The following is a 142,496-nucleotide window of genomic DNA, read 5'->3' as shown; positions in this document are numbered from 1 at the left end:
CCTTCATTCTGCATTCTGGAGAAGTCATTGGCTGGATCTCTCAGTTTCCTAATTTATTCTTTAACTGTCATTTCGGCTTCTCATATACCGAGATTTTTTATTATTGCTAACACTTTTCATTCGTATATTCTTGAGTTGATTAATGGATGCACTATCTGCTTACATCTGTCTGAGGGTAATAACTGTGCTATCCTAAGGTCCTCTTGTGCTTTGTTAACTCTGATTCATTGGCTATAAGCTCTTATGTTTGTTTTTGTTTTCTGTCCTTAATGGAGTTGGCTTTCTCACATTGTTTGGTCCTTCCTGAGTGTAATTCATCTTTGTAGTTGAGATTCTACTGCGTTTGTTTCCCAGCTTTAGGGGAGAAGTGAAATGAGCTGTTGGGGCTTATTACTCCCAATGGGTTCCCCTGAGAATAAGGCAGAGGTGGAAGGTGACTTCTGGAGGCTAGTCAGGGAGTGCATACCTTTCTTCCAGGGTTCTGGGACCTTGCCCCCTTTCTAACACCAATTGCTCCTGCCTAGAGGAAGACACCTTTTGCTGCCTGGATCAAGGAGGAAAGATGTGGGGTTGATGTGTGCTGTAGGCTGCTCCTACCGCACTATTCCAACTGATCACCCTGTAGTAGCTCCAGGACGTTTCTGGTATGGGAGCATTTGTGGAGCTGCTCCCACACCTTGAGCTAAGGTTGTGATTCTTAAGTTATATCTTTTCAATCATTCTTAGGGATTTTGGTGGAAGTTGAAGGGGTGGAGACTTGACATGTTTCAATCGGCCAACTTGAAATAGCACAACTTCTTAGGAAACAATTTTGTATCCCTATTACATCCTAGACAAACTCAGGCAAATATGTATCAGGATACAAATACAAGAATGTTCAAAGCAGTATTGTTTTTAATAAATAAAAACTAGAAAAATCTCAGTATACACCAACAGTTGAATGAATAAAGTGTGGTATAATCATACTTAGAAGTCATACACTTCATCAGAAACATAATGCAAGCCACATAAGTAATCTTAAATTTTCTGGTAGCCACTTAAAAACAAAAGTAAAATGAAACAGATGAAATAAATGTTAATATCTTTTACTTAACCCTTATTTACAAAATATTATCATTTTAACATGTAATCATTATATACATTATTAATAAGATATTCTACTTTTTTTCATACTAAGTATTTAAAAATATCCAAAGTATTATCATATCTACATGTAATCAATATAAAAATTAATGAGAGAATCTACATTTTTTTCCCATACTAACTCTTTGAAATCACAATTTGGTTGCTAAATTTTATTACAAATACTTGATCGGTATTGAGATTTCATAAAATTTACAGTCAAAAATGTAGTATCACATATGCAAATTGTTGCTAACATAAACATTTTCCAATAATTACATTGAGTATCAGTTTTTTAAATTTTAATTTTAAAATAATTGAAATTAATTAAATTAAAAATTCAACTCAGTCACATTAGCCACTTTCAAATACTCAGAAGCCTCATGTAGTTGGACATGCAACACTACATACTACAGGCAAAAATAAAATAATTTTACAAAATAATGTTGAATGAAAGAAGCAATGTGGAAAATAATACATATAATATGATTCCACTTATATAAAGTTCAAGAAGAAGCAAGACTAAACTGTGTTGTTTATGGCTGATAGAGAAAAGGCAAAACTACATTTAAAAAGCAAGGAAATTATTATTAAAGTCAGGATAGTGGTTCCCTCTAGGAAGTCAGAGAGAGGGTTGTGATTGGAAAAGGGCACACGGGGTCTTCTGGGATGCTGGCAGGATTCTTTCCTGACATGAATGGTATTACGTGGGGGTCTGTTTTGTAATTATTAAACAGTTGAACAGTTGTTCAATTGAATTATTGAACAGTTATGTATATTTTATGCACATTTTAGTTTTCAAAAAATTTTTAATGGGGGAAAAAATCAGATGGCTTCATTTGCCCTGATACAGTTCTGTGTGGGACTTCCCAATAAGGTTTGGGGAAAGAGAGGAGGGAAGGGCAGCTCTGCAACGTTGGTGCCACCCAGAGCTGGGTTCTAACAGAGACTTCGTGATCTAGAGAGTAGGCATTAACTATATGATTTGGTGGGAAGAGTGTGTGGGGCATGGGTGTGTGTGTGTGTGTGTGTGTGTGTGCGCGTGCACGTGCACATGCGTGATGGAGAGAGATGGACACAAAGGAGGACGTGAAAAGAAGGTTTAAATGAAAACAGAGCAGAAATCACCATCCCTAAATTAAATAAGAATTAGGTTGTTTAGGTGGCACCATTACCCAGCTTTCCTCCACATATAGGAGTTAGTCCTATGTAGTATATAGTTGTAGTTATTTTGCAGTTTGATCCAGAAATAACCTTTTCATTTTTCAGAATTCTCAGTGAAAATTATTTGACTGAATTACATAAGGACTCCTTTGAAGGCTTGCTATCCCGCCGATATTTGTAAGTTAATCATATTTATTTATGAGTTCTTATCTCTAAAGTAGATTATCTATAAAGTAATTAAGGGGTTCAAGTTAGATAATCTCTTCAGTTTCTTCTAGCAATAAAATTCTACAATTCTTTAAGTCTGTGTAGGGCCCCAGCCCATCACTCGCACTAAATATCTCCTATTCATTTTTAATTTTTTCATTATATAGACAAGGTATAGATAGAAAAATACACTTTAGTTGTAGAGGAAAAGTGGTAATGAGGTCTGAGCAATTATAGACTCCCATATGAACCTTGTTATATAAGTGTTCATATACTCTCCATCTGTATTTATATTTTGTTTATGACCTATGGATCAAATCTGGCCCACAGTCCGTTTTTATACAGCCCATAAGTTAAAAGTGATTTTTAAAGGGCTGTAAATGAGAAAAAAAAGAAACAAAGAAAAATATGTGACAGAGACTGTATGTGGCCTGCAAAGCCTAAAATATTGACTTATCTGGCCTTTACAGAAAAGGTTTGAAAAAGTTGGTTTAGTGAAATGAGAGGAATTAAAGTTAACCTCAAATTGTCCCCTACAGGACAAGAAAATATAGAACACTTACATTAATATGAATGCCATTAACTCATAACTTTGATAATTTAATCTAAATTAAATTAACATTTAAATATTAAATATTTAAGTAGATGAAGTATGTAAACAGTATTGTCAAGGGACTTCCCTGGTGGTCTAGTGGTTAAGACTTTGCCTTCCAATGCAGGGGGTGTGAGTTCGATCCCTGGTCAGGGAGCTAAGATCCCACATGCCTCATGGCCAAAAAACCAAAACATAAAAAAAAAGAAGCAATATTGTAACAAATTCAATAAAGACTTTAAAAATGGTCCACATCCAAAAAAAATATCTTAAAAATAAAATCAGTATTGTCAAGAACACATTAAGTTACCAAAAGAACAAACTGTTGTTAAGGATTTCGATGCAGGAATTGTGATACCAATATTAAGAATGTTTAAGATGATGGTTAAGTGGTATATTTAGAAATGTTTACACTAAATAAGCATATCAGAAATGCCCCTAACAAAAATCTCTCCAGCCTTTTTTTTTCTGTTTTTTGTTTGTTTGTTTGTTTTGTTTTTTGGGCCACGCCACACGACTTGCGGGATCTTAGTTCCCTGACCAGGGATTGAACCCAGGTCCCCAGCAGTGGAAGCGCCGAGTCCTAACCCCTGGGCCGCCAGGGAATTCCCTCTCCAGCTTCTTTATCAAAGAGGAAATGCTTGCCTAGTATTTCTTCTTATTTAGGGATAAGGAGATAACTGTGTTTTTTGCTATAAAAGCTCAGTTTTTGTCCTTTGTCCATGGCATCCAAAGCTGTGTATGTCATTAATCCTTATTAAGCCAATTAATGATCCTCTTTAGCAAATAGATTCTTCTTGCAAATATAAAAGGCTTAAGGGAAGTGGGTATAAAGAGCCTCACATGACCCTAAAAATAGTTCTTTTAATTATCAAACCTTCCAAGCCTTAAGGGGCAATCACCTTTATATTAGTCTCTTCTCTGCCATCTGGGCTCCAAACCTTACAAACACAGTTTGGAGAAAAACAAATCAGATAACTGCACAGTGGAATAGGCCCTTCATTACTTCTACTATGAAATACTTTATAATCTGATTATTTCATGTTAGCATAAGTATTCTCATTCTTTAAAAAAAAAATGCCAATCAATAAAATAGCGAAAACAGAATATGCTAATCAGCACTATGCCTAGTGTTGTAAACACGAAGATGGGTAAGACAGGACTCCTTTTAGCAACTCATGATCTCACAGGGAAAATAAACATATAAGCTCAAACCATAATGACAAAGTGCTGTGGAGGCACCATGAAGTAATAAAACTACATTTCTTTTAAAACAGTCATTTCCTCCTTCTATCCACTCCCCAGCTATTTGTTGATTTTATAAATATTTGAGTTTGCTTTATGTCCACGCGTTGGCTTTAAACATGATAGACGATGCACATAAGCAGGATCTAGTCCATACTTTGAAGGAGTTTATGCTCAGAGGAAATGGGTTGCAAAAATAGCTATATTTAAAGAAAGAAATGAATATGGGCAAAGAGAGCTATAAGTTGGTATTGGAGCACAAAAGAGGGAAAAAAGACTTCAAATTGGATCAGGGAAGATGTTACTAGAGCAATGCTGTTTAAACGGGACCTCGAAGGGCCATTGGGTATCAATGACAGACACCTTGGGAAGAATAAGCTTGCAAAAGGAAAGTGGGAGAAAGGCAAAACACAGGAAAAATACTCTGAGTACCTGTAGAGTACAAGTGGGAAGAGTAGGAGATTAGAGCCAGATCATCTAGGGCTTTGGAGGCCAAGCCAAGGATAACATGTCAAGCTACCATGTTACCACAGCAGTGCTTTAGGACAAGCTTTAGCCTGCAACAGAACCAACCACTTGGAGGGCTTGTGAAAACACAAGCTCCACCCCCATAGTTACTGATTCAAGAGGTCCAGAGTAGGGCTGAGTATTTGTATCTTCAATAAGTTCACAAGTGATGCTGGTATTTGAGAACCACTCCCGGAGAGTTAATCTGGTGATCACGTGGAGGATGGCTTAGAAAGGGAGAGGGTAGAGATGCAAACACCAGTCAGAAGACAGTTAAACCCATCCCGGTGAAATGAGAGACTAAGCTGGAATCAATGGAAATAAGATAGTCAGCTATAGTCAAGAGTAGGTATTTTCGAATAAAAGTCAATATGATAGAAAGTGTAATACTGAATTAAAGTTACATATTAATGAGAGAAGTAACTTCCTTTCAAGTTGTGTGAAAGGGTATCTTTTATTTCTTCTGGTAATGAATTGACCTAGAAAATCAGAACTCTACTGGGAAGTGTGTAAATATAAGAATATTCCTTTTAATATTAGAAATTATAATGATATATAGAGATAAAAACTTTGAGCTCATAATCTAGAATTTGATGAGACCACGAAAGGTGGAATCTAATCAATGCTTCTGCTCTCAGGAAAGATTACCTCCAAAATCTATCAAGATCTATTGTTGTATATTTAATTTATGAAGATCCTGAAGGTGAGACTCTTAAGAGAGGTGAAGGCAGGGTTAGGGGCTCTGGAAGGTTCAAATAATAATTCCTAAGGTTTGGAGTTTAGACCAAAGCTTCTTATTTATTATTATCATTCTAAAGTCTACTAGTTATTCCTACTAATTAGATATCTAATAGCTAATTGAGGTAATATTTTCCTTTTACTTTTCCTAGAGATTTATCCTGCAATAAAATACAGTCTATCGAAAGATGTACATTTGAACCACTACCTTTTTTGCAGGTTATGTAAGTTACAAGTATAACTTCATTATATTTGGAATTTTTGTAAAGCTTAATTTTTTATAAAATTAATTTGTTACTCATTTTGAAATATGATTAAAATTACTACTAAAATTTTGTAGCAAATCCTTTTTGTCTCTAGCAAAGATTAGTGTGAGAATTATTACACAGATCAGAGTGAATCATTATAGAGCAGTGGTTCTCAACCAGGGTGATTTTGCACACAGGTGACATTTGGTAGTGTCTGGAGACATTTTTGCTTGTCAGAACTGTATATGCTACTGGCATCTAGTGGACAGAGGCCAGAGATGCTACTAAACGTCCAACAGTGTACAGGAGAGCCTCCCACAGCAAAGAATTATCCAGCCCAAAATGTCAATAGTGCTGCCTTTCTAGAGAAATAAAGATCACTTAACACAAGTATTTAATGAGCATTTACTATTTTGTATCTAATGCACCACATATATAATCATGAAAGTATAAATCATAATGTCTTCCACAGTGAGATTTCTTTAGTGTATGGAGGGAGTAGTGTTGTTATGTTTCATCATATATAAATTAGAATTATTGCCAAAGGATAAATGTTCTGAAAGAATATATATTTTTCTTCTTCTTTTGCTTGTGTCTTTTTTTGTAGAAGTCTTGGTTGCAATTTACTCACAGAACTGAGCTTTGGAACGTTTCAGGCCTGGCATGGAATGCAGTTTTTACACAAGTTGTAAGTGAAATAGAAGATGAATACATGTAAAAAACTGTGTGTAAAAGCATCATGCAGTTCTTGGTTAGCTGGGTGTAAGTAAGCCCAGTATGAATTCTGGAAAGTATGTCTTGAGAGCCATTTATTTTTTTTCAAATGAGGAAAGTAAGGTACAAAGAGGCCAAGAGACTTGTTTAACTCATATATATGAAACGCTCTGCTTTCCATAGTACTGATCTTTGGCACGGGCAATAAAAGGCACCAAGCAAAAACACTCAAATTAGCATTGTCATGGAATCCCACTGATGCCTCTCCAATATGCGAATGGTCCATGAAGTTCCACTTTTGAATTTCACTTTGATTCCTGCTCATGTGCAAAGTTCCTAACTGCTTAAAATGTATGCAACACAGAGCTGCAAAGAACTAAGTTTAGCACCGAATTCTTCAGGGAGCAAAAGGTGTGGGTGCTTCCCCAACCATTATTAGCTCTTTTAAATGGTAAAGCAGAAAGAATTCCTGAACACCCACCACAGGGCTCTCCCCAGCCACCCAGAACATTATTTTTCAAAAAGCATATATCTCTGAAGTGAATTATCTGTGGCCAATAGGAAGCTTTGAGGTATGGAAAAAGACGTTGTTTGTGTTCAGCTGTAGTGTGAGAAATACAAAGAAAATACATTGCTGTAGCCTAATTCAATATACTTTCTTTGCTGACTACTCTTCAATAAGAAGTGTGGGTTTTACACCCCTTCAGCTCAAAAACACCTGGCGTTGATCCTTAGTTGGTCTCTGGAATGTTCTCACTGGAATGAAAGCTGGGTAGACTGCAGGCAGTGCAGCATCGGAGAGAACATAGCTGCCATTCAAAAGGGCTGCCAGAGAAAAGGTGTCCATAGGGAAATATCATTTCTCAAAATATGGTCTGTGGACCTCTACACTCAAACATCTCTGGGATGCTTCTTTATAAGGCTGATCCTGGGACTTCCCTGATGGTCCAGTGGTAAAGAATCCGCCTTCCAGACTTCCCTGGTGGCCACAGTAGTTAAGAATCCGCCTGCCCACGCAGGGGACATGGGTTCAAGCCCTGGTCCGGGAAGATCCCACATGCCGCGGAGCAACTAAGGCTGTGTGCCACAACTACTGAGCCTGTGCTCTAGAGTCTGCGAGCCACAGCTACTGAGCCCTCGTGCTGCAACTACTGAAACCCGCATGACTAGAGCCCGTGCTCCACAACAAGAGAAGCCACCGCAATGAGAAGCCCGTGCACCACAATGAAGAGTAGCTCCCGCTCACTGCAACTAGAGAAAGCCTGCGCGCAGCAATGAAGACCCAGCGCTGCCAAAAATAAATTTTTAAAAATAATAATAAAAATATAAATAAAGAAAGAATCTGCCTTCCAATGCAGGCGATGTGGGTTCAATCCCTGGTCGGGGAACTAGGATCCCACATGCCACAGGGCAACTAAGCCCGCGCGTCACAACTACTGAGTTTGCACGCCTCAACGAGAGAGCCCGCACGTCACAAACTACAGAGCCCACGTGTTCTGGAACCCGTGCCACAACTAGAGAGAGAGAACCCGCTCGCCACAACTAGAGCGAAGCCCAAGCCCCACAACGAAGATCCTGCACGCTGCAACAAAACGATCCCGCGCGCTGCAACAAAAGGATCCTGCATGCTGCAACTAAGACCTGACGCAGCCAAAATGTAAAGAAAATAAATAAATAATAAATAAAAATTTAAAAATAAGGCTGATCCTAAATAAGTAAATAAAAATAAAAGTCTAGTCCTGGACACACACACACACCCCCTTATCAAAAATAAACAAAGCCACATGCTACTTAAAGTGGTAAAATCAGAGTTCAATCAATAATGTACAATTGCGGGGCTTCCCTGGTGGCGCAGTGGTTGAGAATCTGCCTGCCAATGCAGGGGACACGGGTTCGAGCCCTGGTCTGGGAAGATCCCACATGCCACGGAGCGACTAGGCCCGTGAGCCACAATTGCTGAGCCTGCGCGTCTGGAGCCTGTGCTCCATCCGCAACAAGAGAGGCTGCGATAGTGAGAGGCCTGCGCACTGCGATGAAGAGTGGCCCCCACTTGCCGCAAGTAGAGAAAGCCCTCGCACAGAAACGAAGACCCAACACAGCCATAAATAAATACATACATACATAAATAAATAAAAAATTAAAAAAAAAAAAAAAGAATAATCTTCTCTCCAACAAATTAAAAAAAAAAAAAAAGTACAATTGCAATGGTAGAGGGAAAGAGACCATCATGAACTGAACTCAACTGTGACTGGTACAGGGGTTTTAAAGGGAGGATGAGGGGATGAGGAGGGGGGAGGGTCTGTCTAGTCAGAGAAGTGAGAAGGGGAAGGGGGGGTGGTCATGTGAAACCCATCTGTTCTGGCTAACTGATGCTTCTCAAAGTTAGGCTCCTACCCTGTCCCAGAAGCTGGGAGACAAGGGCCCTATCTTTAGGTGTTGGCTAGAACAAACAGCAAATCCTTTAGGCAACCTTGAACTTTTTTCAGGCAGGCACTTTAAGGAGGGCTAGGGTCATCCTAGAGATGTGGTCTTGAGCTGTTAGAAACTATGTTAGTGTTTGTTGAAGTCTTTATAGGCCAAGGTTGGATCTAGAGGAAGGCTCAGAGGAGCCTGGCTAGAGTTTGGTCCAGCAGAGAGTCTGTCACACTCTAAACCCATGTGCCCACCCATCCTGAGTCAACCTCAGAAGCAGAGGGACCCATTTTAACAAGCCTTGTTACGCTCACTGAACTGCTGAGGTGTGGAAGGAAGAGGGGCAGGGAAGTAGGGGCTGCAGAGGTTCTCTGGCTTCTTCAGGGTCGGAGGTGAGCAGGGATTTGAGGGTGGGAGAGGCCAGGTGCGAAGATGACTGGGAGGCAGACTGGACTGTTATCTTGGACACTGGACGGCTCCCCCCACCACCCCACCCCCCATGGAGGTCAGGGCCTCTCACTCCTGGGGAGCACCAGGCCCCGGCCAGTTCTGGCCCCTGAGGTCCTGGTGAGAGTGAGATGCTGTTGACACCTGGAGGATGGCAGTGGAGCACCAGCTTGGGGACGTGGGGGGAGCACGCCCATTCAAGAAGAGGACAAGTCCCGAGGCCTGAAAGAGAAGCGGAATCATGGTTCAAGGTGAGGCCTTAGGCGCTGGACGGTAATGTTGGAAAGAGGGTTTGGCGCCACACTGTGGAATATTTCGGTAAGACTTCGATCTGTGAACAATATGAAGGCTTCGGGTGGAAGACGGTCACACGGAGAATGGTGGAGCTTGGCTTCCTGACACACGAGCCACTAAACTAACCCTGGACTACTTAACCAGATTCTTACACGAGAGATCAATAAATGTCTTTCTTATTTAACCCACTGTTGTTTAGGGTCTCTATTGCAGCAGCTGAGCTTATAACCTAATAAAAGAGTGGGTACATGTATTGGTTAGTTATTGCCACAATAATGCTATGTAATAAACCCATCCAGAAATTCAGTGGGTTGGAATAACGATTCCCATCAGTCTGCCGTTTGGCTGGTACAGCTATGGTTTAATGCTCTGCTGGCTGGGTCTGCTCTGCTTCTCATTGCTGGTCTGCGGATCAGCCAAGGTAGCTCTTTTCCATGTGTGTTCATCCTGGGGCCCAGGCTGAAGAGGCAGCAGCTACCCAAGAGAAGCATACAGGGGCAAGCATCATCAGGCTTCCTCCAGCTAGGCACGGAACTGGCACACTCTCATTTCTGCCCATTCCATGGGCCAAAGCAAGTCACATGGCCAAGACCCAAGCCAGGGGACTGGACAGTACACTCTGCCCACAGTGAGACATGGCAAAGAGTATGGATGCAGGGAGGGATGAGGAATCGGGGCTAATAATTCTATCTGTCCCAGGATGTGGCTGAGTCTTGGTTTGGGATGTGTGCAGATGATTGTGATTTTATTCTGCATCAATAAACAGCAGCCATAGGACCTGTTGGTAAGGATATTCCTAGTTCTGTAACAGAAGTGTTCTGCAGAATGCACACCTTCACACTCTTTCAGGTGTCACCTTTAAATGGAATATTGTGAAAGACAGTGTCCATCAGCGTGCAGACCCAAACACTGTTCTCTATTAGGTCAGGAACGCTGACAAGGCAAGAGTCATATCTCCTTCCTCTCCCCAATGTCTAGTAGCAGGCCCTGCCCCCAGTGATGACTCAGGAATATTCTTCAGTGAATTTTAGACCATTTCTTCATTCTCCCCATATGATTCCTTGTGAAATACAGACCGACCTCCTAGAGGTCAGCACAAGATGCTATGTATTGGCCCCATAAGCTGCAAAGGGACTATGCCATTTGGAGCTGAGTTTTTTACCCACATCAGCCTCACATAGGGACCTCAGAGAAGAAAAGGTTTGTACAGGGTAAACATCAAAACAGGTTAGTGAAATGTCTTTCTCTAGACTCCATTTGAAACTGGAAAGAGACTCATTGCCTGAAATATCCTAAGAGGAAGGCTGTCTAAAAGCACAATCCTAGGGAGTTCCCTGGCTGTCCAGTTGTTAGGACTAGGCGCTTTCACTACCTAGGGCCCAGGTTCGATCCCTGGTCGGAGAACTAAGATCCCACGAGCTGTGTGGTGTGACCAAAAAAAAAAAAATTTTTTTTAAATAAAAGCACAATCCTAGTTAGGGATCCACGTGGACTTAAAGACAACTTTAAGAACAGTGAGATTCATCATCAGAGCCCGCATGGCTCCACAAAGCCCCTTGGCCCCTCTCATCATGTCTTTGTCCCTGTCATCGGGGCAGAAGCAAAACTGGCCCCAGATGCTCTCTGTTCATTGTTGCCTTGCCCTGCAGACTTTTCACCCTAAAGGAGAACCACTTAAAGGGAGCCATGATTAACCCTAAAGAATGCCACCATCACCACTGAATTCCAGACACAGGGCATGAGGGTGGAAAGCGTATTTTAGGGCAGTGACTCATGGTAAGTTGTAGCTTCCAGTCCCTAAAAGGGACTATTCAATGTCAAACTACTCAGGCCCAGGCCGGTAAAAGTGGAGGGGTGGAGAACGCAGCATTCTTGAGAGATGTGTTGGTTATGATGCATGTAAAAGATTTTAGAGCTTTTTATTAAAAGTGATGACTTCTCTAGGCTGGGTAAGGGATTGCCTTACTGGATTACCAGAGCAGGTTTTAAAAATAAGGCAGACTGGAACAATCTAGCTCCAAGATGTATGTGTTAAGTGAACAAAGCAAGATGCTACTATACACTTTGTGTTAGATGTACAGTATAGAACTGCACAGTCCAATACAGTAGCCATTACTGCATGTAGCTATGTAAATCCCAATTTAAATTAATGCAAATTAAATAAATTTTAAGTCAGCTCCTAAGTCACACTAGCCACATTTCAAGTGCTCAATAGTCGCATGTGGCTAACGGCTACCATATTGGACAATGCAGATAGACTGTTTTCATCACTATGGTTCTATTGGATGATGCTGGTACAGAATATCTCCGGAAGGACACACAAGAAACTGATAATGGTAGTTGCTCTCAGGGAAGAATACTGGGAGACTGCAGCACCATATTGCGTTTTGTACCTTTTGAATTTTATATCATGTATTTGTATTAAGTACTTAAATTTAAAAAAACAAACTGGGAATTAGAAATCCCCTATAGGGGGGCTTCCCTGGTGGTCCAGTGCGTAAGACTCCGTGTTCCCAATGCAGGAAGCCCGGGTTCGATCCCTGGTCGGGGAACTAGATCCCGCATACATGCTGCAACTAACAGTTGTCATGCTGCAACTAAAGAAGCCCACATGCCGCAACTAAAGATCCTACATGCCGCAACTAAGACCCAGTGCAGCCATAAATAAATAAATAAATAGAAATCTCCATGTAAGGTCACTGTACCAGGACAGTGATTCCCAGGAGATGACTTTGCAATCAGCCTAAAACAAAATAAGCTAATAGATATTATGATTTCACATTTAATTTTTTTTCGCAGTGTAAACTTTCAGCTCCTGCCACCATCTCTCTGCTCCTGTGAGCTCACAGACAACAATGTGAAGTAGCAAGGGGATGTTAAAGGAAAAACAGGGCTTTCCTGGTGGCGCAGTGGTTAAGAATCTGCCTGCCAATACAGGGGACAAGGGTTCCATCCCTGGTCCGGGAAGACCCCACATGCCGTGGAGCAACTACGCCCGTGCGCCACAACTACTGAGCCTGCGCTCTAGAGCCCGCGAGCCACAGCTACTGAAGCCCGCACGCCTAGAGCCCGTGCTCCACAGCAAGAGAAGCCACCGCAATGAGAAGCCTGCGCACCACAACGAAGAGTAGCCCCTGCTCGACGCAACTAAAGAAAGCCCACGTGCAGCAACGAAGACCTCATGCAGCCAAAAATAAATAAATTAATGAATTTTTATTTTTATTTTATTTTTTTAATTCATTATTCTTTTTTTTCCTTTTTTAAAAAATTTTATTTATTTATTTATTTTTGGCTGTGTTGGGTCTTCGTTTCTGCACGAGGGCTTTCTCTAGTTGCGGCAAGCGGGGGCCACTCTTCATTGCGGTGCGCGGGCCTCTCACTGTCGCGGCCTCTCTTGTTGCGGAGCACAGGCTCCAGACGCGCAGGCTCAGTAGTTGTGGCTCACAGGCCCAGTTGCTCTGCGGCATGTGGGATCCTCCCAGACCAGGGCTCGAACCCGTGTCCCCTGCACTGGCAGGCAGATTCTCAACCACTGCGCCACCAGGGAAGCCCCTAATTTTTTTTTTTTAAAAAGGAAAAACAACCTACTGTCAAGCACTGGTTGACAGCATTTTTTTTTTTCCTGAGAAATGTATGCAGATGATTGTGATTTTATTCTGCATCAATAAACAGCAGCCATGGGACCTGTTGGTAAGGGTATTCCTAGTTGTGTAACAGAAAGAAGTGTTCTGCAGAATGCATACCTTCCAAGTGAAACAGGAGGAAGGGGGCAGGGCACAACCTCTAAAAGAATAACATAGCCCTTGAGGATATGACATAAACTGGTTAGAACCAACTAGGTCCAAGATGGTGGAAGATTCAACTTCCAGTAGACCTTGAGCCTCTCACCTTCTGAGATGGCCCACGCTCTGTGGAGTGTGTTTCTCCCATGGCCACTCTCACTTTCCCAGACGACACCATGCACAACTCAGATGGGACTTGTACCCACAGACCAGGACTCGAACCCGGCCAGAACCCAGATTGGGACTTGAACCCACTGGCTTTTAGTTGAGATCACATATCTGGTCTCAGGACTTCATGGAGCTCAGGTTCCTGATGTCTATCACAGAAAGAATTCAGTAAGAGACAAAATGATAGGTAAGAAATGGATTAATTTAGAGAGATACACATTCCATAGACAGAATGTCTCAAAAGGCAAGAGCAGCCCCAGGGAATGGGGTCATCTTGGAAAGTGAGAGCCCTCAAGAGCTATGTCATTCTTCCAGAGGTTGTGCCCTGACCCCTTCCCTCCTGTTTCACAAGCACCCGGCCTCCTGAATGAGTTTGAGAATTGGTGTAATAGGGAACGGCGATCCTGCTCGTAACCTGTATCCAGACCAGTTAAGGAGGGAATGTGGGTGAGACAGGAAGGGGGCAGGGCACAACCTCTAAAGAATGACATAGCCCGAGCATGCGACATAAACGTTAGAACCAACTAGGTCCAAGATGGCAGACGAGTCGACTTCCACTAGACCTTGAGCCTCAGTACACACTCGTAACACATCAGCACGCTAAATGACACACCCACAGGCGCCATGACAGTTCCAAGGCTGATCATAAATGGTCAAAAAGTGGGCATAGTCCAAATCCTGGAAATCCCCACCCCTTCCCCAAAATAGCTGGAATACTCCTCCCACTCATTAGCCTATGAAATTACCCACCCCTATGAAAACTGACAGCCCCATACCCTGGGGCCTCTCTCACCTTCTGAGATGGCCCACACTCTGTCTGTGGAGTGTGTATCTCCCTGAATAAACCTTCTTTCACTTTACTATAGCTCACTCTTGAATTCTTTCCTGCGGGAAGCCAAGAACCCACACTCGGCAGCCATCCCAGGGACTCCCCTGAGACCTGGGATGTGACCATCCACTCACGCCCCACTTTCTTTCCCGCAACAGGGGTAGGGGGAATATGCAACACCACATGATGCTTTTAGAGAAGGAATAAGCATAGACCAAAAGGGGACAGGAGATTAGACGTTGCTCTGCTCAAGAGGCAACCCGTGGAGAGGTGGGTTTCCAAGATGTGGCCGCAAGTCCTGGGAAGACGAGTTACAGCAGGGGGCCTCGTAACACACGTGTGCACCAAGCCCTGTTTGCAGAGCCAATAAATCCTGTGTCTTCACAAATAGAATTATTGTATCACTAACAGCTATCACATATTGAGTGTGTATGTTATCTCATCTTACAGCGACCTGTGAGGTAGATCTTATTCTCCCCAATTAACAGATAAGGAAACTGAGACTTGGGGGTGGGGGTGGGGGAGTAAATAACTTGCCCAAGTTCACAAAGATAATATATTAGTCACTGCTCTTTATGTTCCAAGTGAAAGCAATCCAACTAAAATATGCTTAAACCACAAATGGCATACAGTATATCAGCTCATATAACCAGGAAGCCTACGGGCTTAGAGCTGGCTGCTTCCAGGACTCAAACAACGTCATCCTCTCCTTATCTGTCCCTTGACTCTGCTTTCCTCTGTCATGGCTTCAGCCTCCAGAGGACTCCTGCCCCCTGACAGCAAAGATGGTCATTAGTCATTCCCACTCCACACCTTTGGACCATGTGTCCAGGAGAAGGAGACCCTGATTGGCCAGCCATAGTCATGTGCATATGCTGGGCGGGGTCTTAAACCAGTACTTCAGTGCCCACTGAATCACAGGGAGCAGAGGAGGCTCTGCTCGGCAGCATGTGGGATCTTCCCGGACCAGGGCTTGAACCCGTGTCCCCTGCATTGGCAGGCGGATTCTTAACCACTACGCTACTAGGGAAGTCCCTAAAACTTAAATCCATTTTTAAAAAGTGAGTGGGAAGGGGAATTCCTTGGCAGTCCAGTGGTTAGGACTCCGCGCTTCCACTGCAAGGGACCCGGGTTCGATCCCTGGTCCCGGAACTAAGATCCTGCATGCCGTGTGGTGCGGCCAAAAAGAAAAAAAAAAGAGTGAGACAGAGAGAGAGAGAGAGAGAGAGTGGGAAGAACCAACTTCCTACTACAGAACCCAGGAGAACACTAGCTATTCCTGAGTTGAGAGAGATAGTTGCCTTAATACTAGTTACATAATTTCAATCAGATGCCAAATAAGGATATATCTGGGGGGGTCCAAACAATAAAAGATCTCACTCCAGTGCTCAGAAGAGCAGTGAAGGCCAGGGACCTGACTGGATTGGGAAGGTGAGAATTAGCCAGAACTATACTGATAATAGCTAGTTATCTTCCAGTGCTTACTACAGACCAGAAACTGTCCTAACTATATTATCTTATTTAATCTGATATTTTCCCCAATTTACAGATGAGGAAGTGAGGCTCAGCGAGTTTTTGGAACTTCCCTGAAGTCACACACTCTGGACTCCTCTGCCTGAGTCTAAGGGGCCAGAGAATGTTGTGACTTACTTCTCTTTTCTGAACATCAATAAAATTCAATTTAGAAGTTTCTATCTTCAGTGCTATCTCAAGGGACCTATGAAAAATAATGACAGTGTGGAAGTTGTCCTCGCTCCACACTTGGGTTGTCCTGGACCCTGCACTGTTTTAGGGAAAGCCCAGCAAACAGTATGGGATTCAAATCTAAGCATTCCTGGCTCCAAAACTCACTTGCTCTGCCACTGAACTATGCTTCCTCTCCAACTAGGATCAGAAAGAGCTGGGTGAGAATCCTGCTTCTGCTGTTTGTTAGTTGTGTGGCCTTGGGCCCCCAAGTCACTTAACCTCTCTTAAGCCTGTTTTCTTATTGGTACAGTTGTACCACTCACCCTGGCCAGGCCTGATAGTAACCACTTGCATGAGTTATCTTACAACAGGAGGTCCTGGTAAGGAATGTGGAACTAACAAGCTACCATCAACCAGAAGAATTTGGAAAAGGTCAAAAGGAGAGAGGAGACGCCAGTCCGTATGTCCTACCAACCTCCCAGAATCCTTCTCGCTGGAATCTATCTTGGTTAAGCGATGCGTGTGCCACCAAGACAGACCCTGAGTCAGAATGATTGGCCAGAGACAACCTGGAAACTAATCCCATCCTTCCTATCTGTGAGCCACGTGGCAGAGCAGTCCTTCTGGTTTCCCTTACCCTCCTGCTCTCCGCCCAGGCTCCCCTTCCCCATAAAGTCTTTCGTTTTGTCAGCACGTGTGTTTCCTGGGACAATCATTTCTGAGTGTTAGACAAGAGCCCACTCTCGGGCCCTAGAAGGGGTCTCCCTTCCTGCAACACTATGGGGATAACAAGGGCCCTTATCTTCCAGATACTTGGTGAGGGCAGATCACAATTCCAACCTGGCAAACAGTAGGAGCTTCTATTTTCCACAAATGTCACATCCTTACCCCTCATCTCCTAGGTTGGGACAGAGATCCTCTCATTTTATTATGCTTCAGATCCATCAGTGGTGAGGACAGGGGACAGGAGGGATGATCAAGCCCAAATTTTTGACCCCAGCCTATAGTGACTCTTTAGGGTAGGGGTGCGGTTCAGGAATCTGTATGTTGGACCTGTCCCCAGGGAATTCAGATGCCTGCAGTTCTTCTGTCTGGCTTCAAATAACTCTGGACAGTGCTAGAAATCTAAGCTTTCAGACCAGTAGGATGTGAACCGCCTTTGCAAATGTTTTGAGCCCTCCCTGCCCTGGCCTCCAATTGTGTCTGTGCATCCTCCCTTTCTCTCTGGCCTAATCCATCTTTATCTTCCCTTTCATCCTGACCTGTTCCCCGACTCTTCCCTTTTCTTACTTCCTAGCTTCCCTCCACCTCTTGATGCACCACCGCCCCAACCCCGAGCTCAGCCTGCATTCCTACCCACCAGCCATTTCTCTGCCAGTCCTTTCCTCTGTAGTGCCCTTTCCTCTACTTGACAGGAAGGCTCAGATCAAAAGTCACCTCCTCCAGGATGCATTTCAAGCTCTCTTGTCTAGCACTTTGCAAGTGCTTTTATTATTGTTCAAATTGTGTGGTAAATGTGAGATTCTTTTTCTAGCTGGAGTCTACCTGGTGGACTCATGGTCCATGTGTAAAACCTTTCATGGAAATGAGCACTCTCCTTCACTCTCCAGCCGTCCCACCCCCAACCCCCTGCCAGGATCCAAGGCTTTATTCAGCTTCACAAAGTTTTGTAGAGCAAGATGAAGAGAGGAAGACAAGCCCACAGATTTTTCACAGAGGCTGAGAAGCCTGGGAAATAAGAGAAGACCGGGAGATGGGGGTGCCCCTGAAAAGTCAGACAGCATTAATCCAGGGGACTCCCACAGCTTTTGCAGATGGCAGCTGTGCAAAAATTCATCGGAATTGAAACCGCTAGGTGGCGTTTCAGGGGGCTCCAAAGAGCTCTGGTTCTTTATGTCTCAGCACAGAAAGAATTCAGTGAGGCAAAGTGATAGATAAGAAGTGATTTATTAGAAGAGGACGCTTGTGAGGCTTACAGGCGGGTGGGTGAGAGGGTGCCCCACCCTGAGAACTTAGTGGGCTACAGTTGTACAATCAAAGGAAAAGTGGGGAGAGGGAAAAGACCACCTTCTTCCTCATTCTTGAGTAGACGTCATGCTTCCCTCATTAGTCCTCCTCTATGTCGGGCGGAGTTTTCTCTCATGAGACTATGGAAAAATTATTCCAGGTCTCAGTACAATGAGGGTCTTTCGCTTTGAAATATCACCTTTCCATAAATTATTGTTTTTTATGTGTGCAGAGAGCATGTCTTAGGGGTCATTAACTTACTGAGCTCACTGGGCAGGATGTGGGTCTCATGCCACCATTGTTTTATAGTTTGGGGGCATGTCTCTTGCTTCTGTGGCATGGTTTTGTTGCTAAGCAAGCCTGCTTGGCTTTGTGGTTAAGCAAACCTGCTTTCTTGAGTAATCATTAACTTACAGGGGTCTCCCATACTTTATTTTCTGCTTACAATCCCCTAGTGGGATTAACTATTTAATCACCTACTTTACTCTGCCCCTATCAGAATAACCGAGGGAGGACTTCCCTGGTGGTGCAGTGGTTAAGAATCCGCCTGCCAATGCAGGGGACACGGTTTCGAGCCCTGGTCCAGGAAGATCCCACATGACACGGAGCAACTCAGCCCGTGCGCCACAACTACTGAGCCTGCGCTCTAGAGCCCGAAAGCCACAACTACTGAAGCCCGCGTGCCACAACTACTGAAGCCTGCGCACCTAGAGCCCGTGCTCTGCAACAAGAGAAGCCACCGCCATGAGAAGCCCGTGCACCGCAATGAACAGTAGCCTCCGCTCGCCGCAACTAGAGAAAGCCCGCGCGCAGCAATGAAGACCCAATGAAGCCAAAAATAAATAAATAAATTAATTTAAAAAAAAAAAAAAGAATAACCAAGGGACTTTGCGTGTTCCATTTGTGGGGAGGGCATGCTCGTGCCAAGCCAGTGAGGCTCTTGCTGGGCCAATCATGACCAGAAACACTGTCCTTCTGCCAAGGTAACCGGATTTCCCTAGTAAATCTCTTACTTCCCACTTTGTTTACAATGAGTTTGGCGCTGAGAGAACACTTTGCCTCTATGCCCTTATTTCTAATCTTTCCGCTCAACCGTTAACTCCAGTGAAGGCGCTCAGCAGTCAGATGCATCTAGCCTAAAGTCGAAGATGCGGTGGTTCTCACTGCTGGAGAATTACAGAAGGGGCCGACCACAGCCCCAGCAGACGCTTTTGTAAGTGGAAACTGTCATTGGTGTCACCAGAAAGCTGGGTTCACCTCTTGTTGGCTGTCAAGCCAAAAGATATAACTTTTTTTTTTTAAGATTTATTATTTATTTATTTATTTATTTTTGGCCGCGTCGGGTCTTAGTTGCAGCACGCGGGATCTTCGTTGTGGCACGCGGGATTTTTCGCTGCAGTGCACGAGCCCTTTGCTGTGGTGCCGGTCTTCTCTCTAGTTGTGGCGTGTGGGTTTTCTCTTCTCTAGTTGTGGCACGCAGGCTCCAGGGCACGTGGGCTCTGTAGTTTGCGGCACGCAGGCTCTCTAGTTGAGGCACACGGGCTTAGTTGCCCCTCAGCGTGTGGGATCTTAGTTCCCTGACCAGGGATTGAACCCGTGTCCCCTGCATTGGAAGGCGGATTCTTTACCACTGGACCACCAGGGAAGTCCCTTAAAGACACAACTGTTACTACCAAGGCTGTTTCTCCGGAATCATCCACATACCCCCTCCCTCGAACAGAAACTAATTCTCTTATCTAAGTTTCAGGAGGAAGCTGCAAAGAGAAAAACAAGAAGTGGTTAGAACCAACTAGGCCCAAGATGGTGGAAGATTTGACTTCCAGTAGACCTTAAGCCTCATTGTAATGAATTATCATGCTAAATGACACACCCATCGGCGCCATGACAGTTGACAATCGCCATGACAACTGGAAGAGCCCATACAAAGACTGAAAAGGAGTATTGCATCAGTTCTGGGTCCAAACCACACCCCTGTTGTTGGATAACTCATGAATATTCCTCCTCTCTTTCCAATTCACTCCCTTTTACCTCGACCCTCCTATATATATGGTGTCTCCACCTGAATTGGGTTGAGAAGTTGATTTGAGAAAAGTTCCTTTTCTCCATTCTTTCTTTTTTTTAAATTCATTTATTTATTTTATTTATTTATTTTTGGCTGCGTTGGGTCTTCGTTGCTGCGCGGGCTTTCTCTAGTTGTGGTGAGCGGGAGCTACTGTTCTTGCGGTGCGCGGCTTCTCATTGCGGTGGCTTTTCTTGTTGCGGAGCATGGGCTCTAGGCGCATGGGCTTCTGTGGTTGTGGCTCGCGGGCTCTAGAGCGCAGGCTCAGTAGTTGTGGCGCACGGGCTGAGTTGCTCCGTGGCATGTGGGAACTTCCCGGACTAGGGCTTGAACCCGGGTCCCTGCATTGGCAGGTGGATTCTTAACCACTGTGCCACCAGGGAAGCCCCTCTTCTCCATTCTTTAGCCATTGAATAAAGCTTGTCTGTTCCAGTCTCAGCATCGGTTTCATTATTGGCTGTGCGAATCCAAGCAGAAAAAACCTCCTTGGCAGAGACCAGGGGTCTCAGCTGGCTAGGACCCTGGCACAGGTCCAGTCGACCAATTCAATATCACAACCAAGTCAAAGACCAGAAGGAAGGATTTATTACTTGCAGCAAGAAAACATGGAGGATCTTTCCCAAAGCAGCATCTCCCCAAACAGCAAAATTGGGGCACTTTTAAACTAAGGGCACATGCATACTTCATGAAGGGGCTTGGGTGGTGTATGCACATTCATGAAGGGGCTTGAGCAGAGGGGAATTCAACATAGAATAGGGGCAAAGGTTGACAGAGTCCAAGCTTTACTTGATTGAAGTCACGAGGGTCAGAAAAGGTCAACATCATCATTCCTTAATTTTCCACCAGTCTGCGGTCTTAGCATGTAGTTACCACCCTCCACCTGGGTGGGGGCCCTTAGTTCCTGTAGTACAACTCAAAGATATGTATCAGATTATTAATTCTATCCCTTAAGGAAGAACTAGGACTCCTGTTTTATCGCGGAATTATTGTTTCTTGATTGCTTTCCTCCATTCCTTTGTTCCTTTAAGATCATTAATTACTGAGACCTGTTCAAAGGCAAGCATTGTGGCCAGGCTTAGATCACAAAATGGCTTAGGCCAAAAATGGCTTCTCTAATGTCAAAAAGCTATATCGGGTTCTTTTCCTCCTGGGAACACCCCCCCCCGCCCCCCCCCACACACATCTGCTTACACTGGGACCTCAGCCTTCCCAGAGATATGAGGAACACCTTCCCTGCAGAGGCGGATGGAGCACAGGAATCCAGCAGAGATCAGTGGAGCTTGCTCCTGAGAACTGGCCTGTCCCCTCCTCTCCCAGCCCTGTAAGCCACTCCAGGGTCCCCTGGACCTGCATGTAGTGGTACCTCTCCGCCCCTGGCCCACGCTCAGAGCCTAGGCTCTCAGTTGATCAAAGCCTGCATGTGTTAAATGTCTGAAGTGTGGCGGGACACCCCTGCTACTTTTGACCTTTTGTTCTGATTCCATTTGAAAGAGAAATAGCACTTATACGATGTAAAGCAAACAACTACAAGGCTCTATGAGAATAACTGCTTGAGCATGTGCGGCACGGGGATGATGGCGCGTTACAGGACAATGCCCAGAGTACCTCAAGGCGCTCACTTGGTATAAGCTGTGCTCAAAACATCTACATTTTTCCTGAGAGCAGGAGGGAAGCTCTAAGTTGAGCCTGGGCTCTGCCCACCGGGCTACGCTGATGCCCTGGGGGAGGCAAAAACGGGGTAGGCGTTGGTCCCATTTTACAAGTGGGCAACCTTCGCTGAAGGAGGCCATGTGTCGGCCCCAATTCTACGCAGATGGTGCTGCGGCCAGATAAGGTCAGGAACCCAGAAGCCAGGACCTCGTCTGACGCAGACCCTGTGAGAGGCAGGCAGTGAGAACGCACTCCGCCCGGAGTCTGTGGCGTTGCCTCTCTGCGCCCAACAGGAATGCAGGGACCGCGAGTCTCCCAGTTCACGTCTCTGCTCCCGGGCTGGGAACCCTGGGGCGTCCGAGAGCGCTGGCCCCGCCCCGCGGTTCCTCCGCGCCCCTCGATTGGCTCCGCGGGCCAGGGCGGGGTCGGACGCCCAGCCGACGTGATGGACGGCGTCAGGCGCCGCGGCAACCGCTTCCTGTTGTCAGTCGTCCGGAGGCCGCAGCGTCCGGTCGGAGGCTTAGGGGTTGCAGCGGCCGGGAGTGCCCCCGACCCCCTCCCCACTCCGTTTGGTGAGTTAGGGGTCGGGGGCGAGGCGGGCAGCAGAGGGGCGGCGAGGCCGGGACGGGAACAGGCGAACAGGGAACAGCAGCCCTCTCCGTGATCCCAAACCCCTGGTTACCTTGAGACTGTCCTGCTTCAGAGTCCTCACCCTTCCCACCCCAAGCCCCGCGCCCCACTCCAACTAGCCTTCGGCCCGCACTGCCGCTGCTGGTCTCTCCCCTCTATTTGCCACTCGTGACCTGATCCCAGCCCTTCCCCACCCCCTCTCACCGCCGGTCTTGCGTAAATGCAGCCGCACCCTTGACCTCCCTGTAGCCCACTTCCAACCCCGACCTTGGCCACGTCCCTCCGCCTCCCTCTAACACATCTCGTCTTCACCTCTCAACCCCTTTGGCCGTGCTAGTGCTGCGCGCAGGCCTCCTCGAGAGCCACCATTCTGGTTTGCCCTTTTCGGGATCAGCTTTCTTATCCGAATCTCCCACACCCCCCTGGTCAGCTCCCCAAGGTCTGCCCATCCTGAACACCCCACCTGTGTCCCACTCTCATTTAAGACCCACCACTAAAATAGATGCCCTGTTGAGCACACCCTTTTCTTTTTGATAACTCTGATCTCAGCCCTATCCCAAGTCTTACATGTATCTTGTCCTCACAGACTCAACCCCTAACTTCCTAGCCCACCATATACTTCCTTTCCATCTCCAACCATCAGAGGACACCCCCATCCCTAAGTCTTTGCTAAACCGCCCCCAACTCTTGGTGCCCCAGTTACTACCACCCTCAGCCAATCTTATTAAAAATGAGATCTCCTGCCCTTTCACCTCTGCTGTCCCCACCTCAACTCTACACCCATTTTTCCCTTGACCCCGTCCCCATTCAATCTGAGAATTTAGTGCAGAGTCCCCTGCCAACCCCACCGGCTGCCCCTCAACAGCCAAATTTAGGTGCTTGCTGGGAGCCAGCAGTTAGAGACTGAGCTGGGTGCATGCAGGGCCTCAGGTGGTAAATAAGTGTGAAGTAGAGATCCGCCCTCCGGTCAGGGTCAGGGATTTTTTTTCCCGGGTGTCTTGTCCCCTGTACCTGCTCCCAGGGATTATGGGTCTGGCATTCATATTAAATGACTTGTGCTACTGCTGGAATGGTGGGTATCGCCCACATACCTGGAAGGTGGGGAATGGCCACTCCCCTAGCTCACTCATAGCCTGGGCCAGTGGAAGCCGTCACTTTCTTTTGGCTGGTTTTCTGGCCCAGGAGAAACTCAGGGAGTACCACTGTGTGACTGTGGTCACAGAACCACGTCCATGTGTGTTGTCCTGGCACTTGTAAAGGACCCTCCTCACCCAGTGTTCCTCCTGGCTGGAGCTGACAGCAGACCTGTCCCAACGCTTAACACAGGGAACACAATGGACGCCAGAGATGATGTTACATGTTGTGAAGAGTGTAGGTGAGAGGGTTCCCAGGAGGCTAAGGCTTAGGCGAGTACAGAGGCTGTTGAATCACTTCCTCTTTTTGCAGGTGCTGAATCTTGTGAGTTTTGGCCATTTGGTTACCCATGAACATGGGTAGTTGAGATATCTGAGTAGCTGAGGCAGGGGGACATTCCTGAGGCACCCGGGCCCCAAGTTCAGCATTTATCATCTCCTGGGCTTTGGGGGCACACATTCTCTCCAAATTCTAGTGACCTGGCTTAAGAGGGTTGGCCATTTGGCAGTAATTTTAAACGGCCCCAAACAGGACCCGTTGTCTTTGCTTGCCGTTTATAGTCTTGTTCCTTTGAAAGTTGAAGCTCTCCCTTCAGTATCCCCCGCCCCCCCCCCATTACGGTGCAATATATCAGAGTGGTCTCAGCCTACTGGCAGGGTGATTTAATGAAAGGAGTTCCATCGTGGCTGAGAATTGTATACCTCGGCTTTCCTCGGTCTGTGTAATGGAGATAACCTGCCCCTGAGCCTTATTTTTGTTTTATTCTTCTGTTCATTCAGCAGGTATTTTTTGAGCACCACTGCATGCTCTGTGTTGTTCTAGGCACTAGAAATGTAATGGTGAATGAGTTGAGCAAAGTTCCTGTTTTTAGTCATTCAGAGTTTGGTCCTTGCTGGAATCCTAAGGATGGGACAAAAATATGGGGGAGATGGGTGTTATTGAATGGAAGGAAGGAGGAGGGAAAGAAAGATACCCCATGTTCACTGATTCACATTTCTGGGCTCACTCACTAGCCTTTGGTTTGGGAATCACAGGCTAGACGTTTCTTGCCCTCCAGCTGGTATCCAATTGCTTCAAAGATGCAGTTCCCCTAGCACACTCTCTCCATCCTCCGCCCTCCAGGACACTTGTCCAGAAATCCAGCTTTTTTCAGGTGGGAGAAGGTGCAGTTTACTCAGCACTAACATGTCTGAAAGATCAGCTGCCTTTCTGAATCAGAAGATAAGTTTGTCATTCTTTTCCAACTGAAAACCATGACTCATCAACTGGTACAGCAGCTGGATGGCTTAAACGTCAGGCTGTTTGTTCTGAACAGCCTGGTACAGGATTGGATTCACTTCAGGCTGTAGAGAGGAGGCTGTTGGGAATGTCTGAGAAGTCTCTAAGGAGAAGAGGTTGCTGTTTACCTATGGATGGAGTGTTTCAGAAGTGGGGAAGCCAAGCCATCCATTTCTTCTTTTAATGTAAGTCTCATATAAGCCATTCTTTTCTTTTCTTTCTTCCTTGGTCTCTGGAAGAAGTGAAATTGGACGTTTATAGAAGCCCAGGCAGTATAATAAAGACAAGCAACCAGAACAATTCCTTCCTGTGTGTTGGAACATTTAAGAAAGGACAGCTGTGAAACCTGTGTACCATGGAAAGGACCTGGCCTCAGCTGGTTGGGACTACAGACCTGATGGGTAAGATTGTTTCTTGTTGATTTTAGCCTTATTTGATAAAAATGGAGCTTTCTGAGTACTAAGTTAATTATTACTTAGTCTATAAGTAATCAGTTTGCCTGAAACTCTTGGAACCAGAGACCTGAGACAGTTTGATCTGGTGAAGTCTGACACAAGACTTAGAATGAGGAAACCAGACAGTTTTTTCCCTTACCTGGGGCTCTTTTCTACTGAGCCTTAGTCTTCTCTGTAAAACGGGGATAATCATCCTTCTCTCACAGGATTGTTTTTTGTTTTTTTTTGTTTTTATTTATTTATTTTTGGCTGCATTGGGTCTTCATTGCTGTGCGCGGGCTTTCTTTAGTTGCAGAGAGCAGGGGCTACTCTTTGTTGTGGTGCACGGGCTTCTCATTGTGGTGGCTTCTCTTGTTGCAGACCATAGGCTCTAGGCGCATGGGCTTCAGTAGTTGTGGCACGTGGGCTCAGTAGTTGTGGCTCTCGGGCTCTAGAATGCAGGCTAAGTAGTTGTGGCACATGGGCTTAGTTGCTCCGTGGCATGTGGGATATTCCCGGACCAAGGCTCGAACCCGTGTCCCCTGCATTGGCAGGCGGATTCTTAACCACTGTGCCACCAGGGAAGTCCCCAGGACTGTTTTAAGAATTAAATGAGATTAGAGAAGCTAGGAGAGCGATGTCAGGATGAATCAATACTTAGGGGGAGAGGTAGACTTTTTGTGGTTAGAAGTTGCCTAAAAGGCAGACAGAAGTCACCTTTTCTGCTAAACTCCACCAGTAATGTTTGAAGAGCCCTTTGGTAATGTTGCCCACGTTCTGTCCTTAACTCTTTTTAGCCTAGGTCTCCTTGCAGCCACGCCTCTCTTTGCTTTGGTTTTTGGTGTCAATGAAGACTGTTCTGAGGACAGAAAGTGAAACCAGTCCCATAGGAAGGTGGACTGGGGGTCTGGAGAACGACGGAGTGCTGACCCAGCAGTCAGGAGACCCAAAGCCCCCTTATGGTTCCATCAGCAAGTTCTCGTGTCTCCTGCCCCCTGAGGCATGATGGAGCAGACCCACATAGGTGGGGTGCTTTGGCTTCTTGCAAAGAAAGGTGTGCCCTGAATTGTGGCCCGAACCCCAAAGCCTCAGTCCTATTTTGTGAGTTGTCAAGTGGCCATTCTCCTTCTGGACTCCTCTGCACTGTCGTCAGTCATTTTGTGGCTTTTCTGACTCTTGGTTTTAGGGGGCGATTACGTGTCTCGCCCTGCTCTTGACCTCTCAGCATCAGTTTGCTTTGGGTTTTTTTTTTTTTTTTTTTAACAATGGTTTCATGAGCAGTGATGGGGGGGGCCTCTGTGTTTTGTTTTGTTTTGTTTTTTCAATTTATTTATTTTTATTTATTTATGGCTGTGTTGGGTCTTCGTTTCTGTGCGAGGGCTTTCTCCAGTTGTGGCAAGCGGGGGCCACTCTTCATCGCGGTGTGCGGGCCTCTCACTATCGCGGCCTCTTTTGTTGCGGAGCACAGGCTCCAGACGCGCAGGCTCAGTAGTTGTGGCACACGGGCCCAGTTGCTCCGCGGCATGTGGGATCTTCCCAGACCAGGGCTCGAACCTGTGTCCCCTGCACTGGCAGGCAGATTCTCAACCACTGCGCCACCAGGGAAGCCCTGCTTTGGGTTTTTAGCAGACCCTTACTGGGCTGGAGCACCCACTTACTAACAGGCCTCCCTCCCTCCCATGAATATTATTTTCAGTTAATTAGTTAATGAGACCTTAATGCAGCCAGGCTGTTATTCAGATTGTTGAGGCCTAAGCCCTTCCTGGCCTGGCCTGTGGCTGGCTGAGGGAAGGGCAGTTTTGCAGCTTGAGGCTCTGTCTAGAAGGGCAGGCCGGAGGGGAGGCCTTTGGCTGCTGGAATTGCTGAAGGGGATTGGAACCCAGGGTCTTGGAGCCAGAGAACCTGGATCTGGCCTCCTGGGCTGCACAAGGGTGGCCTGGAAGGAACATTGTCCAGAGGGACTGTCTGCAGCACATGTCCCCTTATCTGGGGCGCTGGTGGCTGGAGTGTGGAGGAGGGCCCTGAAGAATCCCTGGTAGGTGGGAGGGGGATGAGGTGAGGGTGAGGTAAGTCAGACAAGGCCTGAGGCCGGGGGCCCGTGTTCTGGGGTCTCTCACACCCTGACCAGAGTTGGCTCTGCGGGGGCCGCCCTCCACACACCTTACTTGGAGAGGTTGGCTCTGGGTCCTGTTTACCCACTGCCCACTCCAGAGGCCAGGGATTGAATCAGAGCAGCTCCTACCATTTAGGGCCACTCTGCTTCTCTCATCTCCAAGCGTCACGCTCATGTCCTCCCGTAAACCTTTCCTGCCAGACTGACCTCAGTGTTCCACTGTGGCCCCTCACCTGGGCCCCTGGCTGAAGAGCCCTCCTCCCAGGCCTCCCTTGCCCCCTTGCCCGTCACCCCCTTAGCCCTAGCCCACACCCGCCTCTTCCAGAGGGAGGTGGTCACGCTCCTTCTGGAGTCAGGGGGTTTCTCTTGCGCTCGGGTTGCTGTTGTCCTGGCGGCGGCTGGTAGAGTTGGCCACTTACCAGCCCTGGGATCTTGGGAATTTCCTTGACCTGGGTCAGCTTCTACTTCTTATCTGTCAGACTGAGATGATAAGACACTCCTAGGATGGTTATCAGGAATGAATGGGATAATACATGTGAAGGGCACAAAACCCATTTAACAGGTCTTGGTTTTACTAACTTCTTTGGGCCATGGGTTCTTGAGAGCAGAGAGAGCAGTAACCTGATTTTCTCTCTCTTTATTATTTTTTGTTGTTGGTGGTGTCCCCTCATGCTTAGCTGTGTGGCCACTAGAGATTTGTTTAGATGTGAGTGTGCCTGTCCAGTCCTGCTCTGTGCAAGTTCCCAGGGCGGGCCAGGCCAGGCAGCAGCCCCTTCAGGCTCAGGCTGCAGTCCTCACCCGCACCCCACCCTTAGCCTCAGCCACCCCAGGAGAGAGCCAGCTGCCCCGAGAGACCGAGAGATTTCTCTGTGTACTGACTTCAGCTGCTGGCACACGCTGAATTAGGTAGTGGCATTCTTTGCCTGTAGATTTGGGCAGCCGCATCCACTGGGAGATACCATTTATCCTCGGTAAGTATCAGGCCCTGTGCTCAGCGTTTTCCATACTCATAGTCTCCACTTAAGAGGTCTGATACGTGCCCCAGTGTGCCTAGCTGGTTAGTGGCAAATTGAGATCAGAACTCGTGTTGTTCCCCTTTAGATATGTCCCTGTGCTGCTCAAGCTAGACCTCTGCAGCCCAAAGGAGAAGCAGCTGTGTGGCGAGAGAGCCCTTCCTTTTGAAGGCGTTTCAGTTGTACTTTTCTCCACTGAGCTGGCCGACCCTGGGCTGGGATGGGAGTCGGGACAGTTGCAGAGCCCAGGCCCTGAATGTGAATTGTGAGCCCCTGCTTCCCCGCCCCTGTGGGTTCTTGGCACCTTCAGCTGCAGCATCCCCCCTTGCAGCCTCAGCTCTGTATCTAAATTAGCCTTTTTTTCTTTTTTTAATAAATTTATTTATTTATTTTTGTCTGTGTTTGGTCTTCATTGCTGCACGCGGGCTTTCTCTATTTGTGGCGAGCAGGGGCTACTCTTCATTGCGGTGCATGGGCTTCTCATTGCTGTGGCTTCTCTTGTTGCGGAGCACGGGCTCTAGGCGCGCGGGCTTCAGTAGTTGTGGCATGCGGGCTCAGTAGTTGTGGCTCGCGGGCTCTAGAGCACAGGCTCAGTAGTTGTGGCGCACGGGCTTAGTTGCTCCGCGGCATGTGGGATCTTCCCAGACCAGGGCTCGAACCCCTGTCCCCTGCATTGGCAGGCGGATTCTTAACCACTGTGCCACCAGGGAAGTCCCTAAATTAGCCTTTTATTCCCTGCTTTTTTGTGCCAGCATTTGGAGTGGAGTCAAGAGCCCTTTCTACCCACCCTTTGGGACAGACCTGCCCATGGCACACCCCACGAGATCTTTTTTCCTTCCTTGTTTCCATCCTTAAAATCCACTCTCAGTTTTTACTTTTGTATTGAAAGTCCTTGCAGTTGCAGGTTGAGTAAGATGGGGGTGGGGCGTGGGGAGGAGATCGTCTGGGCGCAGTGATTGTTCATCCGGCCGTGTCTGTCCCTGCAGGTGTCATGTGATTCTTCTGGGGAGCTGCTGCTTGAGTGGAAATGCTCTCAGCGGTGGAGAATGGACTGGACCCCCGGGCTGCCATCCCGGTAGGCAACAAGGGAGAATCAAGGGTGAGGGAAGGGGTGCCTGGGACAGCCATTTCATTGTTTTTTCTCACTTTGAAGTGCATTTGCACTGTTCAGAAAGAGAGACCTGGAGTTGAGAAAAAGTTATAGCAGAAGCAGGCTCCGAGGAGATCCTGCCCTTTCTAGATCATCTTATTGGTGATAAAATGGAGATTTACAAAAAACAATGGAGATTGCATGTAGGTTACCTAAGGACCAAGGATTTCTCCAAAGAAGATATACAAATGACCAATAAGTACATAAAAAGACGCTCAACATCATTAGACATTAGACTAAGGCAAATCAAAACCATAATGAGGAAAACAGAAGTAGAGTCACCACGGACGTAGAAAACAAACTCATGGTTACCGGGAACAAGGTGTGGGAGGGATAAATTGGGATAAATTGGGAGATTGGGACTGACGTATACACACTACTATATATAAAATAGATAACCAATAAGAACCTGCTGTATAGCACAGGGAACTCTACTCAGTACTCTGTAATGGCCTATATAGGAAAAGAATCTAAAAAAAAAAAAAAGGTGGATATATGTCTATGTATAACTGATTCACTTTGCTGTACACCTGAAACTAACACAACATTGTACGTCAACTATACTCCAATACAAATGTTTTTTAAAAAGTAAAATAAAATAGTAAGAAAAAAAAGTCATAATGAGGGACTTACTCAGTGGTCCAGTGGTTAAGACTCCGTGCTTCCACTGCAGGGAGGTATGGGTTCAGTCCCTGGTTGGGGAACTAAGATCCCACATGCTGTGCGGCGCGGCCAGAAAAAAAAAAAAAGACATAATGAGATACTTCTTCATATCCACTAGGATGACTGTAATCAAAATGGCAGACAATAATAAGTATTGGTGGGGTTGTGGAGAAGTTGGAACTCTCATACCTTCCTGATGGGAGTGTAAAATGGTATAGCCATTGTGGAAAACAGTTTGATAGTTCCTCAAAAAGTGAAACATAGAGTTGCATGTGACTTAGCAATTCCACTCCTAGGTATACACCCAAGAGAATTGAGAACATATATTTACACAAAAAACTATGAACATGAATGTTCATAGCAGCGTTGTAGCCAAAAAGTGGAAACAACCCAAATATCTATTAATCAATGAATGGATAAATAAAATGTGATATATCCATGCAATGGAATATTATTTGGCAATAAAAAGGAATGAAGGATTGATATGTGCTACAACACAGACAAACTTGAAAACGCACTAAGTGAAGTCAGACACAAAAGGCTGCATATCGTATGATTCCATTTATAAGAAATGTCCAGAATAGGCAAATCCATAGAGACAGAAAGTAGATCAGTGGTTGCCAAGGGTTGGGGGAGAGGGGAATAGTGAGTGACGGCTAATAGGTACAGGGTTTCTTTGGGGGATCATAAAAATGTTCTAAAATTAGATAGCGGAAATGGTTGCACAATTCTGTGAATGTACTAAAAACCACTGAGCTGTGTATTTTAATGAGTGAATTTTATGATATGTAAGTTATGTCTCATTAAAGCTGTTCTAAAAAAGGAACATTTAACTTTTCACAGAACATTAACATTAATTGTGTTGGCTAAAATAAAAATGAAACAGTGAAATATTTGTCCATAATCCTATCACCTAATAATTCAAACCAGTTTTTCTACAATCCCTTCCAGTCCTTTTCCAAACCCTTAGGTAATTTTGACATATGTACTTATATTATGACAGAACGATCTTAACTCTGTATTTTCAAAGGACTTTATGTATATTTTATAATTTATTCATTTAACAAACATTTACTGAGTACATGTGCCAGGAACCAGGCCCATTGTTGAGGGCACAAGGATGAATAAAAAACTAGTCCTACCTTCAAAGAGTAATACCCCCAGCTGTAAATCACCAAGTATTATTTCCATTTAACAGATGAGAAAGTTGAGGCTCAGAGAGGTTAAGTGAAATATTTGAGGTGACCCAACTGGTGACTGACAGAGCTGAGACTAAACCCAGGCTCTGACTGCCAGGTCTAGGATCTTTCTTCATGTAAACCGTGCTCCTGTTTCTGGGTGTTTTTATTGTTCTAAAGCAGCACTTTTTGCCTCTTAACTTGTTGACTCTCAGTGGAATGTTGGTCATGTGATTAAGGTGGAAAGCCTCACCCCTGCCCTAGATGGATTACCCAAGCTCCCATAGCTGTAACTCTGATGGAGCCAGTATTTAAACACAAGGTTTATATGGCTATCAGCTTACTGAAGTTTGGTTTAAAAAACAAACAGGGATTTCCCTGGCTGTCCAGTGGTTAGGACCCCGCGCTGTCACTGCCGTGGGCCGGGTTCAGTCCCTGGTCGGGGAACTAAGATCCCGCAAGCCTCTCCGTGCGGCCAATAAATAAGTAAATAAAAAATAGAAAACAAAGAACTTTTAAAAACACACGTATCTTTGCAAAAACTAACAACACATCTTGGGGCGATTTTCCTTTTCTTCTCTCTGCTTTGTCTTTATTTTCTACTGTTAGCCTGTACTCGTTTTGCTACACAGATATGTAGATTTGTGCATGCATGTGGACCCATGTGTTTGGCCACAGGAAGAGTCACATTGTAGGGGTCGCCATAGGAGCCTCTAAAGGCCTGTGTTATGTCTGGCGCCACCCAGGTCATCAAGAAGAAGCTAGTGGGCTCCGTGAAGGCACTGCAGAAGCAGTACGTGTCCTTGGACACAGCAGTCACAAGCGAAGACGGAGATGCCAACAGCATGTGCAGCGCCCTGGAAGCCGTCTTCATCCACGGCCTGCACACCAAGCACATCCGAGCCGAGGCCGGAGGGAAAAGGAAGAAAAGTGCCCACCAGAAGCCTCTGCCTCAGCCCGTCTTCTGGCCCCTCCTGAAAGCTGTCACCCACAAGTGAGAGCTGCTGGGGGTGGCGGGGTGGGGGTTGGAGGCGGTTCACGTCGGGGAGGAGCTTCAGAGTGTGGGACGCTGGGCTCTTCCCTCCAGCCGTGCGGGAAAGACACAGAGAGCCCTGTGTCCCGGAGAGGAGATGGTGGACCAAGCGGGGTTGTGGGGGGGATGTTAGACCAGGGCTCAGTGAGCCCCTCAGACCATGGCCTGGGGCAGCGTCGAGCCCCTGGGCTGGTCGCCCTGAGCACGAGCAGGAGCCTTCTTTTTACCACTCTCTGGCAAATTCGGTAGTTACAACAGAGGTTGTGCAGCCTGCAAAGCCTGAAATCTTTACTGTCTGGCCCTTTCCAGAAGTTTGCTGACCCTGCCTTAGGATGTTTGCACATCTGTGTGCTACGTATCATACTTGTAACAAGGTAGGGTTTGTTTCTTTTTTTTTAAGAAGAGTGGCATCCAGCTAGAGCCTCTGAATGTGTGCTCTGAGACACTTGTCTTGCTGGCCCTGCCCTGAACCGCCTGGGCTTTGGAGCAAGCAGCTGACATTGTGCCTCTCAGGGCTATTAATTGCCACCTCCTGCCCGAAGGTGCCTTTGTCAGTCTCTAATCTTCCTTCCCGTGCTACTGCCACTGCCCTATCTCAGGCTCTTACCTCACTCCTGGGTGGCAGTGCCTTTCTAATTGTCCCCCTTATCTCATTCTGTCTTTTCTTTGGTCAGTCAGCCCACATTTACTGAGCTTAAGCTGACCGGAGCTCCATCACTGGGTTCTGCAGAGTACCGTCCACACTCCCGTGGAGGAGACGTGCACAGGGGATGGCGGTAGTCAGAGGAGGGGCGTTTACATCAGACCGAGGCATTCAGGAGCTGAGTTTGGTACACGTGGGGCTGGGTTGGGTAGGAGCACCCCACCCTGAAGTCTGCGTAGCTGCGAGCACGTCACTTTCCTGAGCAAAAACCTGTAGCCCACAGGCTCCCAAATGCCAGCCAGCCTGGGGTCTGCTTCACTTGGCTGGGGCCCCGGAACCTGTATCCTAACCTAGTTCTCCAGGTGATTCCGATGCACCGCCAGGTGTGGGGAGCATCGCCCCGCTTTGCCTCCCCCGTTTGATACTCAGGGCCCTGCATTACCTGGCTTTGCAACCCAATTACCCGCTCTTCGTCCCTGTGCTGTAACTGGAGCGCTCCCCACTCGTGTTACAGTCTGTTGCTTTCCTACCCTTTATGTTTTTTTCTCCGTCAGTCCCTTGTGCCTCAAAGCTTCTCCATCCATCTTTGCCTCTTGTAGTCCCTCAAGGCCCAGCTCAGATACTGCCCTTTTCTGTGACGTTTTTCTTACTCCAACCCAGAGGTGATTACCCAGCCCTCACCCCAGCTCTGCTAACAGCAGGGCTCACCTCAATATGCCCTTGAAAGGCGGTTTCCTGGACCGAGGGTAGGGACCATGACTTTACCCTGTGTCTTCACAGCTCCAAGGACCTCAACCTAAAATTTAGGGGCTTAGCAGACATGTCCTGGATGAGCAGATGACGTCAGGGGCCGGACGGGTAGTTGTCATGAAAATGGCAACAATCCTTCATGACACTAAATGTAAAAAAGTTGGGGGGTTAGAGCTGAACCTTTCTAAATTCCCCTTTGAACGCTGTTATCCAGGAGTTTTTCATGCCTATGTATATTTGCGGTCGTTGTTACTGGCTCTTGCTAACCAGTGGATAAAATGACATGTCCGTGATTTGGAGTTGTTTCTTGAAGCACGTGCGTTCTCCGCCTTCCCAGACACATCATCTCGGAATTGGAGCACCTGATCTTTGTGAGCACGGACGTGGGCCGCTGCCGGGCCTGGCTGCGGCTGGCCCTCAATGACGGCCTGATGGAGTGCTACCTGAAGCTGCTGCTGCAGGAGCAGGCCCGCTTGTGCGAGTACTACCAGCCCACGGCCCTGCTCCGGGACGCCGAGGAGGGCGAGTTCCTCCTGAGCTTCCTGCAGGGCCTGACGTCCCTGTCCTTCGAGCTCTCCTACAAGTCTGCCATCCTAAACGAGTGGACGCTCACCCCGCTGGCCCTCTCCGGGCTCTGCCCGCTCTCGGAGCTCGACCCCCTCACTACCTCTGGAGCGGAACTACAGCGGAAGGAGTCTCTGGATTCCATCTCCCATTCCTCAGGCTCGGAGGACATCGAGGTCCAGCACTCGGGCCATAAGATCCGACGGAACAGGGGGCTCACGGCCTCCTCCCTCAGTCTGGACACGGCTAGTTCGTCCCAGCTCTCTTGCAGCCTCAACTCTGACAGCTGCCTGCTCCAAGAGAATGGCTCTAAGAGTCCAGACCGTTCCGAGGAGCCCATGTCCTGCGACTCAGACCTGGGGACGGCAAATGCTGACGATTCAGACCTGTCTCTGCAAGAGTGAGTACCCCTCCCCCACCCCTTCCCTCTCTTTCTCCTTCCTTCCTTCTCTTTCTCCTTCCTTCCTTCTCTTCCTCTTGCCCTCCCTCCCTTCCTGGGGCGTGTGATTGCCTGTCACTGAGCACGGAACTCTGTTAGGGCGTAAAGACAGACGAAGGGGGCAGGGACTGGAATTGCTGGGAGCTGTACCTTCAGGCAGACTGGGGCCAGTGGGGAGAATGCATTTAGAGGGGGCTCAGAGTTGGTTCCAGCCCCAGCTCTGTCCTGGTGACCTGTGACAAGTTATTTAATCTCTCTGAGATTTAGTGTGAAATATTATTGTCGTCTTCATCTAGAGAGAAGGAAACTTATAGTTCAGAGCTCTATGTACAACTTCCAAAAAAGTGCAATGAAGCACAGTGCATAAGGGTGATCTTCTCGGACCTCACAGAAGACCTTCTGGGGGACACAAAACCTTAGTGATGCCAGGACGGGGGTGGCAGACAAATGGGGACGAGCAAGTGTGTGGAGGAGGAGGACATGGAGTGACGAACTTGACTGGAGAAGGGAGCCTGGCCACAGCCTTCCTTCCTTCAGGCTTTTTAACATTAATTTTTGAATAGATAATATATTTTTATAGTTTAAAAAAATCTAAAATATATACAGTGAAAAGTCTTTCCCACTGTATTTATGTAACCATAATTATTAATTTCTTGCATATTTTTCCAGTTTCTAAATGCATCTATAACAAATATGAATGTACAAATTTTAAAATTTTCTTTCTTCTTTCTTTATTTTTTAAATTGAAGTATAGTTGATTTACAATGTTGTGTTAGTTTCAGGTGTACAGCACAGTAATTCAGTTATTTATACACATATATAAATACGTTATATATATATAATATATATAAATAAATATATATATAACATATTGTTATATATATATAAAAAATATATTGTTTTTCAGATTCTTTTCCCTTATAGGTTATTATCTTTCTTATTTCTTATTCCTTTCTTTCCATGAAAGCTAGTATAAATTATAAATACATTATTCTATACCTTGTTTGGGAGATCTTTTCATATCAGAGCTTCTTTTTTTTTTTTTCCTATTACAGATTTTTCCATTGTATGAATGTACCTTAGTTTATTGAATCAGCCCTGAGTTTAATGGACATTGGAGTTCAGTGTTTCTATAAATAACCTGTGTATGTGGTCCTTTAGGCCTACGCAAGCTATCTCTGTTCAGTAAATTCCCAGAAGCAAAATTGCTGAGCCAAGGAATAAATTAATTTGTAATTTTCACAGATATTGCCTATTTGCACTCTATCAGGGTTGTGCTTGTGTCCTCTCAGCCTTGTCAACAGAAGGTATTATCAAACTTTTGGAAGTTTGCTCGTCTCATAGGTAAAAAATGGTAGCCGTCTCTGAAGCATTTCCTCTAGTAGGACCTGTGTTACATCAGCTGTGTTTAGGACCTTTCCACTCCTGCTGTTCCCCACCCTTCCCCCCACCTTGGTTCAGGTCTTTACAGGGCTCTCACCCAGTGTGGGAATCACACCAGGATTGGGTGTCATGGACTGGCCCTGGAGCAGATCTAGTTTCAAGCCCCGTTCCACCACCTACAAGCCCAGTAATGTCTTGTACATGGCTAACTCTTTTTGAGGTTCTGTTTCTTCATCTTTTTCCTTTTTTTTTTTTTTAATTTTTATTGGAGTAGAGTTGATTTACAATGTTGTTTCAGTTTCTGCTGTACAGCAGAGTGATTCAGTTATACATATACTTATATCCACTCATTTTTAGATTCTTTTCCCATATAGGTCATTACAGAATATTGAGTAGAGTTCCCTGTGCTATACAGTAGGTCCTTACTAGTTACCTATTTTACTGTTTCTTCATCTTTAAAATGGAAATTCCCTCATAGGGCTGTTTGAGAATCAAGTGAGATACCCATGAGTGAGATGCACACATAAGAATGTCTGGTAGTTCCCAGAAATGGCCTCCGAACATCGAGCACATCAGATAGAATTTTCACACGTCAAACGGAAGGATTAGATATAACGTGCTGTGAAGGAGCAGCCCCCGCCCCAGAGATGGCTGGGCCCGTGGCGTGACTGAGGCTCAGTCACCTGTCTTAGCCCTTGGTTGTCTCTCCCTCCTCCCGCAGACCAGCCAGCCTTCTCTTTGTCATGTGCCTTGCCTTTATCTTTCATGAGTCTTGTGATTGGAAAATTCCAGCTTAAGGTCACTGAATCAGTGGCCATCCACCCTGCATGGGAAGTGTTGTCCTGTGTATTCCAGGGGAACTCAAGGGAAGAGGGTCAGGATGTACAGACCAACACTGGACAGTGATGTGAGGAAGTGGCAGACACCACACACACACACACACACACACACACACACACACACACACACACACACACACACACACACACACACACACACACACACACACACACGCATGCAGCCAGCACCATCATTCTTAGAGCTGGGCTGGAAGTTTGTCTTGGAGCATTCACAGAGAGCAGCGTTTCTCAGAGTATATGTTTTAAGGGTAAAGATTCTCACCAACACGTAAGAGTTTGCTTAAGTTGTTGTGTTACTTAAATGTATATAACTTAAAATTAGGCATAAACACGTTGTGCTTAAAACTCTTGCAACTATAAAATCAAAACATCTACAAACTGGGAATTCCCTGGTGGTCCAGTGGTTAGGACTCTGCGCTTTCACTGCCAGGGCCCAGGTTCAATCCCTGGTCAGGGAACTAAGATCCCACAAGCCTCTCGGTGCGGCCAAAAAAAAAGAAAAAATCTACAAATTAAACATGAAGTGCAAAACCCATAACATTCCAAATGAAACTTATTAATGTTTTGCAGAAGCCAAATTACAGTTTGCCTTGTGAAGAGAGGATCGACTGCCGCACACAGCTTCTTTTGTGTTCATTAGGTCTGAATTATAATTATATCCTGAATTATAATTATATCACTGAGAAGCATAGGTACAGTCTAGTGGTAAAAAGTGTGGACTCAGGAGCCAGACTGCCTGAGCCCTCCATCAGCCAGCTTTGCCATCTCGGGCAAGTTACTCAACCTTTCTGACCTTGATGTCCTCATCTGTAAAATGGGGATAAGAATGCTTCAAAGGAATGCTGGGGAGATGAAATGAATTTAGATCTGTCAGATGCTTAGAGCAGTGTCTGGCACAGCATGCATGCTCACTGGGTGGTGGTGTCATTTTACTACTGTGTACCTGTGACATCCGTTGTCCTACTGCTTGTCCTCACATACACTGCTGCAAAACCTTGGTTAGTAATATTTGTCAGAGGTCATTGTCATGAGGCCTTCCCTTGGGGGAAATGATTCTTAGCATGTGCAGCCCACCTCTTTGCTTTTATTAGTGGCCCTTGACTGCCAAATAGTACTGTGTATCACCAACACAACAGTCCGCATGTTGAGGAAAACCGCAGGCTCAGGATCACTTGTCAGGGGTACTTTATAAGGTGGCCATTCAGATTCTCCAGGCCATGCTTTTAATTTACTTCGTACATAAGTATTTATAATACATATACTTTTTTTCCAGATTGTTCTCTAAATGAAAGCACAAAGTTTAAAAATGTTTGAATAGAGGACTTCCCTGGCAGTCCAGTGGTTAAGACTCCGTGCTTCCAATGCAGGGGGCGCCTGGGTTCAATCCCTGGTCGGGGAACTAAGATTCCACATGCCGGGCGGCGCAGCCAAAAAAAGGAAAACAAACAATTTTCGAATAGAAAGGTTTTGGGAAACACGGCCCTGAACCAGACCAAAGTGGAAGGACTGTAGTGGTTTCAGTTTCATTTCTTTTCCTTTTCCGCCCCCCCACCCCAGTTTCATTTCTATGTTTCATTTTCCTCAAAGTTTTTAAAAATGTTCTTTCTTTTGCCTTTCCTTCAAAATCTCATCTCTAGCTCTTTTTTCCACTTGATGTACGTGTCTCTCTTATTCTCACTGGGTCCTTCACCAATTCTGGTGAAGCTCTGTGAGCTTCATTTCACCCTGACCTGGGTTTTTTTTTGGGGGGGGGGAGTTTGGCCATGCCCTACAGCTTGCAGGATCTTAGTTCCCTGACCAGGGATTGAACCCATGCCCCCTTCAATGGAATTGCAGAGTCCTAACCACTGGACTGCCAAGGAATTCCCCTTGACCTTGGTTTTGATTTGACAGAAGCTCTAATGGATCACACAAGCTTCTTGCTGTTTGGTGACATTTCTCTAAGCATTAAGTCACTCACTTGTTCTAATACCCAGTCTACGCTTGTCATTAAAATCTTTCTTGTAGGTTAGGATTCACTTCTAATTGATAACTGTTTTGGTAATGCTAGTGAGTATTTCAGTAAATCTGTTCCTTTCCTTACATGTTTATGTTTGTGTACACGGAGGCTAAGCAGTCTTATCAGTGATAATGAAGTTAACATTTATTGATCACTTTGTGCCAGACACTGTGCTAAGCACTTTACCTGTATTATATCATTTAATCTTTGTCACAGTCATAAAAGATGGGTGCTGGTACCACGTCCATTTTCCAGATAAGGGAATTAAGTCCATGAACTTAATGTTCACATTGTGGGGCCCACAGCCGTGTGTTAACCAAGGCCAGGTGGACTCGGAAGCCCCTGCTTTTAATCACTCACCACACCACCTCTCGGGAGCCCATGAGGAGCCGGGACCTCACAGAGGACCTTGTTAAAAATCTGACACCCTAGTTCATTTCAGAAGGGGACCCCGTGGTTTGGACACATATAAGTGGTTAGCAAATGCCCCCCCGTAACTATTCCACAAACACATTTACACCTTTCTCTGAGAGATCACCTGTTTGTTTATCAAGATATGATTCACGTAGCATAACATTCACCATTGTAAAGCGTACTGTTCAGTGGTTTTCAGTATATTCACAAGGTCGTGAATTCAACATCTACTGCTGTCTACTTCAAGAGCATTTTCATTACCCTGTAAGGAAGTCCCTTACCCATTAGCTATGAATTTACCTTTTCTGGACATTTAATATCAATCGAGTCATAAAATATGTGGCCTTTTGTGACTGCCTTCTTTCACTTAGTACAATGTTTTCAAGGTTCAACCACGTTATATAAGCACATATCATGGGCAAATAATATTCCATTGTATGGATATATTACAATTTATTTATTCATCAATTAAGGGACATTTTTTCCCACGTTTTGGCTATTATGAATAATGTTGCTATGAGCATTCATTTACAAGTATTTTGTGTGGACATATGTTTTGAATTCTTTTGGGTATGTACCTAAGAGTAGAATTACTGAGTCCCATGATAACTCTATATTTAACTTTCTGAGGAACTACCAAATGTTTTCCACAGGGGCTGCACCATTTCACATTTCCACTGATAATATATATGTGTTCCAATTTCTCCACATCTTTGCCAGTACTTGTTATTCTCTGTCTCTTTTATTATAGCCATCCTGTTGGGCGTACAGTAGTATCTCATTGTGGTTTTGATTTGTATTTCACTATTGTCTAATGATTTTGAGCACTTTTTTATGTCTTCATTGGCCATTTGTATATCTTCTTTGGAGTAATGTCTACTCAAATCCTTTGATTTTTTTTTCCTTTGCCTATTTTTATTTTTTATTTGTTTATTTAGTTTTTGAAAGCCTTGTGCTTTTTTTCTTTTTAAAAATATTTTTTTAATTTTATTTATTTTTTTATACAGCAGGTTCTTATTAGTTATCCATTTTATACATATCAGTGTATACATGTCAATCCCAATCTCCCAATTCATCCCACCACCACCGCCCCCACCACCACCACTTTCCCCCCTTGGTGTCCATATGTTTGTTCTCTACATCTGTGTCTCTATTTCTGCCCTGCAAACCAGTTTATCTGTACTGTTTATTTATTTATTTATTTTTGGCTGCATCGGGTCTTAGTTGTGGCATGTGGGCTCTTTGTTGCGGCCCACAGGTTTCTCTCTACTTGCAGCACGTGGGCTTACTTGCCCCGTGGCATGTGGGATCTTAGTTCCCTGACCAGGGATCAAACCCGCGTCCCCTGCATTGGAAGGCGGATTCTTAACCACTGGACCAGCAGGGAAGTCCCTCCCTTTGCCTGTTTTTAAATTGGGTTATTTATTTATTGTTGAGTTGTAAGATCTCTGTATATTCTGGGTACTAGACTCTTATCAGCTATATGATAATATTTGCACATTTTATATGCAAATATTTTTATTATATTTTTTATTAATCACTTATGCATTAGATGTCATATCTAAGAAACCATTGCCTGATCCAAAGATATGAAGCTTTACACTTGTTTCCTTCTAAGACTTTTATAGTTTTAGCTCTTACCTTTAGGTCTTTGATCCATTTGGGGTTAATTTTTTTATATGGTGTGAGAGGAGTCCAACTTTATTCTTTTGCATGGAACTATTCACTTATCCCAGCACCATTTGTTGAAAGACTATTCTTTTCTCACTGAAATGTCTCAGCACCTCTGTTGAAAATCAGTTGCCCAGAAATGCATGGGTTGGTCACCTCTTCTTGTCTAAATGTCTAAAATGACTTAAAATGTTGTTTGGGGTTATGATGGTGTAAATAAGAGCAGAGCTCACCTAGAAGACAATCACATGAAAACTTGAGTTCTAAAATCCTCTTTTCCATAACCGCATTAAGGGGAGTTTGATGTGTCTTCTGCACCCAGTCTAAGCCATTAGGGCAGATATGTGCGATTGTGAGATCTCTTGGGCTCCAGACAGCTTTATTGCCAGCAGAACCTGCATTTGCCTATGATGTCCTCACTGGATTCATAAGCAGAGGTGGAGACAGCAAATAGATTTACTTCAGAAACAGAACTTGGATTCTCGGAAGCCTCAGGAGAGGGAGGGAGGAGCAGCCACTAGCCAGTACGCATTCCAGAAGTCCCAGAACTATGTTTGTGTGTGTGTGTGTGTGTGTACACAAAGGCAGTGGCATTGGCTCCCCCGGCTCCAGACACACCACTGAGGGGCAGAAAGTGCCAGTCCCATCAGGAACACACCCCGTGTACACGGGCACACACGCTGCACAGCTTGTATGCACTGTGCTCCAGCAGCAGCTTCTGGGGATTTGAGGCTTCTCTGGATCCACACCCAGCCCCTCACCCCGACCCTGCGGCCCAGTTACTGTTCCAGGAACAAAGCGGGTCCTCACTTCACCCAAGCCCGTGTCCCAGGGAGCGGAGTCTTGGAGCCCAGCTCTGAGACATGCTGTTCACTGAGGCACTGCTGAGGCCGCCTTGGGGCAGGGACCGGCCACACAGCTGTTTGGCTGAGCCGACTCTTCAGGCCCACAGTTAGCCTGTTCAGAGGGTGAAAGGCAGTCAGTTCCCATTCGCCTCTAGTCCTTTTCTCTGCTTTTTGAGCTTTGTCAGCTGAGATCCTAGGCCACACAACTCACCTGCCTACCCAACCTGCCCAAGCCCCAGCTGGGGAGCAACTTTGCTGGGAGTGTCTGTGTGTGTGAGCTGGGAGCGCAGCGATGATTAAGGGGTTGGGGATTGTTTTGTTTTGTTTTTTGTTCAATCACAAAACAGCAGTTTTCCACTTAGCCTTGGGCATTCCAGCTGACAACCCCATCACACAGGTTTCTTTGTTTAAAAACTTACAGGGTGTTGTCGGAATTCAGCAAAGCCCAGGTAAACTCTGTGCCAACCAACAGACTGAGCCAAGAAACGGAGGTTCCCCCACTGCAGGCCTTGCTCGCCCTCCGCGGCCTGGACACCAGCACACCCCTGCACTTTGAGGTACCTGCAGAGCCCCACCCCGCCCAAGCATCCCCTGGGACTCGAGATGGGGACCACAAGCAGGAGCCGCTTTCCCAGGCACCTGGCCCCCTGGGCTGGCCACAGCCGGCCAGTGCCCAAGCTGTCCCTCCGGGGAGCACTTCAGGCCAGCAGCCTCCTAGTCCTGTGAGGGAGGCGACCAGAGCAGTCGGCCAAGGAAGTGGCCAGAAGAAGCCTCTGGAGGAGGATGGACCTTGGCTGAGCCTTGTGGTTCCCTCACCCACCAGTCCGGTGAGTGGTACAAGCTGGGTTTTTTGGGGGGGGGGGGTGTTGGTGAATGTCTCAGAGGCGGTGCGGGGTTTCTCCAGCTAGTGACCCCGAGTGGTCTCTGCCTTTTCCCCCTGAGCCTCTCGCCCTGCACGGTTTGGTGTTAATAGCATTGTGATGATGGAGCTAATGTTCCTTGGGGTGTGAGTGGTGGATGTGAGCCGGGCTGTGTGCCCATCTCTTCCCATGGGTGTCCCCTGTCATCTGCACATGGACCCTGTGGAGAAGCTAATTCTCACCCAACTGCAGACTCTCTTCTCTTAACCCCTGCCACTCAGGGGTTATGCCCTTATGCCCTTAGGTGAGGCACTTCACCTCACTGAGCTTTGGTTTCCTCCTCAGTACTTGTTATTATTAAATTAACATTTTCATAAAGCACCAGGCTTTGAAAATACTCATTTTGCAACACGAACCAGATTTCGAACTGCACTGTCCACTTGGGCAGCCACTAGCCACATGTGGCTCTGGAGCACTTAAAACGTGGCTCGTCCAAATTGAGATAAGCTGAGTAAAACAAACACTGGATTTTGAAGGCTTAGTAGGAAAAAAAGAATGTAAAATGTCTCATTCATAATTTGGTTATTGGTCATGTTAAAATGAAAACATTTAAAATATGTATTTTAAATAAAATATATTATTAAAATTAATTTCACCTGTTTTTTTAAACTTTGTAAAATGTGGCTACTAGAACATTTAAGGTGACCTATGTGGCTTGCATTGTATTTCTGTGGGACAGCACTATTCTAGAATAAGCCAATCCAGTGTGTTGATGACCCGAGGGTAGCCAGCCCTGGGACTGTCCTGGAGAGAGCCCCGAGGGTAGAGGCTGGAACTGTGGGCCCCGGGAAGCAAGAGTCAAGCTGTGAACCCAAGGTCTTGTGCCATTTCACATTTGCTCTTGGGTCGTGAAAAGCAGAAGTAGGAATTGGAGTGCACGTGGACACAGACCCATAAAACCCAGAGCTCATCCTAGCTGCTGTCTGGGGCTTGTGTTGGGGATATAGTCTAGCTCTTTCAGTTCCCCACACACATCTCTCCTTTGGCCTGTAGCTTCCAGATCCTATAACTCAGGATGGGCCAGCGCCATGAAATAGACTATAGAAGAGGCATATCCACCCTCTTTTTTTAACAGCTTTATTGTGATATAATTCACATACCATACAATTTACCTAATTAAAGTGTATAATTCAATTTTTTTAGTATATTCACAGAGTTGTACAACCATCACCACAGTCTAATTTTAAAACATTTTCATCTCCCATAAAAGAAACCCTCTACCCATTAGCAATCACTCCTGTCCCTTTCCCCTCCTACCTCACCCACCTCAACCCCTGGTAACCACTAATCTCCTTTGTCTATAGATTTGCCTGTTCTGGACATTTTACATAAATGGAATCATATAATATGTGACATTTGTGATTGGCTTCTTTCAATTAGCAAAATGTTTCATCCATGTTGTGGCCTGTATCAGTACTTCATTCCTTCTCATTGCTGAGCAGTATCCCATTGTAGATTTCATTATATGGATGTATCACATTTTACTTATCCATTAATAAGTTAATGAACATTGGCGTTTTTCCTACTTTTTGGCTATTATGAATAATGCTACTATGAACATTCATGTATAATTTTTTGCTTGGACGTATGTTTTTAACTTTTTTGGATGCATACCTTGAAGTAGAATTTTGGGATCATATGGTAACTATATTTAACCTTTTGAGGAACTGCCAAGAGCAGCTGCCTTGTTTTATATTTCAACCAGCAGTGCATTCCTCTACATCCTCACCAACAGTTCTTACTGTCTGTTTTTTTTTGTTTTTGCTTTTATTATAGCCATCCTAGTGGGTGACAAGTGGTATCTCATTATGGTTTTGATTTGCACTTCCCTGATGACTAATGATATTGAGCATCTTTTCATCTAAATGCTTATTGCCATTTTTGTGTTTTCTGTGGAGAAATGTCCATTCAAAACATTTGCCCAAAAAAAAAAAAAAAAAAACATTTGCCCAGGGGCTTCCCTGGTGACGCAGTGGTTGAGAATCTGCCTGCCAATGCAGGGGACACGGGTTCGAGCCCTGGTCTGGGAAGATCCCACATGCCGCGGAGCAACTAGGCCCGTGAGCCACAATTACTGAGCCTGCGCGTCTGGAGCCTGTGCTCCGCAACAAGAGAGGCCGCGATAGTGAGAGGCCCGCGCACCGCGATGAAGAGTGGCCCCCACTTGCCGCAACTAGAGAAAGCCCTCGCACAGAAACGAAGACCCAACACAGCCATAAATAAATAAATAAATAAATAAATAACCCCCCCCCAAATAAAAAACACATTTGCCCATTCTTTTTTTTTTTTTTTAACAGATTACAGTTGTCACAGACTTTTTTCTTTTTAATATTTATTTATTTATTTATTTGGTTGCGCTGGGTCTTAGTTGTGGCAGGCGGGCTTCTTAGTTGTGGCATGCGAACTCTTAGTTGTGGCGTGCATGTGAGATCTAGTTCCCCCACCAGGGATCAAACCCGGGCCCCCAGTATTGGGAGCGTGGAGTCTTATCCACTGTGCCACCAGGGAAGTCCCTGCCCATTCTTAAATTAGGTTATTTAATAAATTGAGTTATAGTTCTTTATATATTCTGGACACTAGACCCTTATTAGATAAATGATTTGCAAATTTTTCTCCCATTCTGCGGGTTGTCTTTTCACTTTCTCGATTATATCATTTGAAGCATAAAAGTTTTAAATCTTGTTGTTGTCTGTCTTTTCTTTTGTCACTTGTGCTTTTGGTGTCATATCTAAGTACTCATTTCCTAATCCAAGGTCATGAAGATTTACTCCCATGTGTTCTAAAAATTTTACAGTTTCATCTCTTACATTTAAATCTATGATCTAACTTCATTTTTTTGCATGTGGTTATACAGCTGTATGAGCACCATTTGTTGAAAAGACTATTATTTCCCCATTGAATTGTCCCACTTTTCCCCTTTAAAAATTTTTTTGAGGAATGGTGTATTTAAAGTACCCAGAGCCTCAGTGTACACCTCAGTGAATAATTATATATCATATACACTCTGTAACCACCATCCAGATCAAGAGACAGAACATTTCCAGTCACCAGAAGTTTCCCTCATGCCTTCTCCCACTCACTGCCCTGCTCCAGAGGAAACCACCATTCTGACTTCTAGTCCATAAAGTTTGTCCTGTTGTTGAACTTCATATAGATGGAATCATACAGTATGTACTCTTTTCCTTCTTTCACTGAACACTATGTCTGTGAGATTCATCTGTACCTGTAGCCTGAAGCTCTAGTTTGTTCTTTTCCATTGTTCTGTAGTATTCCACTGTAAGAATATATCACACCATAGTTATCCATTCTCCCATTAACAGACGTTTGGCTTGTTTTCAGGTTTGGGCTATTATGAAGAAAGCAGCTATGAGCATTCTTGTACTTACCTTTCAGTGAACCTGTGTACTCATTTCTGGGTGTACGTCTAAGAATGGAATTGCTAGGTCACTGGGTAGGCATATGTTTAGCTCTAATAGATACTGCCAAACAGTTTTCTAAAGTGCTTGTGCTAACTTATACTCACAGTAGCAATATACGAGCATTTTCATTGCTATTTATCATAGTCAATGATATTATCAATCTTTTACATTTTGGCCACTCTAGTAGGTGTGTAGTGGTATCTCACGGTGGTTTTAATTTGCATTTCGCTGATGACTAATGATATTGATACCTTTTCATTTGCTTTGTGGAAGCATCCTTTAAAGTCACTGTCTCATTCTTTTTTTTTTTTTTTAACATCTTTATTGGAGTATAATTGCTTTACAGTGGTGTGTTAGTTTCTGCTTTATAACAAAGTGAATAAGCTATACATATACATATATCCCCATATCTCCTCCCTCTTGCATCTCTCTCCCACCCTCCCTATCCCACCCCTCTAGGTGGTCACAAAGCAGCAAGCTGATCTCCCTGTGCTATGCGGCTGCTTCCCACTAGCTGTCTATTTTACATTTGGTAGTATTTATAAGTCCATGCCACTCTCTCACTTCGTGCCAGCTTACCCTTCCCCCTCCCCGTGTCCTCAAGTCCATTCTCTACGTCTGCGTCTTTATTCCTCTCCCGCCCCTAGGTTCTTCAGAACCACTTTTTTTTTTAGATTCCATATATACGTGTTAGTATACGGTATTTGTTTTTCTCTTTCTGACTTACTTCATTCTGTATGACAGACTCTAAGTCCATCCACCTCACTACAATTGTCTCATTCTTAAATTGAGTTGTATGTGTTTTCCTTATTGATTTGTAGGGGCTCTTTATATACTGTGGATGTGTCTTTTACTGGAGAAAAATATATGTATATAGCAAATATCTTCTTACAGTCTATGGCTGGCCTTTTAAATCTCTTTTTTTTCATATTTTTCTTATTTATTTATTTATTCATTTTTTACTTATTTTTGGCTGTGTTGGGTCTTCGTTTCTGCACGAGGGCTTTCTCTAGTTGCGGCGAGCGGGGGCCACTCTTCATCGCGGCACGCAGGCCTCTCACTATTGCGGCCTCTCTTGTTGCGGAGCACAGGCTCCAGATGCGCAGGCTCAGTAGTTGTGGCGCACAGGACTTAGTTGCCACTGCGCCACCAGAGAAGCCCTGCCTTTTAAATCTCTTAATGGTATCTTTTGTTGAACAGAAGTTCTTAATTTTTAAAAATTATTTATTTGTTTATTTACTTTGGCTGCGCCAGGTCTTAGTTGCGGCACGTGGGGTCTTCATTGTGGCATGTGGGATTTTTAGTCGCAGCATGTGGACTTCTTAGTTGTGGCATGCATGCAGCATCTAATTCCCCAACCAGGGATCAAACCCAGTCCCCCTGCATTGGGAGCTCGAAGTCTTACCCACTGGACCACCAGGGAAGTCCCAGAAGTTCTTAGCTTTAATGAACTTCAATTTATCAGTCTTTTTGTTTTCGATCAATGTGTTTTGTGTCTATTTTTAAAATCTTTGTCTACCCCAAGGCTGTGGAAATCCCTGTATTTTCTTCTAGAAGCTTTCGTATTTTACCTTTTACAATTAGGTTTATGATTCATCTGGGATTCGTTTTTGTATATGGTGTGAGGTAGGTGTTTTCCAAATGGACATCTGATTGACTTAGTACCATTTATCGAGTATGACTGTGTAAATCATGGAACTGTGTAAGTGTGGGTCAGACTCTCAGTTTTTGCTCTCTTTTTTTGGGGGGGGGGGGGGGCCGGGCCTTGCAGCTTGCGGGATCTTAGTTCCCCGACCAGGGATTAAACCCAGGCCACCGTAGTGAAAGCGCCGAGTCCTAACCACTGGACCGCCAGGGAGTTCCCCAGTTTTTGCTATCTTGAAGGTGACTTTAGGCCCAGAATGTCACAAGACCCTGAAGGTTGTGACTGTAAAACCAGCAGCACACACCGAAGGTTGAAGAGAAAGGCTCTGAAGCCCCCACTCGAGCTAGAGGAAAGGGATGTCCCTTGTGGACAGTGGCTGAGGGCCGCAGCAGGGCTCCCCAGCGTGGCCTTGACTGTGGTGAGTTCACTCCTGTTGAGGGTCTGGCTTCTGCTTTGCTGGCTCCGACGTCCTATCTTATCAGGGTCCTAGAGCTGATGGACAGAACAGCTTACCTCGTCAACAAAACTCCTCCTCTGCTCACCAAGCTTTGACGGTCCCCACGACCTCCACCCCCGCACTGCCTCCATGCACCTGCTCCCAAAGCCCACTCCTTCCAGCCCCAGCTTTTACATTTGCTGTTCCCCCTGCCTGGACCATTTCCCAACTCACTGCTTTTCCTCACTGTTGTTTCAGCCTTCCCTGACCACCCTGTTTCAAAAGCACCATCCCCAATGACTGTCTTTCCCATTTACCTGCTTCACTTTATGACAATCATCACTAGGTTAGATTCTGTTATCGCTTTCATTGTCTACGTGTTTATTTCCTGTATTTCTGTCCAGGATATTAGCTCCATGATACGAAAGACCATGTTTGTTCACTTCTTTTTTTTAATATTCATTTTATTTACTTATTTGGTTGCACCGGGTCTTAGTTGCGGCAGGCAGACTCCTTAGTTGTGGCTTGCCAGATCCTTAGTTGTGGCATGCAAACTCTTAGTTGCAGCATGCATGTGGGATCTACTTCCCTGACCAAGGATCGAACCCGGGGCCTCTACATTGGGAGCATGGAGTCTTAACCACTGCGCCACCAGGGAAGTCCCACGTTCACTTCTATATTGTCAGCTCTGAGCACTGTACCTGGGAAAGCATAGGTATCAATGAATAGTTCTCACATTGTCCAGAGAATCCCGAGACGCCAGCTTGTAAGTTTACACTGAGAAGTGCTCCACCAGGTGCCTGGGGCAGGCAGGTTGGTCTGACCAGGTCACCCTCCGCCTCCTGGCCGGCATCAGGGGAGTCTGGTTGCTGCAGGGTTGCTTGGGAACCATGGAATCGAAGCACCGGGTGCCGAGTTCAGCGTGAGAACCTCGGGTACTCGCCCCTCCCAGAGTCTGTCTCTAGAGGGGAGCTGTGGGTCCATCCATTCCCTTCTCAGGAGATAGTCACTGTGCTGCCCCCGTGATTCTCATCTTTCTATGCTTCTGTCATTTAGTCACTGCTATTTATCTGACACTTTTTGGGGGGGAGGGAGTCACTATCAAGTTTTATAATCCCGAGAGCCATTCAATCTTTCTTTAAAAATTTGTTTTTAATTAATTTAATTAAAAGCCCCAGCTATGGGCCAAGCACTACACTTGGTACAGTGATGGAACAGGACAAAGGCTCTGCTCCTTGGGGACAGACACTATGTTAGACAATTAACTATCTGCATCATAATTACACTTGTGATAAGTGCTGGGAAGGACAGGAGTGGGGAAACTAGGGTGACTCTGCCTATGTGGCATCCGGAAGGTGGTGAGTTGGTTTCTCAGTTTAACTCCCAGAGGACAGTCTGAATTCTAAGACTTGGCCCTAATCACTGCCCTTATGAACCACTGGCCTCTGGCATGTGGTCCCCTCCCCCAGGAGCGGGTACAGGCAGTCCCTTTGCCTGACATAATGAGGACAGACTGAACAAAAGGGATTTTTTGAAAGTGGTCCAGAGACCTGACATCTCACTCCTCTGCCAGACCCCTCTCTGGGATTTAGCTGTTGTACACAGTGTCCTGGTCCCTGTAGTAACTCCAAGTGGCATTCTTCTGTCTTGGGTCCTGGTGGCAGGTGCTGCTCTGGCTTAGATCCTTGGTCATTGGTGATTTCCCCCCACTGTTAAAGGGGCAGGGAATGGGCCAGATATGGGACCCTGAGTGAGCAGGAGGCAGGAAGGTTTAGTGGGGCAGGGGAAACAGTGGTGTGCTGCCCTCTCCCCCGCTCCATGTAATAACTGGGGGTCCTGGAGGGGGGCACAGCTGCAGAGCTCAGTCCAGGCCCATGTGCAGAAGCTCCAAGGACCCCAGTATTCCTGCTGTTTTTCTCTATTGCTTAAGAGAACAAAAGGTTTTCCCTAGAGTATCACTTCCTGGTGGCCAGCCTGTGGCCACTGGACCAAGTGTGAACATTTCCTAGCAGTCTCCCTCTCCTCCAAGGAGAGAGAGGCCCTCACCTGTGAGCGTACACCATCTCAAAATCCACATCTGTCTCCTTCCTTGTTTCCTCATCCCATCCTTGTTATTTTATGTTAAAGATATTTGGATAGTCAAGGTGTATTCCCTCATCTTTTATAACTCTGTGCCAGGCACAAAGAAGAATGGCCATTCCAAACAGCTTTGTAGGTGCTAGGATGGGGGTAAACACAGAATGCCATTGGAGCCCAGAAGGGGTCCCAAACCCAGCTGGGGGTGGGTAGGAGGGGGTGTAGGCTGAGGGTGAGTAAGGACAGCTTCCAGGAGAAGGCGATGGATGACCCCTGAGCTGAGTCTTAAGGGAGAGTGGTCTCTCCCATTAGGGCCATTATCCGGGGCTGGAAAGTTGCAGGGTTTCCCAGGTGTGTGTGCCAGGCTTCAGGAGGCTGCCTGGACAGCCATGTGATTGCTCTTCCAGCCCATTTTCCTTGGGGAGTTCCCCTGGGTCATGATGACTTAGACAGGCTTTGTTCAGAATCCTGAGTTGTGAATGGTCCCTAGCAGTCACCCTGATTGACACGTTGTCCTGTCACTGGCAGAAGGAAGCACCTGCCAATCTGAGGGTTTGGGGAGGAAGCTCTGGAGGCCCAGCTCTGTGAGCCCCCCCCACCCCCAGCCCACCTCCAAGCTCCTGACTCAGAACTCGCCACTCTTGGCTTAAGGAATTTGGCAGCATCTGAATGGATTAAACTGTCCAAACCAATCCTTCCGGGCATTCTGGGCAGCTCCAGCCCTGCTCCCCCATTCCCTGTCTGCAGGAGCAGGGAGGGCAGTCTTAATTTAGGGGTTGGAAATAGCAACATCAGGATGACGTTGGTGGCACTTAACAAAACAGCTGGGCTGTCCCACCCCTCGGGTGACTCGTTTTCTCTGTGTAGACAGCCACTCAGGCGCCCAGCCAGCTTCCTCGCCTCTGCTCTTCCACACTTAGGCACGGAAAGGCAGGGAGCACTTGAAAAAGTGAAGAAAAGGAGGCAGAGTCCATTCCTACAAGCCTCCTGACCCCAGACCCACCCACTTTCCTCAGCCAGTGAGCCTTCAGACTCAGAGAGACAGCAACAGAAGGGAAGGGGCAGGGCCTGGCTGCCTGGAGCTGAAGGGGCCTGCTCAGAAGTGGGGAGCAGAGGCAGAGGGAGCTAGTGAGGTCTCTGGGTCCTGCTCACCCATGCCTCCCTCATCTCAAACCCTACAAGCAGTGCTGAAAAACTCTACATGCCTTCAACAAATGGTGCTGGGACAACTGGATATCCACATGCAAAAGAATGAAGGTGGATCCCTTCCTCACGCCATACACAAAAATTAACTCAGGACTTCCCTGGTGGCGCAATGGTTAAGAATCTGCCTGCCAATGCGGGGGACATGGGTTTGAGCCCTGGTCCAGGAAGATTCCACATGCCGCGGAGCAACTAAGCCTGTGCGCCACAACTACTGAGCCTGAGTTCCAGAGCCCGCGAGCCACAACTACTGAGCCTGTGTGCCACAACTACTGAAGCCCATGCACCTAGAGCCCGTGCTCCGCAACAAGAGAAGAAGCCCGCGCACCACAACAAAGAGTAGCCCCCGCTCGCCGCAACTAGAGAACACCCGCGCACAGCAATGAAGACCCAATGCAACCAAAAATTAATTAATTAATTAATTTTTTATAAAAAACAATGGAAGACATTTAAAAAAAAATTAACTCAAAATTGATTGTAGACCTAAATGTAAGAGCTAAAACTGTAAACCTCTTTGCAGAAAACATAGGAGTAAATCTTTGTAGCCTTGGCTTAGGCAATGGTTTCTTAAGTGCAATACCAAAAGCACAGAGACAAAAGGAAAAATAGATAAATTGGACTTCATCAAAATTTAAAAATTTTGTGCCTTAAAGGACACGATCAAGAAAGTAAAAAGACAGCTCACAGAATTGGAGAAATTATTTGCAAATCATGTATCTGACAGGGGCCTAGTATCCAGAATATTAAAAAAAAACATTGTAACTTATATTTGTTTCCTAGGGCTTCTATAACAAAAGACCGTAAAATGGATGGCTTGAAACTACAGAAGTGTATTACAGTAGTTCCCCTTTATCTGAGTGAATACGTTCCAAGACCCCCAGTGGATGCCTGAAACCATGGATAGTACCTAACCCTATATATAGTGTATTTTTTTCCTATGCATACATACCAATGATAAAGTTTAATTTATAAATTAGGTACAGTAAAAGATTAACAACAATAACTAATAATAAAATAGAACAAGTATAACAGTATACTGTAATAAAAGTTATGTGAATGTGGCCTGCCCCCCCCAAAAAAATATCTTATTGTACAAATTTAATGCCTTTAAGCACTTATCACACGCTGTGGCCATAACTTTTGCGGTTTGAGGTGCGACAGCAAAGCTGGCACAAATTTCCTTTTCCTTCTTCACAGTCTCACAGATAGAAGATTCATTCTTACCGTAGATCTTAGCAACCTCAGAATATAATTTCTTTCTTTCCTTATTAAGTTGAGCACTTTCACCTTTTCACTTAAAGGAAGCGCTTTACAGCTTCTCTGGCAGATCCGAATTGCCAGCATCACTAGTCTTGTGCTTTGGGGCCATTATTAAGTAAAATAAGGGTTCCATGAACACAAGCACTGTGATACCATGACAGGAGATCTGATAACCAAGAGGGCTACTAAGTGACTAATGGGTGGGATACACTGGACAAAGGGATGGTTCACTGCCCAGGCGGGATGGAGAAGGATGGTGCAAGAGTTCATCACACGACTCAGAATGCGCGCAGTGTGAAACTTGCGAATTGTTTATTTCTGGAATTTTCCACTTAATATTTTTGGACCACAGTTGACTGTGGGTAACTGAAACCACAGAAAGTGAAGCCACAGATAAAGGGGAACTACTGTATATGATATTCTGAAGGCTAGAAGTCCAAATCCAAATGCAGGCAGGATTGGTTCCTTCTGGAGATTCTGAATAACAATCTGTTCCACGCCTTTCTCTTAACGTGTAGTGTCTCCAGCAATCTTGGGCATTCTCTGGCTTGTAGACGCATCATTCCAGGCCCTCCCTCCGTCATCACATGGTGGCCTCCCTCTGTGTCTCTGTCTTCGCGTGGTGTTCTCTCTCTGTGTGTCTTCTCTCCTCTTATAAGGACATCAGTCACGCTGGATGAAGGGCCCACCCTACTCCAGTATGACCTCATCTTAACTAACTGCATTTGCAGTAACCCTGTTTTCACATTCTGTCACCTAACGTCACGTTCTGAGGTACTGAGGGTTAGAATTTCAACATATCTTTTTTTGGGGGGCGGAACACAGTTCAACCCATAACACAAGAACAAAAGGACAAATAAACCAATTTAAAAATGGGTAAAGGATTTGAATAGACTTTTCTCCAAAGAAAATATACAAATGACCAATAAGCACATGGAAAGATGCTCAGTGTCATTCGATGTTAGAGAAATGCAAATCAAAACCGTAAGATTGCACTTCATATTACAGCCATATGGGATGGCTATAATCAAAAATACAGATAATAACAAATGATGGAGAGGTGGTGGAGCAATTGGAACCCTCATATGTTGCTGGTGGGAATGTAAAATGGTGCAGCCGCTTAGGAAAACAGTTTGGAAATTCTTCAAAAGTTAGACATAGTTATCATATGACCCATCAGTTCCACTCCTAGATAGGTACCAAGGGAATAGAAGACAAGTGTCCACAGAAAAACTTTTATGTCAAGGTTCCCTGCAGCATTATTCATAATTGCCAAAAAGTGGAAACAACCCAAATGTCCATCAACTGACGAGTGGATATGCAAAATGTGGTACATCCATACGTTGGAATACTATTTGGTAATAAAAAGGAATGAAGTACTGATACATGCCACAACATAGATCAACCTTGAAAACATTATGCTAAGGAAAAGAAGCCAGTTGCAAAAGACCGCATGTTATAAGATTTCGTTTATGCATGTCCAAAATGGCCAAATCTCTGGAAACAGAAAGTAGGTTATTGGTTGCCTGGAACTGTAGGGGTTCAGCGGAAACAGAGAGTGACTGCTGATGAGTACGGGGTTTCCTTATGGAGCAGCGAAAATGTTCTAAACGTAGATTGTGGTGATGGTTGCACAACTCCATGAATACACGAAAACTGTTGAATTACATGCTTTTAATGCGTTGATTTTATGGTATGTGAATCATGTCTCAATAAAGATGTTTTTAAAAACAACCTGTTTTTACTTCTTTCCCAATAGAAAAACACGAGCTGGATCTCAGAAGATGACTTCTACCGGCCTCCCCAGGAACAGCCCGCGGAGAGTCCTTCCCATGCTTCCGTGGCTTCTCCCAGAGGGACTCCAGAGCCAAGGCCTGGCCTCCTCTCGCAAGGACCAAGAAGAAGCTGTTCCATGGAGGCCTTAGACAAAGCTTGCGTGCCTTCCCCAGGAAGCAGGAGAAGCAAGGCCACCCCGACGCCGGAGCATAAGAACTTCAGGGTGGTGCATCGCAGGCAGATGGGTAGGCAACTCTGCAGGCTTCCGGGCACCGCACTGCACGTGGGCAGTGCCTTTCAGAAAGCAGTTCAAAAGTCCCCTTTTCTGTTACCAACTGGGCGGTGTCTTCTCCCAAGGAAAACCTCATCCCAAAATGTAATAAGGAGCACCCTTGCTGAGTAATTCGGGAAAGCATTTCAGGAAGAGTACTATATTTTCTCATAAAATCTTTTATTTATTTATTTATTTATTTATTTATTCATTCATTCATTCATTTATGGCTGCGTTGGGTCTTCGTTGCTGCGTGCAGGCTTCTCATTGCGGTGGCTTCTCTTGTTGCGGAGCCTGGGCTCTAGGCGCATGGGTTTCAGTAGTTATGGCTGACAGGCTCTAGAACGCAGGCTCAGTAGTTGTGGCACACCGGCTTAGTTGCTCCGCAGCATGTGGGATCTTCTCGGACCAGGGCTCGAACCCGTGTCCCCTGCATTAGCAGGCAGATTCTTAACCACTGCACCACCAAGGAAGCCCTTTTTATTTAATTAATTTATTTATTTATTTAGGGTGGGCCGGGTCTTAGTTGTGGCATGTAAACTCTTAGTTGCAGCATGGGGACACTTAGTTGTGGCACACAGACTCTTAGTCGCGGCATATGTGTGGGATCTAGTTCCCCTACCAGGGATCAAACCTGGGCCCCCTGTATTGGGAGTGCAGAGTCTTACCCACTGGACCACCAAGGAAGTCCCTCTCATAAAATGTTAATAAAGTAATGCTCAAAACTGCCTACAGAGTACATAAATACTGTTTCACATATTGAAATGGAAAATATCTTCCCTGAAACTCTCCTATAAATCTTATGATTATACGTAAGATACATAAGATAATCTTATGAGTATACAGACATCGTGATTCTGTCTGTAGCCCAGAGCAAACCCCCGCCTCTTAAAGGCCCAGGTGTTTCAACTGCTCCTTCCCAAGGCCTTTCTCTTAGTTTATTTAACAGCTCTGATGGGGTTTATTAGATCTGCTGTTTGTTCAGTGTCCTCTATGTGCAGTTTACAGTGAGGCCACCTTGATCTCCACACCCTGTGAAATTCCAGAAAGCATTAAATAACCATAACCTAATTTTTCTGTAACCCTCAGAAACAAACAAACAAACACGTGTGCTCTAGAGTCAGTCTCTTTCTCTCCTCATTTCCTGTTTGCATTGACCCAGCAGAGAATTCTGGCCAGGTTCCTGGGGCCCTGGCTCTGGGAGTCTGGGCAGAGCCCTGGTCTCCATGCTGCCTCCTTTTAGGTTTTTCTTTCAGCCCATGTGATGGTTGCAACCGTACCAGAGAAGGTGTGTTATGCCTACATCATCAGGTATCCTGAAGGGTGGGAAGACCCTACACAATGGTTTGAAATCTCTAAGGCTAATCTAGTCTGGGACAGAGACATGTGTGTCCTTTGGACCCCCTGGTTCAGGGGATGGCTGACCCCCAGGGAGCAGGGAGCATTGGGCTGTGTGCGGTACGTAGGCACGCACTCACTCACTCACTCAGCAGATACTTACTGAGCATCTGTGATGTGCCAGGCACTATTCTAGGTGCTGGGGACACAGCAGGAAACAAAGCAAAGTCCTTATCTTCATGAGACTTATATTCTAGTGTGAGAGGCCGGAAATAAGCAAATAAACAAGTAAAAGTACAGTGTGGGCAGGTAATAATAATTTCTGTGGGGAATAGTAAAATCGGAGAGGGAGCGAGGAAGGCACGAGACGATCTTTGTGTTTCGAGCAGGGACAACACGTGCAAAGGCCCTGCGATGGGAATGTACTTGGTGTGTCCAGGAAAAGAACGGAGACCAGAGTAGCTGGAACAGAGGAGATGGGGAGGGGGGTGGTTAGAGATGAGGTCAGAGTGACAGAGGGTCTCGTGGGCCACAGAAAGGACGTTGGCTTTTGCTCTGAGGGAGACAGCAGCCTTGCAGGGTTTGGGGCAGAGAGACGTGATCTGACTTATCTTTTAAAAGGGGGAGTCATACTGGCTTATTTGTTGAAGGGCTACAAGGGGACATAGACCAGTTAGGAGGCCACGGCCATAAGCCAGGCCAGGGATGACGGTGGATTGAACCCCTGAGGTAGCGGTGCAGGCGGTGTGAAGTGGAGGAAGATTCTGGATATGCCAAGAGGATTGGCTGATGGATTAGATGTGGGGTGTGAAAGAAAGAAAATCAAGGATAACTCCAAGGTTTTTAGTCCAAGTAGCCGGAAGGATGAAGTTTGTCATTTTATGAGATGAGGAACATCAGGAGAGAAGCGGGTTTGGAGTGGGAGAATCAGGAATTCATTTTTGGACATGTCAACTTTGAGAAGCCTATAGACATACACAGAGCAGTTGAAGATCAGAATCTAAAGCTCAAGGGCAAGGTCTAGGCTGGAGATAAAAACTGGGGAGTTGTTGGCGTAAAACCCTGAGACCAGGGGAGATCAGCTAGGAAGCTGATGTCAGTAGAGAGGAGAATCCAGGGCTGAGCCCGGGGCCTCCAGCATCGAGAGGCCAGCGAGAGGAGGGGGAGCCTGGGAGACAGGAGGGGGGACAGTGACAGCCGAGAAGAGCCAAGGGAAGGGGGGCTCAGCTGTGTCCAGTGATGCTGATGGGCCAGACCAGATGGGGACCAAGGATTGGCCTTTGGACTTGGCGACAAGGAGGGCCTGGTAGCCTTCCCAAGGGTAGGTTCTGTGGAATGAGGGGACAGAAGGCTGCCTGGAGCAGAGTGAAGAAGGAGCGGGAGCAGGGGGACCGGAGACAGTTCCCACACCTCCCCAGGGAGGTTTCTGTAAAGGAGGCAGAGACACAGGGTGGTAATTAGAGACGCGAGTGGAGTCAAGAGGTATTTTTAAAGCTGGGAGAAATAACAGCGTGTTTGTGGGCTGGTGGGAATGATCCAGTAGAGAAGGGAGGAAACAGCAGCGCAGGAGAGGGAGGGAGGATTGCTGGAGGGACGTCCTTGTCCTTGAGTAGGTGGGGGGTGGTGGGACCCCCTGCACAGATGCACAGATGGGAGGGTTGGCCTCAGACATAAGCATAGTCACCTCATCCCTGGCGACGGGGCGGTCAGAGTGTGGGTGCAGATGCTGGAAGGGGGAGGGGTAGTGAGGGGCATGTGGAGGTGATTGTTTGAGTGCTTTTATTCTCTCGGTGAAATTGAAGAACAAGGTCAACAGCTGGGGTGAGGATGGAATGAAGGCTCTCAAAAAATGTTCCCATCTGGCCCATGGCGGGCCTGTGTTCTCCTGGTGGTCACGTCGTCTGCACCCAGGGCAGGACTCAGGCCCCGGAGGTTCTCCTGGGTGGTGAAGGGTCAGGCCCGTCGTCTAAAGCACCTCTTTCTGCCTCCAGGGCTGTCTAACCCATTCCGGGGGCTCCTGAAGCTGGGCACGGTGGAGCGGCGGGGGGCCATGGGCATCTGGAAGGAACTCTTCTGCGAGCTCTCCCCGCTGGAGCTGCGCCTCTACCTGAGCGGCGAGGAGCGCACCTGCGTGGAGAACTGCTCACTGCTGCGCTGTGAGTCCGTGGGGCCGGCCCACAGCGACGGCCGCTTCGAGCTGGTCTTCTCGGGCAAGAAGCTGACCCTGCGCTCCTCGTCCCGGGATGAAGCCGAGGACTGGCTGGACCGTGTGCGCGAGGCGCTGCAGAAGTGCCGGCGGCCCCAGCAGGAGGAGGAGTGGGTGACCATCCAGTACCCAGACCAGCCCGAGGACCCTCCAGAGGCCCCCCAGGGTGGCCGCCCCTCCCACTCGGACCTGCTCTCGGAGCCTGAAACCCCGCAGGGCCCGCAGTTTGACTGGTCTTCTTCCCAGGTTCCCGAGCCCGATGCTATTAAAGAATCCCTTCTGTACCTGTACACAGACCGGACCTGGATGCCCTATATCTTCTCCCTGTCCTTGGAGTCTCTGAAGTGCTTCCGCGTGAGAAACAATGAGAAGATGTTAAGTGACAGCCATGGAGTCGAGACCATCCGAGATATCCTGCCGGACACGAGCCTTGGGGGCCCATCCTTCTTCAAAATCATCACGGCCAAGGCCATCCTGAAGCTGCAGGCCGGGAACGCTGAGGAGGCCGCCCTGTGGAGGGACCTGGTGCGCAAGGTCCTGGCGTCCTACCTAGAGACGGCTGAGGAGGCAGTGACACTCGGTGGGAGTCTGGATGAAAACTGTCAGGAGGTGCTGAAGTTCGCCACGCGGGAGAACGGCTTCCTGCTGCAGTACCTGGTGGCCATCCCCACGGAGAAAGGCCTCGACTCCCAGGGCTGCTTCTGTGCAGGTGCCGACTCGCTGTCCCGCCGCCCTCAGCCTGCTAGCCTCGCTCTGCCCGCAGTGGGGTTCCTACTCTAGGCTCTGCACCCCTTCCTGCTCCCCACGAGTGCCCCCATCCTGCCCCGGGGAAGTTGCAGCAAATGAGGCTGTTCCATGATCACATTGTATTCTTTTGGAGCAGGGGCATGGTACCCTTCCAAAAAATTTTTGCATGCTTTTGCAAGTGTACACAGTTTTTTTAAAAATTACAAAAACGGGCTCGTACTACTCAGAGCTGTCCAACAGAACTTTCTGTGATGATGAAAATGTTCTAGATCTGTGCTGTCCAGTGCGGTCGCTACAAGCCACATGTGCCTACTGAGTACTTAAAATGTGGCTTCCTAGTGTGGAAGGAACTGAATTTTCAATTTGCCTTAATGTAAATATATTTAAATGTAAATGGGCACCTGTGGCTCGTGGCCACTGTTTCAGACGGCGCAGCTATAACTATTGTTCTGCAACTTGGCTTTTTTCTACTTAAGAATATATTATGCATATTCTTCTCTGCTCTGTCATTAGCATCATCAAATCCTGTGCTGGGCACTGGGCCAGATGCTTTTTTTGGATTGTCTTGTTTAATCCTCACAACAACCCTGTAGGGGTTTGTCTCTATTTATAACTGAGGAAACTGAGTCACAGGGCTGGTAAGTACCTGTCCCACGTTCATACGGCGAGTGATGGTGGAGCCCGCAGAGGACTTGATGGTCGCAGAACCTGTGCTCTTTTCCAGGTCCTCACAGGGCCTCTCCACTCCCTTGCTTTCAAGGCTTCGTGATCTTCTGCTGCTCACGTTCCATTTCTTGCTCTTCTCCCCAACCCAGACACCCACATCCATCATCCTGGGCCCTCCGGGTGAACTGTGAGGAGGTGGCCTTGCTGCAGAGTGTGCCAGGGGGAGGCTTGCGGCTGCACGTGGTCTAGGAGCTGTCCCATCGTGGGGGAGGAGCCTGTGGGACTGGAGGGGAAAGCCTGCTTCAGGCATCTAGAAGGGAGTGATCTGCTGCTGATGCCCCTGGAGGATGGAGAAGCTAAGCAGAGCAGCGCTTCCTGCAGAAAATATCTTCAAGCTGCTGCTCACCCCTCGCCCCCCACCTGCCAGACCCTAACACTCACACTTTGCCCTTCAGCACGTGGGTGCCAGTCTCAGGGAGGAGGCCAGGCCTCTGGGGCTGGGAGGAGGGCTCCCTCGCTGGGGATGTGGATGCTGGTGGGTGGCTCTCCCCACGCCTGCCACCCGCCAGCCTGCCGGCCAGACTGAAACTGGGGAGCTCGGGCCTCCTTTCTGCCTGCGAGCACAGCTCGGTGGCCGGGCAGACACCAACCTCTGACATCTGGCTTGTATTTCATAGTTTACAGGGCACTTTCAAAACTCCATTTAAACTTTGCAATAACCCCACAGAATAGCAAGTAGTAGGGAATTGGAACCTTGCAAAACTTGGGTGAAGGTCAGGATGAGACAGCTAGCATGCAGAAGAGCCGGTCCTTCTAGTTCCCAGGAGGCGGAAGGGACTCATTCCCTGGCCCTGTAGGAGGCAGAGCCTGTGCTCAGGATTCGAGCCAGGCCTTTGTTGTGCCCTGGGCGCACCCCACTACCGGTCCCCCCACCTTCCCGCCCCACTGTGGAGGGCCCTCCAGCAGAGGGACTGAAGCTGGCCCTGAACCACTGTCCCGAGGTTATCAGGCAGCTGTGGCTTCCAGCTGGCACCAGGCCATGTCCAGACAGCCCTGCCTCTGGCTGGCTTCCCCACCCACTCCCCGTGGCCAGCCCCATGTCCCCAGCTCCTGCCCTGCTTGCCGAGACCCTGACTCCGTGGCTTCCATTTCTGGGCCGCCGTGGAGGGGTGGACCTAGAGGAGGCTGGCATTGTTGTGCAAGCAGTGAAGAGAGGCAGCTGGGCATAAGAGAATGAGGGCTGTACACCAGCCCCACCCAAATCTGACTCCAGCTGTGCCACTCAATCGTTGTGTGACTGGGCAGGTTTCCTGACCTCTCTGTGCATCAGCTTCTTCAGCTGTGAAATGCCGCTGATAATTCTTAACAGTGTTTTGTCGTAAAGATTAATTAATAGGGTTGATTCTGACTGGTGGGAATATGAGCGGTGGTCGTAAAGATTAATTAATAGGGTTGATTCTGACTGGTGGGAATATGAGCGGTGGTGGTGTTCATCTTCGTACTCTCCTTTTTAATCTTTCTATGGATACTTTCCTTAGATAGGGGGCCCTTTCTGCCTTGGCCGCTTCCGTGTTGTTCAGGAGCTGACTCCATCCCCACCGCTGCTCACCCTCTCACTGTTCTTCTCCCCAGGCTGCTCCCGGCAGATCGGCTTCTCGTTTGTACGGCCCAAGCTCTGTGCCTTCTCTGGCCTCTATTACTGTGACATCTGCCATCAAGACGATGCCTCAGTGATCCCGGCCAGGATCATCCACAACTGGGACCTCACCAAGCGCCCGGTAAGCCTGGAGCCCAGCCTGCCGTGGCCACACAGGGCTGCCGAGTGACAGAGGAGGGGTCGCTCCTCTTTGTGGCTGCTGTTCATATGTTTGGGGGAGTTTGGCTCTAGGGAAGCCCGGGTCACTAGTTCAGGCCCCATGATGTGGGGGAGTTGACCAAGAAAGTAACTGGGTGCTGGTCTCCAGCCCCTGGACAGAGCTCTGTCAGTGCCTACCTTTGTCCTCAGGTGGGAATCTGAGGATGGTTTGCTGCAGCTCCCCATGGATACAGATAAAACTGTTTAAAGCACCAACAACTAGATACATAGATGGAAATGATAGATAGGATAGATTAGATATAGATGGCTGGGTGGATGGGTTAGGTGGGTAGATGCGTGCATGGATGGATGGGTAGATCGGTGGATAGATGTGGATGAGTGGATGGAAGGATGAGTGGGTTGATGGATGGGTGGGTAGGTGGATGAATGGGCTAGCCAGCTGGCTGCACTTCCCCTGGGAGCATTTTTCCGTGCATTTTTTTTTTTTTAACATATGCATCTACTTTTTTTTTTTTTCACCGTTGAAAATCATCTTTATTCGGTTGTTTAGTCTTTCTTCCCCACCCCCAAGAATACAAGCTCCTGCATCTACTTTTTGTAAAGTTTGGGATCATACTGGACTCATACTGCTTTATAACATGCTCTGTTTAGTTAGTATTACATCTTGGGTACTTTTTTATATTCACCAAATGCTTCTGCATAAGATGTATTCTATGATCTTTCAGATTTTCCTCTTCTTCAGCTGAGCTTACCCACTTACATAGCTGTGTTACCATGAACAAACTATTTAACTTCAGTTTCCTCGTCTGTAAAGGGGGATTAATAACAGCGTCTGTCCCCAGGCTGTGTGAGGACTAAAAGAGACAGTACCCACCAGTCACTTAGATGGTGCCTTACATTAGTGCCCTGAGGCCTCACCTTCTGCCCCTAATTTGCTTGAGGGTCTGCCTCAAGGAGTGCAAACTTGGCTTTCTTCCAAAGGCACAGATTTCTGCTAAGACAAGACACAGAAACACCGGGAAGAGGTTGGTTGCTTCTCTCAAGACCCAGGCCTGCCGGCCGTGCCGCCTCACTGTGTGGAGGTGTCTTCACGTGTCCCCATCAGAGTCCAGGGAACATGATTCTCAGGGCCTGTACCACCCTGACCTCCACCCCCCTGGGGGTGAGAACCTCCCAAAGACATTAGCTTCACTTTGGCTTTTTTATTGGTTACCTCATCCCCACCCCTGCCCTCAATGTTAAGTATTTAACTAACTACATGGAGAAAATTAAACCTCAAGATCACCACAAATGCAAAGAACCCTCTGGCCATAAAACACCCTCACTATTTACAACACCCAGATACCTCTGTTGAGCCATCTTCTTTTCACTGCTGTAATTTTGGTGCCACTTCCTCTTTCCAACTGGAGAATTATAACACTTCCCTTAGTGTGCCTGAGGTCAGGAAATATCCAGCTCTCTCAAAGATCCCGGGCCTGGGAAGGACACGAAAATTCACACTAGAAAGTGGCTGATTGGCGGGTTAGGGGCCCTTTGTCCACTGTTACCACTCTGGCTGACCCACTTGTGCGAGGTCCGGCTGGCACTACTTGGCAGGATGTCAGCCCAGGCCTGGGGCTTCTCCCTTTGTCTGTCTCCTCCACACCCACGGGGGAGGAACAGTCCCTGGGGAGCTCGAAGCCCATGCCTGTTGGCAGCACTTGGCAGTTTTCAGTGCGCATTCCTGCGTGGTATTTCATCTGAGCCTCTCCGGAAGCCTGGGACTGAGTTGTCGGAAGGGCTGGGGAACAGCAGTTTGACCTGAGTCACGGACTCACCAGGCTTTTGCCCGTGGGCTGCCTATTGGCTGGGGGCTGGTTCCTCAGGGCTCTGGGAAATGGGAAAAGATGGAGTTGTCAGCTGCTGGGGGAGGCGAGAGATGCTGGTGAAGCTGGTGGAGCAGCCCCCAGCCTAACAGTCTCCTGAGGGCCCTATTACATCCCCCTGAGCCAGGGGACAGACACCTGGACCACACAGGCACTCACAGAGTCTGATGGCAGCTCCCCTTTACTGAGGATATGCTTACATGGATTTTCTTTTCATCTAAGCTCAAAATTATCCCATGCGGTAGGTGGGAGGTAGGTTTTATTTTCCCCATTTTACAGATGAGGAAACTGAGTCACAGAGAGGTTAAGTAAGTTTCTTAAGGCCATACAGCTGGGAAGGGGTGAACCAGGAGCCAAAGCCCGACTCGTAAGCGCTGCAGGGTGGTTGACGGTGGAGAACATCTCAGCTCCTCCATCCTTATCACGGCAAGGAGGAGACTGCAGGGGAGAGGGGCTTCTCTTCAGCACGTGAGGCAGCCAAGTGTGCAGAGACAACACCTCGGTTTAGACCTGGGCTCTGCTTTCTTCTGGTGGCTTGGGTAAGCCACTTTAGCTTCTCTGAGTCTCAGTTTCCTCATGTGTAAAATGGGGATGATGACACCTTCCCTTTTGGGTTGTTGTGAGGATGTGGTCGAGGTCCTTAGCCCAGTGTCTGGCAAATAGTAGGTGCTCAGTAGTTGGCTTTGGCATCAGGGTCAGGGCTGCGGGTAGAACCTTCAAAGTCCTATCACGTGGGAGAGGCCCAGATTGATCACTCAAATCCACATGGAGACTTGGGGGGCCCTGGTTGGTGCTGCTGGCAGGGGTGGAGGGAGCTCAGGAAACCTCTAGTTAAGCTGTGTCTGATCTGTAGCTTCCTGTGGTTGGAGCCTGACTCAGACCTGTCACCTGGTTCCTGAGTTGGCCTGGGGTATTGCCTGTTTCCCTTCGGCAGGAAAATGGGGGCAGGGACGACAGGAAATAGTGGGAAGGATCTGTGAGGCCCAGGAGGAGAGGCGCGTTGACCGGAGCAGCCCCTCCTCCGTCCCAGCACTGCCAGGAGGGGCAGCAGCTGGTGTCAAGGGGGAAGAGTGGGTTTGGAAGTCAGATAGACTGGGTTCACATCATGACTTGTACGAGCCGTGGACCTTGGCCAAGTCACTTCCTCTCTCCGAACCTCAGTTTCCTCATCCATAAAATGAAGAAGGTACCACTTCCCTCGGCAGGTGGTTGGAGGGGTGAGCGAGTGAGTAGGTAACACAGTGCCTGGCCCTCAGGTGCTCACCAAACGGCCCTCCTGTCTCACCCTCGCTGCCTGGTGGTGTCCCCAGGTCTGCAGGCAGGCCCTGAAGTTCCTGACGCAGATCCGGGCCCAGCCCCTCATCAACCTGCAGCTGGTGAACCCGTCTCTGTACGAGCACGTGGAGCGGATGCACCTCATCGGTAGGAGCCGGGAACAGCTGAAGCTCCTGGGGGATTACCTGGGCCTGTGCCGAAGCGGAGCCCTGAAGGAGTTGAGCAAGAGGTGAGCACCCTGGGCATGCATGGACACACACACACACACACACACACACACACACACACACAAATACACATACACACACAGGGTCAGTGCAAAAGCAGCTTCTTGGGAGAAATGCCAGGGCTGGGAGGAGAACTCCTTCCCTTTGCGTTTAGGAGTGGCTTTTTTTTTTTTTTTTTTAAACTTTATAGCTACTTTATTTACTTATTTATTTATTATTTTTGGCTGTGTTGGGTCTTCGGTTCGTGCGAGGGCTTTCTCTAGTTGCGGCAAGCGGGGGCCACTCTTCATCGCGGGGCGGGGACCGCTCTTCATTGCGGTGCGCGGGCCTTTCACTATCGCGGCCCCTCTCGTTGCGGGGCACAGGCTCCAGACGCGCAGGCTCAGTAGTTGTGGCTCACGGGCCCAGCTGCTCCGTGGCATGTGGGATCTTCCCAGACCAGGGCTCGAACCCGTGTCCCCTGCATTAGCAGGCAGATTCTCAACCACTGCGCCACCAGGGAAGCCCAGGAGTGGCTTTTATTTGTGCGTGTATTTGTTCATTCATTCGTTTGACAAATATTTACTGAGAACGTGCTCAGGGTCCATCACTGGGCTTGGGGCATGGGCCCCAGCGCTGAGCAAGGTGGACCTGGGTCCTGCCCTCTGGAAGGCATGGCAGGTGAGTAAGGCAGCAGCTACCACCAAGAGTGAGGGCTGGAGGAGAGAGTAGGACGCCCTGGAAGTCCTACTAGAGGGGCGGGGGATCTAACCCAGACTGGAGGAGGGCGGAGTGGGGAAGGCTCCCTGGAGGAACTGACATCCAGGGTGAGACCTGCCAAACGAGTGGGAAAGCGAGGAGACGCAGGAAAGACTGTTCCAGATAGAAGGAGTGATGTGCTCAGGCTGTGAATGAAGGCCCCATGCGTGAAAAGAACAGGGAGAACTTTCGGGGGAGTGAGGAGGGAAGTAGGGATGTGGTGAGAGGAGGCTGGAGAGGTAAGAAGGGCTGTGTCGCCCTGGCTCCTCTGGTTCCCACTAGCCATTCACCCCATGGCGGCTTTGCTTTGCTGCTGTGGCAACATCCGTCCCCAAATCCTCGCCGGAGGACAGGGTTGCATGGGACCCTTAGGATGCCCTTCAAGAAGCTTCTTGGTATCCGGGGCCTGAGGGGGGCCTTCAGTGCTCAGTCGGGGGTGAGGGGTGACACCTTCTGTGGGGCTGTGCTATCCTGGGGCCCTAGGAGGGCAGACCTCAGGTGGATGAGCTGGTGCTTGCTGCCCAGTTGGGCTTCGTTGCTGGGTTTCTGAGGTCTTGGAGCAGCTCACAAGCCCCTCCACTTTCCCCCTGCAGCCACTCCTCCCGACAGGGCTGGCACAGAGACCACCTGTCTGACGGGCTCGCCTGCTCAGTCCTGGTCCCCGTGCTCCCAGAGCCGCTCCCGCTCGGCTCCTCAGGGCCAGGGCGGCGCAGGGAGAGACTGCTGCGGGGAGCCCTCTCCTAGGCAGGGAGCAGAGGCTGGCCCCTCACAGGCTCCCAGAGCAGCCGGCTGAGCCCTGGTCTCCCCCGCAGGGCCCAGAAGAGCAGAAAGCCCTTTGGGGGCCACCATGAGGGACCTAGAAGGCTGCTTCTGGGGAGGCTATTTCTGTCTCCATCATCAGCTGAGTGCCTGGGTCCCTACTCACTCCCATCCTTTCTGAGATTCCAGGACCCAGGGCTCCAGAGTCTGCCCTCCTGCCCCCCTGTCCAGGGTGGTAAAAGCTCAGGTCAGGTGGGACCCTGTCACCCTCCCCAGTCCAGGGTTCTCTGCAGACCTGAGAAGACCAGGTGCCTGTAGGGTGCGTCCTGGGTGCTGGCCTCATTCACCCATCCCTGCCGTGCTGAGAGTGTTTGGTCAGCAGCCTTACTGGCCTGTCCGGGCTGCCCTGCCTGGGCACTGGGGACAGTCCTGCCTCTTTCTCTCTGGCCCTGCTGTTCCCATCCTTGGGCGGCAGCACTGCACACGGTGCTCCCAGCCTTTGAGAAAGCAAGGCCAGGCCTGTGGAAGTCCCATTTCAGAAGCAGCGTGGGGCGGGGGAAGGAGTTCAGGAGCAGCCTCCGCCTGGCCCCAGATCCGCTGTGTGACTCAGGGAAGTTGCTTCACTTCTCTGAGCTTCAGCTTTCTTGTCTGTAAAATGAGCCAGTGATCCCTGTGTTGACGTGGCCTACCAGAGTTGTGGTGAGGGCCACATGAGGGGCTCAATGTCTGGGGTGGGACAGGGACAGGTGCACAGATGGCCCTGGGTCAGGGCGGTCTGTGCCATGAAGAAGGAAGGAAGGGCCAGGGGAGCTCCCGGAGGAGGTGGCATCAGCTGAGGGTTTGTGAAGTTCGTTTCTTTTGTTCTTTTAAAAAGAAAAAGTGCTTTTCTTTTTCTTCTTTACAAAGATAGTATTCAAATAGTATGAAAGAGAGTCAAGCAGAAAGTTGGGATCCCCCTTCTCTAGTCTGGCCACCATCAGTTCTGTTAGATGCTCCAGACCCAACTTGGTCCTCACACAGGAGAACGGAGTTGCCACAACACAAACGGCATCACGTACGTAGTGAACTGGGGTTCAGCAAAAGAAGCAGAGGAGAAAGCGGAAGGGAGGGCCCGCTTTCCTGGCTAAGGGAACCCACGGCATGGAGGCGGGGCAGGAGCATGGCTCGCCAGGGCCTTCGGGGGGCTCAGGGCAGTCAGGTGGTGGGTCAGGGGCCAGACCTCGAAGGTCCCCTGTGCCACAGCAAAGGCATCGGGATTTCATTCTGCTGGCAGTGGGGAGCTGTTGAGGGGTTTTGAGCAAGGGACGGTCACGTTCAGTCAGGAGTTTAGGAAAGACCAGTTTAGCAGCAGTGGGGCGTGGGTGCTGGTGTAGGAATCGGCCCAGGAGGTGAGGAGGCCTGGACTGAGTTGGCCAGAGTGAAGGGTGAGAGGACGGGAAGGGCTGAGGAGAAACAGGCAGGTTTTGGATGTGGGATCCCCTTTCTCTCAGGGGGCTGCCCTGGCGAAGGGGACTCCTCCCTGACTTCATCTACCCCAATAGTTGTACGGCCTCACTTGAGGGTGTGACAGACCCAGGGTAGGTGGCTCGTAGGGAAGGCCCTGGGCCTAGCTGGCCCCCTGGGCTTCCACGACTACGGGCAGAGGGCAGACGACAGAGAGGACTCTCCATCCAAATCAGCCCCACCCTTCCTGCCGGCTCAGGAACAGCCTGTGCACCCCGCACCCCCTGCATTTTCCTGGTGATAAACGGCAGCGTCCTGTTCCCAGAAAGCTGGAAGTTTACTGGGGAGACCAGCATGTTGAGCTGAGCAGACAGTGGCCGCATCCTCACCCCGCGCAGCACAGCCTGGCCTGCCTGCCTGCCTGGTGGAACTTGCCGTCTTGGCCCTGGGTGGGGTCCCCCCTGGACCACAACTGAGGCCATGGGGTGGGCAAAGCCAAGCACCCACTCCAGATGCCGCGGGGCCTGGCACCTTCCTGCCCCCAGATGTCCAGAGCATCCTGGGGCAGGTTCCCACGCTTCCTCAGACTGGGAGAATTCTCCCCCCAACCCCAGTACCAACACGGACACACAGCAAGGTCAGACAAGTTTTTGTACCAGGGGAATTTCTGCAGGTGTTTCCTCTCCATCTCTCAGGATGTGACCCTTGGGATCTGTGCCATTGGTGAGGTGGAAACTAGAGCTGGGTTGCCAGCTGAGCCCTCATCCTCTGCTTCCCCCACCCCCCGCCCTCCCCCACCTCTGAAATGGGATCTGCTGCACTCAGGACATGTCTCAGCTCCTCTCCCATAGCACTGAAACCAGATGCTTGAATGTCTGTCCCTCCACTAGACCAGGGGCTACAGGAAGGCAGAGGCCACGTCCTGTGCATTTCTGTCCCCAGCCCTGTCCCTGGCATGTAATGGTGGCAATAATGACAACAGCTAACACCTACAGGCATTCACTGGGTGGAAAGGATGCAGGCTCTGGAGCCAGACTCCTGCGTTCGTTCGCACTCCAGCTCCGCCACTTACTAGCTGTGTGACCACAGGCAAGTTATTTAACCTCTCTGGGCCTCCATTTCCTCTTGCAAAATGGGGGTTATAATAGTGTCAACCTCACAGGAGTCTTGTGAGAATTAAGTGAGTTAATATATATAAAGCTCTTAGTCCCGTTCCCGGTACCAAGCGTTAGCTTTCCTCATCATCCTCATCATTATTATTTTTTAAACAGATGTTTATTTTTTTATATCTTCAAATTAAAATTTTTGTGGCTTTATTGAGTATAATTGACAAAATTGTAAGACATTTAAAGTGTATGTTGTGATGATTTGACATATGATTACACTGTGAAAGGATTCCTCCCATCTGGTTAATTAACATATCCATCATCCTCACATATTTTATATATTTTTATGTATATACATGGTGTGTGTGTGTGTGTGTGTGTCTGAGAGAGAGAGAGACAGAGGCAGAGACAGAGAGGACATTTGAGTTCTACTCTTAGCAAATTTCAATTATACAGTGCAGTGTTATCAACTGTGGTTAATAATTATTCATTGTTTACTATGTATGAGGCACTGTGCCAGATGCTTTAAATAAATTATTTCATCCTCAGAACAGCTCTCTGTTTCAGGTGAGGAAACCTGAGGTTCAGAGAGGTTAAGTAACTTGCCCAAGGTCCCAACAGCTTGTCACCTGGAAGCCCAGGTCCCAAGCCCAGGCGGCTGACTGCTCCGCCCAGGCGGGAGCTGTTTATGCCTGGTCAGCAGCGCTGAGGGAATGAAACCAAACCCAGGTTGGCCCGGGTTCCTTCTAAGGAATCTCTTGTGTTTTCTTTGAAGGCTCAACCACAGGAATTATCTCTTGGAGTCTCCTCACAAGTACAGTGTCGCGGACCTCCAGCAGGTGAGAATGCCACCCCCCAGACCTCTCTAGAGGGACCTTATTCCTGGAGAAATCAGAAAGGGAGATGATGGGGTGGGGGGAGAGTGCCTGCAGTCTACTGAGGCCAGACGGCCGTCTTCAGCTTTTTGGTAGCTCGGAACGGGTGTCCCGCCGTCCACACTTCCTGGGCAGTGGCTGAGCCCCCAGCGCCCCTGGGACAAGCAGGCACTGCAGCAAAGCCCAGGATCACAGGGCTCAGCCCCTTCCCTGCGTCTGGACTCCTCCCCGGCAGGGAGGACAGAGGGAGGGGTGAGGGTTTGGGACGTTCCTTTCCTCAAGGGAGGGTACAGTGGATTCCTCCGTGCGCAAGGGCTGCACGTGCTCAGTCTGATTCTGGGAGGTTTTCTCGCCCAAGTGGAAGAAAACTCCTCTTGGGGTAGGAGTTCTTCAGGCAGGGTGCCAGGAGCAGCAGCAGACCACGTCTTGCAGACGGCCTCAGGCTCGGCACAGCTGCTTAAGAGGCCCCGGCGGCCTACGCTTGCCCTCCACAGATCGCGGACGGGGTGTATGAAGGATTCCTCAAGTCCCTGATCGAATTTGCCTCCCAGCACGTCTACCACTGCGACCTGTGCACCCAGCGCGGCTTCATCTGCCAGATCTGCCACCACCATGACATCATCTTCCCCTTTGAGTTTGACACCACAGTCAGGTATGCGGACCCTCAGCCAGCCGCCCCGCCCCACCCCCATTCCCACCCGGCCCCCCGGAGTCCCCGGGCGGCAGGCCCGGTGCCCAGGGAGGGGGACAAGACGAGCCCTCACAGGACTCCCTGCCTCCACCGAGCCATCCATGTTTCTGGAGAAGAGGTGGCTGCTGCCTCTTTGGGTTGCGGTGGGAGGACCTCAGTTTTGTCCTTTATGAGCAGGTGGAGGAGGAACTGGATGAGTTTCTGGCCTGGAGTGTTGGCACAGGCCGGGCATAAAGCGGGCACCTGGTGGGTGGTACCTGCCACTGCCTCTGCCCCTGTAACAATTGTTCTTGTCCCCAGTTATTGCTCATTATCAGAGGCCTCTAAATGGAAAAATTCATCCACCAAACCTCCATTCCAACCCACGTGGGAGTGGAAAACTGAACTGGTGGGAGCATTCATTCATTTTCAGTAGGTGTCCCCGGACCCGGATTTGACCTCTGAACAGACCTGGGGCTGAGTTCTTTAAACTGCAGAGTGTTTGAAACATAGGCAAGAAGTCGTTCTGTGAGTCTCAGCAGTATTTATAAACAAGGAAATAGAATAGAGAGTATGAGCGTGGGTTGCGGGGCTTAGGGGTAAGCACTGTGGCGAGAACCTTTTGTCCCGGAACAGAGAGGCAGTGCCATGTGCCATGGGTGGCAGGCCCCCGTCAGGAACACTGACCAGCCTCGAGCCCTGGGAGGCCCATCGGTCCCAGCAGTGCTTGCTGCTTTCTCCCAGGTGTGGCGAATGCAAGACCGTCTTCCACCAGAGCTGTCAGGCCGTGATGAAGAAGGGCTGCCCCCGCTGTGCCCGCCGGCGCAAGTACCAGGAACAGAGCACTCTCGCCTAACCCCATTTCCTGTCCCCACCGGGGACCCGGGGCTCAGCCATCCCAGCTGGGTTGGCCATCAGCCTGGGTCACGCTTTCAAGGTGTCACAGATGTCTCCCTTGTCAGGAAGACTCTCGGATGTGATCAGAGCATGAGCCTATGAGAGGGAGCCTTGGGAGCTCTTGATGACACCTCCTGCCCCCCACCCACCTGCTCCAGGAGGCCGGGACACCAGCAGATGCCCCTGTCTGAGGATGCGGGAGGAGAGGGGCTTTGCACTAATTGGCCCGGATCCCCTCACTGACACACCATCTCCATTAGGGCTGTTCAAACACTGTGGAAATAAGACTTGGGAAGCATTTTCAATTCCACATTCCTGATTAAAGGGCCTAGTTTTTTTAAGGTGGGTTTTTTCCCTTCATATTTCAACAGAAAATATTTTTTTATTCTTGACCCTCCACAAGTCACCCAAGAAATCCAGGTACTCTCACCCTGAGCAAATGTGCAGGAACTGCTCAGGCCAGGCCTGTAGGCGGGTGGCGGCTGGGTGGACAGGCCCCCTAGGACAGAGCCTGACAGCTGGCGGGTGCCTTTCCTTCCCCCTCACCGAGCGCTCGCTGCTGACAGCTCCTGTACAACGTGCCAAACCCCCGGGGGGCCAGGCAGGCTCAGTCCTGAGGACCGTGTGTTTCCTCTCCCTCTCCTCTCTGCTCCCCGCCCCCTCCTCACCTGAAAAGCCCATCACTTCCTCCATGTCAGAGCCCCTGGCTCTCCCATAGCCTGGGATCTTGGTCCCACAGGAGGAGGGGAGTGACTCGGAACCAGCACTGTCAGCACTTTGAGCCTTCCTTGGTCCAGGGAAGGGTCGCCATCTAGCCCACCCCTCAGCCCCCCGCCCTCCTCACTCCTACCACTGACAAGCAGCCAGCCGGGCGGGGGACTGCTGCAGACGCAGGAATGCATCCCTGCCTGACTGACCGCCACCGGGACAGAGGTAGGCTGGGTCCCCACTGTGGAACAGTGACCCTCGTCCTTCCACGAAGAGTGTCAGCCCTGCTGCTGAGATGTGCAGGGACACGCAGGAGAAGCCACCCTCGTGGAAGGATGCTCAGCCTCAGTTTACAAAGCCATGAGAGTTCACAAAGCTTTGCTGGACTGGCCCAGGAGGGGCGCTGCCGAGAGACTGGAAAATTTCACTGGAGCACAATTGCCTTTTGAAGGGGTCTTGGGGTGGAGCCTGGAATTGTTTTCAAAGTGATATTTAGACCCTTGGGGTTGGGGGGTGAAATCTGGGCATGATTTCTCTGTTGCCCCCCCCCCCACCTCTCCTGGATCCAGCAGGCACCCCTCAGCCCTGGGGTCTTCTGGCCATCCTATCTGCACTTAGCTTGGATTGGGGGCCTTAGGTGGAGATCCGCCTTCACTGTCAAGATACGAACCTACTCCCACCTCTCCCTTGGGCTGATTTGGCTGCTGAGTCACCTGCCCAGCCTTGTGGAGCTGGATAAATTGTGCAATAGAATCGAGGAGGTGGTAGGTGGATGGGGGAGGGGGCTGTCACACAGCTTCCCTGTCCCCATCACGGAAGATGGTGCACACCTGTGCCCAGCGCACCAAAGAAAGTGGATCCTTACCCCCATCCCCACCCCCCATAGCCAGCATTAATGCTCCACCACAAACACAGCCTGATCAGAGCCGTTAAGTGGTCCAGATCCCTGAGTGAGCCTGGGGTGGGCAGCGCCGCCTGAGCCCAGCCCCTGTTTCCTCGGGCCTGTGAGTATATTCTGTATTCCAGAGGGTCCCTAGGAGGCAGCAGGAGGAGCTCACTTTGGTCTGGCGGGGCCTGGCACGCCCCACTCCCCGCCCTCCCTGAGATCAGTAGCCTTAGAGCTGCCCCTCCCCCATACCAAAAAGCTGCTGATGCTTTCGGATGAGTTGACTTTTAACCCCCTCACCTCCAATGGGAAGCTGATGTGAACCTCAGTAGTGCCCACACTATTTTTAAAATTTCATTTTATGCAATAAACTGTTTCTAGTGAGGGGCCCTGGCCCTGAGAAGTGCTTTGCAATGTACTGAAGGAACTGCTGCGTGTGATTTTTGAATGATTTTGCAGTAAAGACCTGATCTTTCTAACCTGTGGTCTGGTTTCTGAATCTTTTTTTTTTTTTAAGTAAGTAATTCGGTTATTTAATTATTTATTTAGGCCGTGCCACCTGGCATGCAGGATCTTAGTTCCCCAGACCAGGGATCGAACCCAGGTCCCCTGCAGTGGAAGCGCAGAGTTTTAACCACTGGACCGCCAGGGAAGTCCCTGGTTTCTGAATCTTAATGCTGCTGCTGACTGGGGGAGACCACAGGCCCTCAGTTACCATCTGATAGCCGCCCCTGCTCTCTTGTCAGTCAAACCCTAGGCAACGGAGGGCAGGAGGGGAGTGGTTATTGGTAAACATTTGCAAGCAGGGGGCTTGTGTGCCAGGACTGGGCATGGAGAAGAGGGGAAGTAATTCTTCAGTCTACCCCCCAACCCTTGCCTCTCCTCGGAGTCAGTCCCCCTCCCCCACCGTGGGATAGGATTTCAGGGCCTTTGGGGAGGTTTACTTACATACACTCATATAACTAATGAAGCTAATGCCTGAAATCCCACCGTGATGGCTTCTTTCCTTTTCCTTAAATGTCAAAGCACGGATTCCTGACACTGGAACATGTGAGACCATTTCCCACAGGCAAGAGAAAGCGCTCAGGAAGGAAAGGTTCGTGAGCAGGGCCCGATTCAGGGCTCATGGTTTTAGGGCTCAACATGGCCTTTACTTGGCTGCCAACTTTCCTCTGAAGTTCCAGAAGAAGTCCCAGGGGTGGGGGGCGCCTGCAGGGGGAAGCCCGCCACTGCCCCTTGTAAAGACAGAAGAAGGAAACAGACTAATTCCCAGGGAAATCAGGTTGCAGGAAAATGGGACTGAAAGATTCAGGTCTGCAGTTTCCTGTCCTTGAAGATGCCTCTCAGCCTTCGAGGACCACTCACTCTCCGCCCATTGCATGAGCCCCAGCTTCGCTCAAGGGCAGGTAGTGGTGGGCTCCAAGGAAACCTGAGGGACCTGGTGCGAGGGCTAGAGGAGGCAGGCCCAGAGGAGGGCCAGGAGCACATGACCTGTGTGCTACCTTTGGACTCAATCCTCCATCCTTAGCAAGGTGTTTCTGAGAACACTTGTGTCTCCCTTCCCCCTCCTGCCTAAAGAAGGATTGGGGGGGGGGTGGTGTTTGGAGACCTCAATTCAACCCCAAAGAGGAGGACAGCTCACCTCATAATAAAATTAGTGGTAATAACTAATCTAATGTGTGTTCTTAGAATGTGATCATAACAATACATTTGCTTGGTGCATCTCATTTAATCTTCACAACAATCCTATGAAGTAGGTGTTATTATGCCCAGTTTACAGGAAAGAAAACTGAGATGCAGAGATAAGGTGAGCATCTTGAGTTCAAGCCCCAGGAGCTTGCTCTGAGCTTATCCTAGGGACAGATTGGAGGAGGCCCTCCTCCCCCACAAGGATCAAGGCAAGGCGGTGGGGGAAAGGGTTGGAGTAGAGCAGTGGAGGGAAATCTGGCCAGAAGTTGGTGAGAAGGCCTCCTCCCCTCTCATCCCACCATCCTGGTTCTGCTGCCTCCACCTCCGGGAGACCGCCAGGTGTGGCCCAGGATCCCGGGAGGTGCAGGGGAAGGGGTGGCGCCTCTGCTCCTCGGGCGCTGGCCCGTCCCAGAGGGGACAGGAAGCCAGGACACCGGGGATTGTCTCTCGGAGCCGCAACCCCAGTCCGGGAGGAAGTTCTGCCGGGTGCTCTCCGCCGGTGCCTCCCTCGCTATATTGTTGAACAGGAAACAGGGCAGCGTGGGAGCAGGGCGGTGGAGGAGGGAGCGCCGGACGCCGAGCCCCCGCGCGGCTGCCAGAACAAGTGGAGGCGAGGCCAGCGATCGGACACCCCGAGGTGCCAGGGCAGGGCCGGACTGGGCGGGGGTGCTGATCTGGGGCGGGGAGGGGAACCGCAGGTGGCGGGTCCTCACCCGGGAGCATCGCGCGCCAGCCCCTTCGCACTGCGCTGGAGCCTGAGCTGCGCGGGCTCGGAAGGAGGGCCGCGCGGGACGGATCTTCCCCTCCCCCGGGAGGAGGTGGGAGGCGAAGGGCTGCCCTCCGTCCCGGGGCAGGAGGGGCGCAGGCCCAGGCCCCCAGCTTCGACCCAGGCGTTGGCGCCCCTGTGGCTCTTGTCTGTCTCCCGGGCAGTGGACGCAGTGCACCTCCTGGTGATGGGTCCGTCCTCGCGCTCCAGGGATCCTCCCCGCTCCCCCATCCCTTCCGTTCTCTTCGCTCCCCCAGGGTCGGGGAAGGAGCCGAGGGTTGGGTCCCCTCCCCACCCAGCCAGTGACCCCTGAGCTCCGGGGAGCGTCCCTGCGGTGGGAACCCCGCTCCAAGTTTTTCCAGGCCCGGCCGAGTTGCGTTCGGAAAGAGCCTGGGGAGGACGTAGATGGGACCGGAGCGGGTAGTGCCTGCAATCCGGACAGTTCAGGATGCAAATGGCCTTGCTCGGATTGGGAACGCCCCGGCAAGACTGCAAGCCCGGGTCGAGCAGTCCCTAAGCAGCGCGCCCGCGGGACGCAGAGGCTCGCAGACAACGAAATCTCGCGCGTAGGGGTGGGGCGGGGCAGGGTCGGGACCTACCCTCCCTTGGATCCGCTCGCGACCCTCCAGCGCCCCTTCGGTCGCAGCCCTCCCTGCCCCTGCCCCTCCCTCAGGCTTTCTCCTGCCCCGGTCCCCGCCCCCAAAGTCCCCACCGACCCAGCCAGACTTCTTCAGGCTCCTCCTCGCCCCTCCCAGACACAGCCGCTTCGGGAACTGAAGGCAGTCCTCTCCTTCTTTGCTCTCCTTGCCAGCTCCTGCTCCCCGAGGTCTCTCCAGCCTAGCTCTTTGAAGCCCCGCCCAAGGAGATGGCAGGGACCTAACCTGCATACATCCGCCGGCTCCGCCCAGCCAGCCCATGGGCTCCGTGAGGTCAGCCCTGCCGACGTGAGTGAGCGCGGGGGTCCAGCGGAAGGTGGTGAGAAGGGGTGTCCCCCTCTAGGGTTTGGTGGCTTAGCTCCCGTCAGCTCAAGGACCCCGCCTCCAGGGTCCAGTGTGCTTAGTGACTCAGTTTACACCCCTTCCCCATCCTGGAAAGCTTGAGAAAGAGAAGGAGCGCTAGACCAGACCAGACCTTGTGCCTTGGATCCCTCAGACTCAGCAAGAGGCCGAGCTCCGAGCTGCTGGTCCCAGGTTACCTTTGTGGGTCAGTAGGTGTGGTCTATGTAAAGGCTTGGAGGGACCAGCCACACAGGCAGGCTTACAACTGGGCTCTGACTCCCTCCCCCAACATACCAAGGGCCAGACTGAGCTGGCGTGGAGGGGGGCGTGTTGTGGTGATCACTCCAGGAGAGCTTTGGGGGCCCCTGGGTACACCGCACGGGTAGTCACTGTCACAAAGTGCATTCCCTAGGGGCCATTCTCATGGGGCAAGGTAGAGATCACAGGGCAGGGGGGCAGGCCGCAAGGCCGAGCCTCTCTCGGGAGGTGGAGATGGGAGCCAGAGAGTAGGGGGCGGTGCCGGTCGGTCTGGGCTGGCCGGGCTCCGGGTTCACGTCTGTGGCAAAGCCGCTGGGGAAGGAAAGAGCAACCGAGAGAACCGGTTCCCCCGGCCTTGGCAGTCGCGGCCCCTCACGCCAAGGCCCTTGGACTAAGCGGGGCAGGGACACTCCCAGAGTAGAGCAAAGCGGGGGCCGCTCCTGGAGCCCGCGCCCCAACCCTGTCCCCGCGGGCCTGGGGCGCACACGCCTGGGGAGCGGGGTGCCAAGGACGCGATTCCCTGAGGGCTGGAAGCGTCGGGGAGGGGTGGGACGGGGGTAATGGAATGGGCTATTCTTCCCACTTCACAGACGCGGAAACTGAGGCCCAGTCAACTTTTAGGCAAACGTGGTGTCGACTTTATCGCGGGCAATCACCCCCATCTCTTTGAGCCAAAGCTTCCCTGGCTGAAAAGCTGGACCAGTATTACCCACAATCTCCCCACCAAGGGATAGAATTTTACAATCAACGCAACAGAATGAAAGGGCTGTCTTAATTCCATCACTGAGTGTAAGAATGAGAACCTTCGAGATTATTTTATCCAAGTCCCCCGTTTTAGAGACAGGAAAACTGAGGCCTGAACGTACACAAACGATTGTAGCTTCGGGACTCGAACCCAAGTTTTCCGTCTCCCTAGTGCGGTGCTCTTCCCGGCTCGGCGGCCCTGACCTCCGCGCCCCTCCTCCTCGTTGCCCACAGGGACACGCCGCGGCCGCGATGGCGGCGGACGTCGAGGGGGACGTGTACGTGCTGGTGGAGCATCCCTTCGAGTACACGGGCAAGGACGGGCGCCGCGTTGCCATCCAGCCCAACGAGCGCTACCGACTGCTGCGCCGCAGCACGGAGCACTGGTGGCACGTGCGCAGCGAGCCCGGCGGCCGCCCCTTCTACCTGCCGGCGCAGTACGTGCGCGAGCTGCCGGCCCTCGGCCACCCTGCCCCCGCCCCACAGCCGCCCACGCGCCTTCCGGGACCCGCAGACTCCGAACCGGTCGCCTATGACTACCGCTTCGTGAGAGCGTCGGCGCCCGCCGGTCCCGACGGCGCGCCCGCCGAGCCCCGGGGGCGCGCGGGCTCCATGTGCGGCCTAGCTCGGCGCGGCGCAGCAACCCAGCGCCGAAGCCTGGCGCCCTGCCTGCCCTCCTGCCTGTACACGAGGCCCATGGCACCTGTGCGGCCCGCGCAGTCTTTGGACGACCTGGCCCGCACCGCCGCGCCCCCTGCCGGTCTCCTCGGGAGCGGGGGCAGCTTCAAGGCCTGCAGCGTGGCGGGCTCGTGGGTGTGCCCGCGGCCCCTGGCGCGCAGCAACTCCGAAAACGTCTACGAGGCCATCCAGGACGTGCGCGGCCAGCCGCTGGAGCAGCACCCGGAGCAGGTACGCCACGGGGAGCCGGGAGCGGGCAGACGGGCGGGAGTTACGGCCGCCGCGGGCGGCGGCGCTAGGAGACCCGCTCAGTCTTGCGTCGGGCTCCACGGAGCAGCAGTGTCCGCCGGCTTTGGACCACTCACGCCGAGCCTAACTTTCCTCAACCACGAAACGAGAGGGGTACAGGCTCACTCACGATCTCTTACCTGCAATTCCCAAATGTCAAAGCTCCCTGGAGCCCAAAGGGTTTTTGTAACTCAGCTGATCGCAAAATTTGACTTGAACCGATGTGCGGCCGTGGACGGCATTAATTTATCCCATTTAGTGTGAACATTCAAGTTTTGCTGCAGAAGTGCAAATAAACCCGATTACAGGCTGCTGCCCAAGCCTTGCTGGGAGAGTTATGTCACCTGTGGCAGGTGTGTGCGCCGGTTATCCTTCTAAAATCCGAACCATTCCGAAACGTATCCGGAATGAAATAGGGGACTGTGGACCTGCCGCCGGCGGCTCTGCCTGCCTCGCCTTTCTCACATGAGCTTGGGCGTCGGAGGAGATAATGGATGTGAAAGTCAGGGGTCTGCTTCCTTTTTTGACTGGTTCCAACATTTTAGTTCCTTCTTTTGTTTGTTTGTTTGTTTGTATATCGATGGTTTTGTTTCAGAAAGAAGTCCAGTTATCGCGAGGATGTTCTTTTTGCCTCAGAATCCAGTTACGTAAATTTGGGAAATTTTAAATTTTTATTTAAGTATCATTTAAAATAAGAGCACCTTTTTAAAACTCTTACATCCTCAGAATCCTTCGGCGGCCTGGACTTCTTCAAGTTTAGGGACTTTTCAGGGAGAGGTGGGGGGGGTGAGGGGCACAGGCCCCCTCTGACATGTGCCACATCTGACAGCTGTGTAATTATGGGCAATCCACTTCCTCTCTCAGGGTCTCAGTTAGCGTTTAGATCAAGGGGGTAGGGGATGGATGACCCCTGAAACTTGTGAGTCTCTGATTTCCTTCTTTGGACCCAATATGATTACAATAAATATTGATGCCTGCCACGTGCAGGGACTGAGTCTGGGAAGAAAGAGGCACCGTCCCCATCTGTGAGTTCCTGGGTCTTCCCTCCGCCCGGTCTCGTTATGGTGCAGTGTTCAGGATTTGAGGCAGAGACTCGAATTTGACTCTGCTGGGTCACCTGCCATCTGTTTTGACAAGCCGCTTCATTCCCCTGGCCACGATGCCCTCTTGTGTACATGCAGAACAATACCAAAGGATTCGAGGCGTTGAGAGCCTTAAACGAGGTGAAGCGTGGAAGTGCTTGGCACGTAGTAGGCGGTCAGCCAAGACTGGCTGAGGTCCCACTGGGTATCTTTTCCTCCGGGTGCACGCCACCTCTGCTAAGGTTTCAAGGGCCAAGCCGCCCCCTGGTGACCAGAGCGGAGAACAGCATGCGGTGGGTGGGGAAGGAGGTCGGGACCCAGACCCGGAGCGGGGAGAGTTGCGGGGGCGGAGCAGGAATGGGGCGAATCCTTCAGCCAAGCGCCTTTGCTAACCCACCAGACAGCTTCTCTGGAATACATGGCTGGATGCCAGCACCCCTTCCCCGGCGCCCCTCCGTTTCCTGAGCAGGCTCTCGGCGGCGCGCTCTGGGGCCTCTCCACATTCTCTGTCCTTGTGATGGTGGGAGTGTCTGTCTGGCCCTTGGAGGTGCACTCCTCGATCCTTGAGGTGGGGGACTGGCCTTGCTGTCTGAACCCCAGCACCTGGCATAGGGCCTGGCCCAGAGCCTTGCCGAATGTGTTGAAGAGGGACGGGGCTCTGCAGGTCTGCCCAAGGGGCTCCACCCATGAGCCCAGGACCAAGATGGGAGAAAGAGGGAGAGGAGACACCACCTCACCCCCACCCCACTCCCCGCATCCTGGTACCTCCTGAGAAGAGAAATCACCCCAGGAGCCAGGGTCACTGCGCCTTCTTACTCTAGCTGCGGCAGCTGCAGTGGTGTATTAGGAGTATGTGGACACAGGTGATGATGGGGGTAGGGCTTGTACAGGGAGGAACTGGGGTGTCTCCCAGACACCTGGGTTTTGGCAGAGAGGCTCTGCCCAGTCCCACTTCTGGCCCTAATTCACTGTGTGACCTCAACAAGTCACTTAGCATCTCTGGTCCTGTTTCCTCCCCTGTGTAATGGGTATAATACCACACTCCCTGTGACTGTGCTTTATTCAAGTGTCAGCTGTGGGCCTCCCTTGACACCCCATCCCTGACAAACTCCAGGGGTGGGCAGGTGGTTCCCTCCTGGGAAGGAAATCCCACCCTGCACTCAGTTGTTCAAGGTAGCATTTAGAGAAGCAGTTTCCTGAAAGGTGAGCCTGCCTGTTTTCTCCTTGGAGGATGCAGGAGAAGCAGGTCCTACCTTTCCCCTCCATTCACTACATGTGAATTGACTGAACAGCTGCCAAGCACCAGGTGAGCCTTTGGATCTAAAGGTGACTGAGGCACAGCTGCAGCTCTGAGGGGTTCACTGTCTGGGACGGGAGATTGGGAGGAGGGGACAGATGCTTCAGTGCCTGGCACAGGCCACCTGTGATGGAGTTATACTCGGGGTGCATGGGCAGAGGTGGAGGTGCGGGAAGATGCGGCACCTTTGGGGCCTTACAGCTGGGGCTCAGGAATGGGGGTTTGGGGTCGGGGGTGGATGGTCTTGCCGAGCAGGGGCTCATGGGCTCTCGCCAGGAACTTGGACTTTATCCTGCAGCTGTTGGAAGGCTTTCAGCAGAGAAGGGAGGGGGATTGAGGAAAAACCCCTGTGTCTGGGCCTTGGAGAATGACGAGGACCTTCATGGTCTCCCAGGCACGCAGTGATAATGGGAGGTTTGGGAGGTAGACTCCGCGGGACCTGGTGGCTGATGGGTCGAGGGGGTGGATGGGAAATCAGGAGGAACTCCAGTCTCCCAGTCTGCACACTGGGGCAGACAGTGGTGCTGTTCACAGCTGGGATAACCTGGGAGGAAGGGGTGGAGGAAAGACGTGGTGCCCACTTTGGCCCTGCCTGGTCCAGTAGGCAGTCGGATAGCTGGGGCTGCCGTCCAGGAGGAGACCTTCAGCCTGTGATGGCGGAGCCATGGGTGTGGAGAGAATGTGGACGTGGGGATAGGAGCACCTGAACAGCCTTGGGGCTACCGCATTTGGGTGACTGACAGAGGGAGGAGAGAGGAGCATAAGGGGAAAGAACAGTCAGGGAACAAGGAGTGCTGGCCCAGAAGCCGAGGGGAAGTGTCCAGAGAAAAAGGAAGTTAGATAAAGGCCATCGAACGTTTATCGGTAGTGGCCACCAGAAGGTCAGCGGCCACCTTATCAGAAGCTGGTCAAGGGGTCAAGGGGTTGCTGAAGGCAGAGAGCAAAGGATCAGAGAAATGAAGGTGAGGACACAGATAGCATGTAGACAACTCTCAGAAGCTTAGCAGGGAGGGAGACCCGTGTGGTCAGATGCGGGTGCAGATCTAGGGTGGAGACTCCCCCGAATCTCAGTGAAGGGGCAGGAAGAGGGGGAGGCTGAGGATGGTGAGGAGGTAGTTGAAGAGATGAGATCCCAGGAGAAAGGAGTGAGGGAGGGACCCAGAGCAGAGGGGAAGGGACCTGCTTCCTCTGAGAAGGAGCAAGGATGTGTGCATGGAGGTGACATGGGGTCATTGGGGGGGGTAGGAACAGTGTCCACTTGATGGACCATTGGACAAGGGGAGATGGTGGTGAGGAGGACAGGACAATTGGCAGAGGCAGGGACTGTCCCTGCCAGAAGAGAAGAGCCTGCACCACGTGGGGCATTTCATAGCCTCGTCATTAACCATTCACTTGGCAAGGGAAGCACATAGTGATCATCTAGCATGTGCTGGCCACTGGGACACAAAGCATGGTAAGACATGACAGTCCCTGTCCCAAAGGGGCTAACGGTCCTGTGGGCTCTCAAAGACTCATCCTCCCAGCAGCCCGGAAGGCAGGCATGGGTACCCCCCCACGTTTGTCTCGAGTACAAACAGAGGTTCAAAGAGCTTTAGTGACTGGCCAAAGGTCACATGGCCAGGAGGTGGCTGCTTCCAGATCAGTTGCAGGCCTCCAGACCCCAAACCCCACCCTGACTACCAGGCTCAGTCTCAGCCAGGTGGCTTTCAGGCTTGGCCACCCTGTTCTCAGCAAGGACAGTACAAGCCCAAGGCAAACAAGTGTTCACTTTTGGGTACTATTTGGCGGCACCGCGCGGCTTGCGGGATCTTAGTTCCCTGACCAGGGATTGAACCCTGGGCCCCCGGCAGTGGAAGTGCGGAGTCCTAACCACTGGACCACCAGGGAATCCCCAAGTGTTCACTTTTCTGTGTGCTCCGTATGTGCCCAGCCGTGGGCATGGGGGCACGGAGGAGGCAGGGATTCCAAACACTCCCCTTGAGAATGAGATGTCCCAGGAGGGGGCAGAAGCACACCCTTCTGAGGCGGGCGAGGGGGAGGCGGGAGGTGAGCTGGAGGACGGTACCCCCGCCAGCCACGCACACCCGCCGGGAGGCACCCGGGGAGCCCAGGGAAGCCTGGTGAGGAAGGGGCCTCTGAGACTCCTCCCCAGTGGCTGCTGCGGGGTCACCCCTGGGCGACGGGCCGTCCTGACTCTGGAATTTCAGGGTGTGGTCACCATCGCTGCCCCAAGATGACTCAGAGGTGGGAAGGCCCAGGCCGGTCACCTGGACTGGAGCCCGCCCCTGCTGCCGGGGCATTGGCCCCAGGGAGGAAGGCGTTACAGCCCCGGCCTCTGCAGCTGCTTATGCAAACAGCCCAGGAGGCACCGCACCTGAGCGTGTTCTGGACTGGAAGGAGCCCCAGGGCCCTCGTTCCTCCCTCCTCCTCTGCCAGGAACTGTGAGTGACCTTTCGCCTCCCAAGGAGTTGGGACCCTGGGGGGAGGAGGGGCGTGCCACAGCGGTTTTCCCACGCTCTCCCCGACTCCCCTCCTGGCCTTTCCCTGTACCCTAGAACCCACCCGGTGACCCCTGCTGCCAGGTGCCCCGCTCTCCTCTCCGGATCCCAGCCCTGGCACGCACTCCCTGGGACAGACTCCAAGGGCAGACCCAGGCAGCTGTGATGGAGATAAGGGAACTGGCCTTGGGCTGACCCACCTGGATCCCCCTTTGGGACCAGCCAGGGGGCCTTCTAAAACGGGGGGCTGGTAAGAACAGGGGAGCCGAGGCCAAGCGAAGGACCTAATGAGTCCCCTTGTCCATACGCCCTCCTTCCAACAACTCAGCCCACCCCCACCCAGCAAGGGCAGCTGCCCTGGGGTGGCCCAGCTGCTTTCTTTACACCTGGCCTGAACTTACCTTCCCCATGGCTCACCTGCAGCCCCAGGCTGACCCGGGAGCCCCACTGCCCAGCCTATGACCTGGTTTGTGAAAGAGCAGGTTCTTGGGGAGCTCCCTCCCATCCTCACCCCACATTCCTGCCCACTGAGAGCCCCCCCCCTGCCCACTGCTCCCAAGGCGGAAAGGAGCAACCTCCCACCCTGCAGACTGTTGTCACTGGGTGATTCCCCCGCTCTCACAGCCTGGGCCTCATTTCACTCGGTTCCCTTCAGCCCCCAGGCCTCCTGAGACAACCCCGCGGCAAGCCCACCTGCCTCCCCACTTCCTTCCTGGGCCCCGGCAGCTGGCCTCACTCTGTATCTATTTTCTCTGCCCTTCCTGGAGCTGTCAGTCCAACAGTGGGAGGGGTCGGGCAGTCGGTACTGAATGCCAGCTCCGATGGCCAGTCAATGCCAGGTCCTGGGCATGGGAAAGCCCATGATCATGACCAGAGGTAGCTGATGATCAGAACATGGTCAAGGTTCCACGGCAGAGTGTTGGGGAGATTTGGAGCTGGATCTAAGTGGAGCAGCGAGGGAATAGTTGATGTTGGTTGGTGTTGAGGGAAATGGGGCTCCCGGCGCTGGGTCCCGGGAAGGGGTGCTTGCTAAAATTCGGAGACTGTTTCCAAATTGAGGAAGGATTGTGATGTTGAGGGGATTTCCAGAGCTACTGCCTAGGCAAGGTGAGGCCTGCAGGACCCTTTGTCCAGCCCAGGCTCTGGGCTCCATGGTGCCGCCCTGCATCCTCTCCTTGCCCTGCCTGGAGGTCCACCGTGAGCATGAAGGTGAGTGGGCCAGGACTCCAGGTCTAGGCTCCATGTCTGTCCTGGAGGCTGGGCCCACTTGGGCCCGAGAGAGGAAGCCCAGAAGGGCCCTGCCTCCAGACCCTGCCCGCCCTCTTCGCTCCTCATTATACACTGGAGTACTCCTCGCCTTGTCTGAACTTGTAAATTACTGTTTCCCTATAAAAATAGTTTAACCCCATTGCAAATATTTGGATAAAGGGGAGGGAGGGGGAACTTCAATCTAATGATTTAGGATTTGGGTTTCTCTCCATCCATTCTGCTTTCCTAGGCTTACATGTTGGGGAGTTTTGCAGGCATCCCAGTGTGCTGACAATTATGCTGTACTTTTTCACTTCCACGTTCCTTGATTCAGTAAATGGCAGGTGATGTTACCAGGCACTGAGAGACAATGAAAAATCAGAGGTGGTCCCTGCCCTCAGGTAGCTTACTGTCCAGGGGGAGAGATTGACAAGTAAATGACAGTTACAGTATTTTGTGGCGAATGCCACTGCACGGTGCTGTGGGGGGCACGTCCGAGAAGCCCCCCTCCCGGGATCTCTCAGGCGAGAGGGAAATCTACAATCCTCCTGTCCAGGGAGGGGATGTCAGAGGTGAATCCTAACGGTTTCTACAATTCAGCCTCCTGCAAAACCTTCTGGACCTGGTGCTTTTGCAGTGACAGATTTTTTTTTTTTCTTCTTCTCATCAATGGTAATTAGTCTTTTCAAGTTTTCCACTGGTTCTCTAGTTAATTTTGGCCTTTTCATATTTTACCAGGAAAGTATTCCTTTTTAAGGTTTCAAAGTTTTTCATAGACCTACAAAAACTGTATATATTTTCTGTTTAAGGGATGTAAGGGTCCATATGTATCAAATCAAGTTTATTGATTATATTATTCAAATGCATTTCCTTTGTATGCTTCTTTTTTTTGTCTTTTGTTCTGATTCTGATAGAGGTTTATTAAATCTCCCACTCAAATTCTCTCTGTAAATTTATTCTTGTACTTTTTTTTTTTTAATTTATTTGTTTTTGGCTGCGTTGGGTCTTCGTTGCTGCGCGCGGGCTTTGCTCTAGTTGCGGTGAGCGGGGGCTACTCTTCGTTGTGGTGCCCAGGTTTCTCATTGCGATGGCTTCTCTTGTTGCAGAGCATGGGCTCTAGGCTCGCGAGCTCAGTAGTTGTGGCTCGCGGGCTCTAGAATGCAGGCTCAGTAGTTGTGGCGCACGGGCTTAGCTGCTCCGCAGCATGTGGGATCTTCCCGGACCAGGGCTCGAACCCGTGTCCCCTGCATTGGCAGGCGGATTCCTAACCACTGTGCCACCAGGGAAGCCCTCTTCTTGTACTCTTAATAGTTTTTGCTTTTTCTGTTTAACTATAAAGCTATTGGAAGCATACAGATTTTGACTGTCCTGTCATCACAAATCGTGCCTTTGTATCATTATGCCATGTCCCATTTTATCCTGCTTAGTGCTTAAACCTGAAATTCCACCTTTCTGTTATTAATATGGCCATGCTTCCTTTTTATTTCATTTTATTTTATTTTTTGCACTTCCTGGTCTCTGAGTATCCTTTTATTTTCAACCATTATCATTTTTTTAAAAGTGTATGTCTTGTATATATCATATCACTGTTTTTTTTAAACCCAAGCTGTCTCTTAATGGGATAATTCAATCTGTTCACATTTCATTTAACAATTGATACACTGTCCTTGATTTTTTTTTTTGAAACTGAATTATTAGAACTGATGGACCAAGATTTTTTTTTTTTTAAATGGAGGAGGGAGAAATTCAAATAGGAATTATTTATTTATTTTTGGCTGTGTTGGGTCTTCGTTTCTGTGCGAGGGCTTTCTCTAGTTGTGGCAAGCGGGGGTCACTCTTCATCGAGGTGCACGGGCCTCTCACTATCGCGGCCTCTCTTGTTGCGGACCACAGTCCTCAGTCGCGCAGGCTCAGTAGTTGTGGCTCAAGGGCCCAGTTGCTCCGCGGCATGTGGGATCTTCTCAGACCAGGGCTCGAACCCGTGTCCCCTGCATTGGCAGGCAGATTCTCAACCACTGCGCCACCAGGGAAGCCCTACACTGTCCTTGATTTTATTACTAATGGTTTATTTTATTTTATTTTATTATTTATTTATTTATTTGGCTGCGCCAGGTCTTAGTTGCGGCACACGGGGATCTTTGTTGCCGTGCGGTGTCTTTAGTTGTTGCGGCATGCGGTCTCTTTTAGTTGCGGCATGCAGGATCTAGTTCCCTGACCAGGGATCAAACCCGGACCCCCTGCATTGGGAGCGCGGAGTCTTAACCACTGGACCATCAGGGAAGTCCCACTAATGGTTTACTTTAGATTTATTGGTTTACCTTGTGGTTTTCTTTTCCCCTTCAGTTAGGTTGCTCTTGATTCCCTTTTTCTCTCCCTGTTAATCTGTTGTCCTGCTGCACTTTGCTCATCATTAGTGGCTTCTGCTTTTCCCTGGGGTTCCGAATCCAGTGTGTTGTAGAGGATGTGGGTGATGAGGATTCTTTTTCTCAGCAACCCATCTGGAGCTCTCAGAACCCTGTCAGTTTGTAGACTTGGGTCTTTTTTCAGCTTAGGGAAATCTTTTTGTTACATGATTATTGTTTCTTTTACTTTTTCTTTCCTTTGCATGTTAGCTCTCCTGGCTGGATCCCCCCGGTTTCTTATCTTTTCCCTCTTTACTTCCATCTCTATGTGCTTTTGCTCTGAGGTTTGAGATGTTTTTCTGCTTGATCTCCCAGGCCACATATTTGAATCTCAAGAGTGACTATCTTCTCCTTCAATTAGTAGTACAACAATATATTTTAAGTTCTAAAATAGTCCTTTTTTTCCTTCTTTTGTGCCTTACTTGAATCTCCTTAAGAGTTTTTATTTTTTGTTCACGTTGTAATTATATTTTCCAGCTCTCTATCTTTCGAATAGCCTCAAAGTGTTTTTGTTTTTGTTTTTTTAAACCAGGTAATATACTTACATGGTTTAAAAAAAATCAAAGCAATATTAAAAAGTATATAGCAATAATTCTCACACACACCGTTGCTTCCATGCCCTGTTCTTCATCAGCTCAAAAGTCACCACTTCTATTAATTCTTTTTCTATTCTTCCAGAGTTTCTTTATACAAACACAAACTGGTATCAATATATATTTGATTGTTTTCTGTCTCTCTTACACAAAGATAGTATGCAGGACACAGGGTCCTACATCTTGTTATTTTTTGCCTTTTTGATTTAATAGTGTATCTTGGCGATTGTACACAGAAAGTATCCTTCCTTATAGCTACATGGTTTCCCATTGTAGGTATGTATCATAATTCATTTTACCAGTCCACTGTTGATGGACACTTGGATTGTGTCCTATCTTTTGCTATTACAAACAACACTATAATAAATAATGTTTTACACCTTTACAGGTAAATCGAGGATAAATCCCAGAAGTACAGTTGCTGGGTTGAAGGGTAAACAGTAGGTATTTGTTAGATGTTGCCAAATTGCTGTGGGTGGGGCTTATACCAATTTGCTCTCCCACCAATGCAAATGAGCATGACTATTTCTCCACAGCCTTGCCAACTGAGTGTCATCAAAATTTTGTTTTCTGCCAATCTGACAGTAAAATGTATTATCTTAAGGTAGCTTAAATTTGCATTTCTCTTTCCAGTGAGAATAAGCATCTTTTTACATATTTGAGGACTATTTGTTTCTCTTTCTCTGCGAATGGCCTGTTCCTATCCTTTGCCCATTTATCTATTGAATTATTGGTCTTTTTCTTGTTGATTTCCAGGAGATCTTTCTGTAGGGAAAATTGCCCTTTGTCTATTACATGAGTTGTAATCCCTTGTCAAAGTTTGTCTTTTGACTTTGCTAATGGTAATTTTTGGCCACACAAGTTTTCTTAAAATACATTTATGTAGTCAAATGTATAACTCACTTATTTTATGGCATTTAGATTTAGAGTCTTTGTTACTAAGGCTTTCTTTTTTTTTTTCCTTTGGCTGCACTACGCGGCATATGGGATCTTAGTTCCCCAACAGGGATCGAACCCGCGCCCCCTGCATTGGAAGTGCGGAGTCTTAACCACTGGACCTCCAGGGAAATCCCACAAAGGCTTTTTTTTCAAGAGAATTTTGCTTATATTTTCCTCTCTGAGTATTGTTGTTATGGCTTCACTTTTAACATCTGAATCTTTGATCCTTTGGGGGTATGTCTGAGTGGACAGAGTGAGATGTCGACTCACCTTTAATTACCTTTTTTTTCCAGATGGTCATCCAGTTGTCCCATCCCCCTTTACTGACAAGTTCTTCCTGCCATGATTTGTGATGGCGTCTTTAGCGTGTCCTGCGTCCCAATCGTACTGGGGTCTGATAGCAGTGGCCGGTTTGGTGGCTCTGTTTGTTCCACCTCTCTCCAGCCCTTGGGCTGTCAGAGGAGTGGAGTTTATTATGAGTCTTTGCTCATCAGGGCTGGGGGTGAGCTTGGTGGGGGGGTCCCTAGAGCAGCGGTGGTCTCTGCCAGTGTGAATTCTCCCTGCCTCCTCGGCAGGCCCAGCCTTAAGGACAGAGGGTGTTTAGCCCACCTGCTTGTCTCCCCGTCAGCTCCTGGGGGCAAAGGGGTCTGGACAAGGCTCCCCCGGCCTCACCCTAGGTGAAGTCCCGTGGCAGGGACAGTCTACACCACGGTCTCCCGGATCCCAGCCTCTGTCTCAGGACCTCTCACCTGTGCCAGCCAGGTCCTGTCCACTCACCTGCACCAGCTCCCACTTGGTTTGGGCAGTAGAGGGTAGCAACTGGGAGAAGAAGAGAAGCAGGGCATGTTTAAGTTGCTATATTTCAGAATCCCTGGCCCCAGAACTATATCTTAAAGGGAGAGAAATTCCTTTGTCTATGACAGATTGGGAGTAGGGGAGAGCTGGAAGGGCCGGTCCATTTCCAGATAAGAAATAATGAATACCTTGTGGAGTAGTAACACTGAGGATGAAGAATAGAAAAAAAAAAAAGTTTGAGGGTTTTTTTTCTTTCTATTATGAAATTTTTCAAACATACAAAAAAGAAAAAATAATACTGAAGTGAATATAATTATACCTATTAGCTAGATTCAACAGTTACTGTTTTCCATGTTTGTTCTATCTTTTTTGCCAAGAATAAAATTATAAAAGTTACAAATTCCAGAGTTCATTATATTTCACCCTTGAAAACTTCAGCATGCTCCACTTAAAAATGATCTTTTTCTCTATCACCATGATGCCATTATTATATCTAACAAAACTAACATTAATGCCTTGATATCCTCTAAGATCCAAGCCATAGTCAAATTTCCCCCATTATCCTAAGACAAGTCTCTCACAGCCGGTTCAAACCAGGATCCAATCCTATGCATTCATTGCATTTGGTTGTCTCTTAAATCTCCCTTGACAACCCCCTTCCTTTCCTTCTGCCCTGACACGGACTTGTTAAAGAGACCAGACCAGTTGTCCTGTAGAATGTCTGTTTTAGAGCTGAATGTTGGCTTCCTTGTGGTGATGTTCCCGTGCTCCTCTAAGCCTGGTGTTACCTGGGGACGGGTAAGTCTGAAAGGTTTCCGCAGGCTGGATCGCCAGGGCTCCGAGACAGGTGATACAAGGGAAGCAGGAATCAAGGATGATTCTAGGTTTCTGCCTGAGCAACAGAGGTGATGCTGAGATGGGGAGGAGGATGAAGATGAACTCGGTTTGTGCATCTTTTCAGTGTACCAAGGACATCCTGGGGCGGGGGGAGGGGGGCAGTTGGATTTCTCAACCTGGAGATACAGTTGCAAGTTGTTAACCTAATAAAACTGGTTGAGCTTTCCCAGGACAGTAGAGTGAGAAACAGAGATGAGACACCAAGCACCCAGGAGATGGACAGAGGAAGGAGACAGACCAAGAGGCCACGGCCTGAGGCAGTCCAGGAGGGGGAGGATTATAAGGACTAAGGACCAGAGAGAAGTCAGGCCAGACCAGGACCAAATTAGTCATTGAGGAGGTTGTGGGAGACCCGAGCAGGGGGCTGGGTATCTGGGCGAGATGGTGGGTGAATGCACTCCTTCAAGAAGTTGGCTCTGAAAAGGAGGAGGGGAGGGCTGGGTCCAGGCACACACTTTTTTTCTTTCCAAGATGGAGAGACCTTGAATTTGTTGAAATGCCAAAGGGACAAAGGCTGGAGAAGGGGCTGGAGATTAGAGGTGAGGCAGCTTCTGAGCAAATGAGAGTTAGTCGGGTTCCTGGGCCCGTTGGGGAGGTCGGCTTGGACAGGAGGACCCTGCACCCCCATCAGGGGAGAGAGAAGGAAAGGTGAGCACAGGGACAGATTCGCTTGAAGGGGTGGCAGAAGATGACCACCCGGTCACATTTTCCCACCTCCTGAGGTTGGCTCATAATCACAGCGTTTGCTGGCCAGCGGGGTCCTCAACAGACCATTTCTGATTCCTCCTGGCCCAGCAGCAGGAGACCTCTTGGGTGTCTGCCAGCCTTCCTCAGAGCACAGGGGGTGGTAAGTGGCGAAGGGGCTCCACCCCAGGCCTCACCCCACCAAGTAACCTGGAGATACAGTTGCAAGTTGTTAACCTAATAAAGCTGGTTGAGCTTTCCTAGCACAGTAGAGTGAGAAGCAGAGATGAGACACCAAGCACCCAGGAGATGGGCACCAAGAGGCTGGGAGCAGAGTCCAGAGCCAAGGGCACCCAACTGAAACCCAAAACCAGAAAAGCAGAAGTGCAACCCTGCTTTCTTCCCCATGTCCCCATGTGGGTGTGGGAACTCAGGTACCTGCTTGGCTCTTTTGTACCAACCAACCCTGTGAGGGGGGCAGAGAATGACAGCCCACTCTATGGATAAAGAAACTGAGGTCCAGAGATTCCAGGGGTTGCCCAGAGAGACACTGAGACAGAGTCTACACAAGAAGCCAGGTCTCTGGACTCTGGCTCCATTCTTTTTTCCCTTTCATTGAATGGAGCTTCTGCCCCAAACCCAGGAGAAGAACCTCACCTCAGGTCATTGTGTTTGGAGTCTCACACTAAGTGCCTCTCGGGGGCGGGGCCAGGCATGGCTCTGCACTGCGCGTTGGTGCAGCCGTCGCTCAGGGTTAGGGGTGGATACGGAGTGAGGCCTGGACTCTGTGCTGGAGAAGGTGCGCTCAGAGGAGGGACAGACGCCAGAACAGGGCGGTTCTGTACACGGCTAAGCCCCTGGGGACAAAGATCATGACTCATTCCCGCTCCCCCTCCACCCCAGCCCGGGTCGCACAGAGCAGGCTCAGAGGCAGCCAAGGAGTTCCTGTCCCCCCTCCCCCGGCCCCCCTTAGCCAGTCCCTAGGCTCAGTCACTGGTCTGTGGGCATTTCTTTTGCCTCTGGTCCCAGAGAGCTGATAGGATTTTCTGGTTGCACCTGCTCCTGGCCCGATACTTCTGTGAGAGTTTTGGAGAGATGGGTGATATGCAGCTAGCTTGTTGTGTCCCCTCCCCCCGCGTGTGCCTCTCGAGGCTTGAGGGTGTGGTGAGCGAGGAGGACCCTGCTGGGGAGCCGCTGTGGTCACCACCTCCTCTCACCGGGGGAGGGGAAGCCCAGGCAGGAGGCCTGAGGAGCCAACCTCGGTGACCAGGACAGGCCAGAGCTGTGTGGGTGGGTTTTGCTTGGTCCCAGGCGTGGGGGCCAGGCCTCTTAGAGGGGAGGAGCAGTGGGCGGGGTGCTGGCTGCCTTTTCTGTGGTCCTAGCCATCCCCCCACTGTCACTCCTGGTCCCTGCCACAGGGAGACCCTGCTCCCCAGTTCCTCCCGCAGGGCAGTGCTGAGGGCCTAGGTTCCCGCACCTGTCCTCCTGTCTTCCCTCCCCACCCCAGCTCCTCCCTGGTGGCTCAGCTGCTCTGGAATTTACAGAGGTTCTTCCCTTCTCTGGGGCTTGGCTCCATCTCTCTTGGTGGCTGTGTGTGTGTGTGTGTGTGTGTGTGTGTGTGTGTGTGCCCTGGCCCTCAAGGTGGGGGCAATGTGCTGTGCCATATGTGTGACAAGTGAGGACTCCAGGCCTCTCTGGGGCATTAGTCTTGCCCCTGGGCTGCTGCCTTCTGAGTTGGGGCACAGGGGATGGTAGTGAAGTGATACTAGAGCCCTGAGGGCAGAGTAGGGCATAGCCCTCAGACTTGCTCTGAATGGGGTCTCCCCAAGTGTTCCACACCCCAAATCTACACCATGCCTGGCTCGACTTGGGTGTCCCTGTCCTGAGCCCACAGTGGGTGCAGGGGAGGAGAGCCTGGGGGATGTGGGCCGGGAAGGAAGGAGAGCCAGAGCTGGGGGATGAGGGATTGCTGAAATGGGAGATGAGGGCCCTGGGATGCAAGGGGGAGGGGGAGGGTCAGAGCGTCCTGTTCAGCCACTGCGGGCGAGCCTGCGGGCTGCCGGGTGTTGGGCACTTAGGGCTGAGGAGGAAGCACCTCTGAGGGGGTTAATAAAGACAAGGTGGACCCCAGAGGCTCGGAGGAGAGGCCGCAGCTTCTCATCCAGGACGTGCTGTGTCCTCTGTGAGCACCCACCTGGTGAGGGGGTGAAGAGAGGGGAGGCCAGAAGAAAGCTCTTAGGGTAGGGTGGGGTGGGGGGCTAGTCCCCATCCCCTTCTCTGGGTCCATGGAGGGCGGGGGAGGGGCCCAGGCGTACCTGCTCGTGTGTGTGGGCACGCAGGTGAGGGTGCACGCATGCGTCTTGGTGACCAAGGCTGGAGGAGGCGGACCCAGGCGGTCAGGCGGGTAGATGGTGGTGTGGCCAGAGTCCCTCCTGTCCTCCGCGTGGCTGGAGGGATCCAGACACCAGCTCCCTCTGATACCACATCTGCCCAGACCCCTTCCTCTTTGAGACATCCCCCCACATACAAGCTTCCTCTTTTCCATCACATCCTCCCTGGGCCTTGGAGGAGTTGACGGCCACTCGTTGTCCTGTCTACACCAGCCCAGGCCCCAGCGCCCAGCTGCCCCCTCTGCCGGCCCCCGTCTGTGCAGCCCACCCCTCCCCCACCCACGGGCCCAGTGCCGTCCTCTGTGCGGCCTGCTCCGCGTCTGTGTCTGGGCCTGGGATTCAGAACTCACTGGTAATCAGAGCACTGAGTGGGGTGGTCAGTGGTTTCCCTGGACATAAAACACCCCTGCCCCGAGGCACCCCTACCCGACTCCACCCCACCCTGTCTCAGGCGGCCTCCTTCTCAGGCAGCATTTCCGCAGCCCTGACAGGAAATGGGCTGGAGGCTCAGCCTCCCGCCATCTCAAGGCAACTTCTTGTTTCCCTGTTGCCCTGTACCAGCCCTGGGCTTGTGCCCCTTAGCTCCACCCCCAAAGCCTTCCCAGGGCTCCATCCCAGCAGCTCAGGGGCACAGGATGGTGGACATCATTGCCAAACTGACCAGGAGGCAGAGTCGGGGCCTGCGGGGACAGGTAGGGGACCTTGGCATCGGGGGGAGAGCTCAGCCTCTGATGGGGATGGCAGAGGGGGCTATGGGGTCAGGGGCTGCCAGTGGGCCTCCATCCTCTGGCCCCGCTGGGAGCTGAGGGAGCCTCACGGAGGTTGGGACTCCTCCCTTCTTTCCTCTTTCCTTCTCTGAGGCCCCGCCTGTCTGAGAGGGGCGGCATAGGGATGCTGAGAGGTGGTGACCTGCTTCAGGGCTGGGGGCGGGGAGGGGAGAGGCAGGCCTGTCACCTGCCTGTGGGCAAGGGGAGGGGACTGGTTTTGAGAGGGGCACGGGGGCAGCTGGGTGTGGTGACAGCCGGGTGTGGTGACAGCCGGGCCCCTCTTGGCTCTGTTCTCCGGACTGAGGTGGGAGACCACTTTCTCTTTCCCACTCAGTGTCCCCTGTGTCTCTAACATGACTGGGATCTGGGGCCCAAGAGCCCCTGGTGCCCTAGTCAGACCCCTGTGTCTGCATCTAGTCTGGGCCTCCAGGAGTCGGGGGAGGGGCGGCAGCCCTGCTCGAAGCGGGGAGAGCTCCTCCTTGAAGGCCTGAGGGCCTGGAGGGCCTGGCTTCGCCACCTGGCTTCCAAGAGCCAGTCTGAGCCTGTCTGAGGCTCTGCCAGGAGAGGAAAGTACCTCTATCTCAGCACTGCGGGGGCTCTACAGAGAGTTCTAGAGTCTGAAAGGGCCTCGGGGCTACTTCAGTCCAGCTCTTTCCACAGCGCTGCAGCACCCCTAGCAGTGGTTCATCTCTGCTTGCCCACCTCAAACGAAGGCCCCTCACAACCTTCCAAAGCTGCCTGTGTCTCTGGGGCAGCTCCAATCCTTAGACTGTGCTTCCCTCCAAGGGGCATTGCCCTGCCCCCATTTGGCCTCTGATTTGCAGTCTGGAGCTCCCCAGTGTAATTCTGTGTCTTCTCTTCCTGGTGACAGTCACGTGAGGGCCCTCAACTTCTACCTCCCAAATCTCCTCTATACCAGCTGGGGGGGTTCCTTGTACAAGATCCCGACCAGCCCGGGACTCCCCGTGGACTCAGAGGCAAGGCCAGCAGCCTGGCCACGTGGAAATCCCCACTCCCAAGAGCCTGTCTCCTTCCTTGGCACCCTTCCAGCCCCTGTCCCCGGGATGAGCAAGGCCGCTACCTCAGTGGGTCCAGCTGGGGTGGGTAGGAGGTGTGTCCGGTCATCCACTTTCCTCCACCCGCTGCCTGCATCCTGTTCTCCCAAGGATTTCCCTGGTTCCTGTGCCTGAACTCTCATTTTCAGGAAATTCTTGCTCAAAGCTAACCCCAGTCTCTCCTGTAATATCGGGTGTGTTTGGTTTTTGTTTGTTACTGAAGTTTGGCATGGAATTGACTTGCGTACTCATGCAGTAAGTGTTTTTGTTTGTTTGCTTGTTTGTTTTGTTTGTTATAAAGCGTTTTTTAAAAATATATTTATTTATTTGCTTGGCTGCGCCGGGTCTTATTTGCGGCACGTGGGATCTTTGCTGCGGCATGTGGGACCTTTTAGTTGCGGCATTCAGAATCCTTAGTTGCGTCATGTGGGCTCTTAGTTGTGGCATGCAGGATCTAGTTCCCTGACCAGGGATCGAACCCGGGCCCCCTGCATTGGGAGCACGGAGTCTTAACCACTGGACCACCAAGGAAGTCTCAGTAACAGTTTTTGATGGATTGGCTGTGTGGCTCAGGGCATTGGACCATCTGCTGGGGGTCGACTATGGTCAGTTACATCATCCTGGGTCTTGATCTCAAGAAACTCTTGCCTTTTGGGGGCAGAGAAGTTAGGCAGATGGGTGGACAATGAACGGACCACCGAGGCAGAATGCCATCGGGCCCCAACAGAGTGACAAGCAGAGTGCCAGCGGAGGAGCAGGATTTGGACCAGCAGGGAATGCGGAGGGAGGGTGGTGGGTTTCCAGGCTGCAGGAACATCTGGAGCAAAGGCATAGGGGTAAGAAGATGCCTTTTGTGTTTGGGGGAGGGTCAGCAGGCCAGTGTGGTTGGAATACAGGATGCCACCAGAGGGCTGTTGTGGACAGAGAGAAAGAAGTGGTGTGGAAGGTCCCATTTCAGCCACACAGGAGCTTGTGGAGCGAGGGAGAGGGGTGGACTGGTGTACGCAGCTCTTCCTGCCCCCTCCATGCCTGGGGCCTACCACACTGTCTAAAATGGCAACACCCCCTTCTATTTTTGTTTTGTTGTTAACAGCAGTCATCACTGAGGTGCGGTGCATTTCCCCATCACCCTGCTTGGTGCCCTCCTCACCCCACCACCATTTACACACATATGCACTAGAGTGTCAGCTCCGCCAGGGCAGATTTGTGTCCATTTGTCCACGGCTGCATTCCCAGTGCCTAGAACAGTGCCTGGCACAGAGCAGGCAAATCTTTGCTGGCCAAGTGAATGTTTTTGTAGGCGCCTGCCCAAGGCCCAGTGAGAGGCTGCCTTGAGCGGGAGGTGCTTCCCCTCTCGAGTAGTTTATAGCAGCAGTCCCCAAACTTTTGGGCACCAGGGACCGGTTTCATGGAAGACCGGGGTGGGGGGGAGGTGGGGGATGGTTCAGGCTGTAATGCCAGCTATGGGGAGTGGTGGGGAGCAGCAGATGAAGCTTCGCTTGCTCGCCCGCCGCTCACCTCGGGCTGTGCGGCCCAGTTCCTAACAGGCTGGGGACCACTACCGGTCTGTGGCCAGGGGGTTGGGGACTCCTGGTTTATAGCTTAGTGAAGGTGTTACAGCAACAGAGGGACTTCTGTGATTTTTTTTAATTAAATTTATTTATTTTTGGCTGCGTTGGGTCTTCGTTGCTGCGCGCGGGCTTTCTCTAGCTGCGGCAAGCGGGGGCCACTCTTCGTTGTGGTGCGCAGGCTTCTCATTGTGGTGGCTTCTCTTGCTGCGGAGCACGGGCTCTAGGCACACAAGCTTCAGCAGTTGCGGCATGCAGGCCCTAGAGCACGCGGGCTTCAGTAGTTGTGTCACGTGGTCTCAGTAGTTGTGGCTCGCAGGCTCTAGAGCACAGGCTCGGTAGTTGTGGCACATGGGCTTAGTTGCTCCACAGCATGTGGGATCTTCCTGGACCAGGGCTCCATCCCGTGTCCTCTGCATTGGCAGGTGGATTCTTAACCACTGCGCCACCAGGGAAGTCCCTCTATGATTTTTAAAAAAAGATTTATTGCACAAAATTTTGATGCTGCAGAAAAGAAAAAAACTAAACAAGACCAAATCCAAGTCCTATAATTACACTACCCAGAGATGACCTCCGTTAGCATTTTGGAGAGTTTCTAAAAACACAAAATTGGAATTGTGCTAAGTTTACATTTTGAAATCTGCTTTTCCCTTGTACCATTATGCATTCTTAGAAAACAGTATTAATCTCCTCGTGCTATTCTGCTGCCTGGGGTTTGATAGTGTCATTATTTATCTTTCTGGTGGGTGCTAGGCTGGGTGTGGTGGGCACACAGGAGAAATCTCGGGAGAGATCTTGAACCTGACACCTGAGCTGAGTCCTAAAGAAGGAATAGGAGTCAGCCAGGAGGGGCAGGTTGTGAAGGAGCAGAGGCCTGTAGCAGACACAGCAGAGAGGCTGGGGGCCTTCAGCAACCCGGTGCTACTGGAGCTTAAAATTCAAGGCAAGGGCCAGGAGTGGCAGGAAATAGGGGGGAAGACAGGCAGGTGACGGAAGGCCTCTGGTGCCCTGGTAAGGGCTTAGAGTTTGCCCAGCAGGTAGCAGGAAGCCGTGAGGGTGTAAAGCATTACCAGGCTTATATTCTGTGTGACTGGACCCTCCAGCCCACCTCACTTTACTTTGGAGGGGGAAGTGGGGCTCACCTTTCTTTGCCCTCCTTCCTCCTTCCCATCTGGCTCTTTCTCTTTCTCTTGTCTGCAATTGATTCTGAGGCCTGCAAACCCTGTACTGGGGAAGTTCCAGCTCCAAATCTGGAACTGGAGGCAGTACTGGTTCCAGTTCAGAGCTTTCTTGGCAGAGGAGGAAGGAGGGCTGGGGGTTCTTCGTGGGGGCTGTAGAATGGAGCAGGGCCCTGCCCCCAGGTGTCCTGAAGCCTGGGGCGAGAAAGGACTGGGCCCAGGGCATTTCTCTGTTCCTGGGCAACCTTTGATTCACACCTGTGAGTGTGCAGCTGGAGAACTTCGTTATCGATATTTTACTACTGTTGATAAATAATTAATCTAATTGTCCCATGCATCTGGGGCACTTCATACTTTACAAGGCACTTTCAAGAACATTTCCTCATTCTCTCTTCACTACAATTTCCGGAGTGGGCAGGGCAGACATTTTGCAGCTGGGGGAACCGAGGCAGAGAGGTGCTGTGACTTGCTGAAAGTCGCCCAAGTGGCGAGTGCCCGAGTGGGGACGATGTGACCGCGGGGCTGCCCTGAAGGTCACGTCTCTTTCCTCCTGCCTCAGGTGGATGACCTCCCAGAGCCCGTGTACGCGAACGTAGAGAGGCAGCCTCGGGCCACGTCGCCTGGCGCCGCCGCAGCCCACTGCCCCGGCTCGGTTTGGGAGACGCACACGGACGCGGGCACCGGGCGCCCCTACTACTACAACCCGGACACGGGCGTGACCACCTGGGAGTCGCCCTTCGAGGCTGCCGAGGGCGCCGCCAGCCCGGCCACGTCTCCGGCTTCGGTGGGCAGCCACGAGAGCCTCGAGACCGAGTGGGGCCAGTACTGGGATGAGGAGAGCCGCAGGGTGTTCTTCTACAACCCGCTGACGGGCGAGACGGCCTGGGAGGACGAGTCCGAGGACCAGCCGGAGGACGAGCAGGAGATGCAGCCTGGCCTCAGCCCCGGCAGCCCCAGGGACCGGAGGGTGAGGGGCGGGGCCTCGTCTGAAAGGACGGGGCCTGGCCAGGGTGGGCGGGGCTGGCTCTGAGGGCCTCAGAGAGAGAGGAGTCGTGGTCATGGGTGGGCGGGGCTATCTCTGAGAGACTTTGACCCCGCCTCTGTCTCCCACAGCTCCGGGGAACTAGGGTGAGGGGGCGTGGCCTGGACCAAAAGGGCCGGGCCCCTGGGGTCACTGCTGGCTCTGAGAGCCTCTGCCTCTTCTGCTCCCTGCAGCCCCCCACTCCTGAGACGGACTACCCCGAGCTGCTGACCACTTACCCAGAGGAAGACTATTCCCCCGTGGGCTCCTTCGGTGAGCCCGGCCCCGCCTCTCCCTTGGTCACACCCCCAGGCTGGTCTTGCCACGTGAGCCAGGATGGGCAGACGCTGTACACTAACAACTTCACCCAAGAACAGGTAGGGGCAGTGGGCAGATGGTCCCAGACAGCCGCGGGGTCGCTCCCCTTAACACTCTAAACTGAGTTCCCGCGCGGGCTCCAAGTCAGCCCAAGACCGAATCACCCACACCTGCCCGTGTAAACTGTTTGGCGCTATGTTGGGCTCTGGTTGGAGGGAACCTTTTGCTCCCCCATCATGAGGTGAGCTAGGTCCCTGACCATCCCTCTCCCCACAGTGGATGAGGTTGGAGGACCAACACGGGAAGCCTTACTTCTACAATCCGGATGACGCCTCCGTTCAGTGGGAGCTGCCCCAGGTAACCAAGTGGGGAAGGGAGAGTGCCGGGGAGAGGAGGGGGGGTTATATATGACAGTGTCTTTCTCCCCAGGTCCCTGTCCCTGCCCCTCGAAGCATCCGCAAATCCAGCCAGGACAATGAGACCCCGGCCCAGGCCAGCCCACCTGAGGAGAAGGTAAGGGAGGGGGCATGTAGGACCTGGCAGGACCCCCACAGAAAAACTGGGGTGTTTCTGGAGGCTCTGGAGGCTGGGATTGGGTCTGGAGGCACGTCTCCACCATAGCCCCGAGCACTAGCCTGGGCTGAATGAACCTGGGTTCTGGGTCATCCCAGGCTCAGAGCTGGGCGAGGCTCGGAGCTGGAAGGAAGTCTCTCCTGCCGCTGCTCCTGCTGTGGGAGCAGGCACCCCACCAAGCGGCGGCCAGGTGCCGGCAAAGAGGGTTCAGTGGAGACTCAGGCCCAACCTGTGGGGAGTGGCTGGCTGAGAGGGAGGCTAGCCTCTCGCCGCCCCCCCCGCCGCCCCCCCCGTGGCTCCCCCCTTAACTGCCTCCTCCTTCCCCTTCTTTCTCTAAGATCAAGACCCTGGACAAGGCAGGCGTGCTCCATCGAACCAAGACGGTGGACAAAGGAAAGCGGCTCCGGTGAGAACCCGTCTGCCCCCAGACTCCACGGTGGGCCTTAACGATGACGTTCACTGAGCACTTCCCGTATGCCAGGCTCTTGTTAACCCTCATAGCGACTTTACGAGGTCCTGTGAGGACCCTGAGGCACTGAGGAAGTGACTTGCCCCAGGTCCCTTGGCTACCAGGTGTTAGCGCTGGGAGTCCACCCCTTACGGTTGGGTGCCCCAAGCTGTGTTCTTAAACTCTGTGCCCTGCTCCTGGGGGTGGGAGGGGGGCCTCAGCCCAGGACCAAACCCAAGCCCTGCCACCACCGCCCCGCCTAGGAAGAAGAACTGGAGTGCCTCCTGGACAGTGCTGGAGGGCGGCATCCTGACATTCTTCAAGGACTCGAAGACCTCGACTGCAGGTGGCCTGGTAAGGCCCAGGCGCCCAGCAGGGACCACCCCATCTGCTCCTGACTCCTGTGGGTCTTTACCTCATCAGGCTTGCCAAAGGCTAGGTCTGAGACCATGGAAGATGAGTGTCAAGGGAGCTGGGCCTTGGCAGGGGGTGATGAGAGCAGATCACCCCAGGACAAGCACTTCCAGCCACCTTGGGCTTGGGGACCAGTCCTTGAGGATGGACAGCTCCAGCCTGGTGGGCAGGGAGGCTGGGGACTGGACACACCCGCTCGCGGAGATAGGGCTGCACTCCTTTCTCCTTTCCTCTCCTAGGTGGGCAGGTAGCAAACAACCAGCCAGCCTGCAGGCTCCATGGTTAAGAAGTACCAGGATCTCTGGGTTCCAGGAACACTTGGGCCCCCTGTCCCCAGAGCTGTGACCCCATTTTGTCCCTGAAGCCAAGAGAGCCTGGTAGATTGGAGCCAGGATGCTGTGACAGGCCCAAGCTGAGCTGACGGTGCCCTGTAACCATGCTCCCTCCAACCCTTCTTCCCTTTCCCACAGAGGCAGCCTTCCAAGCTCTCCACCCCCGAGTACACGGTGGAGCTGAAGGGGGCCTCTCTCGCCTGGGCCCCCAAAGACAAATCCAGCAAGAAGAATGTGCTGGAGGTGAGTGGTGGGGTGGGGGAGGAGAAGGGGCTTACTGATGGCTTGGGACCCTCACTAAGCAAGCCCCAAAAAGGTGGACCTGGGGAGTTAGGGCTGGAATTCTCGGGGCTCAAAACCAAAACTGCCTCCACCTTGGGGATCCGTCCACAGTGTTTCCTGGCATCACAGATTCTGCAGCTCCCTCTCCAGGAGTGGAGTTCACTGGGGCCCTTGGTCCCAAGTAGGGGTCCTTGGGGAATGGAACTGTCGTGCCTAGAAGCGCAGTCCTCATCCCAGCTGCTTTGGCCTGAGACAGACAGGAGGCTCTGGGTCCCCAACTACTTACTCTGGTAGGCTGGGACACCTGCTCTAGCTGGTCAGAGCCCAGCTTCCAACTGGCAGTGAATAAACCAGGGTAGTGGACACATTTCTCAGGCTCTGCAGCAGGAAGAGAGAGGCCAGGTGGGGCCCAGGCAAGACCCTCCCAGGCCACTGTCCATGTGTTGTCTTCACTGTCTTCACTGTTGTGTTTCCCTTCACTGTCCGTGTGTTGTCTTGTTTTTAAACTACTCTTACCCTCACCTCAGTCCCCAAATGTTTTGAGGCAGCTCACCATAAAAATGCATATGTGAGCTGGTAAAAGCCACTGAAAGCCAGGACCCACAAAACAAGTTAGAGGAAGAGGGCAGTGTGGAGAGGGATTAGGATGATGTACAGGTACTAAGGTTGTCGTTGCTGAAAAAAATCAGCTCCAGGTTTCCTGGTTGCCAGAGTGAAAAGAGAACGGCAATCAGTTACATGGCTCTTATTACTGGGGCGGGGAGAAACCTTCCTAGATTTTGAGGGAAATCAGTTTCTAGTGTGCAGCTCCGTTCTAGTTTAGTAAAGGGACTCTTGGGCTGCTTCAGCTAAGATCTGATGAAAGCCCAAAAAGCGTGACCTTCCATCTCAGCTCAGAAAAAGCAATTCTGCAAGGAGCTTGAGTGTGTCGTTTAATGATAATTCACCCAGCTTCACTCAGTTCTAGAACCAGAGTATCCACAGAGCAGAGCTGGAAACCTGTTTTGTCTCATGAGCCACTCTGATCAGTAGGTCTGGAGCCTTCTCCAGGCTTAGCGCTGTAATCGACTAGCAATGTCTGCCGTGGACGTCAGATTGAGGAGGGACATCATATTTGCTAGGTATGTTCCTTCCTGATCTGGAGGGACATCCTTCAAACAGGGCTCTCTGAATGTCACCTCTCTGACCGGGCTTTTGATGAAAGTTTCAGAGTAGACGCTTCTGAGTTGTCTTTTCTGGCAAGGACTGGAAGGCAGATGGGGCTCTTCAGAGCTCCTCAAGCCGATGGGAAGGCTGACAGTCTTGAATGGAAATCCTGGAGCCCCTGCTTCCCACTGGCTGGCAGCCATCCTTCCTCCACTCAGGGGTGACCTGTAGGTGACTGGATTTTTCTCAAGAGACCGCCCCAAATTCTATATCATTGAGGATGGCCGGTCTTTCTAGTCACCCCAGAGTCACAGAAAACTTCAGTAACAGTCCCCTGAGAATGGCTGGTTTGAGCTCGGCTTGCCTGTGCAGTCAACAGAATGAACGTCTTGAGCAGTATATTGATATGTAACTAGACAGATGTGCCTTCTGTATGAAACTCAAATATGAACTGATTATGTTTTGAGACAGCTGCCAAAAATAATGGCTATGGTTTTAGAGGCATTGTTAGGCCATTCTCTGGGATAACAGACAGTCAGTTTAGGTTAGCACGAGGTTGTGCTATCTGCCCACTGAAGATTCTCTAGTCTTTGCAGGGAGGGGGATGGGGTAGAACATGCAGGTTTGTTTGGTTTTGTCTTGGAAAGCATTTTAAGTAGCATTCAAGTCTGAGTTAAATAGGTAGACAGCCAAAACACAGCCCTCTCTGATTCTGGAAGTTTCTACCCTGTTGTCTGAGACGGTTTTTGCTGACTCTGACTCTCATTTGACCCAAAGCTGTGGCAACCAACCATTCCCATCAACCTTGAACGCTTGGTTCTCAGAGCCAGAGGTTGAGGAGAGATCCATCCAAGTTGCCTCACCTTGTTCTTTGTAGACTTTGTTAGGGAAACAGCAGTCAGCTGAAAAATAGCCCAGGCTGTTAATATCTGCTTGCTCCTCAATAGTATAAAATAGTGGCTTTGGGGTCTCCCACCGGGAGTTTCTTTCATTGACTTTTTTGCTGGCCTGTGCTCTGGGTAGGCCTGCCGTGTTCTGTGGCTCATACAGAGACAGGATGGGGCAGGGAAAAGCACACCAGACTGTTGACAGATGTGCAGATCTTCTGCACTCAGGTCCTTGCTCCATCATTCACTAGCTGTGTGTCTACGAGGAAGTTGCTTACACTCACTGTGCCTCAGTTTGCCCATCTGTAACACGGAGATGCTGTTACCTACCGCTTTAATGAGGAGAAATACCTTGGCTTGAGGTGAGGCCCTTGCTATATTAGGCTCTGAGTTCCTGGGGACAGGAACAGATCACCTCTACCTCTGTATCCCCCCTGGGACAGACCCAGCAAACCAGAGATGACTGAGTGATTTGTGTCCCACCAGCTGCGGAGCCGAGATGGCTCAGAGTACCTGATCCAGCATGACTCGGAGGCCATCATCAGCACCTGGCACAAGGCCATCGCCCAGGGCATCCAGGAGCTGGTAGGCAGAGCTGGGGACCGCCAAGGCTGGTGGGGAGGGGATGGGCAGCCATTATGCAGGGCAGCTGTGCCCACTGTGGGTGGGGCCCTCCACTCGGGCACTGGGAGCTCCATGCCACCGGTGGGTAAGTAGCCCTCTCTGCAGATGCAGATGGGCTGCTGAAGAAATAGCCTTTCCTTAAGGAAGTGAATCCAGCCTCTGGGGTTGGCCGCACAGGAGGACTCTCCAGGTGGGCATATCCTAGAGGAGTGTCCCATTCCACACTGAGGCAAGAGAAAAGTAAATACTCTGCTAAACAGCCTCAGGCTGGAAAGACAGGCTGAAACCAGAAGACAGAATAAAAGGATTGAATTGATGACTGTAGCATTGTTTTTTAAGTTCAATATATCAATTGCATAAGTAGAGATGGGGCAGGCCCGCTCTGACAGCTCTTCACCTGGAAACAACCTGAGGCTTTTTGATCCTTAATTCCCTATTAAGGGACTAGGCAACACCGGGTGCCCTGCTTGGCTGTATTAATAGAGGTAGGAATCCAGATCCAGGGAGGTGATGCCGGTGAGGTTGTTGGCAGCGCTCTGGCCCCAGCTCAAACTGCAAGCTCGAACTGGGAGCCGCATACTGAGGAATACTGACCTACTGGAGTGTGTACAGAGGAGCTAAGGAAAATTATGGGGGAAGTGGACCAGGAACGGGGAGGTGGGTAGGGGTAGTCAGGATAAGAAAAGGTGGGGGAGAACAGGATGACTGTCTCCAACACCTGGAGGGCTCCATGCAGCCAAGGGAGGTGAGCTTCTGGGGTTCTTTGGTGGAGGTGAAGGGGGTTGACCTGGATAAGGAAACAGCAAACTCTCTGCCTGGAGGTCTCCAGTCCAGGCCTGCTGGGAGGGCACTTCGGGTCCCTCACCCCATCCCAGAAGGACCCGCAGCTGGCCCAAGGCTCTGCCTCTCTGAGGCTGTGTGATTCTAGTCCGCAGACCTGCCCCCCGAGGAGGAAAGTGAGAGCAGCAGCGTGGACTTTGGGTCGAGTGAGCGCCTAGGAAGCTGGCGGGAGGATGAGGCACGGCCTGGTGCAGGTGTGCTTGGGGGTGAGGCTGGTGGAGGGGGTGGGCATCCTTTGGGCGGGGTGGGGGCTGGGGGGCGGGGTGGGGGCGGGGTGGTGACGACCAGGCTAGGGCTGCCAGTGGTGCCCGGCGCCACCGACTGACCCAGCCCTCGCATTCCCCTTCCCTTTGGGCAGCCGTGCCCACCCCGGGGCCTGGAGGTCTGGAGAGTGACCTGAGCAGGGTCCGGCACAAGCTCCGCAAGTTCCTGCTGAGGCGGCCCACGCTGCAGTCGCTGCGGGAGAAGGGCTACATCAGAGGTACAGGAGGGACCCGGAGAGCTGGGCACCGGTGGCGCAGGGGCGAGGCGACGCTGACGAGCCTTTCCCCCAGACCAGGTGTTCGGCTGCGCGCTGGCCGTGCTGTGTGAGCGCGAGAGGAGCCAGGTGCCGCGCTTCGTGCAGCAGTGCATCCGCACCGTCGAGGCCCGGGGTACGTACGCGCGCCGGCCGGCTGGGCCTGGCATTCCGGGAGCCTGAAGGCCTCCTTCCAGGACCCCAGACAGAACCCCCGGGGAGCGCAGGGTCGAGGGGGAAAGAACGGGAGTTCCTGAGCAGGAATCATAGCAGGGGCTTTAGCGCCATCCCACCGAACCCGCGGTCAGCGCCTCCCTCCGCTCCAGGGCTGGACATCGACGGTCTATACCGCATCAGTGGAAACCTGGCCACCATCCAGAAGCTGCGCTATAAGGTGGACCACGGTGAGGCCCGTCCCCTGTCCCTGCCCCAGGCCCGAGGGCGCAAAGGGATGCTGACCTCCTCTTCCTCCCCTCCCCGCTTTCCGCAGATGAGCGTCTGGACCTGGACGACGGACGCTGGGAGGACGTCCACGTAATCACCGGCGCCCTGAAGCTCTTCTTTCGAGAGCTGCCCGAGCCCCTCTTCCCCTTCTCGCACTTCCCCCAGTTCATCGCGGCCATCAGTGAGCGCCTGGGGGAAGTGGGGCGGATGGAGTAGGGGTGGGGCTGGGCTGCCTCAGGCACCCCTCTGGCTGGGACCGCCCCCGCAAAATACTGGAAGTCAGCCCCCTCTGTTTCCCTCCCTCTCCTCTCTCTGCCTCTGACCCTTCCCCTGCCCAGAGCTGCAGGACCAGGCCCAGCGCAGCCGCTGTGTTCGGAACCTGGTGCGCTCGCTGCCCGCCCCCAACCACGACACGCTGCGGCTGCTCTTCCAGCACCTGTGCAGGTGAGCCGGGGAGCCGCACGGGAATGGGGAGGCGGGCCTGATAGGACCCTCCCCCGCACGCCTCCCCCCAGCTCTGGGCCCTGATTCCACCCCACCCCCACCGCAGGGTGATCGAGCACGGAGAACAGAACCGCATGTCCGTGCAGAGCGTGGCCATAGTGTTCGGGCCCACGCTGCTGCGGCCCGAGACAGAGGAAACCAGCATGCCCATGACCATGGTGTTCCAGAACCAGGTGGTGGAGCTCATCCTGCAGCAGTGCTCAGACGTCTTCCCGCCGCACTGACCGCGGGCCCGCACCCCTACCCCCGCTGCTGGCGCTGCGGACCTGGGAGTGGGGGCGGCGACAGTGGTCCTGCATAGAAGCGGGGCGGCTGGAAGCCACGCGGCTGGACTCTGTCTCTGAGACCCTCCGCCTCCCACCAGTCCGCAGGCCGGTGCGAGTTCTGCACCTCTCGGTTCTGAGGGTATGGTGACCCCTGGTGGGAAGTTCGCAAAATGTGATTTTTTTTTTTTTTTTTCTCTGATTTGGCCTGTTTGGGGGTTAATTGGGCTCTGTTCTTTATCATAGCGCCACCTACTGTGCGTGTGCGAGAATGAGGGGTGGGGGGAGAGTTTTCTGGGACGGCCGCTGTTGCGAGGAGGAATTTGGCCGAAGGGCTTCCTGGCTTCGTCAGGCCTGCACCTGGTGGAGGCCTTCAGGGAGACCCTGTGGGTCCCCGGCCCCGTGCATGGCACTGTGCCCATCATGAAGCAGCAAGCGACAACCTCCCTGCTGCGGAAACAGGACTGAGCCGGGCCTCCAGCGGGCAACTGAAGCTGCCTTTCCCCAGGCCTCTGGACTGAAGCTCCTGCCAGGCCCAATCACTGGCTGGCTGTAGACCCTCTTCATTGACTTTCCTGTTGGGGTTCTGGGCCTCTGCCCTCCCTGATCCACTTGTGCTCTGTGCAAGGGTTCTTCCTGGTCACTGAATGTGTACCCTGCACCTGCCACTTGACATGCACCATTTCTACTAGTAATCCCATCTTGCAGATGAGGAAACTGAGGCGTACAAAGGCAAAGTGCCTTGTTCAGGGTCTGGTGGGTGATCTGACTCCCCAGCTCAGGCTCCTCTCACACCAGAGCACAGCCTCCTGTGAGGGTGAAATCAATCCTTTCAGCTACCCCTCAACCCCAGCATGGCCTTATGGTAAAGCAGGGAAACTAAGCTGAGTGGGTTCTGTCTGGGCCTGGGGAGGTCCCTGAAGGCAAAGAGGGAATCTGCCCCAGCTGTTCTTCTCTGCGGGGAGGGGAAATAGCCCTGGCAGGAGCTCCTAGCCCCTCTCAGTGCCTTGGCTGTCAGGTATGCCTCCCTGGTGCCCACCTTGAGAGGGAGAGGCCTGATGGGTAGGGGGAAGGAGGGCACATCCTCAGAAAAGGAAGCTTGAACCCTGGGGTCATCAGCCCCCCTTCCCTTCTTGTACACAAACCACCTCAGTATATGGGTCTCAGCACCCTGCCCCACCTACCCGTTCATGTGTTCAAACAATAATAGCTAATATTTATTGACATTTGCACCATACCAAGCATTTTACTTGGATTATCTCATTTGTTTCTCACAGCCAATATTTATTATCTGCTCTTCTGTGCCAGGCACTGTGCTCTGGGGCAGGGTACCGCACATTGCCTCCCTGGTGGAGCTTATGGTTGGGAGGGCAGGGCTGACCGAAGCCCACCCCTAATGCCAGAGGGGCTGGGGCAAGAGTACAAGTGGAGGCCTCATACCATACGTCAACATATCGTAAAGCTATAAATCAAGCTAACAAGTGTTCAATAAAATGTGTTCTATTCTCCTACTTTGACAAATATCTTTCATAATGACCTGGGAGGCCAGGGTTTTTTTGGTTTTTTGTTTTGCCTTGCCATGCGGCTCGTGGGAGCTTAGTGCCCCAACCAGGGATCGAACCTGCACCCTCGGCAGTGAAAGCAAGGAGTCCTAACCACTGGACCGCCAGGGAATCCCTGAAGGCCAGGTTCTAACATAAACTTCTTTGACTCTTCCGAATTCCATGCCCAGATGGCTGGCATGAGAAGAGCTGGCTCTGCTCTCAGCCACACCCACCATATCTTCCCACCCTCAGAGCATCCTGGCCCAAGGGGAGGTGCACACAGGTGGACACAGCAGTGCAAACTGCTGCCCCTTGGTCACCTCACATGGTCCACCCTCTGAGGGAATGGGCCTGGGGTCCCACGTGTCAGGAGCATGGTCTAAAGGGATGGGCCTGGGCTCCAAGGGGGCCCCAAAGATTCCTCATCCTGGGGGGAGAGGCACAGACAGAGAAGGTCCAGAGCTAAAGTGGGACCCATGGCAGGGCAGAGACCCTTCTCACAGGTCTAAGGGTGGAACTGGACGGATATTAAACACCCAACTACTTGGTTAACCATGTTGGTGCAGGAGCTGAGAAAAGCACAGGGTGCTCTGAAGGTGTGTCACTGGGGTGTGACTGTCCCCCAGGGGGCCAAGATGTCTCTGCTGAAGCCACATTTGAGCCAAGCACTAAAGAATGAGGAGGAGTCAACAAGGTGAGGAATTAAGGGAAAGGTGTCTAGTCAGAGGGAACAGCATGTGCAAAGTCTCTGAGGCAAGAAGGCTTGCGGGGAGAACAAAATCTGAGCGAAGGCTATCGTGACTGGAACCCAGAAAGCCAGCAGGCCTGGGTGGGAGGTGATGCTGGAGAGGCTGACAGGGGGCAGAGTGCACAGGGCCTTGTGGACCACGACGAATGGGGACCTGTGGCGGGACAGTGGCAGGAGGATCCTTGGGCAGGAAGGTCTTGGGAAGTGTCAGCTCCCCACCCCACCCCAAGCTTTTGACCCTGCCAAGAGCTTGGTGGGCAGCAAGTAATGTGGGCACCTGCAGGCACGGAAGTCCCAGGATCATCACATACTATCACCAGGAGGAGCTTCAGAAATCACCTACTGCCAAAGAGTAAACTCCTGGAGAGACAAGCTGTAACTCACCTGAGGTCACACGGGAGGTTGGCAGCAGAGCCTGCCCAGAGCTTCATGCACACAGTCTGAGCACCTACAGTGAGCCCCACCAGAAAGTTGAGCTCAGCCATAAACCCTCAACTGCGAGCACAGTGTATGGTGAGCACTGCAGGTGCACAGTGAATACGTTTGGGGTGAATTGGATTTTGTCTGGAGGCACAAAGATACATAGAAAGAGTATATATACACTCATATATAGAGAAAGAGTATCTGCCCTCTTGAAGTGCCATCTGGTTGGGGGATAGACAGAAATAAGTGACACAGTTGATAAGGGCTGTCACAGGGGGGCCTCTCCCCAAGCCTCTGTCCCCCTCCCAGCAGATACCCCAGGTCCTCCGACAGCCAGGCATCTGCCCTGATGCTGCCCTAGAAAAGGCTTCCAGTGTCCTCCTGGTTGCTAAGTCCTGTGGACACGCCCAGCCCTCATGTGAGTGGACTCGTGAACTGCCTGTCATCCTCCTAGACAAGCTGTCCTTTGCTCACAGCAACATGGGTCTTTGCCCAGCCTGTAAATGGTGATGCCCCGGCCCACTGCTCTCTCCTCTCCACCCTCCCTGATGGCGCTCATCCGTTCCACTCTGGGGACTGTCATCAAGCCTGCATGTGCATCATTCAGATCTCTGTCGCCAGCCTGAACCGCTCGCTTCCGAGTTCCAAGTGCAAATGTCCACCTGCACGGGTGGCTGCCAGGCACCCCAAGTGCAACCTGCCTAAAACAAAACTGAAGCCACCCCTCCCCTTATTTCAGGGCAGCCTCCAAGTCCCTATCTTCTACCCCGTAAAGATTTCCTGGATCTGCCTCTCCCACCCCTGCTCAGCCTCTCATCTGGATGGACTCCTCCACTTCCAGTTCCATCGTCCACTTAGCAGCCATCTGACCATGGCACTCTGGTGTGTGGCCTCTGAGGCCCTCCCCAGCCATGCCTCCCACCTCTCTGCACACCAGCTGTGCCCATGCCTGTAGCTCCCAGCACACTCCAGAATGTTCCTTGCCTGCATGCCTTTGGGCCCACAGTCCCCTGTCTTCCTCCCTTTCTCCTGGCTAATTCTTCCTTCTCCTCTCAGCCTCAGCTCACACCTGCCCCAACACCCCTCCTCAGATCTCTTACACGTGCCTCTCTGCCTCATCACACTTGCCTCGCTGTAACGTAATTGTGTTTCATAGCCTTCTCTTCCCCACTAGGCTAAGGGCTACATGTCTTCCACATTCATCCATGTAGTCCATGGAGGTACATCATTCACTCTTATGGCCAAATAGCATTCCATTGTATAGATATGCCACATTTTTTTATCCATTCACTAATTGACGGACATTTGGATTGCTTCCACTTTGGGGCTGTTATGAATAACGCTGTTGTGAACATTCAGGTGCGAGTTTTTATGGGAAATACGGTCTTAGGCAGCATGGGCCTCTAAAACAAAATAACATAGACTGGGTAGCTTCAACAACAGAAATTATTTCTCACAGTTCTGGAGACTGAAAGTCTGAGATCAGTGTGCCAGCAGACTGGAGTTGTGGTGAGGGCTCTCTTCCTGGCTTGCAGATGGCTGCCTTCTTGCTGTGACCTCACACGGCACGGGGGGAGAGAGAGAGCTCATCTCTTCCTCTTCTTTTCTTTTTTTTTTTTTTTATAAATTTATTTATTTATTTATGGCTGTGTTGGGTCTTCATTGCTGTGCACGGGCTTTCTTTAGTTGTGGTAAGCGGGGGCTACTCTTCGTTGCAGTGCACGGGCTTCTCATTGTCGTGGCTTCTCTTGTTGCAGAGCACGGGCTCTAGGCGCGCAGGCTTCAGTAGTTGTGGCACGTCGGCTCAGTAGTTATGGCTTGTGGGCTCTAGAGCTCAGGCTCAGTAGTTGTGGTGCACAGGCTTAGTTGCTCTGTGGCATGTGGGATCTTCCCAGGCCAGGGCTTGAACCCGTGTCCCTGCATTAGCAGGCAGATTCTTAACCACTGCGCCACCAGGGAAGCCCTCTTTTTTTTTTTTTAAGAGTAAAAATTATTTACTCATTCATTCATCAACATTTTGGGGGGTAAACTTAACAATAGCCAAGCACTGACTACCATTCGCCAGTTTCATTTTAAGGGGAAAGTGAATAAGAAATCTTGAAAATTCATTCTGGTTATCCTTTGCTGCACTTTAAAAAATGGGAACCAACCAGCTCATTATAATGCCTGACCCAACATCGTGGAAGCCTGAAAGCTTACTTTGCATTGTCTGAAAACATAATTTATTTCAGCTTTTGTTTCCCGGAGCTCCAGAGCAGGCTTTTTTCCAAGACTGATCCCCACAGATGTATTTGTGATACCCAGGAGGACACCAGCATACCTGCAGAAACATTTTCATAAAGGTTTATTATTGTGTTACACATGTAAGTAGCTTCTGTCAATAGATAGCTATACCACTCCCAAGCTGTATTTTTGTGAAATTTTATGTCTAAATGAAATGTCTTACTGAAATAAGACTAAATATTTAGCTGGTGAAAAACTTGCCTTTCAATGCTTAATTAGCCCTCTAACTCATATAGAGGAACACAGCCATTGAAATGATCCGTTTTATAAAAGTGATATAGAAAAGTCCTAAGATACGATTTTCATACATGACTGTATCTAGATAGGAAGCTTGATGTGTCTTAAAATTTTTTAAGTTAAAAAAGTTTATTTCCTGATTTAAAAATTTACATGATTGTTAAAAATTTTTTTAAAAGAGAAAAACAAAACAAAACAAAACTGAGGCCCAGCAGTGTTAAGGGAAGGGTACTTTGTCCTCTTGGTGACCAGAGCATCAGAGGTGGAAGAGCACCCCCTCAGGCCAGTACAGGAGGGGATGCACTGGGATTAACAAGCGAGTCCCCCCAGGTAGAATCAGGGCTGTGAGGTCCAGCCCCCTGTGCCCTCCAGGAGAGAATATTCTTTTTCTGTCGCCAGCCTCAGAGGAGGGCTTGGTATACTAAAGGAGTTGGCACTTTTCCTTCCATGGACTTCATCCTCTGTGGCCCACCAGGTGCCACAAGATAGAGATAAACAGGTAGGTGGAGGCTTCCCTGGTGGCACAGTGGTTAAGAATCCGCCTGCCAATGCAGGGGACACAGGTTTGAGCCCTGGTCCGGGAAGATCCCACATGCCGCGGAGCAACTAAGCCCATGCGCCACAACTACTGAGCCTGCCCTCTAGAGCCTGAGAGCCACAACTACTGAGCCCAGGTGCCACAACTACTGAAGCCCGCGTGCCTAGAGCCCATGCTCCACAACAAGAGAAGCCACCAAAATGAGAAGCCCGCGCACCACAACGAAGAGCAGCCCTTGCTCGCCACAACTTGAGAAAGCCTGCGCACAGCAACAAAGACCCAACACAGTCAAAAATAAATAAATACATAAATAAATAAATTTATTAAAAAAAACAAAAACAAAAGGTAGGTGATATGGCCAGGTATGCTTTTTTTTCTTTTCATAAGCTTTTTATTTTGAAAGAATTATTGACTCACAGGAAGTCACATGAATAGTACCAAGAGGTCCCATGTACCCATCACCTAGCTTCCCCCAGTGGTGACAACTTACATAACTTTAGTGTTACGAAAACCAGAAAAGTGATTGACATTAGACACAACTAGACTACAGACCTCACTCAATTTCACCATTTTGGGCATGCACTTATTTTTTTGTATGTCTTTGTGTATAATTCTATGACATTTTATTACATGTATAGATTCATATAACCACCACCACAATCAAGATACAGAACTGTTCCATCACCTTAAAAGAAATCCCTTCTGCTGCCCTTTTATAGCCACACGCTCCCTCCCCTTCCTTAAGGCCTGGCAATCTTGTCAGTTCTCCATCTCTATAATTGTGTCATTTCAAGAATGTTATATAATGGAATCATAAAGTATGTAACCTTTTGAGGTTGGCTTTTTGCACTCAGCATAATGCCCTTAAGAGCCATTTAAGTCGTTGCGAGTACGGATAGTTCATTACTTGTTATCACTGAGTAGTATTCCACCGATACGTTTTAAAGAGATTCTCCCAGCTGTGGGTGGAGGAGGGAGGGAGGGAGACCAATTAGGAAGCTGCTGGAGTCCAGGTAAACATCACAAGCCAGACCTGCGTCCTGACGGGGCTCCTCATCACTTCCTGCCCCTGAAACTGGCCCTCGATGTGTTCCAGCCACATGGGTCAGGGTCGGCAGCAGAGAGGAGGGACTGGGGCTGTTGAAGCAGAGCTGGCAGTAGGGGGCGCCAGAGGTCTTTCGCCCAAAGGGCGATTCCCAACCCTGAACACCAGGGAGGATTTGCTGGCGCTTTGGGCCGCTGTGGGCGTGCGCCAAGAGAACCTAGAGTCTTGTGCCCCTCCAGCCCTCAGCCCCCAAGTTTCAGTGCAGCCCTGAGTTCCAAGGCTGGGGGATGAGGCTGATGACCCGTAGTGGGGGAGGAGGCAAGGTGAGGCCTGGACTAGGAGGAGGTGCGGAGGGAGAGAGCTCTGGCCCTTCGTCAGCCCGGGGCTCTCCATCAGGAGGTAGCTCGGAGCTCAGGCCACTGGGCTGGACCTTGGCACCTCCCGCCCCATCCACCCTTCTCCATCCCTGACAGATGCCCTCAGTTCTCCGTCCACTCTTCCGAGAACGCTCCCAAGACCCTGGAGCGCCCCATACTCTACCCGGCTCTCACATGCCTCTCTGAAAGATGCCTTCCAGCACGTGCCCACCCCTTCTCCCGGGGCTTCTCCAGGGCGCTCCGGGCTGTGTGGAGCGCGCAGAGTGGACACTGGCTGCGCAGCGTGCGGGCGCCTCCTAACCGCTGGGGGCTGGGAAGAGAAGGGGCGTTGCCAGGGGCTCTGGCTCCCGTGGGCTTGGTGGAACTGCGCCGAGTGGCAGGCACTCTCCTCGAAATCTGCACTGGCGCCATCACCTTCTGAACTGAGCCCACTGTTTCGGCATGATCTGAAGCCTGTCCCAGGGTTCTGGTCCTGTGGCTTGCTCCACCCCTCCTGTGCTTGTGGATCCCGGCTGCCAGAACTCACCAAGCAGCTTTCCACCTCCTCGCCCTTGCTCAGGCTGGTCCTTCTCTGTCAAGGCCCTTGCCCCCATTGTCTAGCTCCGTGCCCACCCCTCCAGGAAGCCTAACGCATAGTAGGTTCAAAAAGTGGGAGTTCCCATCCTCTGCGGTCCCACGACATACATCAACTGTGCTTCCATAATAGAATCTTTCTCATGCAGCCTTGCCTAATCATTTGTAGTTCACACAACTTCCTCCCTCAGAGACTTCACATTCATCTCTGATTCCCCAGAGCCTGGCACTCAGAAGGCACCAAGTAAAGTTTGATTGAATAAATGAATGAATGCATCAGTTGAAAGATCTTTGAAACCCTCTTCCTGTGGCCCACTTCCACCCTCCTCCTCCTCTGATGACTCCTCCGTGGTTTACTTTGAGGGTGTTCCTTCCCCTGCTGCCTCTAAACGCTGGCATTCCACCCTCCCCTCTGCACAGTTCACTCTGTCCCTCTCCCTGGGCAAGCTCACTCACACTGACAGCTTTAACTGCTGCGCTGACTCCAACAGGCCCCCAATCCACCCCACGGCCCAGAGCCCTGAGCCACGTGCACACTTTGCTGGTCCTTATCTGTCTTTCCCACCGTCCATCTTTCCCATGAACGTTAAGCTCCATCAGAGCAGAAATCTTATCTGTCTGATCCACTGCTGTACCCCTGGCACCCATACGTGTTCAGTGAATATTTGTGAAATGAATAAAAAAACGGAGACTCTCCCTGTGAGGTCCTGCAAACAGTTCAAATTCAACGCATTCCAGATAGATTTCACCACCTCCTCCCTCCCATGATTTGCTTCTCCAGTCTTTGCTCTCCCCCTCCTCCCAGTCCTCCGACTTAGAAATCCCACAGTCACCCAGACATCTTCTTTTTCTCTCTTAACACATCAATCAGTCACTACGTTGCCCAGATTCTACCTCCTGTCTTTCCAGTCCCCACACTCACCCCCAGTCCCTGGCTCACCCCTGGTTTAGACCCTTGACACTTACCACCTGGACTTCTTCAACTTCTCCTAACTTAGGTTCCTCACCTCTATTTTTGTTTTTTTATTCACGTTGTTAGCTGAACGATTTTTCTAAAACATCAGTTTCATTATGTCAACCCCTTAGTTTAAACCCCTTCGTTAAAACCCTCCTTGCATCCACATCTCCTAACTGTTGTGCAGACCTCACACAGTGGGTGGCATAATTATAGGAGGCTCAAGGACAAAGGGTACACTGGGGTGATAATTAACATGGAGCTGCAAAATGAGAAAATTATAACTTTTCTAATGTTTTCCAACCTTCTGAAGACATCAAGGAGAAAGTCTCCGTGTGCTGCTAGAATGTCTTTAACACCTCTTTTTCACTTGCTAATCTCTTAACAGGATTCTATCCATTCTGCCAGCCATGAGATATTTAGCTAGAATGTAATAACATGGTCTTATTTTTATTTTATGTATTTTGCCTACTATCTATGACATGTGATATTGGTTTTTTAGTTATAGTAGCAATGGCCCATAAAATAAATTTATTTGGGAAAAGATATTGTAAATCATATATCCATCAAAGGACTAACATCCAGTATATATAAAGAACTCTTACTTATCAATAAGAAAAAAGGAATAGAAATTAAAAATCAAATAGAAAAATGAGCAAAAGACTTAAACACTTCAAAAAAAAGACCATATATAAGTGACCAATGAACAGATGAAAAGTGCTCAGCTACATTAGTCATCAGAGAAGTATGAATTAAAATCACAGTTTGATATCCCTGTACATGCACCAGGACTAAAAAGAAAAAGATTTTCAGTATCAAATGTTGGCAGGACTGTGGAGTAATTGGAACTCTGACTCACTGGTAGTGAGGATGTAATTTATGACAACTACTTTGGGAAATTGGCCATATCCACTCATGTTGGGCATTTCCATACTACCCTCTGACCCAGGAATTCAACTTCTGGGTATGATCCCAACAGATATGGGTACATGTGTTCACCAAGATTCGTGCACAAGAATGCTCACAGCAGCTTTACTCATAGTAGCCAGAAACTGAAAACAAGCTACATGTCAGCAGTAGAATGGAGAAATAACATTCTGGTATATACACATAATGAAATATTGTATAAAAGTGAGAATGAATAAATTAAACTACACAAATGTTGAGCCAGACACATAAAAAGAACAGCCTTTCTGTTTCCATTTATATGAAGTTCAAAAGCAAACAAAACTAATCTATGCTGTTACAACTCAGGGAGTGGTTACCTGCGGGGCTATGTCTGGCAGGTGGCACAAGGCCCGCTGCTGAGGGCTCATAATATTCTGTTATTGACCTGGGTGAAAATTTGCTTTTTTTAACATGAGTGAAAGTTAACTTTGTGTACTTCTTCATATGTGTTGTACGTCAAGAAAAAATTACTTAAATTTAAGTTTTTAAAAAGTGAAACATTTAAAGACAAGCATTTAGGGAAGGATAAATGAGGAGGTTGGGATTAACATACACACACTGCTATATATAAAATAGCTAACCAGCAAGGACCTACCTATAGCACAGGGAACTATATTGAATATTTTGTAATAACCTATAAGGGAAAAGAATCTGAAAAAAAATATTTATGTATAACTGAATCACTTTGCTGTACACCTGAAACTAACACAACATTGTAAATCAATTAAGAAACTAAAAAATAAAGAAAAATTTAAAAAAATAAAGACAAGCATTCAGACAATGAAAGTCTGAGGACATGACAGGTCTCTTGAAGATGGAGTGCAAATGGCTGGCGTTCAGGGAACTCTGCTCTCAGGACTCAAGTCCAAACGGTCATACCTGGCTTCTCTGGTCCTGCATCATGTCATGGGGTAGTTCATCGTGGTGGTTAGGAGCACAGATTTGGGAACCTGATGAACCTGAATTGGAACCTGAGCTCTGCCACTGGCTGTGGGACTTCAGACAAGTTACCTAGCCTCTCTGGGCATCAGCTTCTTCATCTATAAATCACCTTAGAGGGTGATGGGCTTGATCAGTGGAACAACGTTGTCCAGTGCTGGGCAACAGGATGGCCTTGATAAATGGAGCCACACCCAGCTGCCTGATGGTCCCTGCCCAAGCCCTGCTGTTTCACACCTTTTTGCACACCCAAGTGTCTGTGCATGCTGTTCCCCTGGAATGCCCTTCTACCTGGTGATCACACTGGCCCATCCTTCAATGCCCAGCTCAAGCACCTCTTCCTACGTGATGCCAGGCCCCACAAGAGGCTAGCTCCACCCTCTCTGCGCCATCCCACCCATGAGCACATACAATATCCAGGCATACATCGTTTTATTGCACTTTACACATATTGCTTTTTTTTTTTTTAATTGAAGGTTTGTGGCAACCCTACGTCAAGCAAGCCTACAGGCACCATTTTTCCAACAAATTTGCTCACTTCATGTCTGTGTCACATTTTGGTAATTCTCACAATATTTCAAAATTTTTCATCATTATTATATTTTTTATGGTGATCTTTAATGTTTCTGTTGCAAATAGATTAGGACTCTGAAGGCTCAGATGATGATTAGCATTTTTTAACAATAAAGTATTTTTAAAATTTATTTATTTTACTTATTTTCTTTTTGGCTGCGTTGGGTCTTCATTGTTGCACACAGGCTTTCTTTAGTTGCGGTGAGCGGGGGCTTCTCTTGTTGTGGGGGGCTCTAGGCGCGCGGGCTTCAATAGTTGTAGCGTGTGGGCTCAGTAGTTGTGGCGCGTGGGCTCAGTAGTTGTGGCTTGCGGGCTCTAGAGCTCAGGCTCAGTAGTTGGGGTGCACAGGTTTAGCTGCTCTGTGGCATGTGGGATCTTCCCGGACCAGGGATCGAACCCATGTCCCTTGCATTGGCAGGCGGATTCTTAACCACTGCGCCACCAGGGAAGCTCAATAAAGTATTTTTAATTTAAGGTATGTACTTTTTTTTTAAATTTTATTTATTTATTTGTTTATTTATTTATGGCTGTGTTGGGTCTTCGTTTCTGTGCGAGGGCTTTCTCTAGTGGCAAGCGGGGGCCACTCTTCATCGCGGTGCGCGGGCCTCTCACTATCGCGGGCTCTCTTGTTGCGGAGCGCAGGCTCAGTAATTGTGGCTCACGGGCCCAGTCGCTCCGCGGCATGTGGGATCTTCCCAGACCAGGGCTCGAACCCGTGTCCCCTGCATTGGCAGGCAGATTCTCAACCACTGCGCCACCAGGGAAGCCCAAGGTATGTACATTTTTTTTAGACATAATGCTATTGCACACTTAATAGGCTACAGTACAGGATAAACATAAATTTATATGCACTGGGAAACCAAAAACTTTGTGTGACCCCTTTTATCGAGACATTTGCTTTATTGTGGTGGTGTGGAACTGAACCTGTAATATCTCCAAGGTGTACCTATACATGGTTTATTATTCCTTTAGTGGTTGGCACCTTCTTATAGGAGGAGACTCTCGATACATATTTGCCGAATGAAAGAATGATTGTAACTTCAAATGATTCTAACTTCTCTGCAGTTTCCTGGTGGGGTGGGGCGGGAGCTGGTTCCCTTTGCGTGCCTGTAAGAGCATCAGACACTCAGTCCCGTGTTAGGGACCTCATCCATCTCTGTGGAGAATGGGTACCACAAGATGCGTTGTGGGTGAGTGCTTATCACCATGACGTCAGCCTCAAAGGTTAGGGATGTCCCCAAGTCATCCCAGTTCCCTTTACCACCTTATATGGATAGGTCACCCACGAGAGTGACTCCAACTTCTACTTAACCTCTTGGTAGCCTAACAGGTTCCCTAAGCCAGGCACTTGCTGATTGAGACAATGACACTTAGTTTTCAACTTTTACAAGTTGTTGTGCAGGATGGGGAGGAGAGTAACTGAATGGGGCAACTCATTCAGATGTGACTTCACACGTGATCGAGTCCATGACTCCCTTGGCGGTTTAGTAAATCGGGACATATTCCCTCGGCAAGACCCCCATTTGAAACCTGAGCAGCCCTCCAAGATCTGGTGACAACGGTCATGCCGCCTTCACCCCACCACCTGCACCCCATGCTCTCCCCAAACATGCGGCCACTTACACTGTACCCCACCGGCCCCTCAGCCCAGAGCATCGTGCCTCACCTTTTCAGCGTCTGAAATTCAACTCAAAGGTACAGTTATCACCAAGTACCAGATCTGTTGGGATAAGAGATGGAAAAGACAGGAATCCCAGCCATCCTATCTCCTAAGTGGAGACAGAGACAGAAATTCACAGAAGAGGGTGGTGAGTGCAGTGGGGGAGGGGTACAGGGGGCCAGAGAAGAGGCATCAGATTTGGGGAGGGGTGGCTGGGGAAGGGGAAGGCTTCCCGGAGGAGGTTGATGTGTTGGTTGCTGATCAGTTTGCTTTCTGTCCCACTAGAATGTAAGCTCCACGAGGGCAGGGACCTCACACCTTGTCCTCAGCTGCTTTTCCAATACCTGAAAGTCGGGGACAGTGGCAGGCATAGAGCAGGTGTTCCAGGAGTATCGGTGAGGGAATCGGGCAAGAGCTGAGCTAAGATGTGCGGGATGAGTGAAAGCTGGCCTTTCTTCAGGCTTTCTAGGAGGGGGGTACATTGTGAACAAAGGGCTGGAGGTGGGAAGGGCAGGACGTGTGAGGGGAGTGAGATGTAGCTGGGGTGGGAAGGGGCAGAGACCGGCGAGGGATGAGGCTGGAGAGACAGGCAGGGCGGAGAGGGCCAGACAGAGCCCCCGCCTCCCCCACCTCCTCTCTCTGATGAGTTCCCTCTGCCCCTAGCACTTCATCTGCACTTCCTCTGCACCCTAAATCCTGCCTCGTGTTGCATGAGTTCATTCATCAGCACTTACTGAGCACCTAGTTCGTGCCAGGTATGGTGCAGGAGCAAAACACCCACCATGTGCAGCATGAGCCAGTTTCCCGAGTGATGGCCCAGCCAGGATCACAGCTCATCCTCACAGCAACGCTGGAGAGAGGGACTCCTCCATCCATCCATCCATTCATACACTCCACAAATATATATTGACAGCTTAGTATGTGCCAGTTGCCAAGAATGTAAGTCGAGCAAGACCCCTCATCGGGGTGTGGCGGAGAGTAAATTTGTACACAAACCAGCAGGGTAATGTTAGGTGATGATAAGTTCTGTGAAAGACATGGCAAACAGGGTGACGTGACCAGGAGTGACTGGCGGGGCTGCGCTGGATGCGTGTGCGGAAGGCTCTCAGAGAAGGTGACATCTGAGAAGTTACCAGCCGTGAAAAGAGCAGGGCAGGCCGAGTGCACAGCAAGTGCAAAGGTGCTGAGGTGGGACAGTGCCGGGGGCATTGGAGGCGCAGAAGGAAGGCACTCTGCGTAGCTGGAGAACTGGAATATTCGATGAGGGTGAAGTGGAGAGTGGAAGGGATGAGACAGAGGAGGAAGCCAGCAGCCAGATTAGAAAAGGTTTGTAGACGTTGGATTAATTCTGCAGTGAGATGTGAGTCCATCGAAAGGTTTTAAGGAAGTGAGCTGATGTATTCTGAGTGATGCTTGAACAAGACCACGGGGCTAAGCTGGAGGCGACAGAGGTGGGAGACCAGCAACGATGGACGGTCTGTGTGTGGGGTAAAAACAGGCAGAACCCACTGCAGGAAGCCTTGGTTTCTCTTCCAAACCTGCTTCTCCCCATCTGTCCCATCTCAGAAAAGTGGCCCCACGGCATACCCTACTGCTCCAGCCCGAAATTTCCAAGTCCTTCCTGCACATCCTTTCTTCCTTTCACCCTCCGCACAGATTCAGTTCTGTCCGTGTTCACACCAGGAGAATAGAACCGTCTCCAGGCCAGGCCAGTGCCCATCTGAGGGGCTGCACCCAGGCAGCCTGGCTGTGGGACTGGCTCAGCAGCTTCCTGCTTCTCTGGGGAGAAAGTGGAGAGTAGGCTTCAGCCACAGGGAGGCTCCAGCAGGCATGGACGATGAAGGGAGGAGGGAATGGGAGTTGGGGTCGCTGCGAGAGAATAATCAAAATGGTAGACCATGGACTCCAAGGTGGTAGAGACAGAAGGGAAAGGGCAGGGGTGACAGCCAGTGAGAAAGTGGGAGAGTCCCTGGTTGGGGGTTTTAGACGGTGCCGGCCCGAGAGAAAGTAAGCTGGGAGGATGAGAGGTGTGGTCAGGGTGGAGACTTGGGGACCACACTGGCGGCAATGAGGACGAGGTCAAGGGGTGACTCTGGAAGTGGGCAGCTGGTGGAGTGGAGAGTGATGGCTGGAGGCCAGGAGGTCAGGGTGCTGAGGACCATCTGTGTGGATGTGGGAGTCACTGGGAACCAGGCCAGGCTGGGTGACAGGCATCGGGTCCCCCAGAGTGTTGGGGGTGGCTGGGAGGTGGTGGACGCCAGCACTGGCAGAGGCATGGCTGGTACAGCTGCAGTTGGTGTGTGTTCAGAGGGGCCAGGGGGTTGAAGGAGGAATGGTCTGGAAACTATAGGGAGAGAGGAGGACACACCCCTACAGACACTTCCTGGCCCTGAGATGCCTCCTTTTGCAAGGGCTGCTGGGAAGTCTCCACCCTGACCAGGAGGTTGGGGGGACACCCTGAGAACCCCGAGGCCCCCAGGAAGGGCTGTAAAAGGGTTGAGACAGAGGCCCGGACACGGAGATGGGCCAGGCTGAGGCCACCCTGGGTGAACTTTCCAACTAGCTGGAGTAGAAGGACAAACAGGCCAGCCGGGCAGGCCGGGTGGGGACGGAGAGGGTGGAGGCCATGGGTCGTGGCGGCAGAGGGCGCTGTGGAGGAAGGAAGGTCCCAAAGAGGGCGAGAAGTTAACTAGCTTGTAGCCCAGGTTAACTATCCATTCTTTTGTAGAACTGCCTTGAACCCCCAAAACTGCCAGAACTGTGGCTTCTACCACTGGTCTTGCCAGGCCAGCAGTACTGGTCTTCCCCAGACCCCTTCCTCCTTCCCTCACTCTGGAGAGAGGGGTTCCCTCCTGGCCTGGGGCCCCGAGGCTGGGCAGACCCAGGTGAAAGTAGCTGAGGGACACAGGGAGGACAGGCCCCATCTCCTCACCGCTGCTCCTTTGCAGATAATCTCCGTGGGCACCAGAGAGGCACAGAAACTGCTCTTCAACCATGAGGGGGTTTGGTGGGGAACCTGGGGTGCCAGATTAGCCACCAGGTCCCCTGGTCTCCCTGCTGTGTTTGCTGTGGAGAAAGCAGCTGCCTCTCAGAGGCCATGGCTACCTTATCCGTGTGTGTAGGGGGACCCCTTTGACACTACTGCCGCCTTTGTCTTGACAGGTCCACATGGAACTCCTGCTCTGGGAGGGAAATGAGAAGAAATTGGGCCTGTGAGCCACCATCTTGGCTGTCACAGAGCAGTAATCCTTACGGTGTATGGAGGGAGGCTGGGATTTCACAGACCAACAAGTGGTCAGTGTGCCACAGCTAGGATGTGGGTACACATGGGGCTCTGGGAGCCCCCAGAAGGTGCCTCATCTGCTTGGAGTGTCAGAAGCACACAGGTTGGGAGTCTTCGTGGAGCCTGGGCCAAGGGGCGTCAGGAAACCTGAATCTGCCTTTCTGGTCAGAGGGAACCCAACCGATGTCCTGGTGACAACTGATAACGGTAACAGTCCCAGCAATTGTCCCTTGAGCGTTAGTGACCTGCCAGGCATGAGCACTCGTCCATCCTCTCAAGTCACCCACCAACACCCGCAATGGGTAAGTCCCGTCATGGCGCCCATTTCACAGAGGAGGGAGCAGGACCTAGTCTGCAGCCGGTCTGGCCTCACAGTGACAGACACACCATCCATGCATCCATTCATTTACTTATTCAGTGAATGTTTATTGAGCACCTCCTAACAGTGCCAGGCACTGTTGTAAGTGCTGGAGGTGCTGCAGATTACAACACAGGTAAACTCCTGTGAGCCCCTGCTTTCATAGAGAGAGAGCTAAGTAAGGAACAAAGAAATAAAGGAAACCGAGATTTGAGAGCTGGTGTGGTTTAACAGCCCAGACCAACGGTCCCTTCCAACCTGCTGATCATGAGCACGCTCTGCCTGGGCTGGAGCCCACAGGGAGGAGGGTGCTAGCTTAAGAGCTGGGAGCAGCACCCAGAGCCAGTATCTCTAATTGTGAGTCCGGGTGTGGGCGGTTCTCTCCCCTTGAACCCATTCATCTCTGGAGACCCTTGACATTGAGTTTCTGAGCCGTAAGCCCAGACTTGGGGCCAGTCAAGGTTCCACCTGTTAGTGGGTCCTGACTGAGGAGCTCCCAGCATCCCTGGCAGACACCTCTGGCTCATTCTTCTCTCTCTAAATGCAGCTCCCCTCACTGTCTGCAGTTGATACTGGTCAGCACAGACCTTGGCTGTGGCTGTTGGCCAGACACCTATACATGGTCCGGGCTTTTTCACAACATGGCAGCCTTGCACTGTTTACACGGCAGCTCGGGTCTCCAAAGGTGAGTATCCCTGGAGAACTTGAAGGAAGCTGGATTGTCCTTAAGACCTAGCCTTGGAAGTCACATCACATCACTTCTGCCATACCCTATTGTCACCATACTCTATAAGTTTGGCTCTCCTCCAAGGGGAGGAGGCATAGACCCCCACTTCTTGATGACCAAAGAATTTGTGGGCATGTTTTAGAACTGCCACATACAGCTAGGAGTAGTGGCACCAGAAGGTGAATTTGGGATGTCTGTTGGCAGAGTCTACACATTAGGCCATAGGACCTCACATGACTCCAGGCTGCCAAGAAAGAAAGAGAAGGGGCTTCACGAAGGCAGTAGATGTGGGCTTGGAGAGGAGACAGAGAGGAGTGACGCTAAGAAGGTGAAAGTTCTGTCCTGTCTACCTGCGGACATCTCAGCCCAGAGGATCAGGGACTGCTGGGCCGGTTGGATGGTTCCGGGGGCTCGGGGAGCCCCTTCTCCAGGGCAGGGGGCCTGAATCAGTACCTAGCACCGTGGAGAAAAGGGAGATGGGCTTCCTGCACTCAATGAGCCTGGAACGGTCACGGGCCAAACTCCTCAGGGTTTTTTTAAGGAGCTGGTGAGGGAGCATTAGGGATGTCAGATCCCGCTGCCCAGATTGTAGTCACCACCATGAAATTTGGGAAGTGAAACTTTTTCAAGGTCAACTTTCTCATCTGTTGTGTGAGGTTGGCTTTCAGTGGCTCCCCTGCTTGGAGTAGCAGGCAAAGGGCTGGGACCTGAAATGCACCGAAACTTGCCTGGGGGATGTGGGAGAAGGGGGGCCACAGCACCCAGGTGACCCCAGCGGGCATTCCCAGTTGGAGGCAGCGCAGTAAACTCACAGGGCCCTTTTCCTCTGACACCACAGTGGAGGGCGGGGGGTGGGGACAGGGGATGGGTTCTGGCCTGGCTGGGAGTCAGCCTGGGTTTTGGTGGCAGCTCCACCAGGAAAGATCTGTGTGACCTTCAGAAGTCACTTCCCTCTCGAGCGCTCAGTTTCCTCATCCATCAAATGTCAGGTCAGTTGATCTTTAAGACGCTCTCCTCTGGTGACATCACAAGCTGATTCTCCAGCCTCCACAGACCTTATTCACCCCAAACCTGTTCTCTTAGCCCCCAGCCAGAGCCTGATGACTGGACAAACACACAGGAAGAAGACGTGCCTAAAGATAAGGACCTGGATTCAGCCCAGATCCACTTTGATCTCAGACTGGGTCCTCAGCTAAACCTGCCACCTCCCAACCTGCTCCATTCACAGGGAAGATGGGGAGAGAGCGTGGATGGTCTAGGGTGTGTCCATCCGTGGGTCCCCTGCAGGAGCACGGATGGACACATCAACCCTCCTTCCCCAGGGATCAAGAGCATCCTCGCTAAGCCCTTCTCCATTAGCACCACCATCCAGCCACCCACCAGGCAGGACACTGAGGGAAGAGATGGAAAAGTGTGAGGCTTGGGCACCCATCCCTGACCAGCTCAGGCCCCCACCACAGACAGTCCCTGCAGCTAGGACTCCTCAGGGCTTGTCACAATGGTTATTAATCATTTTGGGTAATTGGTATTTAATATTCATCTTCCTTGCCAGACTGGAAGTTCCATGAGGACCAAGTCTGGTTTGATACTTTATCCCCAAAGCTTGGAACTGTGACTTGCATATAGTAGGTGCCCAATAAATAAAGTGAATGATTGAATGAATGAATACTTTTGAAGAGCTTTTAATCTAGTAAGGAAGATTAGGCACATACAAATACTATGATAAAAAGCCTTTCATAGTATTTATATATATATATATATGTGTGTGTGTAACTGAATCACTTTGCTGTACAGCAGAAATTACCACAACATTGTAAATCAACTATACTTCAATAAATTTTTTAAAAAGCCTTCCATGTCGTTCAACATTTATTATTAATATACTAGCTAACATATAGGTGAAAGTTGCCAGATTCAGCAAATAAAAATACAGGACACCCAGTTACATTTGAATTTCAGGTAAACAGCGAATGATTTTTTAGCATAAGTATGTCCCACGCAATATGGGTGTCCTGCATTTTATCTGGCAGCCCTTCGCAAGACCACTCTCCAGTCCTCACGCCAACCCTACGGGAGGGGTATTATTATTATATTCCTTTACGGAGGGAACTGAGGCACAGAAGGGATGAGTAACCTGCATGAGGTCACATAGCCAAGAAGTGACCAAACCAAAGCTAGGTCCTGATTAGTTGGAGCCTTGTGTCAGCCTGCTTAGTCTCTCTACTCTCTTGCTTCCCAACAAGTGCCCATAAGTGGTGGGCACTGGGACCCAACAGGGGAAGGTCCTTTGCCAAGTCGGACAGTAGGTTTTGGTTGGATGGACAAGAAAAGTTTTCCAGAGGAGGGACAGAAGGGGGGGGGGACAGAGAGGGTGGCAGACTCTTGCAGGGACAGCATCTGGGAGAGACACCACCTCAGGCTTAGACCCACCAGCCCATGCCCAGCTCTGACTGACCACTCTGAGCCTTGACCCTGTTCAGTAAAATGGGCAAAGCACAGATCCACAGTCTCTTATCTAAAATCCTAGGGGCCAGATGGGTTTTGGAATTCAGAATTTTTCAGATTTTAGAAAGGAGGTTCAGCATGAAATGTGCATTATATAGCACCTCCAGGGGACCTGGGGCAGCATCCTGTAATCAGACATGTCCATTTCTGTAGCCAAACGTCTGAGCATCTACATTCAGCGCGATAAAGACTATAACTTAGTTTCACGTCAGTTCAGCAGGTTTTGCCAGCCATTTGGTTTTCAGGCATTTTTGGGCTCTGGAATTGGGGATAAGGGAGTGTGGATCCGTTCTCTCCAAGGCCGGTGGGTCGCTGCACAGAGAGGGCGCTTGTCCCCAGGCTTCCCTGCCCTCCTTCCCCCGCCTGCTGGGGACCGGGGAGGAGAGGGGGCTGGTTGGAGCGGAGGCGTCTAAGGAGTTTCCAAATAGGAAAACCAACGGCTGCGGGGCCCCAGGACGAGGCCGGGCGTTCCCTGGCTGCCTGGGCCGTGAGTCACCGGGCCGCAGCAGGCAGCTCGAAGGAATGTGGCCCGGCCAATCGCCTGGCAGGGGGTGGGCGGCGGGCAGGCGAGGGCACGGCTGGGCTGCCGGTGACTAAGCAAGACCCTCCCTGCGGGCCCCTGCCCGACCCCCAGCGTCTGGCAGCTACCCTGCAAGGGGCGGGGAGGACGCGCCCCCTTGGACCCGGCTCGGTACCCCCCCCCCACTCCTTCCGGCAGGCAAACGCGTCCCGGGAGGCCCAAGGGCTGCGCAGGGACCTTCGAAGGGGATGTGGGGAGAAATAGTACAACTTACATTTCGATTCACTTATATTTCATACTTTTACATTTTAATTTACTTTTTTTTCTTCAGATAAGTTGTACAAGTCACATGTTTTAGAAATGTAAATATACAAGGATCCCCAAGAGATAATCTGTACACCCGTATAGCAACATTATTCACAATAGCCAAAAGATGGAAACCAAGGCATCCATGGAAGGATGAATGGATAAACAAAATGTGGTATATACAGACAATGGAATATTATTCAGCCTTAAAAAGCAAGGAAATTCTGACACATGCTACAGCATGGATGAACCTTGAAGGCATTATGCGAATGGGTAGAAACCAGGGACAAAAAGGCAGAGACTGTATGATTCCACTTATATAATGTACCTAGGGTGGCCAAATTCGCAGAGACAGCAAGTAGAATGGTGGTTGCCAGGGGCTGGGGGAGTTACTGATTAATGGGTACAGGGCTTCAGTTTTGCAAGATAAGAAGAGTTCTGGAGATGGATGGTGGTGATGGTTGCACAGCAGTATGAATGTACTTAATACCATAGAACTGGACACTTAAAAACGGTTAAGATGGTAAATTTTATGTTATGTGTATTTTGCCACAATTAAAAACAAAAAGAGGAAGAAACATGTAAAGGTACAAAAGTCACTCTCGCACTCCTGCCCAGCAGCCATCCAATTCCTTCAACCAAAAAAACCCTAATGTCTTTAGTTTTTGTGTGTCCTTCCAAAGAGAGTCTGTGCATATACAAGATAATCCATATATACATGTCTATGTATAAACATTATATGTATAAAAATAAATATAAATATGTATGAAAGTGTGTATATGCACACCTTTTATTTTTTTCCACATTTTTATTGAGATATAGTTGATGTACAATATTATATAAGTTACAGGTGTACAACATAGTGATTTACAATTTTTAAAGGTTATACTCCATTTATAGTTATTATAAAATATTGGCTCTATTTCCTGTGTTGTACAATAGATCCTTGTATCTTATTTATTTTATACAAAATAATTTGTATCTCTTAATCCTCTGCCCCTATTTTGCCCTTCCTTGCTTCCCTCTCCCCACTGGTAACCACTAGTTTGTTCTCTATATCTGTGAGTCTGTTTCTTTTTTGTTATATTCACTAGTTTGTTTTATTTTTTAGATTCCACATATAAGTGATATCATACAGTGTTTGTCTTTCTCTGTCTGACTTATTCCACTGAGTATAATACCCTCCCAGTCCATCCATGTTGTTGCAAATGGCAAAATTTCGTTCTTTTTTATGGCTGAGTAATATTCCATTGTGTATACATACCACATCTTCTTTATCCATTTATTTGCTGATGGACACGTAGGTTGCTTCCATACCTGGGCAATTGTAAATAATGCTGCTATGAACACTGGGGTGCATGTATCTTTTCAAATTAGTGTTTTGGGGTTTTTTGGATATATACCCAGGAGTGGAATTGCTGGGTCATATGGTAGTTCTATTTTTAGTTTTTTGAGAAAACTCCATACTGTTTTCCATAGTAGCACACCTTTTCTTTTTTAAAAAATGCAAACAGCAGCATACTCTGTACCTTGATTTTTCCATTTAAAATACATCTTGCATGCAAACTGTTATATACAGAATGGATAAACAAGGTCCTACTGTGTAGCAGAGGGAACTATATTCAATATTCTGTGATAAACCATAATGGAAAAGAATATTTTATTTTTATTTATTTTTAAAATTTATTTATTTATTTTTGGCTGAGCTGGGTCTTCGTTGCTGCGCGTGGGCTTTTTCTAGTTGCGGCGAGTGGGGGCTACTCTTCGTTGCGGTGCGTGGGCTTCTCATTGCAGTGGCTTCTCTTGTGGAGCACGGGCTCTAGGTGTGCGGGTTCAGTAGTTGTGGCTCGCGGGCTCTAGAGCTCAGGCTCAGTAGTTGTGGCGCACGGGCTTAGTTGCTCCATGGCATGTGGGATCTTCCCAGACCAGGGATCAAACCCCTGTCCCCTGCATTGGCAAGCGGATTCTTAATCACTGCGCCACCAGGGAAGTCCCAAAAAGAATATTTTAAAACAGAATAAATAGATATGGATAACTGAATCACTTTGCCATACAGCAGAAATTAACACAACATATATTTCAATTAAAAATTTTTTAAAATATATCTTGGAAACCTGTATATATCGATGCCTAAAGAATGTCCTCTTTTTTTAAAAAACAGCTATATTGAGATACAATTTACATAAAAATTCATCCACTGTAAGTATACTGTTTGATGATTTTTACTAAGCTTATAGAGTTGTGCAACTTTGACCACAATCCAGTTTTAGAATATTTCCATCATCCCCAAAGTTCCTTCGGGTCATTTACAGCTTAACCCTCACTCCCACCCCTAGTCCGGCCAACTGCTGATCTGCTTCCTGTCTCTAGGGATTTGCTTTCTCTGGAAATTTCATATAAATGGAATCATAGGATATGTATTCTTTTGTGTCTAGCTTCTTTCACTGAGCATAATGTCCTTGAGGTTCATCCAAGTTGCAACATGTTTAATTAGTTTGTTCCTGAGTAATAGCCATTGTATGGATATTTCACATTTTGTTTATCCATTCACCAGTTGATGGATATTAGGATGTTTCCAGGTTTTTCTATTATGAATAATGCTGCTTACAAACACATACAAGTCCTTGTGTGGACATATGTTTTTATTCCTCTTTGGCTGATACCTAGGAGGATTGCTGAGTTGTGTGGTAAGTTTATGCTTAACTTTTTAAGAAACTGCTAAGCTGTTTTTCCAAAGTGCCACACCATTTTACATTTCCATCAGTGATGGATGAAGGTTACAATTTCTCCACATCCTTGACAACACTTGCTATTATTTGTCTTTTTGAAGAAGGTCATGGTAGAAGATGTGAAGGGTTACCTCATGTGGTTTTTTAATTTTGTTTTGGTTTTTGGTTTTTTTTTTAATAATTGACTTTTTTTTTTTTTGGCTGTGTCAGGTCTTAGTTGCTGCACTGCAGGATTTTCATTGAGGCATGCGGGATCTTTCCTTGTGGCCCAGGCTTCTCTCTAGTTGTGGTGTGCGGGTTTCTTTTTCTTTCTCTCTAGTTGTGGTGCACAGGCTCCAGGGCACGTGGGCTCTGTAGTTGTGATACGCGGGGTCTAGTTGAGGTGTGCAAGCTCAGTAGCTGTGGCACATGGCCTTAGCTGCCCTGCGGCATGTGGGATCTCAGTTCCCTGACCAGGGATCTAACCCGCGTCCCGTGCATTGTAAGGCGGATTCTTTACCACTGGATCACCAGGGAAGTCCCCCTCATGTGGTTTTTAACTTGCATTTCCCTAATGTTAAATGAAATTGAGCACTTCCATATGCTGATTAGCCATTCATATCTCTTTATTTATTTATTTATTTATTTATTTATTTATTTATTTATGGCTGTGTTGGGTCTTCGCTTCTATGCGAGGGCTTTCTCTAGTTGCGGCGAGCGGGGGCCACTCTTCATCGCGGTGCGCGGGCCTCTCACTGTTGCGGCCTCTCTTGTTGCGGAGCACAGGCTCCAGACGCGCAGGCTCAGCAGTTGTGACTCACGGGCCCAGTTGCTCCACGGCATGTGGGATCTTCCCAGACCAGGGCTCGAACCCGTGTCCCCTGCATTGGCAGGCAGATTCCCAACCACTGCGCCACCAGGGAAGGCCCATATCTCTTTTTTTAATGAAATGTCCATTCAAATCTTTTGTTCATTTTTCAATTTAGTTACCTTATTATTGAGTTGTAAGAACTTATTCTTACATTCTTAGTAATCCGTTGTACGGATGAGCCATAATTTGTTTGTTTCCTATTGATAGTGCTTTAAATTTTTCATTTTATGTATATTTTATAGTGGGCATAATATATTAGTGTAATAGTATATATCACTGACATAAATAACTAAACAAATACATTTTGGGGATACATCTTCAAATTATTTTACTGAGAAGGGAGCAGTAAAGCTTGGTGACCCCTGGCTTGAGCCTTCATCCCCCTTCTGCCCCCCAACCAGCCCCACCCCATCCTTCAGGCCTATTCCAGCCATCCTGAGATTTGTAGAAATCCTGTGAAAAGCTTGCTCCTCTGGCAGCCCTGGGACCCCAAAGAGCCTGACCGGTATCCCCTAACCAATGGGGTAAACGAGGCTCCGAGGGTGACCACCTGGAGCGTATGGGCACAGTCTGACTTTCCAGGGTTCTCTGCCATGACCCAGGGCCCACGCTTCCCTTAATTTGGGGATCTCCAGGAAGGATGACCCAGTGATATTCATGTTGGGGTTCCCTGAGCCCAGCAGGGCAAGGAGAGTTCAAAGTCCAGGAACGTGGTCTGGGGCTGGGGCTGCCCTTGGCCCCTGTGCTCTGTCCCGGCCTCCCTTCCCCCGCATCTGCCCAGCCTGATGACACGGCCTCACGCACAGGCTCAGCTCAGAGTGCTCCAAGGGACGGGACTCTGCTGGTCATTTCCTTCCTCCTTGATTGGTTCTTTCATCTCCTTCATCAACTTCATCATCATCATTGTCACCATTTATTGCAGACCCTGTGCCTGTATGTGACATACAGGATCCCATTTAATCCTCCCGTCAATCTTGTGAGATGGAGCTTATTCGTTCCGTTTTGCAGAAAAGGAAACGGAGGCTCGGGGAGTTTACATGACTTGTCCCTAGGGACAAAGGAGGAATTCAAACACAGGTTTGACCAACTCCAAATCCCACCTTTGACTGGATGCTGGAGAGCCTGAGGGTCCCCACAGACCCTGCCCATTCTCCACCCAGCCTCCGGCTCAGCCTACAGGGTGGGAGAGGGGAGGTTAAGCCCAGAGTAGGGGGGATGTCAGGGATACTCAAGCCTTCTGTACTTTGGCAGGAGAAAGCTAAACTCTGTAATCACACTTTGTGCTTTCACTTTCCTTCTGTCTCTCAGTAAGCATTTCTACTGGAAAACTCCAGCCCTGTCTGAGCTGAACTGAAGGGAGAGGGACCTGTGGGCACCAAGGGCAGCCCAGGGTGGAAGGGGCAGGAGTGGAGCAGAGGGTCAGGGCCCCCATGGCTGATGCTTTCAGCTCCCAGGAGCTCAGATCTGATGACCCCAGCCTTGGCTCCTGAACCATCCATGAATGCCTCCCAAATTCAATCCACACCCCTTAGCCTGGCACTCAAAGCCTTTCCCTCATCCAGCTTCAGTTCTTGCTCCTCTCTGTGCTTGCCTTCAGGAATTTGCTCGCATTGTCCCCTCTGCCCAGAATGCCTTTTCCTCCCCTTCCCCCCAGATCCAACACTCAAACTCTGGTTGTCCTTCAAGGCCCAGCCTAGATGCATCCTCCTCCATGACGCCTTCCTTGATCCCCTTAACTACAAATGACATCTCCCTCTCTGAATTCCCACAGCCCTTGGTTCATACCTCTCTGAGGGCATATTCCATCATCCTACCAGCAGTATTGATTGTTATCCTACTCAGCATCTGTCTTCCTTCAGATCATAACACCCTAATCTTCCTTGGGAAATCATGTATCCCCCAACTTCAATCGTGTGGTCCAGAAGAAGCTGACTTCACCCCCAGGATCCAGGGAGGAGTCAGAGCATTTCATCTTCTCTAACCACCCTCATCCCCACCACCGACCAGTACAGAGATTGGTTCAGGGATGGGCCTGTGACCCAGTCAGAGTCAGTTAAATAAGGGCTTTTCTGGTGTGACCAGGGAGTAGACAGATTCTTTCAGGTGAGACTGATTATCACAGGATATGGTCCTAAGAGTGTGAGCATCTCCAGGAATGAAGCCAAGACAGAGAAGAGCAGAGCCATGCAGATTTCATGTAACATGTTATAAGGACCTGGATCCAGCCAAGCCTGAAGCTGCAATCCCTTCAGACGTGAGGACAAAATATTCCCTTTTTGAGATTGGTTCAGTTTGGATAACTCAAAGCATGGACTTAGGGCACTAGCTAACTTAGGGGACCAACAGAGGAAGAAAGGAAAAGATTTCAGCTTTGATAAACGTATTTAGAATTTTGCAATCAGAAAATCTAAAGAGTCAATGTTAATTTTGGCATACACACACACCACACACGTATTCCAAAAAATAACACTTTAGAAAATAACATTTGAAAAGGAATTACTTTCAGAAGTGAGAAGCACACAGTCTTTTCTCTCTAGAGGTCATATTACTTGCAACTGAAAAATCCCAGACTGATTTACTCCCTGTGCTCTGGTTTTCTGTAGCTAATGTCCTATTTGAGCCTACGGGATGGAAACTCCTGGAAGGCAGGGGCAAGGACTTCTTGCCTTTGTGCTCTCACAGCACCAAGCACAGGGTCAGGCCTACAGAGATGCTCAGAGATGAGTGTTTGAGAACTGCCTAGATGAGGAGTGAACACTCTCACTGTCCCGGCTGTCTCCACTCCAGCCAGGAGCCAGCCCAATGCCCTGAAGCCCCCACTTTCTCCCCAGGTATGAACTAAAAGCAGGCAGCCCTGCCCTGAGCTTCCTGCCCGCCACACCCAGCCAGTGGTTCCCGGTGAGCAGGGGCCAGAAGACGGTGATTGCCCTGATTGCAAGAGCTCTGCATCCCCAGGGATACATCTGAAAGACAATGTGAGGCTCAGAGAAACTTCCAGGCACTTTGGCCAGCATCTGGAGGGCAGCCAGTGGTGTCTGGGCCTTTGCTTCTGGAAGCCATCTGCTGGGGGTGGAGACAGGGGCACTGTGCCAAAGATGAGCAGCTTTGGAAACCAGCAACAGGGAGAAGCCTGATGCCAGACAGAGGAGGAACCAGAGCAAGAGGCCAGGCCTGGGGGTCCCTGCTGCTCAGGGGGCTCAGGAAGACCCTCAGTATTCTCCCATCTGCTTCTGGAAGCTTGTCTTTGGGCAGTCATTCTTACTCTGGGCACAATACAGTTCACAAAACAAAGTATCTTAGGGACACTATGTTGTCCATAGACAACAGGGTGAAACAGTGATATATTTGGTGTCCTGTCTGGTGTATTAGTCAGGAGAGGCTATGACATGCTGCGGTAACCAATTAATCTCCAAATCTCAGTGGCTTAACACAACAGAGGCGTATTTCTTGTACACACGAACCAGCTGCAGGTAAGACAGCTGTCTTTTGTACGACAACCAGTGATCCAGGCTGCTTCCTCTTAGTGGCTCCTCCATTTCAAGCTATGGCCGCTATAGTCACCACTAAAGGAAAAGAGAGAACAGGAGGGTCAGACACCAGCACTTAATGCCTTGGTCTAGAAATGACACGCATCACTTCCATTCACAGCCTGTTGATCAGAGTTAGTCACATGGCCCCAACCTGACTGCAAGGAAGGCTGGGAAGTGTGGAGGAGCACATGGCTATTCAATGAGCATTAAGTGCCTCTGCCTCGCTGGGTGTCCCAGGAGACAGAGGCACAGAGGAATTCACAGACTGTGAAGTTGTTTACTTAGGTTTCAACCCAACTGTTCTATTCACTAGCTATGTGACCTTAGGAAAGTTCATTTCTCTGAGCTTTGCTTTCCTTGTCTACAAAATGGGGATAAAATAAGAGTCCTTGCCTCATTAGATCGTTGGGAAGATCAATAGACAAGTCTTAGTGCTTCGCTATGCCTGGCACATGGTAAGCACTAATAAATGACACTACTTGGGGGGAATTCCCTGGCAGTCCAGTGGTTAGGACTCAGTGCTTTCACTCCTGTGGGCCCAGGTTCGATTCCTGGTCAGGGAATTAAGGTCCCACAAGCCTCGTGGCATGGCCTAAACAAACAAATAAGTAAGTAAATGACACTATTTAATTAGTCTAATTTTGTTTAGAAAAATTTGAAGATGCCCAACATATGATGATTGAAAAATATAAAAAATATAGCTGAGACGTCATCAAAGCTTGCATCAGGCCTGACACCTCCCTTTCCCCAGCTGGCCCCTTTCTCCACTCAGTCCAGGGTCCCCTTGCTCTCCTTCCCTCCCCTCTAGAAGAACCTATAAGGACCTATAGGGTGTGAGAATTCTGCCCCCTTTCCCAGCGGTACGCATATCTGAAGCCTCAATGTTGGTTGCGGGCAGAAAGTCTTGGTCTTCAGTTGAAGGAATTCCAAACCTTAGGAGCAGGTGAGAAAGGGGGAGATGCGCCCCTAAATGTTGCTCCTGCTCATGTTTATGGCAAACGGGGTCCCCAGAGAATGGAAGACTTCAGTGTGGATATTAAAGTCCCTGAAAAGCTTCGTGGAGGAGGTCAGATATAGGCAAGTGTCTTAGAAAGAGGGGGACCTTGGGGTAGCTGAGTGAGGTGGAAAGCAACGTCAGAGACAGAGGAAGCTGTGAGGAACCCAGCTTGGGGATGGGGTGGGGGACAACCCTTCACATACAAACAGCCCTCTACAGTTTACAAAGCAAGGTCACAAAACTGGTTAAAATGCAGTGGGACTCAGTGGCAGGGCCAGCAAAATTCAAGCTCTCCCAGTGTCACTTTGTCACCGGGAAACAGCTGCGGAGCCAGGGACCACATTTCCCAGGCTCCCTTGCATCTAAACGTGGCCCCATGACAAATTCTTGCCAATAGAATCAAGGCTTTTGAGAAGCGGTTATGCCTCTTTCCTTCCAACTAGATGGGTGCCAAGGATGACAGCTAGACCAGGGGATGGTAGAGCCTCAAATATGCAAAAATCCTGGTCTCTAAATCGCCGCGTGGAAGAAATGCAAACTAGGAACAGTTGCTATAAACTGGTGCACGAGTGAGAAAGAAACATACTATCTGTGGGGGGTTACTTGTTACAGCAACTAGCACTGTCTTAAAGCATGGTAAGTATACCTTTCTTTGAAGGGGGTTTGGGAGCATTGTGGGGAGTACAGAGGGGTGACAGTCCCCTCCTCAGCACTGCCACTGTCCCCCCACCAACAGCTCTTTTGCCTTGCAACAGGGCAGCTCCCGTGCCTTCCTCTCCTCCCTTCCTCCCCTCCCACGCCCTTCCCCATGAAACAGACAAGACCCAGGATGGGTGGAGTTTGGGCTTGCCCAGTTTTCTCCTCAAAAATCGTTCCTCAGAGCGTGAGTTGGAAGGTTTGGCCCTTGTGAGAGGTTTGGGCAGCTGACTCTGTAACTGGGTGGGGCGACATGAAGAAACGGGGCTGGAAAATCCATCGAGGGTGGCAGTCAGTGGGGGCCCTGGGAAAGCCAGCCCAGGAGTTCGGCTATCTTGAGCAGATTAAATCCCAGGTATTTCAGCCTCTCTCTCCTCCCTGCAGGCTGGGCCAGCAAAGGACCAGAGGCTGTGGCAGCTTCTCATAGAGTGGGCAGAATATGCCACCTATACCACTGACGCCAGCTTACCTGTCCACAGAGGACCACACTCATCCCAGGCCATGGTGGCAGCAGCCCCACCAGAGGGCTAGTTGAATGATGTGGCCCAGAAGGTTGGGGAGGAGGGACACGAGAGCACTTTCCCAAGGCCCCTTGGCACTTCCCTGCCTTCCCTTCCCAGGAGGGTGTTAAGGAAGAACATCCCTTCTCAGGAACAGGATAGAGAAAGGAAGTCAGTCTTGCACACTGTATTGTGCCTCTTTCTCCCTCCCATCACATGGCCACAATATTCTTAACCTTCCTAGACCCTCTACAATTGCCTGTAAATAAATGGCACCTCCCCACTCCCACTTCCCAAACCTAGGATCTCCTGATGGGCTGTCTTTTCTGTCACTGTTCTGGCATTCAGCTCTGCTGCCAACAATAGAAAATGAAATCTGAAAATTTTCCATTTGCAATAACATTTTTTAAAACAACATGAAATACTTAGGAAAAAAGTTCACAAATTATGTGTAAGACCTCTGCACTGAAGACTACAAAGTATCCCTGAGAGAAATTCCAGAAGACCTAAAGAAATGGAGAGATATGTTCATGGATTGGAAGACTCAATATTGTTGTGATGTCAGTTCTCTCCAAAACGATTTTTAGATGCAACTCAATTTCAATCATAATCCCAGCAGACCCTTTTGTAGAAATTGACATGTTGATTCTAAAATTTTTATGGAAATGCAAAGGATCTAGAATATCCAAAGCACCGTGAAAAAGAAGAACAAAATGGAGAATTTATCCTACCTGTCATCATGACTTATAAGGCTACAGTAATTGAGATATTGCAGCACTGTCATAAGGATAAATGACAATGGAATAGAAGAGAAACCAGAAATAAACCCACAATTAAACAGTCATTTGATTTTTTCATAAAGTCACCAAAGCAGGGACTTCCCTGGTTGCGCAGTGGTTAAGAATCCCCCTGCCAATGTAGATAACACGGGTTCGAGCCCTGGTCCAGGAAGATCCCACATGCCGCGGAGCAACTAAGCCTGTGCACCACAACTACTGAGCCTGTGCTCTAGAGCCCGCGAACTACAACTACTGAAGCCCACGTGCCACAACTACTGAAGCCCGTGCACCTAGAGCCCATGCTCCACAACAAGAGAAGCCACTGCAATGAGAGGCCCATGCGCTGCAACGAAGAGTAGCCCCTGCTCACCGCAACTAGAGAAAGCCTGCGCACAGCAACGAAGACCCAACACAGCCAAAAATAAATAAAAAATAAAATAAAATAAATTTATTTTTTAAATAAATAAATAAATAAAGACACCAAAGCAATCCAAAGGGAAAAGGGAAGTCTTTTCAATGAATGATGTTAGACCAACTGAAAATTCATATAGAAAAAAATAAACTTCATTCCCTCCCTCACAAAAGTTGATTTGAGATGAATCACAGACCTCAGTCAAAAGCTGAAATTCTAGAAGAAAATATAGGAGAATATCTTTGGGACTTGGAGGTAGGCAAAGTATCTTAAAATAGATCATAGAAAGAAATAACTATTTTTTAAAAAATTGAAAAATTAGACTTCATAAAAATTAAAAAATTCTGTTCATCAAAATACACTATTAGGTGGGCTTCCCTGGTGGCGCAGTGGTTAAGAATCCACCTGCCAATGCAGGGACCAGGGTTTTGATCCCTCATCCAGGAAGATCCCACATGCCATGGAGCAACTAAGCCTGTGCACCACAACTACTGAGCCTGCACTCTAGAGCCCACGAGCCACAACTACTGAGCCCACACACCACAACTACTGAAGCCCGCGCACCTAGCGCCTGTGCTCCACAACAAGAGAAGCCACTGCAAAGAGAAGCCCACGCACCGCAATGAAGAGTAGCCTCCGCTCACCACAACTAAAGAAAGCCTGCATGCATCAATGAAGACCCAACACAGCCAAAAATAAATAAATAAAATAACAAATAAATTTATTTTAAAAATACACTATTAGGTGTAGTATAGACAAGCCTTAGGTTGTGAGAAAATATTTGCAAAATATATCTGACAAAGGACTTGTATGCAGAATATATAAATAATCCCTACAACTCAATAATAATAAATAAGAAGAACCCAATGTTTTAAATAGACAAAAGATTTAAATAAAAACTTCACAAAGGAAGATATACAGATGGCCAAGAAGCACATGAAAAACTGCTTAACATCATTAATCATCAGGAAAATACAAAATAAAACCCACAACAAGACACCAATATACACCTACCAGAACAACTAAAATTAAAGACCGACAAGATCAAATGTTGGCAAAGATGTGGAGCAATCAGAACTCTCATACATTGTTGGTAAGAATGTAAAATGGGGGCTTCCCTGGTGGTGCAGTGGTTGAGAATCCGCCTGCCAATGCAGGGGACACGGGTTCGAGCCCTGGTCTGGGAAGATCCCACATGCTGCGGAGCAGCTGGGCCCGTGAGCCACAATTACTGAGCCTGCGCGTCTGGAGCCTGTGCTCTGCAACAAGAGAGGCCGTGATGGTGAGAGGCCCGCGCACCGCGATGAAGAGTGGCCCCCACTCGCCACAACTAGAGAAAGCCCTCGCACAGAAACGAAGACCCAACACAGCCATAAATAAATAAAATAAACTAAAAAAAAAAAAAAAAAAGAATGTAAAATGGTACAACCACTTTGGATAAAGATCTGGTAGTTTCTTAAAACAAAAGCCACCTATGATCCAGCAATTTCACTTCTAGCTACTTACCTAAGAGAAAGGACAGTATATGTCCTCAAAAAGACTCATACAAGAATGTTCATAGCCACTTTATTCATAATCTCTAAAAACTAGAAACAGCTCCAGTGACTATCAACAGAAGAATAAATAATTCTTCTGGTATAATCATACAATGGGACATTACTTAGCAATAAAAAGGAATTAACTACCAATACATGCAACATCATGAATGAATCGCCCATTATGCCAAGAGAAAAAAATTAGACACAGAAGAGTACATGTAGTATGATTTGATTTCTATGAAGTCCTAGAACAGGTAAAACGAATCTATGGTGAAAATATCGGAATAGTGGCTGCCTGGGTCGGGGGAGGAAGGGACTGACTAGGAAGGAGCATGGGGGACCTCCTGAGGTGATGGTAATGTACTATACATTTTTAAAATTTTTTTATTTATTATTTGTTTATTTTTGGCTGTGTTGGGTCTTCGTTTCTGTGCGAGGGCTTTCTCTAGTGGCAAGCGGGGGCCACTCTTCATCACGGTGCTCGGGCCTCTCACTATCGTGGCCTCTCTTGTTGTGGAGCACAGGCTCCAGACGCGCAGGCTCAGTAGTTGTGGCTCACGGGCCTAGTTGCTCCACGGCATGTGGGATCTTCCCAGACCAGGGCTCGAACCCGTGTCCCCTGCATTGGCAGGCAGACTCCCAACCACTGCGCCACCAGGGAAGCCCTATGTACTATATCTTGATGGAGGTTTGAATTATATAGGTACAGGCACCTGTCAAAATTCACCTAATGTATAATTAAGATCTGTGCCTTTCTTGTATGTAAATTGTACCTGAACAGGATAAACAAATATTGAACTTTAGTTAATTATATACCTCCAGAAGAGTTTAGGGGTAAAATATGCTAATGTCTGCAATTTTCTTTGAAATGGTTCAAAAATTCTTTTTGTTTGGTTTTTTTTTTTAGTTTTTTGTCTTTGTTTTTGTTTTTGTTTTGCCACACTGTGTGGCTTACAGGATCTTAGTTCCCTGACCAGGGATTGAACCCAGGCCTTTGGCAGTGAAAGCACTGAGTCCTAACCACTGGACCTCCAGGGAATTCCCTCAAAGATTTTTTTAAATGGAGGTATAGGTGAATGGATGGGTGGGTGGGTGGATGGATGGATGGATGGGGAAAGAAAGAGAGATGCATAGACATGTGATTAAGCAGAACAAAATCTTAATTGTAGAACCTCAGTGGTAGGTATGTGAGTGCTCAAATGCAATTCTTTTTTAAATTTTCTGTAGGTTTGAAATTTTTCATAATAAAACGTTTTGGAAAAAAGGGCAAAACAAACAAATCTTCATCAACACAGTCTGGACTAATTTCTCTCCTTCTATGAGACCATTGAGACTATCCCATCAGGCCCCACACCCTTGTTCACATCGCTCGCTGCAAGTCATTGTTGATCCCTCATCACTCAGACACTCATTCCAAGCTACCCAATCCCTCTCCTCCCCTTTCCAAACCCTCCCCCTGGGCTCTCTGGAACTCCCACTCTACTTCTTCTGGAAAATTCCCCTACCTCCTGGCCCTAATGGAAACCAAGCTCTCCCCTGAGACACTGCCTCCTGCTCAAGAGGAAGCTATTTTTTCTCTCATATTCCAAGTACCTCAGAGCCGGGGGTGGGGCAGGTGTTTTCCTTCAAAGTCATTTCTCTTCCTTCCTCCCTTAAAAACTCTAGTTCCTTCGAAGTCCGCACCAACTGGCTAAACCTCCATGCCGCCTCCTGACCAGCCTCCTAATTCACTGGGAACTTTCGCTCCAGGCACGGTCCGCGCGTCACTCCCACACCCCGTCGATATTCTTGTGACCTCACCGTCCACAGGGATGATTTTTCAAGATGCTGGCCTCTCAGTTACTTGACCTCCTCACCTCCAAAGCTATTTTCCTTCACACCATCTCAGCCACCCATTGCCCTAGAACGTGCTAGACTTTGTCCCACCCTCAGATAGCATCCCCCTTCCCTCCAGCTCTCTCTCTCACTGCACCAGTGCTCCAACATCTCCGATCCAATCACCCCATCATTTTTCCCCACAGCCTCCTTTCTTATTTCCTTCCTTTCTTCCCACCAAAATATCCTGTCTCCTTTTCCTGCTTTAGTTTTCCCTGTAGCATTTACTACCTTCTAACATCAGTAAAACCTACTTATTCATTTTATTAGTTGACTCCACCCAGGAGAATGTATGAGCCATGAGGTGTTGTCGTCTGTTTAATCACTGCTGTAACCTAGAACAGTGCTATGACACCCAGTAGGTGCTCAGTAAATGCTTGTAAAAAGAAAGGAAAAAATAAAGAAATAAAGAGGGCCAAGGGGGAGACAGCTTCAATTAGAAAATAGAAGCAATCCCTCAGGAGCACCCTCACCTTCCCATGTCCCCATCTGTACCATGTTCTCCTACTCCTTGTGACAACTGGAAGAGCATCCCTGCTCCTCTCCAAGACCATTCCCTCCACATGGGCTCTAGATGCCGTCTCTTCTCACCTTCTCAAGAACCGGACTCCTGAGCTGTTCTACCCCCTCTGCCATCTCTAAATTCTCCTTCTGAATGAGATTATTTCACTTGCCTCTACTGTCTCCCATCTTTTCAAATTCATCTTTTGACCTCATATGCACATCCAACTTCTGTGCCATTCATTTCTTTGCTCCTTCTGCCTCAATTCCCATTCATTCTCAACCCACTTCAGCAGCCATCTCAGCCCAGGAAGTGAAGCTTGGGATGGGAAATCATGTGCCAGGACAAAATGGAAAAACATAAAAGAGCCTGGGTTCCCAGTGACTCTGAGGAAAGACGGTACCAGCCCTGGAGTATCCCCCTCCAGGCTTCTATTTTTTTTTTAAATTTTTTTTGGCTGTGTTGGGTCTTCGTTGCTGCCTGCAGGCTTTCTCTAGTTGCAGCGAGCGGGGGCTACTCTTCATTGCAGTGCTTGGCCTTCTCATTGTGGTGGCTTCTCTTGTTGCAGAGCACGGGCTCTAGGCGCGTGGGCTTCAGTAGTTGCAGCACACGACCTCAGTAGTTGTGGCTCGCGGGCTTAGTTTCTCCGCAGCATGTGGGATCTTCCCGGACCAGGGCTCAAACCCATGTTCCCTGCATTGGCAGGCGGATTCTTAACAACTGCGCCACCAGGGAAGTCCCTCCAGGCTTCTATTTAGTGTGAGCGAAATAAATTCTGTCTTGTTTAAGCCATTGGTATTTTGGGTTTTTCTCTTGTATCAACGAA

The 142,496-nt window shown here is 49.9% G+C and overlaps 2 protein-coding genes across 24 annotated transcripts in view; both read left to right on the top strand.

Annotated features, from left to right (window-relative positions):
• Positions 1–7,480, top strand: part of LOC118886551 (leucine-rich repeat-containing protein 37A-like) — a 94,467-nt gene extending 86,987 nt beyond the window's left edge. The window contains exons 10-12 of the mRNA XM_036836481.1: positions 2,392–2,463; positions 5,728–5,799; positions 6,431–7,480. Coding sequence (XP_036692376.1) covers positions 2,392–2,463; positions 5,728–5,799; positions 6,431–6,515 — 229 coding nt within the window. The 3' untranslated portion in view covers positions 6,516–7,480. The remainder of the gene's footprint in view (positions 1–2,391; positions 2,464–5,727; positions 5,800–6,430) is intronic.
• Positions 7,481–22,332: 14,852 nt separating this feature from the next.
• LOC118886298 (pleckstrin homology domain-containing family M member 1) lies at positions 22,333–108,248 on the top strand. 23 transcript variants are annotated; one of them, XM_036835820.1, is made up of 29 exons: positions 22,335–22,443; positions 25,153–25,314; positions 29,460–29,548; positions 32,211–32,458; positions 34,204–34,854; positions 42,487–42,892; positions 54,784–55,045; positions 58,401–59,324; positions 61,661–61,806; positions 65,020–65,213; positions 70,033–70,096; positions 70,627–70,784; positions 76,560–76,692; positions 77,983–78,657; positions 98,667–99,074; positions 99,323–99,505; positions 99,723–99,803; positions 99,876–99,959; positions 100,358–100,425; positions 100,731–100,821; positions 101,352–101,456; positions 104,015–104,113; positions 105,081–105,186; positions 105,351–105,473; positions 105,547–105,645; positions 105,836–105,913; positions 106,000–106,134; positions 106,292–106,397; positions 106,504–108,247. In XM_036835820.1, the coding sequence occupies exons 3-29, from the start codon at positions 29,501–29,503 to the stop codon at positions 106,679–106,681; spliced, it is 5,853 nt and encodes a 1,950-aa protein (XP_036691715.1). In that variant the 5' UTR covers positions 22,335–22,443; positions 25,153–25,314; positions 29,460–29,500; the 3' UTR covers positions 106,682–108,247. The 23 variants fall into 23 exon arrangements, 18 of the variants coding, with proteins under 18 accessions (XP_036691716.1, XP_036691717.1, XP_036691714.1 ...); XM_036835817.1 differs by having other exon boundaries at positions 76,560–76,723; positions 77,921–78,657; XM_036835818.1 differs by having other exon boundaries at positions 22,336–22,443; positions 34,228–34,854; positions 76,560–76,723; positions 77,921–78,657.
• The last annotated feature ends 34,248 nt before the right edge of the window (positions 108,249–142,496 follow it).

The sequence above is a fragment of the Balaenoptera musculus genome, chromosome 20, assembly GCF_009873245.2.
Source record: "Balaenoptera musculus isolate JJ_BM4_2016_0621 chromosome 20, mBalMus1.pri.v3, whole genome shotgun sequence".
NCBI classification, from domain to species: domain Eukaryota; kingdom Metazoa; phylum Chordata; class Mammalia; order Artiodactyla; family Balaenopteridae; genus Balaenoptera; species Balaenoptera musculus.
Note: the sequence above shows the minus strand (reverse complement) of the source record. Positions and strands in the feature narration are given on the sequence as shown.

Bases quoted from the DNA above. Each gene is read 5' to 3' on its own strand.
- LOC118886298 (XM_036835817.1), top strand. From the start codon at position 29,501: ATGCTCTCAGCGGTGGAGAATGGACTGGACCCCCGGGCTGCCATCCCG. The intron at 99,506-99,722 runs GTAGGGGCAGTG...CTCTCCCCACAG, and splicing joins ACAACTTCACCCAAGAACAG to TGGATGAGGTTGGAGGACCA. The intron at 105,646-105,835 runs GTACGTACGCGC...CCTCCGCTCCAG, and splicing joins CCGCACCGTCGAGGCCCGGG to GGCTGGACATCGACGGTCTA.